Source organism: Bombina bombina, chromosome 4 (assembly GCF_027579735.1).
Source record: "Bombina bombina isolate aBomBom1 chromosome 4, aBomBom1.pri, whole genome shotgun sequence".
Taxonomy (NCBI): Eukaryota; Metazoa; Chordata; class Amphibia; order Anura; family Bombinatoridae; genus Bombina; species Bombina bombina.
Window position 1 is genome coordinate 127,176,608 of NC_069502.1, and position 144,179 is coordinate 127,320,786.

A 144,179-nucleotide genomic window follows, 5' to 3' on the forward strand; every position below is an offset into this window, starting at 1 on the left:
GGCAAAAGGCGGACCCTAATCTGAGAGCACCACAGCCTGCAAAACCTTTCTCCCAAAAACAGCTTCCGCAGAAGCAAAAATGTGAAACTTGTAAAACTTTGTAAAAGTGTGTAAGGAGGACCAGGTAGCCGCCTTACAAATTTGCTCCATAGAGGCCTCATTCTTGAAGGCCCAAGATGAAGTCACAGCTCTAGTTGAATGAGCCGTGATCCTCTGAGGAGGCTTATGTCCCGCTGTCTCATAGGCCAAGCGAATCAAGCTCCTCAACCAAAAGGACAAAGAAGTAGAAGAGGCACTCTGCCCCTTGCGCTTCCCTGAATACACCACAAAAAGAGATGTAGACTGTCTGAAATCCTTCGCAGCCTGAAGAACTTTAAGGCACAAATCACATCCAGGTTATGAAGTAACCTCTCCTTAGAAGAAGAAGGGTTAGGACACACAAATGCAGGAACAACTATTTCCTGATTGATGTTACAATAGGACACCACTTTGCAAAGAAACCCCAAACCGGTGCGAAGTACAGCCTTATCCACACAAAAAAAAACCAGATAAGGATGCTCACATTGCAAGGCAGCCAGTTCAGATACTCTGCATGCCAATGCATTAGCCAACAGGAAGAGAACCTTCCAGGACAGAATCTTAATTTCAATAGAATGCATAGGCTTAAACGGAACCCTCTCCAATACCTTACGGACCAAGTTTAAGCTCCATGGGGAAGCAGACTGCCTAAAGACAGGCCTGATTCTTGACAGAGCCTGAAAAAAAGATTGTATGTCAGGGAGATCAGCGAGCCCCTGTGCAACAAAATTGATAATGCCGAAATCTTTCCCTTTAAGGATCTGGCGGCAAGACCCTTCTCCAAACCATCTTGGAGAAAAGACAGGATCCTGGATACCTTCACCTTGTGCCAAGGATATCCATGCTTCTGACACCAGGACAAGTAAGTCACCACACCTTATGATAGATGCAACGAGTGACTAGCTTCCTTGCCTGAACTAGAGTATCAATCACACTTTCAGAAAAGCCTCACTTGGACAATACAAGGCGTTCAATCTCCACGCAGTCAGCCTCAGAGAATCTAGATTCTGATGTTGAAAAGGGCCCTGTTCCAGCAGATCCCAGCGACCGGGTAACTTCCACGGCAGAGAGGATGACATCCCCACCGAATCCGCAAACCATGTCCTCCGCGGCCACGATGGAGCAATCAGAATGGCCGAAGCTCGCTCCTGTTTGATGCGTGCCACTACACAAGGTAGAAGTGGTAACGGTGGAAAAATTTAAGCTAGGCTGAACACCCAAGGTACAACTAAGGCATCTACCAGCTCTGCCTGGGGATCCCTGGACCTCGACCCATATCGGAGTAGCTTGCAATTGAGTCTGGATGCCATGAGATCTATCTCCGGCGTTCCCCATCTGATACAAATCTCCACAAACACCTCGGGGTGAAGAGACCATTCCTCCGGATGGAAGGATTGTCTGCTGAGAAAGTCCGCTTCCCAGTTGTCCACACCTGGAATGTGAATCGCTGAGAGCGAGCAGCTGTCAGACTCCTCCCTCATTGCTAGGGAGCTCCTCGTACCCCCTGATGGTTGATGCCACAAGGTAATGTTGTCAATCTGAAATCTGATGAAGCTGAACGACCCCAGAGGAGGCCATGCCTTCAGAGCATTGTAGAATGCCCGGAGTTCCAGAATATTTATCGGAAGGAGAGACTCCTCCCGGGATCATTTTCCCTGTGCCATCCTGGCACCCAAAACATCCCCCCATCCTGCCAGACTGGCGTCCATAGTCACAATCTCCCAGGACGGTCTCAAGAAGGTTGTCCCCATGGACAGTTGCTCTGGACTGATCCACCTAGAGAGGGAGATCCGAGTCCGAGCATCCATTGATATCCGCTGTGATAGATCTGAATGATCACCATTCCACTGTCTCAACATGCACAATTGAAGAGGTCTGAGATGGAACCTGGTGAATGGAATGACGTCTATGCTTGAAACCATGAGGCCGATCACCTCCATACATTGAGCCACCTAGGGGTCTGAGGAGGACTGAAGGGAAAGACAAGTGGATGCAATCTTCCTGCGTTGATGGTCTGTGAAAAATATTTTCATGGATATAGAGTCTATTATCGTGCCCAGGAACTCCACCCTGTTGCTGGGAACCAGGGAACTCTTTCCTGAGTTGATCTTCCAACCGTGAGATTGGAACAAAAGAAGAAGAGCCCTCGAATGATCCTCTGCGAGACTGAGAGACGGCGCCTAGACTAGGTGTCATCCAGATGAGGCGCCACCACAATGCCCCTGGATCTGGCTACTGCAAGCAGCGCCCCTAGAACCTTTGTGAAGAATCTTGGGGCCGTCGCCAGACCAAAAGGAAGGGCCACAAACTGGAATTGTTGGTCCAGAAACGCAAATCTTAGGAACTTGAAGTGGTCCCTGTGAATTGGCACATGAAGGTAAGCGTCCATCAAGTCTATAGTCATCATGAACTGTCTCTCTTGAACTAGGGGAAGAATAGATCTGATCGTCTCCATTTTGAACGATGGAACACTCAGAAACTTGTTTAAACACTTTAGGTCCAGAATCGTGCGGAACGTTTATTGGGTGGGTTTTTAATAGAGCTAAATGCCCTTTTAAGGGCAATGCCCATGCAAATGACCTTTTCAGGGAAATGGGGAGCTTAGGTTTTTTTAGTTAGGGTTTTATTTGGTGGGTTGGTTGTGTGGGTGGTGGGTTTTACTGTTGGGGGTTGTTTGTATTTTTTTTACAGGTAAAAGAGTTGATTTCTTTGGGGCAATGCCCTGCAAAAGGCCCTTTTAAGGGCTTTTGGTAGTTTAGTTTAGGCTAGGGTTTTTTTTTATTTTGGGGGGCTTTTTTATTTTGATAGGGCTATTAGATTAGGTGTAATTAGTTTATATATATATTGTAACTTGTTTTTTATTTTGTGTAATTTAGGGTTTGTTTTTGTAATTTAGGAATTTGTATTTAATTTAGGTAATTTATTTAATTGTAGTGTAAGGTTAGGTGTTAGTGTAAGACAGGTTAGGTTTTATTTTACAGGTAAATTTGTATTTTTATATTCATGTCTATAGTCATCATGAACTGTCCATCTTGAACTAGGGGCAGAATAGATCTGATCATCTCTATTTTGAACGATGGAACACTCAGAAACATGTTTAAACACTTTAGGTCCAGAATTGTGCGGAACGTGCCCTCCTTCTTTGGAACCACAAAAAGATTGTAATAGTACCCTAGACCCCGTTCTGCATGGGGTACTGGTACGATAACGCCGAGAGAGGTGACATCTCTCACACACTCTAGAAAGGCCTCTCTCTTTTCCAGTCTTGAAGACAGGTTGGACAGGAGGAATCTGCCCCTGAGTGGATGGGATCTGAACCCTATCCTGTAACCCTGGGAAACCACTTCCAGAACCCAAGGGTCCTGAAGGTCCTGCAACCAGGCTTCTGAGAAGAGAGATAATCTGCCCCTACTTGGTCTTGAGACCAGTCGGAGCTGCCCCTTCATGCCAATTTCGTCTTGGTAAGCTTCTTGCTCTGCTTAGACTTGTTCCAAGATTGAGCCTGCTTCCAAGTTTCCTTGGACTGGTCCGCTTTCACGGCAGGCTGCTGGTGCTGGGCCTTGTCCACACGAAAGAGATGAAAAGTATATCCATTAGGCTTAGCCTTCTTATCCTGCGGTAGGAAGCACCCTTGCCTCCCTTAACCGTGGATATGATCGAATCCAGTCCTGGACCAAACAGAATCTTTCCTTGAAAAGGCAGGGACAATAGCCTCAACATAGAGGTCATGTCCACAGACCAAGACTTTAGCCACAGAGCCCTGCAAGCTAAAACTGAAAAACCTGACACCTTTGCATTCAGTCAAATAATTTGCATATTGGCATTACAGATGAAAGAATTGGTGACCTTGATCACCTTAATCTTATCCTGTATCTCATCGATGGAAGTCTCCACTTCGACCATTTCACACAGGGATTCACACCAATATGTCGTAGCTCCAGCGACCACCGCAACAGCCGCTGCTGGCTGAAAAACAAGCCCTGTGTGCTGAAACATCTTTCTTAACATGTTTTCCAGCTTCTTATCCATGGGCTCTTTAAATGATGAACTATTCTCGAGGGGAATAGTTGTCGGCTTCGCGAATGTAGAGATAGCACCATCTACCTTAGGGACGGTACCCCACACCTCAAGCTGATAGTCCGGTACGGGGAACAGTTTCTTAAAGGAAGAAGGGGAAAAGGAAGAACCTAATCGCTCCCATTCATTCTTAATAATATTAGCCATCTTAACGCGAACTGGGAAATTCTGAGGTACTACCCTGTCCTCAGAGAAAACTTTTTTAGGAGGTGAATAGCCTCCTAATGGAAGTATACACATATAGCACTCAGGAAGTTCAATGAGACAATAATATGATCTTTCATGAGATCTCTGACTGTGATATACAGCTTTTACACTGATGCCACTATTGTATGAGAAATGGACTGATGAAACAATAATTAAAACATAACTTTTAATAGAGTTTAATAACTTTTAGAGTTTAAAATAGGGAAAAATATATTCTTTAAGTTAAAAACACACACACAGAATCAATGTGATGCAATATCACGTTCATCAATATAATTGGATATGTTGCAACGTGGTTATCTAAAGGGACAAATGAATAATGGTTGATTAACTGTCACAACTAGGAAGATGTATGTGTGGCTGACCACAGTGTTTGTTGAGTGCATAATACTGAGTCTAGTTCAGTATAATATAAACCACAGTGTATAATGTCACTGATTTCACCACGAGACACAGTGATGATTAATATAATAAGTCACATGAGTGTGATTTGATAGCCATAATGAATACTGTTATGGTTGCAGTGAAAAACTGAAAATATCACTAAATCTTCAAAGAGATTTTATATCAAAGGTAAGCCTATTAAGACTAATAATTTGTCTTTCTATAGCTCATGTGGAGGCAAACTGCTAGTCTGCACTCTACTATGTTCAAGTGAACTTAGGTATTAGACAAATCATAAATTGTAGCTTGTATATTATATTACTTGCTATAGCTGTAAATACAGTTGTTCATTAATTGTAACAATATTTGCTGGTGATAATAAAGTTACAGCCTTGATGCTTATTATAGCTATGAATACAGGTATTAGAAAAATAAATTGTGGCTTGTATATTGTATTACTTGCTATGGCTGTAAAAGCAGTTGTTCATTAATTGTAACGATATTTGCTGGTCATAATAAAGATACAACCTTACAGTTATTTGTTAATTGTAACGTTCTTCACTAGTCATAATAAAGATGCAACGTTGTTACTAGATGCTGTACAGATATGTGCACAAACGTTTATACGTTTACTTGCGTCTATGAAAAGCGTAATGCTATAACCTAGCACAATTTGCTGATGATATAAAAGTAAAAAATATATCTACCTCTTTGCAATAGTAATAGCAGATGTTTATATTATTTAAATACGAGGCTAGTTTCAAGCCATAATAATCGCACTTGGTTGTTGTTACTGTTATTGTGCCAAGATTTGCTTAAAGTATATTCTAAATTGATTATATGTGTTAACATGAAAAACACTGTACTTTAAAATAGTGGCAAAAAAGTAGCAAAATAATTCTGGCAATAAATATCACATATGAGAACAAGTAGCTCTTGTGTATGCTATAATAAAATAGTGACAGAGTGGTTTAGCCAGAGTAATTGAGTATAAGAACATATACTTCTTGACACAAATATAGATGCTTTTGTAAATCTATGTGATAATATTCACACTTGTTTGTTTTTGCTGTGTAACATTAGGCAACAGTGTTTTGAGTTTCTTTATAATAAAGTTAACTTTTATCCATTTGTGCTTTGCAGATTTCTGCACAATTATTCAAAAGTTTTTATAACACTGTACAGTGGTGGTTGGAACGTTTAGAACAAAATTGTTGTTTGTGGTTTTCAGATTAATGTTAATAGTGTCAATATACTTTGACAATATTACAACTAATATTCAATATTAGGCTGGTTTTAAATATATTAGGCTGGTTTTGAATATTGTGCTTGCACTGTTTAAGTATTCAATATTAGGCTGATTTAGTTGGATATTGCGCTTTGACAGTAATGCAACTATCTTAGGCTGATTTTAGATATAGCACTAAAACTCTTTGAAGGTTTAATAAATTAGTTGTTAATAAATTCACAATATCATAAGATACATTATGCGATACTAACCAATGTTCATGAGGTTAATATGTTACTGAAATTAATGAGAATGTCACTCATAAGATTAATATATTTTCCTCATAAGGTTAATCTGTTTTCTGGAATATCACACACATAACTTTTATGTCGCTAAGCCTAATAGTTTAGGATTTGTATCCTGCACACGTGTGACTGACTATAAAGTGAGGTTAAATATCAACTGAAAATATCAGGGGCCCGATCCGATATGCAGCGGCGAAGCCAAATTTTGCACTGGTTTGGTATCCTATATACGGCGTAACATAGAAGTTACGCTCGTATATTTCACCCTTCGGCCGTAGTTTTTTGGCCCATAGAGTGATATACCAAACCCGCGCAGTTTGGTATCCAATATACAGCGTAAGGACTTACGTGGCGAAAATGAAGAAATCTTACTCCGTTTTCACCTCGCCACAAAATGAGGCGTAGTAAGCCTTACGCTGAGTATTGGAGCCCCGTAACTCCCTAAACTGTCTGCAAAATAAAACCTAACCATGTGCAATGTCTATCTACCTGTCAACCGCAATCCCCCGCCGCCATCCCTAATAAAGTGTTTAACCCATAAACCGCCGCTCCCGGACCCCGCCGCCACCTACATTATATGTATTACCCCCTAATGTGAGCCCCCTACCCCGCCGCCACCTACATTAACTATATTAACCCCTAATCTGAGCCCCCTACCCCGCCGCCACCTATTTTAACTATATTATCCCCTAATCTGAGCCCCCTACCCCGCTGCCACCTATTTTAACTATATTATCCCCTAATCTGAGCCCCCTACCCCGCCGCCACCTATTTTAACTATATTATCCCCTAATCTGAGCCCCCTACCCCGCTGCCACCTATTTTAACTATATTATCCTCTAATCTGAGCCCCCTACCCCGCCGCCACCTATTTTAACTATGTGAGTCCCACCCTGATGATTGACGTATGCCACAGCTGTGATATTGTCTGAAAGCAAATAAACGGTTCTCTCTTCAACAGAGGCCAAACCTGAAGAGCCCTGAAAATTGCACGGAGTTCCAAAATATTGATTGTTAATCTCGCCTCTTGAGATTTCCAAACCCCTTGTGCTGTCAGAGATCCCCAAACAGCTCCCCAACCTGAAAGACTCACATCTGTTGTGATCACAGTCCAGGTTGGACGAACCAAAGAGGCCCCTAGAACTATACAATGGTGATCTAACCACCAAGTCATAGATAGTCGAACATTGGGATTTAAGGATATTATTGTGATATCCTTGTATAATCCCTGCACCATTGATTCAGCATACAAAGCTGAAGAGGTCTCATATGAAAACGAGCAAAGGGGATCGCGTCTGATGCTGCAGTCATGAGACCTAAAACTTCCATGCACATAGCTACTGAAGGGAATGATTGAGACTGAAGGTTCTGACAAGCTGAAACCAATTTCAAACGTCTCTTGTCTGTTAGAGACAAAGTCATGGACACTGAATCTATCTGGAAACCTAAAAAGGTGACCCTTGTCTGAGGAATCAAGCAACTTTTGGGTAAATTGATCCTCCAACCATGTCTTTGAAGAAACAACACTAGTTGATTCGTGTGAGATTCTGCAGAATGTAAAGACTGAGCTAGAACCAAGATATCGTCCAAATAAGGAAACACCGCAATACCCCGTTCTCTGATTACAGAGAGTAGGGCACTGAGAACCTTTGAAAAGATTCTTGGAGCTGTCACTAGGCCAAAAGGAAGAGCGACAAATTGTTAATGCTTGTCTAGAAAAGAGAATCTCAGGAACTGATAATGATCTGGATGAATCGGAATATGAAGATATGCATCCTGTAAGTCTATTGTGGACATATAATGCCCTTGCTGAACAAAAGGCAGAATAGTCCTTATAGTCATCATTTTGAAAGTTGGCACTCTTACATAATGATTCAAAATTTTCAGATCCAGAACTGGTCTGAATGAATTTTCTTTCTTTGGGACAATGAATATATTTGAATAAAACCCCAGACCCTGTTCCTGAAATGGAACTGACAATGATTACCCCTGATAACTCCAGGTGAAGCACACTTCAGTAAAGCCTGAGCCTTTGCTGGGTTTGCTGGAATTTGTGAGAGAAAAAATATCTTCTCACAGGCGGTCTTACTCTGAATCCTATTCTGAACCCCTGAGAGACAATACTCTGAATCCATTGATTTTGAACCAAATTGGTCCAAACATCTTTGATAAATCTTAATCTGCCCCCTACCAGCTGCGCTGGAATGAGGGCCGCACCTTCATGCGGACTTGGGGGCTGGCTTTGATCTCTTAAATGGCTTTGATTTATTCCAATTTGAGGAAGGCTTCTTATTGGAAACAGATTCCTTGGGAGAAGGATTAGGTTTCTGTTCCTTATTTTGTCGAAAGGAACGAAAACGGTTAGAAGCTTTAGATTTACCCTTAGGTCTTTTATCCTGAGGCAAAAAAACTCCCTTCCCCCAGTGACAGTTGAAATTATTGAATCCAACTGAGAACCAAATAACTTATTACCTTGAAAAGAAAGAGATAGCAATTTGGACTTAGAAGTCATGTCAGCATTCCAAGATTTAAGCCACAAAGCTCTTCTAGCTAAAATAGCTAAAGACATAGATTTAACATCAATTTTGATGATATCAAAAATGGCATCATAAATAAAATTATTAGCATGTTGAATCAAGTTAACAATGCTAGACAATTCAGGATCCAATACTTGTTGCGCTAAAGTCTCCAACAAAAAAGTTGAAGCAGCTGCAACATCAGCCAATGAAATTGCAGGCCTGAGTAGATGACCTGAATATAAATAGGCTTTTCTTAGATAAGATTCAAGTTTCCTATCTAAAGGTTCTTTAAAAGAAGTACTATCTTCTGTAGGAATAGTAGTACGTTTAGCAAGAGTAGAGATAGCCCCATCAACTTTGGGGATCTTTTCCCAAAACTCCAATCTAACTGCTGGCAAAGGATACATTTTTTTAAACCTTGAAGAAGGAATAAAAGAAGTACCAGGCCTATTCCATTCCTTAGAAATAATATCAGAAATAGCATCAGGAACTGGAAAAACCTCTTGATATTAAAATTAGTAAACATTTAAATTCTGTTTATAAACCTCCTGTGGTTACTCCAGAGGACTAGTTTCCTCCATATCCAAAGTAATCAACACTTATTTTAACAAAGAACGAATATACTCCATTTTAAATAAGATTATTTGTCAGTGTCTATCTGAGGTAGGATCTTCTGAACCAGATAGATCCTCATCAGAGCAGGATAATTCAGCATGTTGCCGGTCATTTGAAATTTCATCAACTTTATGAGAAGTTTTAAAAGACCTTTTACGTTTATTAGAAGGCGGGATGGCAGACAAAGCCTTCTGAATAGAATCAGAAATAAATTCTTTTAAATTTACAGGTATATCTTGTGCATTAGATGTTGAGGGAACAGCAACAGGTAATGAACTACTACTGATGGATACATTCTCTGCATGTAAAAGTTTATCATGACAACTATTACAAACCACAGCTGAAGGTATAACCTCCACAAGTTTACAACAAATGCACTTAGCTTTTGTAGAACTGTTATCAGGCAGCAGGGTTCCAACAGTGATTTCTGAGACAGGATCAGATTGAGACATCTTGCAAATGTAAGAGAAAAAACCCACATATAAAGCAAATTTATCAATTTCCTTATATGGCAGTTTCAGGAATGGGAAAAAATGCAAACAGCATAGCCCTCTGATAGAGAAAAAAAGGCAAGAGGCATATAGGAATGGGGTCTTAAATAATGAAAATATTTGGTGCCAAGTATGACGCACACAAACAGAAAAACATTTTTTGGCACCCAAAAACATCCGAGGAAATGACACACTCGCGTCAGCTGACGCAACCTTGAGAAAGACTCGGCATCAACGAACGTAATTTCGCGCCAAAAAAATCTCGCACCAAGAATGACGCAATTAACGTTGGCATTTTGCACCCTTGCGAGCCTAATTCTGCCCGCGAATTTAAAAGACAGTCAATTTGAAAAAAAGAGACTAAACCCCAGGTAAGAAATACATTTTCCTAAAAAATGCATTTACCAGATATGAAACTGACAGTCTGCAAAAAGGAAATATACTGAAAACATGTTTGGCCATTTTCTATGGATATGGCTTTGTCTTACACAGTCCTGTTTATTACTGTAAAAGGATTTGTTGAAATCCAAATCTCGTATTGCCTTCAAACGGTGTGCCTTCACTTCTTATATGTCTCTATCCAGATAGATGGCACATTAACATGATCCTTCTGTTTTCACAAATGTGTTATTATACAAAGTTCTGATGTAAACTAAGTAAAAAATTTAAATAACTTGAACAATGATAGGATTGAGTCAGGGTGGAGTGCCTATGATGCTAGGCACGTCCTCCAGCCCGCAATCCCATTCAGAAAGCGCCTTTGTCTTCAGTACAGCCAAACGTGTCTGATGTTTTATGACGTCCTAACAGCTTTAAAGCCCAGTGCGGTTAGGACAGCATAGAAAGTCATAAGGGCTGGAAGGGGTTAAGCAAGGTACAGACGTAGGCAAACAGTCCTATAATTATAAGTAACAAAAGGGTTACGCAGAGTTCAGCAGGCAGTCCAATCTTTCTGAGTACCAAAGGGTTAAGCAAAGAGTAAGCCACAGGGCTAAGCAGAGTTCTGCAACAGGCAAGCAGTTCAATCTTTAATATGAGTAACTAATAGAGCACCCAGGAGTACACAAGGCACAACCTATAATTGGGCAAGGAAGATAAGGATTTGCTTTAAATAGGTGCAAGTTTGTACCAGGGAGGACACACAGGTGCACAATATGAGAAGACAGTGCGGCATTCTCATGAATACCCCATGTGGCCATAGCATTGGCCGAAGGAGTGGATGCGGCTTAACAAGGCGGCAGGTACCTGACATGTTAAACTGAATGTTCCTGACGCTTCTGATTTGTCCTCTCAGGGGGAAGTGTTTTAGATGATCGAGTCAGTCTCTGATCAGGAATCTTCCTCTTTTTTTGCTTAAGCTTGAACTCCTATGTTCTCTTTTAAGAGAAGAGTTATGTAATGTAGGGGTTCAGGATTCCAATGTTTCTGTCTGAGGATAAAACTGTTAAGCAGCTGTATTTCATTTGTAAACCTTCTGTTAAGTCATCTGAGGTATTTCCAGTTGCTCATTCCTAAAGTGTGGTATTCATTTTAATCTTGTTTAAATATTTAACCCCTTAACGACCAAGGACGTGCCAGACACGTTCTACCAAAAACGGTTGTTAACGACCAAGGACTTGCCTGGCACGTCCTCAGGAGTTTCAAGTGCTGGAAGCGATCGTGATCGCTTCCAGCCGCTTTCAGGGTATTGCAGTGATGCCTCGATATTGAGGCATCCTGCAATACCCTTTCTTTCATGTAAGTGGCAAGAGTCCATGAGCTATTGACGTATGGGATATAAATTCCTACCAGGAGGGGGCAAAGTTTCCCAAACCTCAAAATGCCTATAAATACACCTCCCACCTCACATATACCTTAGTTTTAAAAACGTTCGGCTAGATAATGAGTTTTGTTGGTAAAGCTGTGCGGGGCTAATGAGCAGTTTATGCTCACCGCTCACTTGCAGACAGCGCTGGTATTACGTTTTTTTTTTTTTTAACCCGGCGTTAGCCCCAGAAATGTGAGCGGAGAGCAAAATTTTGCTCAACATCTCACCTCAATACCAGCGCTGCTTACGGTAGCGGTGAGCTGGCTAAACATGCTCGTGCACGATTTCCCTATAGGAATCAATGGGGCAGAACTGGCTGAAAAACACCTGCAAAAAAGCAGCGTTCAGCTCCTAACGCAGCCCCATTGATTTCTATGTGGAAATACATTTTATGTCTACACCTAACACCCTAACATGAACCCAGAGTCTAAACACCCTTAATCTTACACATATTAACCACTAATCTGCCACCCCCGACATCGCCGACACCTGCATTATACTTATTAACCCCTAATCTGCCGCTCCGGACACCGCCGCCACCTACATTATGGTTATGAACCCCTAATCTGCTGCTCCCAACATCGTCGACACCTACGTTATATTTATTAACCCCTAATCTGCCGCCCCCAATGTCGCCGCCACCTACCTACATTTATTAACCCCTAATCTGCTGCCCCCAACATCGCCACCACTATATTAAAGTTATTAACCCCTAAAACTAAGTCTAACCCTAACCCCCCTAACTTAAATATAATTTAAATAAATCTAAATAAAATTACCATCATTAACTAAATTATTCCTATTTAAAACTAAATACTTACCTATAAAATAAACCCTAAGCGCTACAATATAACTAATAGTTACATTGTATCTAGCTTAGGGTTTATTTTTTTTTTACAGGCAAGTTTTTGTATTTATTTTAACTAGGTAGAATAGTTATTAAATAGTTATTTTTGCGGGGCATTGCCCCAAAGTAATCAGCTCTTTTACCTGTAAAAAAGTACAATACCCCCCCAATATTAAAACCCACCACCCACACACCCAACCCTACTCTAAAACCCACCCAATCCCCCCTTAATAAAACCTAACACTAACCCCTTGAAGATCAGCCTACCTTGAGAAGTCTTCACTCAACCGGGCCGAAGTCCACAACGAAGCCGGGCGAAGTGGTACTCCAGACGGGCAGAAGTCTTCATCCAAGCCTGGAAGAAGAGGTCCTCCAGACGGGCAGAAGTCTTCATCCAGACAGCATCTTCTAGCTTCATCCATCCTGCGTGAAGCGGGTCCATCTTCAAGACATCCGACGTGGAGCATCCTCTTCTGTCTTCATCCGATGACTAAATGATGGTACCTTTAAGTAACGTCATTCAAGATGGCGTCCCTTCAATTCCGATTGGCTGATAGAATTCTATCAACCAATCGGAATTAAGGTAGAAAAAATCCTATTGGCTGATCCAATCAGCCAATAGGATTGAGCTTGCATTCTATTGACTGTTCCAATCAGCCAATAGAATGCAAGCTCAATCCTATTGGCTGATTGCATCAGCCAATAGGATTTTTTCTACCTTAATTCCGATTGGCTGATAGAATTCTATCAGCCAATCGGAATCTAAGGGATGCCATCTTGGATGACTTCACTTAAAAGAACCTTCATTCATCGGGCAGTCGTCGGCAGAAGAGGATGCTCCGCGTCGGATGTCTTGAAGATGGACCCGCTCCGCGCCGGATGGATGAAGATAGAAGATGCCGTCTGGATGAAGATTTCTGCCGTCTGGAGGACCACTTCTGCCCGACTTGGATGAATACGTCTCCCGGTAAGTCGATCTTCAGGGGGTTAGTGTTAGGTTTTTTTAAGGGTGTATTAGGTGGGTTTTATTTTTAGGTTAGGGCTTTGGGCCGCAAAAGAGCTAACTGCCCTTTTAAGGGCAATGCCCATCCAAATGCCCTTTTCAGGGCAATGGGGAGCTTAGGTTTTTTTAGTTAGATTTTTATTTGGGGGGTTGGTTGTGTGGGCAAAAGGCCCTTTTAAGGATAGGGGTTTAGGCTAGGGTTTTTTTTTTGGGGGGGGGGGGGCTATTTATATTTTGATAGGGCTATTAGATTAGGTGTAATTAGTTTAAATATCTAATTTGTTTTTATTTTCTGTAATTTAGTGTTTGTTTGTTTTTTGTACTTTAGATAATTTAATTTAGGTAATTTGTATTTAATTTAGTTAATTTATTTAATTATAGTGTAGTGTTAGGTGTTATTGTAACTTAGGTTAGGTTTTATTTTACAGGTACTTTTGTATTTATTTTAGCTAGGTAGTTATTAAATAGTTAATAACTATTTAGTAAATATTCTACCTAGTTAAAATAAATACAAATTTGCCTGTAAAATAAAAATAAAGCCTAAGCTAGATACAATGTAACTATTAGTTATATTGTAGCTATCTTAGGGTTTATTTTATAGGTAAGTATTTAGTTTTAAATAGGAATAATTTAGGTAATGATAGGAATTTTATTTAGATGTATTTAAATTAGATTTAAGTTAGGGGTGTTAGGGTTAGACTTAGGTTTAGGGGTTAATAAATTTAATATAGTTGCAGCGACGTTGGGGACGGCAAATTAGGGGTTAATAAGTATAATGTAGGTGTCGGGGGCAGATTAGTGGTTAATAAGTATAATGTAGGTGGCGGCGGTGTCGGGGGCAGATTAGGGGTTAATAAGTATAATGTAGGTGGCGGCGGTGTCGGGGCGGCAGATTAGGGGTGTTTAGACTCTGGGCTTATGTTAGGGTTTTAGGTGTAAACATAACTTTCTTCTCCCGTAGGAATCAATGGGATATCAGGCAGCAGCAAACATAAGATTTGCTGCTTTCAGACTCCCATTGATTCCTATGGCATCCGGCGCCTCCAGTGCGGCGGATTGAAAACCAGGTACGCTGGGCCAGAATAGTGCCGAGCGTATCTGGTAGAAATTTGATAAGTAGCAAAAGTAGTCAGATAGTGCCGAGTTTGCTTTCGGAACATCTGTAGTGACGTAAGCATCGATCTGTGTCGGACTGAAACCGGCGGATCGTATGTTACGTCACGAAAAGTAAATTTATGCTTAATTTCTTTTACGATATGACGAGTCCACGGATTTCATCCTTACTTGTGGGATATTAACCTCCTGCTAACAGGAAGTGGCAAAGAGCACCACAGCAGAGCTGTATATATAGCCCCTCCCTTCCCCTCCACCCTCAGTCATTCGGCCGAAGGTATAGGAAGAGAAAAGGAAAGGCTAAAAAGGTGCAGAGGTGACTGAAGTTTACAAAAAATAAATCTGTCTTAAAATAACAGGGTGGGCCGTGGACTCTTCATATCGTAAAAGAAATTCATTTATCAGGTAAGCATAAATTTACTTTTCTTTTACAAAGATATGACAAGTTCACGGATTTCATCCTTACTTGTGGGAAACCAATACCAAAGCAATAGGACACGGATGAAAGGGAGGGACAAGACAGGAACCTAAACGGAAGGCACCACTGCTTGAAGAACCTTTCTCAAAAAAATAGCCTTTAGAAGAAGCAAAAGTATCAAATTTGGAAAATTTGGAAAAAGTATGAAGGGACGACCAAGTCGCAGCCTTACAAATCTGTTCAACAGAAGCATCGTTTTTAAAGGCCCATGTGGAAGCCACAGCCCTAGTAGAATGAGCCGTAATTCTTTCAGGAGGCTGCTGTCCAGCAGTCTCATATGCCAGGCGGATGATACTTCTCAGCCAAAAAGAAAGAGAGGTAGCCATAGCTTTCTGACCCCTACGCTTTCCAGAATAAAGAATGAATAATGAAGATGATTGACGGAAATCCTTAGTTGCCTGTAAGTAAAACTTTAAGGCACGGACCACATCCAAATTATGCAACAAACGCTCCTTCTTTGAAGAAGGATTAGGACATAAGGAAGGAACTACACTTTCCTGATTAATATTCTTATTTGAAACAACCTTAGGAAGGAATCCAGGTTTGGTACGTAATACCACCTTATCAGAATGAAAAATGAGATAAGGAGAATCACACTGTAGCGCTGAAAGCTCAAACTCTTCGAGCAGAAGAAATAGCAACTAAAGACAGAACTTTCCAAGATAACAATTTGATATCCATGGAATGCATGGGTTCAAACAGAACCCCTTGAAGAACTCGAAAAACTAAATTCAAACTCCAAGGAGGAGTAATGGGTCTAAATATAGGCTTAATTCTAGATAGAGCCTGACAAAAAGACTGAACATCTGGCACATCTGCCAAATGTTTGTGAAACAGAATTGACAAAGCAGAAATGTGTCCCTTTAAGGAACTTGCTGATAACCCTTTCTCCAATCCTTCTTGGAGAAAAGACAGAATCCTAGGAATCCTAACTTTACTCCATGAGTAACCATTGGATTCACACCACTAAAGATATTTACGCCTTATATTATGATAGATTTTTCTAGTGACAGGCTTTCTACCCTGTATCAAAGTATTGATGACCGAATCAGAGAATCCTCGCTTCGATTAAAATCAAGTGTTCAATCTCCACGCAGTCAGCTGCAGAGAAATTAGATTTGGATGTTGGAATGGACCTTGAATGAGAAGGTCCTGTCTCAATGGATGTTTCCACGGTGGCAGAGAGGACATGTCCACTAGATCCGCATACCAAGTCCTGCGTGGCCACGCAGGCGCTATCAGGATAACTGAAGCTCTCTCCTGTTTGATTCGAGCAATTACGTGTGGGAGGAGAGGAAATGGTGGAAACACATAAGCTAGGCTGAACAACCAAGGCACTGACAAGGCATCTATCAGTTCGGCCTGAGGATCCCTTGACCGGGATCCGTATCTTGGAAGCTTGGCATTCTGTTGAGATGCCATCAGATCCAATTCCGGCCTGCCCCATCTGAGAATCAATGAGGCAAATACCTCCGGGTGAAGTTCCCACTCCCCCGGATGAAAAGTCTGTCGACTTAGAAAATCCGCCTCCCAGTTCTCTACTCCTGGGATGTAGATCGCTGACAGATGACAAGAGTGGGCCTCTGCCCAATGGATTATCTTGGATACTTCTATCATCACTAAGGAGCTCCTTGTTCCCCCTGATGATTGATATATGCCACAGTCGTGATGTTGTCCGACTGGAATCTGATGAATTTGGCTGAAGCCAACTGAGGCCACGCCTGAAGCGCATTGAATATTGCTCTCAGTTCCAGAATATTGATTGGAAGTAGAGACTCCACCTGAGTCCAAACACCCTGAGCCTTCAGGGAGTTCCAAACTGCACCCCAGCCCAGAAGACTGGCATCCATTGTCACTATCACCCACAAAGGTCTGCGGAAACAAGTCCCCTGGGACAGATGATCCGGCAACAACCACCAAAGAAGAGAGTTTCTGGTCTCTTGATCCAGATTTATCTGAGGAGATAAATCCGCATAATCCCCATTCCACTGTCCGAGCATGCACAGTTGCAGTGGTCTGAGATGAAAGCGAGCAAACCCAATTACCTCCATACACTGAGCCACTGATGGCCGAGGAATGGACTGAAGTGCTCGGCAAGTAATTAGAATCTTTGATTTTCTGACCTCTGTCAGAAATATTTTCATGGCTACCGAGTCTATCAGAATTCCCAAGAAAGGAACCCGTGGGTTCTCAGGAAAGACAACACTATGTCTGTATGAGATTTTGCCAGTTCATATGTTGACGCCTGAATTAGAATATCGTCCAGATAAGGTGCCACTGCTATGCCTCGCTGTCTGAGAACCGCCAAAAGAAACCCTAGAACCTTTGTGAAGATTCTGGGTGCTGTGGCCAACCCGAAGGGAAGAGGCACGAACTGATAATGTTTGTCCAGGAAGGCAAACCTTAGAAACTGATGATGATCCTTGTGGATAGGAATATGAAGGTAAGCATCCTTCAAGTCCACGGTAGTCATAAATTGACCTTCCTGGATCATTGGTAAAATTGTTCGTATAGTCTCCATCTTGAACGATGGGACTTTGAGAAATTTGTTTAGACACTTGAGGTCTAAGATGGGTCTGAAAGTTCCCTCTTTTTTGGGAACCACAAATAAATTTAAGTAAAACCCCTGTCCTTGTTCCGATTTTGGAACTGGACAAATTACTCCCATGGCAACAAGGTCTTTTACACAGCATAAGAACTCCTCTCTTTTTATCTGGTCTGCAGATAATCTTGAAAGATGAAATCTCCCTCTTGGGAGAAAATCCTTGAAATCCAACTGATAACTGTGGGTCACTATTTCTAGTGCCCAGGGGTCCTGAACATCTCTTACCCAAGCCTGGGCAAAGAAAGAAAGTCTGCCCCCTACTAGATCCGGTCCCGGATCGGGGGCCACCCCTTCATGCTGTCTTTGTAGCAGCAGCAGCGGGCTTCTTGGATTGTTTACCTTTATTCCAATTCTGATTGGGTCTCCAGACTGACTTAGATTGGGTAAAATTCTCTTCCTGCTTTGAGGAGGAAGAGGAAGCAGAAGGTCCTCCCTTAAAAGGAAATGAAAATTATTTTGTTTACCCCTCATCTTAACAGACTTATCCTGAGGTAGGGCATGGCCTTTACCTCCTGTAATGTCAGAAATTATTTCCTTCAATTCTGGCCCGAAAAGGGTCTTACCTTTAAAAGGAATAGCTAAAAGCTTATGTTTTGATGACACATCAGCAGACCAAGATTTGAGCCACAGCGCTCTACGCGCTAAAATAGCAAATCCTGCATTTTTCTCCGCTAATTTAGAAATTTGAAAAGCGGCATCAGTAATGAAAGAATTAGCTAACTTGAGAGCCTTATTTCTATCCAAAATGTCATCTAACAGAGTCTCAACCTTCAGGGACTCTTCCAGAGCTTCAAACCAAAAGGCTGCTGCAGTAGTTACTGGAACAATGCAAGCAGTAGGTTGTAAAAGAAAACCCTGATTAATAAACAATTTCTTTAGGAGACCCTCTAATTTTCGTATCCATAGGGTCTTTGAAAGCACAACTGTCCTCAATGGGTATAGTTGTACGCTTAGCCAAAGTAGATATAGCTCCCTCCACCTTAGGGACCATTTGCCACAAGTCCCGAATGGTGTCCGATATGGGAAACATTTTCTTAAAAGTAGGGGGGGGGGGGGAGAAAATGGTATACCTGGTCTATCCCATTCCTTCTTAATCATTTCCGAAATTCTTTTAGGAACTGGAAAAACATCAGTATAAGTAGGCACTTCTAGATATTTGTCCATTTTACACAATTTCTCTGGTGGTATCATAATAGGATCACGATCATCCAGAGTCGCTAAGACCTCCCGAAGTAACAGACGGAGGTGTTCAAGCTTAAATTTAAAGGACATAATGTCTGAATCTGTCTGAGGTAACACATGCCCTGAGTCTGAAATTTCTCTCTCAGACAGCAATTCCCTGACCCCCAACTCAGAACACAGTGAGGGTACATCGGAAATAGCCAAAAAAGAATCAGAAGATTCAGTATTTACATTAATACCTGACCTGCTGCGTTTACCCTGCAACACTGGTAATTTAGATAATACCTCTGTAAGGGTAGTTGACATAACTGCAGCCATCTCCTGCAGAGTAAAGGAATTAGACGGACTAGAGGTACTTGGCGTCGCTTGTGTGGGCGTTAAAATTTGTGACACTTGGGGAGAATTGGATGGCATATCCTGATTCTCTTCAGACTGAGAATCATCCTTAGGCCTACTTTCTTGACCTAAAATATGGTCTTTACAATGTAAGGCCCTTTCAGTACAAGAGGTACACAATTAAGAGGGGGTTCCACAATAGCTTCTAAACACATAGAACAATGAGAACTCTCAATGTCAGACATGTTGAACAGACTAATAATAGCCACAAAAGTTGTTTAAACACTTTATTTATTGTTTTAAATAAAACTTTGAAAAACGTGTACTGCGCCTTTAAGAAAGAAAAAGTGAACAATTTTTCCAAAACTGCTTAAATAACATTAATTTGCTACCAAAATTCACTAAAACTAATTAGTATATCCAAAAATTATTGCACCCTATGAGAAAGGTGAAAAAATAAAGCTCTAACGTGAAAAATATATCAGTTTACACAAAAGCACCTACCTGCCCCCAGGGTACTTCGAAATCAATAGCCAACACTCCAAGCCAGAGACTACTGTCCAGGAGCAACCGGAGTTACTGCTTGCTGCTCCTCTGTCAGAAGGAAGTGCGCATCTGAGCGCGCAAAGACAAGCCCCACCCCTTATGGCCGAAGTTGGAGTAGGCCCAAACACAACCGCATGGGAAGCGGTTTAACATACAGCTAAGTGGAACACAAAACACAACCCAAACACATCCCAGCAAGTCATGCTGGATATATAATAAAAAATAACTTAATCGTTTTAACAGCTTATCGATTAAAAGTTCTTATGCCTCTCCCAGAGTGTCATATCATGCCCTTATGTCAGAAATATAATAAAATAATAACAGGGGACTCTAGTAATACCCTTCTGTGAAACAGGTTTACTGCTTACCCCATTCCCATATAGGGAAATAAATGCCAGCCAGTTCTGATATATCAAGTCTCTTCAGAAATAAAAGGCTGCACATACCTTAATGCTGCTTGTAGCATGAAACCGGTCTCCACACTGAAGATGTCTCATGTGTTACCTTCAGAAGTCTTGTGGGAACCAGTGTGGATCTTAGTTACAACTGCTAAGATCATTAACCTCAGGGCAGAAATCTTCTTCCATATCCCCCTGAGGAAAATAGTACACACCGGTACCATTTAAAATAAAAAACTTCTTGATTGAAGAAAATAAAACTAGCACCTCACTTTATCTCTTCCTAGTATAACACAGGCAAAGAGAATGAGGGCGGAGTGGAAGGGAGGGGCTATATATACAGCTCTGCTGTGGTGCTCTTTGCCACTTCCTGTTCGCAGGAGGTTAATATCCCACAAGTAAGGATGAAATCCGTGGACTCGTCATATCTTTGTAAAAGAAATTCTACTTTTGCCAGTCTGTAGCCTTTGATAAATAAGGTGAATCAGGCACGCCACAATTACGCTGCGGAATTCCAGCGTATTTTCGGTTGACGGCTTGATAAATAGAGGCCTATATCTGTGACTATATTATGTAACAGTTGTCATCATGATAAGCTTTTGCATGCCGATAATGTTTCTATTAGTACTAGTACAGCACCTGTTGTTCCCTCAACATCTAATGTACACAATATCCCTGTTGATATTAAAAAATATATTGCTGAAGCAATACAGAAGGCTATGTCTGCTATTCCACCTTCTAATAAATTGTCTTTTAAAACTTCTCATATAACTGATGAAATTTGTACTGACCGACAACATACTGAAATATCCTCCTCTGAAGAGGATCTCTCTGCTTCAGAAGATCCTACTTCAGACATTGAAATTGATAAATCTTCTTATCTTTTTAAGATTGCATTTATTCGGTCTTTGTTGAAAGAAGCATTTGTTACTTTGGGTATTGAGGAGTCTGATCCTCTTGATAACAAAACCAGTAAACAATTAAATTCTGTTTTTAAACCTTCTGTGATTACTCCTGAGGTTTTTCCTATTTCAGATGCGGTTTCTGATGTGATTGCTAAAGAATGGTCTAAGCCTGGTGCTTCTTTTAATCCTTCTTCTAGGTTTAAGAAGTTCTATCCTTTACCAGTAGCTAATTTGGAGTTTTGGGAAAAAGTCCCTAAGGTTGATGGGGCTATTTCTACTCTTGCCAAACGTACTACTATTCCTATGGAAGATAGTACTTCTTTTAAGGATCCCTTAGATAGGAAGATTGAATCTTATCTAAGGAAAGCTTATTTACATTCTGGCTATATTCTCAGGCCTGCCATTTCTATTCATTTTATCTGTGATGCTATTTTTGATATCATCAAGATTAATGTTAAATCTATGTCTTTAGCTATTCTGTCTATAAGAACTTTATAGCTTAAATCATGGAATGCTGACATGGTATCTAAATCTAGATTACTATCTCTATCTTTCCAGGGTAATAATTTATTTGGTTCTTAGTTGGACTCTATGGGGTTCAGGTCAGGTGAGTTTGCTGGCCAATCAAGCACAGTAATCCCACGTCATTGAACCAGGTTTTGGTGCTTTTGGCAGTGTGGACAGGTGCCAAGTCCTGCTGGAAAATGAAGTTAGCATCCCCATAGAGCTCGTCTGCGGAAGGAAGCATTTAGTGCTCCAAAATCTCCTAGTAGACGGCTGCGTTGACCCTGGACTTAATGAAGCACAGTGGACCAACACCAGCAGATGACATGGCTCCCCAAATCAACACAGACTGTGGAAACTTCACACTGGACTTCAAGCATCTTGCAGTGTGTGCCTCTCCATTCTTCCTCCATACTCTGGGTCCTTTGTTTCCAAATGAGATGCAAAATTTGCTCTCATCAGAAAAGAGGACTTTGGACCACTGAGCAACAGACCAGGTCTGTTTTTCTTTAACCCAGGTAAGACACTTCTGATATTGTTTGTTGTTCAGGAGTGGCTTGACAAGAGGAATACGACATTTGAAGCCCATGTCCAGGATCTGTCTGTGTGTGGTGGCTCTTGATGCACTGACTCCAGCCTCAGTCCACTCCTTGTGAAAGTCCCCAACACTTTTGAATGGCCTTTTTCTGACAATCCTCTCCAGGCTGCGGTCATCCCTGCTGCTTGTGCACCTTTTTCTTCCACACTTTTCCCTTCCACATAACTTTCTATTAATGTGCTTTGATACAGCACTTTGGGAACATCCAACTTCTTTTGCAATTACCTTTTGAGGCTTTCCCTCCTTATGGAGGGTGTCAATGATGGTTTTCTGCAAAACTGTCAGGTTAGCAGTCTTTCCCATAATTGTGATTCCTACTGAACCAGACTGAGAGACCATTTAAAGGCTCAGGAACCCTTTGCAGGTGTTATGGCTTAATTAGCTGATTAGAGTGGGACACTTTGAGCCTAGAATATTGCACCTTTTCACAATATTCTAATTTTCTGAGATTGTGGATTTGGGGTTTTCATGAGCTGTAAGCCATAATCATCACAATTATGACAAATCACGGCTTGAACTATCTTGCTTTGCATGTAATGAGTCTATCTCATATATTTGTTTCACCTTTTAAGTTACATTAGTGAAATAAATTAACTTTTGCACGATATATGCTATTTTTTCGAGTTTCACCTGTATAAGAAACCAAAGCCAGCCCCCAAGACTGCATGAAGGTGTGGCCCTCAATCCAGTTCAACTGGTGGGGGGGGGCAGATTGAAATTATTTTAAAACATTTGGGCAGATTCTGTTCAGAATCAGTGGATTCAGAGCATTGTTTCTCAAGGGTATCAAATAGGTTTCAGGGTAAGACCTCATGTGAGAAGATTCTTTCTCTCTCACATTCCAACAAATCCTGTGAAAGCTCAGGCTTTTCTGAAGTGTGTTTCAGATCTGGAGCTTTCAGGGGTGATTATACCAGTTCTACTTCAGGAACAGGGTCTGGGTTTTTATTCAAATATATTCATTGTCCCAAAGAAAGAAAATTCATTCAGACCCATTCTGGATCTGAAGTTTTTGAATCATTTTGTAAGGGTCCCAACTTTCAAGATGGTGACTATAAGGACTACTCTGCCTTTTGTTCAGCAAGGTCCACAATAGACTTACAGGACACTTATCTTCACATTCCGATTCATCCAGATCATTATCAGTTTCTGAGATTCTCTTTTCTAGACAAGCATTATCAATTTGTTGCTCTTCCATTTGGCCTAGCGACAGCTCCAAGAATCTTTAAGAAGATTCTCGGCGCCCTTCTATCTGTAATCAGAGAGCAGGGTATTACTGTGTTTCCTTATTTGGACGTTATCTTGGTACTGGCTCAATCTTTACATTTAGCAGAATCTCACACAAATCAACTAGTGTTGTTTCTTCAAAGACATGGTTGGAGAATCAATTTACCAAAGAGTTTCTTGATTCCTCACCTTTTTAAGTTTACAGATAGATTCAGTGTCCATGACTCTGTCTTTTAACAGGCAAGAGACGAATGAAATTGGTTTAAGCCTGTCAAAACCTTCAGTCTGTGACTCATATCCCAGGTGTAGACAATTGGGAGGCGGATTATCTAAGCCGTCTGGCTTTGCATCCGGGGGAGTGGTCTCTCCATCCAGATGTGTTTTTTCACATTTTACAGATGTAGGGTCTTCCAGAAATAGATCTGATGGCTTCCCATCTAAACAGGAAACTTTCCATATACCTTTCCAGGTACAGGGATCCTCAGGCGGAGATGGTGGGTGCATTAGCAGTTAGGGGAGATAATATTCCCTAAGGTGACACCCCTTCTGTAAGAGAAGCGACAACCCTGTTTAATTACTCCCTGTATTTTGTCATCAGCTGATAACATGGGGATGTGATTTTGAATTATCTTGCAAACATCCTCATAGTCTGAGGAATATTGTGTCACAAAGGTGATAGGAAGATCTCTATGTTCAGTGACTTGTTTCCTATACCTGGTTCTTGTTGCTATCTCTCGGAAGGAGTGCCCTATCAATAAGGTCTACCTCTGTTTTAGGCTTGAGGACCACTCCCTGACTGTACCCTCTCTCTCTTAGTCTAGATATAAGGTCAGAGCTCTGGCGTACATACTCCTCTTCATTAGAACAATTTCTTTTGGTTCTTATGAACTTGCCCTTGGCAATGCAGTACGGTACTTTTCTCGGATGGTTACTTTTCCAGTGAAAGAGTGTGTTTCCTGATATAGGTTTGCTATAAATGGTAGACTCTATTTTCCCACTGGTTTTGCTGGTTGTTACAATTACATCCAAATAGTTAATTGTGTTGTAATTGAACTCAAAAGTAAACCAAAGACCCCAAGGATTGTCATTTAAATAAGTCACAAAATCCTCAATATCACTCACTATGCCAGTCCAAATAAAAATCAAATCGTCTATAAAACGATAGAAAAAAACAATACTGCTACTGTAGGGGTTATTATCTCCAAACAAGTAGATGTTCTCCCACATGCCCATAACCAAACTGGAATATGAGGGGCGAATTTTGCCCCCATGGCTGAGCCACGTGTTTGGAGATAAGTATCATTAAACATGAAGAAATTATGAGTTAACAAAAATAGGGTAACCTCAAATAGATAACTTATTAACTCACTACTGTATGTAGTGAACAGAATCAAATAGAACTTAGTGGCTTCTATCCCCATTTATTGAGGGATCGATGAATAGAGTGACACTATGTCTATAGTAAGCCACCCAAAATTAGGCTCCCAAGTAATGTGTTCTAATTTCTGTAGGAGATGTTTAGTATAATACAGTATTGATTCAACAGCGCTAACTTAAATGACCTTTGCTCCACAAATGGGTCCCTAGTTACCCATGAAAAATATACAAAATTTTAAAATGTGTAAGGGGTGCCTCTATACAAAAGGCCAGGTCAAGGAAATATAAATGTAGTGAGGGTGTGTATAAAAATTATTTAATTAGTTACAGGACAAATATAATAATTACAAAAACATATTCAAACATGGATCCATGGTACAGTGTTAAAAGCAGAAAAATACATACAAATATGATTTATAAAAACAATGTGGACATATAATAACAGATACAATATAGATAAAAGCAATGTAAAACCAAAATCAACCGCTCTAGGGTCTGATTTTTACAGGTATATAAATAAATGGATAAGTGAGTGATGGGTAAATCAGTGTATGCTAGAATATATAATAAATAAGACAATAAGAATAGTATGACATCAAAGGAAAAGTTAATAAAATTAATGAAAAAGTCCAATGTTTTGGGTGTAAATAAAATCATCCAAGTGCTCCAAATAATCCAACCGTGTAGTAAAAAATCCAAGTGAGAAAAAATTGTCAATGGTAAGAAAAATGACGTGTTAAAAAACAATTCCTCAAAAATAATCCTCAATTGATAATGGTAAAAAATAGATTTCAAGCCAACTTAGTGAATAATGTGTGAAAGTTAATATGAAGAAAAAGAAAAATGTGAAAAAAATGTGAAAATATATCCTTAAGTGAAGTCTTGGCAGTATTCAGTTATAAACAAAAAATCCAAAACCTGTGAAAAAAAAAAAATACAACATAGAGCAGTATTGTTTAGTATAAACTCTAAATAGTTGAAATGTGACTCACCATATATGCCAATGCGTTTCGGCCCACCAATAGGGCCTTTTTCAAGACCAAGGTCTTCTGAACTAGAGTATCCCCCATGTTAAGTATAGGAGCAGGGGGCAAGCTGCTTAGAAGCCTGTATCTCAGGCATCTAAGCAGCTACAGACCCCCAAGACCCACCATTGGAAAGGTAATCGCCTAACCTTTCCAACAGTGTAAGTCTTGGGGGTCTGAAAAAAATAAAAAAAAATAAAAAAAAGTAAAAAAATAAAAATAACATTAAAGGGCCATAATACCCAAATGTTTAAACACTTGAAAGTGATGCAGTATAGCTGTAAAAAGCTGACTAGAAAATATCACCTGAACATCTCTATGTAAAAAACAAAGATATTTTACCTCAAAAGTTCCTCAGTAGCCACCTCCCATTGTAAAGGATTTCTAAGCAGCAAATTAGTATGTCTGTCCTGGGACAGCTTAGGGGATGAGCCCCATGCACTCTCATATTATTTCCCTATGCTTACTATGAAATCTCATGAGAGTTAAGTGAAATCTCATGAGATCACAGTAAAAAAGTTCATGACCTCAGCACTGCTGATGCTGATTGGCTGCTGTTCATTTCTTAATTTTTTTTTTTTTTTACCTGCAGCTGGGAGTAGCCGAGTATAACTTTTTACACAGAACTTACTCTGCTGAGCTGATGAAATTGTGAGGTAAAATATCTTCCTTTTTTACATAGAGAGGCTCAGGTGATATTTTCCTGTCAGCGTTTTACAGTTATACTGCATCAGTTTCAAGTGATTTAGCATATGAGTATTATGTCCCTTTAAAAAAATCTTAGCACCCAGGTGGGAAAGTGCTTAGCACTCAAAGGGTTAAATTGGTGTTGCTTGGATGAGTATGTATATATATATATATATATATATATATATATATATATATATATATATAAAAATATAAAAATATATATATAAAAATATACACAGTCGTATGCAAAAGTTTGGGCACCCCTGACAAATTCCATGATTTTCATTTATAAATAATTGGGTGTATGGATCAGCAATTTCATTTTGATCTATCAAATATCTGAAAAACACAGTAATATTTCAGTAGTGAAATTAGGTTTATTGGATTAACAGAAAATGTGCAATATGCATCAAAACAAAATTAGACAGGTGCATACATTTGGGCACCCTTGTCATTTTGTTGTTTTGAATACCTGTAACTACCTAGCACTGATTAATTGGAACACAATTGATTTGGTGAGCCCATTAAGCCTTGAACTTCATAAAAAGGTGCAATCAATAATGTGAAAAGGAATTTAAGGTGGTCAATTGCAAGTTGTTGTTCTCTATGGGGCCTATTTATGAAAGCTTGATAAATGGGCCCCTTTGACTCTCCTCTGAAGAGTGGCAACATGGGGGCCTCAAAACAACTCTCAAATGACCTGAAAACAAAGATTGTTCAACATTATGGTTTATGGGAAGGCTACAAAAATCTATCGCAGAGATTTAAGCTGTCGGTGTCCACTGTGAGGAACATAGTGAGGAAATGGAAGACCACAGACACAGTTCTTGTTAAGGCCAGAAGTAAAATATCAAAGAGGCAAAGGATGGGGAGAACGGTCAAAAATAGCCCACAGACCACCTCCAAAGACCTACAACATCATCTTGCTGCAGATGGTGTCACTGTGCATCGTTCAACAATTCAGTGCACTTTGCACAAGGAGAAGCTGTATGGGAGAGTGATGCGGAAGAAGCCTTTCTTTCATGTAATTAGCAAGAGTCCATGAGCTAGTGACGTATGGGATATACATTCCTACCAGGAGGGGCAAAGTTTCCCAAACCTTAAAATGCCTATAAATACACCCCTCACCACACCCACAATTCAGTTTTACAAACTTTGCCTCCCATGGAGGTGGTGAAGTAAGTTTGTGCTAGATTCTACGTTGATATGCGCTTCGCAGCAGGCTGAAGCCCGGTTTTCCTCTCAGAGTGCAGTTAATGTCAGAGGGATGTGAAGAGAGTATTGCCTATTTGAATACAATGGTCTTCCTCTAGGGGATCTATTTCATAGGTTCTCTGTTATCGGTCGTAGAGATTTCTTCTCCTACCTCCCTTTTCAGATCGACGATATACTCTTAAATACCATTACCTCTACTGATTCTCGTTTCAGTACTGGTTTGGCTATCTACTATATGTAGATGAGTGTCTTGGGGTAAGTAAATCTTATTTCTATTTATGACACTCAAAGCTATGGTTGGGCACTTTATATGTAAAGTTCTAAATATATGTTTTAATCTTATATTTTCCATGATTCAGGTTAATCAGTATTCCTTCTTTCAGACTGTCAGTTTCATTATTTTGGGAAAAGCATATGAATAAATATTTTTTCTTACCTTCAAAAATTTTCAAATTTACTTTTTTCCTTGCGGGCTGTTAGGCTCGCGGGGGCAGAAAATGCTTCAATTTATTGCGTCATTTTTGGCGTCCAAAGGGGGGATTCAATAAGAAAAAAAAAATAACACACAGATAGACTCAGCAGCAAAAATGCATGTAACAGTTTCCCCTGCTAGCCGACGCACAGGGCGAGAGGCCAAGTGTGCTTCAAAAAAGTGCGGCAACCCAGCAAGAGGAACTGCCTCAAAAAAAAGTGCGGCAGCCCAGCAAGAGGAACTGAGATCTAAATAGAGTGGTACCTGTTGAAAAAAGTACAAGTTATGTAAAGACACTACACTCTGAATTATTCAAAAATTACAGAGACACCTGAGCTGGCGCAGCAGCTTTTAATGATGTTGTATTTCAATCACCCTACACCCCAAGGGTATTATCCAGGGGCACCTGGGCTGCCCAGCAGCCTACTACGTTGCAAGTGTAACTTTAAGTCCATGCGGGGCTATCCCATAAGGCCCAGGGGCAGTTCTAGCAAAGAGTTTTTGTTTTTATTGTTAAGGTTATTAAAGTGTGACCTTAGAGAAAGTTGCAAGAACAGGAATATTTAGTGTGCCTCGCAGCTTAGGGTGGGGTGTGTCTGAGACCACTTCAAAACTAGCCCCTAGTAAGTACACAAAGCTGCGGTCTGAAATAAGGAGTGGTAGTAGTTGTGAGGCTCCAGGGTGATTAGGTTTGGAAGTAGATGCTCCAAGGTTCTCAGGGGTACCTGGTTAGAAATACAAATATACAAAGGCCAGATGTACAGGGTCTCTAGGGTGTCACACTCCTAAAACCTGAGATGAGGCTCTGGATGAATGCCCCCACTCTGATAGTCAATACAGTGTAGCAAGGGGAAGGCTTAGAAAGACACCGGGTAAGTGCGTACAGTTACTTTACTTAGATAAATTGATTCTTACCCTTGCAGCCCAAAGTGTGTGCCTCTCCGCTGCTGAAGGTCTCGAATGAAGCAAGGAGCTCAGGCCCCAAAATGGCGAGTATTCGCGCCACTGCAGGTATGGCGCACTTGGCGCTTCAAACTTTTCTTCCCCCCAGGCACTTCTCAGTAACCTACCCGGACCAGCCTCCGTGGTCAGTAGGGCAGCAGCACTAACACAGATCCGGTGCCAGAGGGGGATTCCTGGGGTAAGCGGCCACTTAGTTAACCCCCAGTAGATTGCAGGCAAATGTAAGCTGCTGCTCCGGAGCGGAGCCCCGGCCCTCCGGGCAGCAGTGATGAGAGATGGGAGATCTCTTCTGGCTCCCGCTGGGTTGTGAGGATCCTGTTGTCCGACCTCCGGTTACTCAAACACCCAGGTCAATGCGGCATGCAGGCTTTTCTTGAGGCCTGTAGTCGGCCTGCCGGAACTTCTTGCGGTCTCAGACTTGGTCTTGGGGAGTGGCGGTGGGATGCTGTAGGCGCCCTGAACCTCAGCGAAATCCTGGCTCTTAGACTCAGTAGCAGCACTCCACCGGTACCTCGGAGCGGAGCCCCGACCCTCCGAGATTGTGGCGGTGAAGACGGCTAGGCAGCAGCAGTAGTAAATGTTCCGCAGTAAGATGGCTGGCCGTCAGCCTCCTGGCAGCAATTAGAGCCAAAAGTGCCAAAGTTCAGGGTCCAAAGATCTTTTGCCAGTGCTCGCTGGCCTCTAACTGTCCCAGGAGTGGGTTTGGTAAAAGTTTTAGCCAAGTTTGGCCGGTTAAATAGACGTTTGGCAGAGCTCCTCACTAGTGCAGCTATCTCGCTCAGCGGCTAGCTCCGCCCCCCCCCTAAGGTTTTTAATTGTATCCTTTGCCGGCAGTTAGTTTTAAGTTTTGAGGAACCCAAGTTATGGGACGATCTCTACTCTTGCTAACATACTACTATTTCTATATTTCTATAGTATTTATTTTTTTCCTTGGGAAACTTGTATCTTATTTAAGGAAAATTATTTATTTTCAGGTTCTTTTCTTAGACCTGTAATTTATTTGGCTGATGTTGCAACTGCTTCAGCTTTCTGGTTGGATACTTTAGTGCAACAAGTATCAGATTATGATTTGTTTAGCATTGTTAAGTTGATCAACATGCTAATAATTTCATTTGTGTCGTCATTTTTTTTATATTTTCGCAAATGAGGTTTAATCTATGTCTTTAGCTATTTTAGCTAGAAGAACTTTATGATTTCAATCTTGGAATGCTAATTTGATTTCTAAATTCCATATTTCTTTTTTCCAAGGTAATCAATTATTTGGTTCACAATTGGATTCAATTCTTCAACTGTTACTCTGGGCTGCAAGATTGAGTTCTAAGGCTAAATATTAAGCTTTTTTCTTTAATAAGGAACGGAATTCTAAATTCTTCCCCAAGTAACATGTTTAATTGGAAGTTTTCTTCATTTAATTTAAGCCATTTTTAAAATCAAAGTCAGCTCCCCAAATTTGCATTTAGGTACAGTTCTTATTCCAGCTTAGCTGGTAAGGGGCTGGTTAAGACTTTTTTAATAAATTTGTTTGGTTCAATTCGGTCCAAATTTCTTAGATTTGGATACAGAATAGGATTCAGAATAAAACCATCTGTGAGAAGTATTTTTTCTCTCTCTAACCTATTCCAGCTATTCCAGTAAGGCTCACACTTTCCTGAAGTGTGTTTCAGTCCTATATGTATTGGGTACTTGTGAAGCGTGGCTGGTCACCCGTTGGGGCTCAAGGCGCTGCTCAGTCCTGGAGTTTTCTGGGGTATTTATACCAGTTCCTTTTTAGGAACAGGATTTGGGGGTTTTATTCAAACTATTCATTATTTCAAAGATAGAAAATCTTTTTGAATTGTCATATAAGTATACCATCTTTTTGAATGGAGTTTATATGGTCTATTCTGCTTTTTTGGTCAGTAATGGCATTATTTGTTCACAATAGATATAATAGATGCATATCTTCAATTTCTGTTTTCATTCAGATTATTTTCATTTTCTGAGATTCTCTTTTTTTTGACAAGCATTAACAATGTGTTGCTTTTCCTTCTGGTCTAGCGACAGCTCTAAGAGTCTTTTCAAGGTTCTCAGTGTTTCCTTATTTGGACGGTCTTGTGGTACTGGCTCAGTCTTTTCGTTCTGCGGAATCTCATACGATTCAACTTTTGTTGTTTCTTCAAGACACAGTTAGAGGATTTTTTTTATCAAAAGCTCTTTGATTCCTCAGGCAAGGGTCACCTTTTTTTTAGGTTTCCAGATATATTGTGTAAATGTCTTTGTCTCTAGCAGACAAGTGACAATTTTATTGGGTTCTGTTTGTCGGAACCTTCAGTCTCTATTATTTCCTTCAGTTGCTATATGCATGGAAGTTTTTGGTATTATGGCTGCAGCATTGGATTCAATTACCTTTGCTCATTTTCATAAGAAACCTTTCCAGTTTTTTATACTGAATTAATGGTGCAGGGATTCTAGGATATCACTTTTTATATCCTTGAATCCCAATGTTCAACTATCTTTGATTTGGTGGTTAGATCACCATCATATAATTCTAAAGGGTCTCTTCGGTTCATTCAACCTGGACCATGATCACTTCAGATGTGAGTCTTTTAGGTTGGAAGGCTGTCTGGGGATCTCTGTCAGCACAAGGGGTTTGGAAATCTCAGGAGGCGAGATTACCAATCAATATTTTGGAACTCTGTGCGTTTTTCAGAGTTCTTCAGTTTTGGCTTCTTTTTGAAGAAAGAGACTTTATTGTTTTTCAGACAGACAATGTCACAACTGTGGCGTATGTCAATCATCAGGTTGGGACTCTCAGTCCTTAGGCTGTGAAAGAAGTATCTCGGATACTTACTTGACTAAATCCAGCTCATGTCTAATTTTTGCGTTCCATTTGTATATTCCCAGGTATAGACAATTGGGAAATGGATTATCTCTGTCAATCAAGCTTTACATTCGGGAGAATGGTCTCTTTACCCAGATGTGTTTTTTCAAATTGTTCAGATTTGTGGGCTTCCAGAAACAGATCTGATGGCATCTCATCTAAACAAGGAACTTCCCAGGGGCCTATTCAGGTCCGGGGATCCTCAGGCGGAAGCAGTGTATGCATTGACACTTCCTTGGAGTTATCAATCTGCCTATATTTTTTCGCCTCTGGTTCTTCTTTTTAGAGTGATTTGCAAAATCATCAGGGAGCAATCTTTTGTGTTGCTAGTGGCTCCAGCATGGCCACACAGGTTTTGGTATATGGTTCTTGTTCGGATGTCCAGTTGTCAATCTTGGTCACTTCCATTAAGGCCAGACCTTATATCTTAACATTCATTTTTTCCATCAGGAACTCAAATTATTAATTTGATGGTATGGAGTTTTAACGCTTAGTACTTAGTCATAGAAGTTCTTTGACTCAGTGATAATACTATGTTGCAGGCTCGTAAATCTGTGTCTAGTAAAATTTATTATCGAATTTGAAAGATTTACATCTCTTGATGCTCTTTTCATAAATTCTCTTGGCATTCTTTTAGAATTCCTAGGATTTTATAGTTTTCTTCAGGATAGTTTAGATAAAGGTTTTTGTCTGCAATTTCCTTGCAAGGACAAATCTCTGCTTTTTCTGTGCTGTTTTCATAGGAAAATTTGCTAATCTTTCTGTTATTCATTGTTTTGTTCAGGCTTTGGTTCGTATCAAGTCTGTCATTTAAGCCAATTGCTCCTCCTTGGAGTCTTAATTTGGTTCTGAAGGCTTTACAGGCTTTTCCGTTTGAGCATATGCTTTATTTGGACATTTAAATTACTTTCATGGAAAGTATTGTTCCTTTAGACATCTCTTCAGCTAGAACAGTTTTTGAATTATCTGCTCTTTCTTGTGAGCCTCCTTTTTCTGATTTTTCATCAGGATAAGGTGGTTTTGCTGTCTTCTTTTCAATTTCTACCTAAAGTTGTGAATTTTAACAACATTAGTAGAGGAATTATTGTTCCTTCCTTGTGTCCTAATACTAAGGATTCTTTGGAGAGATTCTTACATTCTTTGGATATGGTAAGAGTTTTGAAATTATGTTGAAGCTATTCAGATTTCAGAAAGACTTCTAGTCTATTTGTTATCTTTTCTGGTTTCCGGAAAGGTCAGAAGGCTTCTGCCATTTCTTTGGCATCTTGGTTAAAGCTTTTTGATTCATCTTGCTTATTTGGAGTCGGGTTAATCCCCACCTCAGAGGATTACGGATCATTCTACTAAGTCAGTTTCTACTTCCTGGACTTTTAAGAATGAAGCTTCTGTTGATCAGATTTGCAAAGCAATGACTTGGTCATCTTTGCATACTTTTACTAAATTCTACCATTTTTATGTTTTCTCTTCTTCAGAAGCAGTTTTTGGTAGAATAGTACTTCAGGCAGCTGTTTCAGTTTGATTCTTCTGCTTATATCTTCAGTTTTTTTCATTATAAAAATTAAACTTTTGATTTGGGTAGTGGATTATTTTTTCAGCGGAATTGGCTGTCTTTATTTTATCCCTCCCTCTCTAGTGACTCTTGCGTGGAAGTTCCACATCTTGGGTATCTGCTATCCCATACGTCACCAGATCATGGACTCTTGCTAATTACATGAAAGAAAGCATTATTTATGTAAGAACTTACCTGATAAATTCATTTCTTTCATATTAGCAAGAGTCCATAAGGCCCACCCTTTTTGTGGTGGTTATGATTTTTTTGTATAAAGCACAATTATTCCAATTCGTTATTTTTGATGCTTTCGCTCCTTTCTTATCACCCCACTTCTTGGCTATTCGTTAAACTGAATTGTGGGTGTGGTGAGGGGTGTATTTATAGGCATTTTAAGGTTTGGGAAACTTTGCCCCTCCTGGTAGGAATGTATATCCCATACGTCACTAGCTCATATACTCTTGCTAATATGAAATAAATGAATTTATCAGGTAAGTTCTTACATAAATTATGTTTTTCTGCACATACGCCACAAACAGAGTCACTTGAGGTATGCAAACGCACATTTGGATAAGCCAGCTTCATTTTGGAAGAAGGTGCTGTGGACTGATGAAACATAGATTGAGTTATTTGGTCATAACAAGGGGCATTATGCATGGCGGCAAAAGAACACAGCGTTCTAAGACAAACACTTGCTAGCCACATTAACATTTGGTGGATGTTCCATCATGCTGTGGGGCTGTGTGGCCAGTGCCGGTGCTGGGAATCTTGTTAAAGTTGAGGGCCGCATGGATTCCACTCAATATCAGCAGATATTTGAGAATAATGTTGAGGAATCAGTCACAAAGTTGAAGTTACGTCGGGCTGGATATTTCAACAAAACAACGACCCAAAACACTGCTCAAAATCTTCTCTGGCATTTATGCAGAGGAACTATTACAATGCTCTGGAATGGCCATCCCAGTCCCCAGACCTAAATATCATTGAAAATCTGTGGGGTGATTTGAAGCGGGCTGTCCATGCTCAGCAACCATCAAACCTAACTGAACTGAAGATTTTTTGCATTTAGGAATGGTCTAAAATACATTCATCCAGAATCCAGACACTCATTACAGGCTATAGAAAGCGTCTAGAGACTGTTATTTCTGCTAAAGGAGGCTCTACTAAACATTGATGCAATATTTCTGTTGGGGTGCCCAAATTTATGCACCTGTCTAATTTCATTTTGATGCATATTGCACATTTTCTGCTAATCCAATAAACCTAATTTTACTACTGAAATATTACTGTGTCCTTCAGTTATTTGATAGATTAAAATGAAATTGCTGATCCAGACACCCAATTATTTATAAATGAAAATCATGGAAATTGTCAGGGGTGCCTAAACTTTTGCATATGACTGTGTGTGTGTGTGTATATATATATATATATATATATATATATATATATATATATATAGTATCTAACACAAGTGAGTACACCCCTCACATTGTTGTAAATATTTTATTATATCTTTTCATGTGACAACACTGAAGAAATGACACTTTGCTACAATGTAAAGTAGTGAGTGTACAGCCTGTATAACAGTGTAAATTTGCTATCCCCTCAAAATAACTTAACACACAGCCATTAATATCTAAATTGTTGGCAACAAAAGTGAGTACACCCCTAAGTGGAAATGTCCAAATTGGGCCCAATTAGCCATTTTCCCTCCCCGGTGTCATGTGACTCGTTAGTGTTACAAGGTCTCAGGTATGAGTGGGGAGCAGGTGTGCTAAATTTGGTGTTATCGCTCTCACACTCTCTCATACTGGTCACTGGAAGTTCAACATGGCACCTGATGGCAAAGAACTCTCTGAGGATCTGAAAAAAAGAATTGTTACTCTACATAAAGATGGCCTAGGCTATAAGAAGAATTTTGTGAGATACTGTATATATTGCTGCTGCCACAAAGTTAAAAGTAATGTCAAAGGGGTGAGACTAACAATGCTTTTAAATATGTAGCTTTAACCCTTTGAATGCAAATGCAGAATGTAAAATACAGTTTAAATTTTTTTTTTTCATTTTCAGAAAGTGTTTCAGCATATTTCAGCATATCTGATGAATTCTTTAAATCAGCAATTTGGCTGAATAGCTAAAGAACTCTAGATCTTGGCATGAATATTAAATTAGTCTACAGCATAAAGCTTAAACTAAGTAATTAAAATTAGGTGAAGGGACTGAACTCTACTGCATATTGTGAAGTCTAAAACTTCTCTCAGATAGAAGAAAAAATATTTGTGATGTTAAGGAAAGGAAAGCGAATGACTATTTAAGAATTGAGGACTCTATTTTTTATTTATTTCAGTGCAGATTGTATAATTAATTAGTAAAGTCATTTACTGAATTCAATTTATTTGAACTCATGCTAATTTCTATCCTGAGAACATTGCACCAATTTTCTGGGAGAACTTATGCTAATAAGAAAAAAATGTAAAGTCTTTAAATTACTGTAGGGGAAATATTCTATGTCACTTTTTCATAATTTGTCTATAGCCCTTAGCATTAACTCACCAGCTTCTGCCAGATAGGCATTTTATGTCTCTTGATATTTCTGTCACTCAAAAATCTTACTGAGCCATGTTTGTTAGTAGTGCCATGTATTTTCTGGTAATATATATATATATATATATATATATATATATATATATATATATGATATCCGTGATATCCAGAAACTCGGCACAGCAGGTTTTTAAATCCGTTTTAATGGTCATATATGGAAAAAAAACAAATGTTTCGGCTCTCACAGGAGCCTTTGTCAATGGTAGCCAAACCGGACATCATCACTTTCTTGGCTTACTATTGTGGGGCGGAGCACCAGGTGGTTGTTCAGATTGGTGTGTGCCGTTTCCTACAGAACTTTATATATATATATATATATATATATATATGTATGTATATATGTATATATATATATATATATATATATACTCTGTATGTGTGTATGTATATATATATATATATATATATATATATATATATATAATATTATTTTGTTGTTTTTTGTCATAGTAAATCCAAACTACTTTGTTTTATAAAGAGTATGCCTGTGAGTGTGTATGTGGTGTGTGTGTATATATATCACTCAGGCATCTCATTATATGGACATCATTACCAGTATAAATTGGGTACATGTGCCATTACCTAGGGAGTTCTCAGTATAAACTGGCTGCACATCTCTGGAACAGGCAATTTATCCCAGAGCAGACTGGGTATAAGATCCACTAGGAAATAACCCCACACACTGGAAAAGAAGCAGACTGACACTTGTGGACAGAAAGGGGCAGATGCTAAAAACACAAAACCTACAATGGTTGGATCCATTTTTGTGAACCTCCAGTTTCTGTATTCTATCTTTAGCCTGGAGGTGTTATAAAGGGGATTATTTTTAACCCTTAAAGTTTGTTTATATATGCGCAGAGATTAGCACTGCTGTTTTCCTGGTTTTTCCAAATATTGGTTACTTAGGACTATATCCTTATTTAGCTAGTCTAGTTGTTAACAGCAGAGAAGCTAAATTAGGACAACCATACCTTATTATCATTATCGGGTATTTGTAGAGCACAACAGATTCCACAGCACTATAAACATAAGCAGTATACAAGATAACATTTATAGGGATCAAATGGGTAGAGGGCCCTGCCGAGAGTTGCACTGTTCTAGTCGGCTCTTATGAATGTGATCTACAAACAGCTGGGCTCATAGGCTTACATGCTAAAGCGTTCAAGGGGATAGCAATGGAGTTAGGAAAGGTTAGTGTAGGTTGTATGCATCCCTGAATAGTAGAGTCTTTAGGGAGCGCTTGAACCTTTCAAAACTAAGGGAAAGCCTTGTGGAGCGAGGTAGAGAGTTCCACTAGTTAGGAGCCAGTCTGGAGAAGTCCTGTTAACTGAATGTGAGGAGGTAACAAGAGAGGAGGAGAGTAGGAGATTGTTAGCAAAGCAAAGGGGATGAGAGGGAGAGTATCTGGAGACAAGGTCTGAAATATAGGGGGGAGCAGTGCAGTTGAGGGATTTGTTTGTCAGAGTCAGAATTTTGTGTTTAATCCTAGAGGCAAGAGGAAGATGAGTCTGGCAGAGGCATTTAATATGGATTGTAAAGGAACTAGGCAACAGCTAGGGAGACCTTAATTGCAGATTTTCAGCTAAAATCACTGACATTAAATTTGATTCTCCTTAATTTCCATTGACATCACTTAAGATACACTACATGGCCAAAGATATGCGGACACCCCTACTAATTATTGAGATAAGGTATTTAAGGCACATAAATTGCTAACAGGGGCATACAATCAAGCACATAGCTGTGAAATCTCCACAGACAAACATTGGCAGTACAACTGGTAGTGAAGAGCTTAGTGACTTTAAATGTGGGATACCACCTTTGCCACAAATCAGTTCATGAAATTTCAAACATACTGGGGGGTAGTTATCAACGTGTCTACTTTACCTGCCTTCGCCGGCCCAATACGCCCGCCTAAACTCGCCTCACATCGCCGCCGCGGACCTGAAAAAATTCATCTAAGTTATCAAGTAAAGCTGTCAAAAAGCCGCGGGGCGATGAGCAGCGGACTGTGAGAGTTATCACTCATCCGATCTCGCTGCTCTTCGGCTGTTTGACAGCTTTATTGATACCCCTGTCACTAAGCACTCACACTAAACTACACTGTTCTACCCCCTATACCGGCGCCCCCGGAGCCCCCCGCAACTAAATAAAGTTACTAACCCCTAAACCGCTGCTCCTAGACCCCGCCGCAAGTCTTATAAATGTATTAACCCCTAAACCGCCGGTCCTAGACCCCGCCGCAAGTCTTATACATGTATTAACCCCTAAACCGCCGCTCCTAGACCCTGCCGCAAGTCTTATAAATGTATTAACCCCTAAACCGCCGCTCCTAGACCCTGCCGCAAGTCTTATAAATGTATTAACCCCTAAACCGCCGCTCCCGGACACCGCTGCCACCTACATTATACCTAGTAACCCCTATCCTGCCCCCCCTATAATAAAGTTATTAACCCCTATCCTGCTGATCCCGCACCTCGCCGCAAATAAATAGTTTAACCCCTAAACCGCCACTCCCTGAACCCGCCGCAACCTATATTAAATGTATTAACCCCTATCCTGCCCCCCCTACACCGTCGCCACCTATAATACATTTATTAACCCCTATCCTGCCCCCCACTACACCGCCGCCACTGTAATAAAATTATTAACCCCTAAACCTAAGTCTAACACTAACCCTAACACCCCCCTAACTTAAATATTAATTAAATAAATCTAAATAATATTTCTATTATTAACTAAGTTAATCCTATTTAAAACTAAATACTTACCTGTAAAATAAACCCTAATATAGCTACAATATAAATAATAATTATATTGTAGCTATCTTAGGATTTATTTTTATTTTACAGGTATCTTTCAATTTATTTTAACTAGGTACAATAGCTATTAAATAGTTATTAACTATTTAATAGCTTACCTAGCTAAAATAAAGAGAAATGTACCTGTAAAATAAAAACTAACCTAAGTTACAATTACACCTAACACTACACTATACTTTAATAAATTATTCCTATTTAAAACTAAATACTTACCTGTAAAATAAACCCTAAGATAACTACAATATAATTAATAATTACATTGTAGCTATCTTAGGATTTATATTTATTTTACAGGTAACTTTGTATTTATTTTAGCTAGTTAGAATAGTTATTAAATAGTTATTAACTATTTAATAACTACCTAGCTAAAAGAAATACAAAATTACCTGTAAAATAAATCCTAACCTAAGTTACAATTAAACCTAACACTACACTATCATTACATTAATTAAATAAATTAACTACAAATAACTACAATTAAATACAATTACATAAACTAACTAAAGTACAAAAAATAAAAAAAGCTAAGTTACAAAAAATAAAAAAAATAAGTTACAAACATTTAAAAAATATTGCAACAATTTTAGGCTACTTACACCTAATCTAAGCCCCCTAATAAAATAACAAACCCCCCCAAAATAAAAAAATGCCCTACCCTATTCTACATTAAAAAAGTTCAAAGCTCTTTTACCTTACCAGCCCTTAAATGGGCCTTTTGTGGGGGCATGCCCCAAAGAATTCAGCTCTTTTGCCTGTAAAAGAAAAATACAACCCCCCAACATTAAAACCCACCACCCACATACCCCTAATCTAACCCAAACCCCCCTTAAAATAACCTAACACTAATCCCCTGAAGATCATCCTACCTTTAGTCGTCTTCACTCAGCTGAGCCACCGATGGAACTGAAGAGGACATCCGGACCGGCAGAAGTGATCATCCAAGGGGCGCTGAAGAAATCTTCCATCCGATGAAGTGATCCTCCAAGCGGCGCTGAAGAAATCTTCCATCCGGGCGATGTCATCTTCCAAGAGGCGCTGAAGAAGTCTTCTATCCGTGCGAGGTCATCTTCGAAGCCGGGTCTTGAATCTTCATCCCGCCGACGCAGAACATCCTTCTTTCCCGACGGACTACCGATGAATGAAGGCTCCTTTAAGGGACGTCATCCAAGATGGCGTCCCTTCAATTCCGATTGGCTGATAGGATTCTATCAGCCAATCGGAATTAAGGTAGGAAAAATCTGATTGGCTGATTGAATCAGCCAATTAGATTCAAGTTCAATCCGATTGGCTGATCCAGTCAGCCAATCAGATTGAGCTCGCATTCTATTGGCTGTTCCGATCAGCCAATAGAATGCGAGCTCAATCTGATTGGCTGACTGGATCAGCCAATCGGATTGAACTTGAATCTGATTGGCTGATTCAATCAGCCAATCAAATTTTTCCTACCTTAATACCGATTGGCTGATAGAATCCTATCAGCCAATTGGAATTGAAGGGACGCCATCTTGGATGACGTCCCTTAAAGGAGCCTTCATTCGTCGGTAGTCCGTCGGGAAAGAAGGATGTTCCGCTTCTTATAGGTAAGTATTTAGTTTTAAATAGGATTAATTTAGTTAATAATAGAAATATTATTTAGATTTATTTAATTAATATTTAAGTTAGGGGAGTGTTAGGGTTAGTGTTAGACTTAGGTTTAGGGGTTAATAATTTTATTACAGTGGCGGCGGTGTAGTGGGGGATGAATTAATGGGATGTCTGTCAGCAGCGAACTTGTACTTTCGCTATGGTCAGACTCCCATTGATTCCTATGGGATCCGCCGCCTCCAGGTTTGAAAACCAGGTACGCTGGGCCGTAAAAGTGACGAGCGTACCTGCTAGTTTTTTGATAACTAGCAAAAGTAGTCCGATTGTGCCGCACTTGTGTAATCTGGAGTGACGTAAGAATCGATCTGTGTCGGACTGAGTCCGGCGGATCGAAGTTTACGTCACAAAATTCTACTTTTGCCGGTCTGTAGCCTTTGATAACTAAGGCGAATCAGCCTCGCCACAAATACGCTGCGGAATTCCAGCGTATTTGAGGTTGACGGCTTGATAACTACCCCCCACTGAATCTGTCCTTGTCAGAGTGGACCCACTGAGTGCTCAAGTGAGTAGCATTGAAAAAATCATCTCTCATCTGTTGCATCTTGAAGCAACATCAGCACAAGATCTGTTCAAAAGCTTAATGAAATGGATTTTCATGACTGAGCAGCTGTACACAAGCCTCACATCAACATGCACTGTGCCAATTCTCTGCTTGAGTGGAGTAATGTGTGCCGCCACTTATTTCTGGAACAGTGGAAATGTGTTCTCTGGAGTGATGAATTATGCTTCATTATTAGGTAATATAATGGAATAATTTGGATGTGGTAGGTGTATGGGGAACAATACCTACTGGAATGCATAATTCCTGCTGTAAGGTTTGGTGGAGAAGAATAATGGCCTGGGGGTGTTTTTCAGGGTTTGAGATAGTTTCAGCGAAAGGTCATCTTAATGCTACTGGGTACAAAGACATTTTAGACAGGTGCTTCCTAATTTGAGGCAACAGTTTGGGAAGGTCCTCTCCTGTTCTAGCATGATTGTTACCCTGTTGACAAAGTGAGGTCCATGAAGACATTGTCTGATAAGTTTTATGTGGGGGGACTTAAGTGACCTGTAAAGAGCCCTGACCTCAAACTCCATTGATTAGGTTTGGGATTAATTGAAATGCAGATTGCAAGCAAGACCTTCTCATCCAATATCAGTGCCTAACCTCACAAATGCTCTTTTTGCAAAAAACTCATGTGGAAAGACTTCCCAGAAAAGTGCCAATTTTTATGCCTGAAAAAGCTGAGGAGGCAACTCTATATTAATGCCCATGGTTTGGAATGGGATGTCCAACAAGCTCATATAGGAGTGATGTCCAGGTGTCCATATATGCTTGGCCTTAAAGTGTACTTTGTGCCTCCATTATTCCTTTTGCAATTTTTTGTGAAGTGTTGATATGATGTGCAAATGTAGTCATTAGCCACAAGCAGCGTGTAAACTGAATGTGGACTTCCTGCTATCATATTCCCTAGAGTATATCCCTTATTCAATGGGACCTCAATGCCAAGAAATCCTAGATGAGAAAGGTGTGATAACCCACACACTCAAGCTCCCCTATCTACTTAAAAGAAAAGTAAAGTTGACTATGCCGCAAAGCAAAATACAGCTCAAAATAACGAGTTTAATTTATGATTTTTTTTAGATATTATAGATTTATCACTTAAATGTACCTTTTTTTCATGTAATTGGCAAGAGTCAATGAGCTAGTGACATATGGGATATACAATCCTACCAGGAGGGGCAAAGTTTCCCAAACATCACAATGCATATAAATACACCCCTCACCACACCCACAATTCAGTTTTACAAACTTTGCCTCCTATGGAGGTGGTGAAGTAAGTTTGTGCTTGATTTTTAGGATTTCTTCTGTGATAAGCGCTTCTAAGCATTTTGAAGCCCATTTCCTCTCAGAGTACAGTGTTTGTCAGAGGGATGTGAAGAGAGTATCGCCTGTTTGATTTTATGGTTTTCCTTGCGGGAAATCTTTTCAAGGTTTCTCTGTTATCGGTTGTGGGGATTCATCTCCTACCTCCCTTTTCAGATAGACGATATACTCTTATATACCATTACCTCTGCTGATAACTTTCAGTACTGGTTTGGCTATCTGCTGTATGTGGATGGGTGTCTTTCGGTAAGTATGTATCATTATTTTAAGACACTCTCAGCTATGGTTTGGCGCTTTATCTATTAATATAAAGTTTTAAATATATATATTTTACTTATATTTGCCATGAGTTAGGTCTATGTGTATTTCCCTTTGTTGTCCAGCAGTTTTGTTATGGGAATCATGTTTAGGAAGCTTGTCTTATCTGGGGTATAGTCTTTTTTTCAAATTGACTTGTTTTTTTCTTGGAAAACTTGCTGGCAAATTGGGCTTGCGAGGGTGCAAAATGCTGTTACTTAGTTGACGCTAGGTTGTTTGGAGTGAAATTGTGTTTGTTATGACGCAAGTTGCGTCATTTCCGGATGTTTGTTGGTGCCCCAAAAAAAGATTTTCAACTTTCTTTTGCATTGTGTGTCATACTTGGCGCCAAAAAATTTAGTTTTATTTAACTCACTTCCTATATACTCCTTGCCTTCTTTATGCTCAGAAGGCTATGCTATTTGCTTTTTTTTTTGACAATTTTAGCATTTTCATTTTTTCCCATTTTTGAAACTGCTATATGTGGAAATAAGATATTTCTGTTTAATGTTATTTTTCTTTTTTTACATTTTACAAGATGTCTCAATCTGATCCTGTCTCAGAAGCTGCTGCAGGACCCATGCTGCCTGAACACAGTTCTACCAAAGCTAAGTGTATCTGTTGTAAGGTAGTGGAGATCATATCTCCAGCTGTAGTATGTAACAGTTGTTATGATAAGCTTTTGAATGCAGAAAAGGTTTCTATTAGTGCTAGTACAGTATGTGTTGTTCCTTCAACATCTAAAGTACATGATTATCTCATAATACTGATGAAATTTGTAATGACCGGCAACATACTGATATATCCTCCTCTGATGAGGATCTCTCTGACTCAGAAGATCCTACTTCAGACATTGACACTGATAAATCATCTTATCTTTTTAAGATTGAGTATATTCGTTCTTTGTTAAAAGAAGTGTTAATAACTTTGGATATTAAGGAGTCTGATCCTCTTGATAATAAATCCAGTAAACATTTAAATTCTGTTTATAAACCACCTGTGACTACTCCTGAGGTTTTTCCTGTCCCTGATGCTATTTCTGATGTGATTGCTAAGGAATGGTCTAAGCTTGGTACTTCTTTTGTTCCTTCTTCAAGGTTTAAAAAGTTGTATCCTTTGCCAGTGGCTAAATTAGAGTTTTGGGGAAAAGTCCCTAAGGTTGATGGGGCTATTTCCACTCTTGCTAAACGTACTACTATTCCTATGGAAGATAGTACCGCTTTCTTTCATGTAATTGGCAAGAGTCTATGAGCTAGTGACATATGGGATATACAATCCTACCAGGAGGGGCAAAGTTTCCCAAACCTCAAAATGCCTATAAATACACCCCTCACCACACCCACAATTCAGTTTTACAAACTTTGCCTCCTATGGAGGTGGTGAAGTAAGTTTGTGCTAAGATTTCTACGTTGATATGCGCTTCTCAGCATTGTTGAAGCCCGATTCCTCTCAGAGTACAGCGAATGTCAGAGGGACGTGAAGGGAGTATCACTTATTGAATACGATGATTTCCCTAACGGGGGTCTATTTCATAGGTTCTCTGTTATCGGTCGTAGAGATTCATCTCCTACCTCCCTTTTCAGATCGACGATATACTCTCAATTTACCATTACCTCTACTGATAACTGTTTTAGTACTGGTTTGGCTAACTGCTATATGTGGATGGGTGTCTTTTGGTAAGTATGGTTTTTTTTATTACTTAAGACACCTCAGCTATGGTTTGGCACTTTATGCTTTTATATAAAGTTTTAAATATATGTATGGTACTTATATTTGCCATGAGTCAGGTTCATGAATTTCCTTCTGAAGACTGTCAGTTTCATATTTGGGGAATATAAACATTTTTTAAAGAAATTTATTTTTTACCTGGGGTTTAGTCTTTTTTTCAATTGACTACTTCTTGCAAATTGCGGGCAGTATTATTCCGGCGGGTGCGTCAAATGCTAAACTTTATTGCGTCATTCTTGGTGTGAAAATATTTTTGGCGTGAAAAAATACGTCTATGATGCAACTTCGGAATTTCCGGCGTCATACTTGACGCCGAGACCTTTCACACGGTTGCTTCATTAGTGACGGAAGTGTGTCATTTCCAGTTATTTTTGGCGCCAAAAAGTTTGTTACGTTGTACATCATACTTGGCGCCAAACTTTTTCATTATTTCAATACCCCATTGATGTTTGCCTCTTGCCTTTTTCTCTATTAGAGGGCTATGTTATTTGCATTTTTTCCCATTCCTGAAACTGTCATATAAGGAAATAGATAATTTTGCTTTATATGTTGTTTTTTCTCTTACATTTTGCAAGATGTCTCAATCTGATCCTGCCTCAGAAGTTTCTGCTGGGACATTGCTGCCTGACATCGGTTCCACCAAAGCTAAGTGCATTTGTTGTAAAATTGTAGAAATTATTTCGCTGAATGTCATTTGTAATAGTTGTCATGATAAACTTTTACATGCAGATAGTGTTTCCATCAGTAATAGTACATTGCCAGTTGCAGTTCCTTCAACTTCTAATGTGAATGATATACCTGTAAATTTTTAAGAATTTGTTTCTGATTCTATCCTGAAGGCTTTGTCTACATTTCCACCTTCTAATAAACGTAAAAGGTCTTTTAAAACTTCTCATTTAGTTGATGAAATTTCAAATGACCAACAACATAATAATTTATCCTCTTCTGATGAGGATCTATCTGATACAGAAGATCCTTCCTCAGACATGGACACTGACAAATCTACTTATTTATTTAAAATAGAGTATATGCGTTCTTTATTAAAAGAAGAGTTAATTAATTTTGATATTGAGGTAACCAGTCCTCTTGATGTTCAGTCTAATAAACGTTTAAATGCTGTTTTTAAACCTCCTGTGGTTTCTCCAGGGGTTTTTCCTATTCCTGAGGCTATTTCTGATATGATTTCTAAGGAATGGAATAAGCCAGGTACTTCTTTTATTCCTTCTTCAAGGTTTAAAAAATTGCATCCTTTACCAGCAAAATCTATAGAGTTTTGGGAAAAAATCCCCAAAGTTGATGGGGCTATTTCTACTCTTGCTAAACGTACCACTATTCCTATGGAAGATAGTACTTCCTTTAAGGATCCTTTAGATAGGAAGCTTGAATCTTATCTAAGGAAGGCCTATTTATATTCAGGTCATCTTCTCAGACCTGCAATTTCTTTGGCTGATGTTGCCGCTGCATCAACTTTCTGGTTGGAGAATTTAGCGCAACAGGAATTGGATTCTGACTTATCTAGCATTATTCGCTTACTGCAATATGCTAATCATTTTATTTGTGATGCCATTTTTTATATTATCAAAATTGATGTTAGATCCATGTCTTTAGCTATATTAGCTAGAAGAGCTTTGTGGCTCAAATCTTGGAATGCTGATATGACATCTAAATCTAGATTACTATCTCTTTCTTTCCAAGGTAATAATTTATTTGGTTCTCAGTTGGATTCTATTATTTCAACTGTCACTGAGGGAAAGGGAGTTTTTCTGCCTCAGGATAAAAAACCTAAGGGTAAATTTAAGGCTTCTAACCGTTTTCGTTCTCTACGTCAGAATAAGGAACAAAAACTCAATCCTCCCCCAAGGAATCTGCTTCCAATTGGAAGCTTTCCTCAAATTGGAATTAATCCAAGCCATTTAGGAAACCAAAGTCAGCCCCTAAGTCCGCATGAAGGTGCGGCCCTCATTCCAGCTCAGCTGGTAGGGGGCAGATTAAGGTTTTTCAAGGATATTTGGATAAAATCTGTCCAAAATCAATGGATTCAGAGCATTGTCTCTCAAGGGTATCGAATACGATTCAGAGTAAGATTTTTTCTCTCACGTATCCCAGCAAATCCAGTAAAAGCTCAGGCTTTCCTGAAGTGTGTTTCAGACCTGGAGTCTTCAGGGATAATCATGCCAGTTCCTCTTCAGGAACAAGGTTTGTGGTTTTATTCCAATCTATTCATTGTCCCAAAGAAGGAAAATTTATTCAGACCAGTTCTGGATCTGAAAATTTTGAATCGTTATGTAAGAGTACCAACTTTCAAGATGTTAACTATAAGGACTATTCTGCCTTTTGTTCAGCAAGAACATTATATGTCCACAATAGACTTGCAGGATGCATACCTTCATATTCCGATTCATCCAGAAGGTTATCAGTTTCTGAGATTCTCTTTTCTAAACAAGCATTACCAATTTGTTGCTCTTCCATTTGGCCTAGCAACAGCTCCAAGAATCTTTTCAAAGGTTTTGGGTGCCCTACTCTCTGTAATCGGAGAACTGGTACTAGCTCAGTCTTTACGTACCGCAGAATCTCACATGAATCAACTAGTGTTGTTTCTTCAAAAACATGGTTGGAGGATCAATTTACCAAAAAGTTTCTTGATTCCTCAGACAAGGGCCACCTTTTTAGGCTTCCAGATAGATTCAGTGTCCATGACTCTGTCTCTAACAGACAAGAGACGTTTAAAATTGGTTGCAGCCTGCCGGCACCTTCAGTCTCAGTCATTCCCTTCAGTGGCTATGTGCATGGAAGTTTTAGGTCTCATGACTGCAGCATCGGACGCATTCCCCTTTGCTCGTTTTCACATGAGACCTCTACAGCTTTGTATGCTGAATCAATGGTGCAGGTATTATACAGAGATATCACAATTAATATCCTTAAATCCCAATGTACAACACACTCTGACATGGTGGATAGATCACCATCGTTTAGTTCAAGGGGCTTCTTTTGTTCGGCCAACCTGGACTGTGATCACAACAGATGTGAGTCTTTCAGGTTGGGGAGTTGTTTGGGGATCTCTGACAGCACAAGGGGTTTGGAAATCTCAAGAGGTGAGATTTTAGAACTCCGTGCAATTCTCAGAGCTCTTCAGTTTTGGCCTCTGTTAAAGAGAGAACCGTTCATTTGTTTTCAGACAGACAATATCACAACAGTGGCATATGTCAATCATCAGGGTGGGACTCACAATCCCCAAGCTATGAAAGAATTATCTCGGATACTTGCTTGGGCGGAATCCAGCTCCTGTCTAATCTCTGCAGTGCATATCCCAGGTGTAGACAATTGGGAGGCGGATTATCTCAGCCGCCAGACTTTACATCCAGGGGAGTGGTCTCTCCATTCAGATGTATTTTCTCAGATTGTTCAGATGTGGGGTCTTCCAGAGATAGATCTCATGGCCTCTCATCTAAACAAGAAACTTCCTAAATACCTGTCCAGGTCCAGGGATGTTCAGGCAGAAGCAGTGGATGCGCTGACACTTCCTCGGTGTTATTATCCTGCTTATATTTTCCCGCCTCTAGTTCTCCTTCCAAGAGTGATCTCCAAAATCATCATGGAACAATCATTTGTGTTTTTGTATGGTATGCGGATCTGGTTCGGATGTCCAGTTGCCCGCCTTGGCCACTTCCGTTACGGCCAGACCTACTATCTCAAGGTCCGTTTTTCCATCAGGATCTCAAATCATTAAATTTGAAGGTATGAAAATTGAACGCTTAGTACTAAGTCATAGAGGTTTCTCTGACTCAGTGATTAATACTATGTTACAAGCTCGTAAATCTGTCTCTAGAAAGATTTATTATAGAGTTTGGAAGACTTACATTTCATGGTGTTCTTCTCATAAATTCTCTTGGCATTCTTTTAGAATTCCTAGAATTTTACAGTTTCTTCAGGATGGTTTGGATAAAGGTTTGTCCGCAAGTTCCTTGAAAGGACAAATCTCCGCTCTTTCTGTTTTATTTTACAGAAAGATTGCTATACTTGCTGATATACACTGTTTTGTACAGGCTTTAGTTCGTATTAAGCCTGTCATTAAATCTATTTCTCCTCCTTGGAGTCTTAATTTGGTTCTGAAGGCTTTACAGGCTCCTCCATTTGAACCTATGCATTCTTTGGACATTAAACTACTTTCTTGGAAAGTGTTGTTCCTTTTGGCCATCTCTTCTGCTAGAAGAGTTTCTGAGCTATCTGCTCTTTCTTGTGAGTCTCCTTTTCTGATTTTTCATCAGGATAAGGCAGTTTTGCGGACTTCTTTTCAATTTTTACCTAAGGTTGTGAATTCTAACAACATTAGTAGAGAAATTGTTGTCCCTTTCTTGTGTCCTAATCCTAAGAATTCTTTGGAAAGATCCTTACATTTTTTGGATGTGGTAAAAGCTTTGAAATATTATGTGGAAGCTACTAAAGATTTCAGGAAGACTTCCAGTCTATTTGTTTTATTTTTGATTCATCAAGCTTATTTGGAGTCGGGTCAGGCCCCGCCTCAGAGAATTACAGCTCATTCTACTAGATCAGTCTCCACTTCGTAGGCTTTTAAGAATGAATCTTCAGTTGATCAGATTTGCAAAGCGGCAACTTGGTCCTCTTTGCATACATTTACTAAATTCTACCGTTTTGACGTATTTTCTTCTTTGGAAGCAGTTTTTGGTAGAAAAGTTCTTCAGGCAGCTGTTTCAGTTTGATTCTTCTACTTTTGATTTAAGTTTTTTTCTTTCAAAAATGAAAATAAACTTATTTTTTGGGTTGTGGATTAATTTTTTCAGCGGAATATGGCTGTTTTTATTTTATTCCTCCCTCTCTAGTGACTCTTGAGTGGAGATCCACATCTTGGGTATTGCTATCCCATATGTCACTAGCTCATGGACTCTTGACAATTACATGAAAGAAAACATAATTTATGTAAGAACTTACCTGATAAATTCATTTCTTTCATATTGGCAAGAGTCCATGAGGCCCACCCCTTTTTTATGGTGGTTATGATTTTTTGTATAAAGCACAATTATTTCCAAATTTCCTTTGTTGATGCTTTCTACTCCTTTGTTTATCACCCCACTGCTTGGCTATTTGTTAAACTGAATTGTGGGTGTGGTGAGGGGTGTATTTATAGGCATTTTGAGGTTTGGGAAACTTTACCCCTCCTGGTAGGATTGTATATCCCATATGTCACTAGCTCATGGACTCTTGCCAATATGAAAGAAATTAATTTATCAGGTAAGTTCTTACATAAATTATGTTTTTAAGGATCCTTTAGATAGGAAGATTAAATCTAATCTAAGGTAAGCTTATTTGCATTCTGGCTATATGCTCAGACCTGCCGTTTCTATGGCTGATGTTGCGGCTGCATCAACTTTTTGGTTGGATAGCTTAGCACAATGGGAAAAAGACTATGATTTCCATGGCATTGTTTGTTTGCTTCAACATGCTAATCATTTTATCTGATGCTATTTTTTATATCATCAAGATTAATGTTAAATCTATGTCTTTGGCCATTTTAGCTAGAAGAGCTTTAAGCGGCCGAATTATCAAACTGTCAACTGTGCTGCATTTGCCGGCACCAATGCGCTCACCTGACATCGCTTAACATGGCGGCTGCGGACCTCAATACGATCTCCATATTTTTTTTAAAAAAGCCGGCAAAAAGCCACGCACCAAGTACGGGGCGATGAGCATCAGACTGTTGTTAACTAGCAGTCATCGATCTCGCTGCTATTTGGCTTTTTCACAACTTTATTTATACCCTGTCACTAAACACCGCCACTATACTTAAATGTTTAACCCCTATCCCGCCGCTCCCGGACCCTGCCACAACTTTAATAAAGTTATTAACCCCTGTCCCACCGCTCCCGGACCTCACCGCAACTATATAATGTATTAACCCCAATTCCGCTGCTCCCGGAGCCCACCGCCACTAAATAAATGCATTAACCCCTAAACCCCTGGCCTCCCACATCTTTACCACTTACTAAACCTATTAACCTCTAAACCGCCAGCCCCCACATCGCCATAAACTAAATTTAGATATTAACCCCTATACCTAACAAGCCGCTAACTTTACATTATAATTACCTCATCCCTATTTTATAATAAATTTAAACTTACCTTTAGAATTAAAATAAACTATTTTAAACTATTAATTAACCTACCCTAACTATTATACTAAAATTACATTAAACTATATTAAACTATTAATTAACCTACCCTAACTATTATACTAAAATTACATTAAACTATATTAAACTATTTATTAACCTACCCTATTATACTAAAATTACATTAAACTAAAAATTAAATTAACTATATTACATATTTAAAAACCTAACCCTACTCAAATTATTTAAATCTACTATTAAACCTAATTACAAATTACAAAAACTTAAAAACACTAAGTTACAAAAAATAAAAAACACTAAGTTATAAAAAATAAAAAACCACAGTATCAATAATAAAAAAGAATTACACCTAAGAGTTGTATCAAAATAAAAAACACCCCCCAAAATAAAAAAAACCCTAGCCTACACTAAACTACCAATGGCCCTTAAAAGGGCCTTTTGCGGGGCATTGCCCCAAAGAGATCAGCTATTTTACCTGTAAAAATAAAATACAAACACTCACCCTACAGTAAAACTCACCACCCACACAACTAACCCCCCCAAATAAAGCCCTATCTAAAAACCCTAAGCTCCCCATTGCCCTGAAAAGGGCATTTGTATGGGCATTGTCCTTAAAAGGGCATTTAGCTCTTTTACTGCCCAAAGTCCCTAACCTAAAATTAAAACCCACCCAATAAACCTTTAAAAAAAAACTAACACTAATCACCGACGATCCACTTACAGTTTTCAAAGACCGGACATCCATCCTCATCCAAGTGGAAGAAGTCCTCGGCGAAGCCGGCAGAAGTCTTCATCCAAACGGGCAGAAGTCTTCATCCAGATGGCATCTTCTATCTTCATCCATCCCGCGTGGAGCGGCTCCATCTTCAAGACATCCGGCACGGAGCATCCTCTTCTTCCGATGGTCAGCAGCGAATGAAGTTTCCCTTTAAGATACGTCATCCAAGATGGCGTCTCTTACATTCCAATTGGCTGATAGAATTCTATCAGCCAATAGGAATTAAAGGGGAAAAAATCGTATTGGCTGTTGCAATCAGCCAATAGGATTGAGCTTTCATCCTACTAGCTCCAATTAGAAGCCATCCTCGAGTTGGAATAAATCCAAGCCTTACAAGAAACCAAAGCCAGCCCCCAAGACTGCATAAAGGTGAGGCCCTCGATCCAGTTTTGCTGGTGGGGAGCAGATTGAAGTTATTTCAAGACATTTGGGCAGGTTCCTTACAGAATCATTAGATTCGGAATATTGTCTCCCAGGGGTATCGTATAGGTTTCAGAATAAGACCTCCTGTGAGAAGATTTTTTTCTCTCTCACATTCCAACAAATCCTGTGAAAGCTCAGGCTTTTCTGAAATGTGTTTCAGATCTAGAGCTTTTAGGAGTGATTGTACCAGATCCAATTTTGGAACAGGGTCTGGGTTTTTATTCAAATCTATTCATTGTCCCGAAGAAGGAAAATTCTTTCAGACCACTTCTGAATCTGAAGTTTTTGAATCATTTTGTAAGAGTCCCAACTTTCAAGATGGTGCCTATAAGGACTATTCTGCCTTTTGTTCAGCAAGGTCATTACATGTCCTCAATAGACTTACAGGATGCATATCTTCATATTCTGATTCATCCAGACCACTATCGGTTTCTGAGATTCTCTTTTATAGACCAGCATTACCAGTTTGTTGCTCTTCCATTTGGCCTAGCAACAGCTCCAAGAATCTTTTCGAAGGTTCTCGGTGCCCTTCTATCTGTAATCAGAGAGCCAGAGTATTGCAGTGTTTCCTTATATGGATGATATCTTGGTACTGGCTCAATTTTTTCATTTAGTGGAATCTCACATGAATCAACTTGTGTTGTTTCTTCAAAGACATGGTTGGAGGATCAATTTACCAAAGAGTTCCTTGATTCCTCAGACAAGGGTCACCTTTTTAGGTTTCCAGATAGATTCAGTATCCATAACTTTGTCTTTAACAGACAAGAGACAAATTAAATTGGTTTCTGCATGTCGAAACCTTCTGTCTCGATCATTCCCTTCAGTGGCTATGTGCATGGAAGTTTTAGGTCTCATGACTGCAGCATCGGACGTGATCCCCTTTGCTCGTTTTTATATGAGACCTCTGCAGCTTTGCATGCTGAACCAATGGTGCAGGGATTATACTAGGATATCACAGTTGATATACTTAAATCCCAACATTCCACTCTCTCTGTCCTGGTGGCTAGTCCATCATCTGATTATTCAAGGGGCCTCTTTTGTTCGTCCTGCCTGGACTGTTATTTCAACAGATGCAAGTCTCACAGGTTGGGGAGCTGTCTTGGGGTCTCTGACAGCACAAGGAGTTTGGAATCCTCAAGATGCGAGGTTACCAATCAATATTTTAGAACTCTGTGCTATTTTCAGGGCTCTTCAGGCTTGGCCGCTATTAAAGAGAGAATTATTAATTAGTTTTCAGATAGACAATATCACAACTGTGGCATATGTCAATTATCAAGGGGGGACTCGCAGTCCTTTAGCGATGAAAGAAGTATCTCGGATACTTCCTTGGGCAGAATCCAACTCCTGTCTAATTTCTGTGATACATATTCCAGGTGTAGACAATTGTGAAGCGGATTATTTTAGTCGTCAGTCTTTACATCCAGGGGAGTGGTCTCTCCATCCAAATGTATTTTGTCAGATTGAACAGATGTGGGGTCTCCCCGAAATAGATCTGATGGCTTCCCATCTAAACAAGAAGCTTCCCAGGTACCTTTCCAGGTCCAGGGATCCTCAGGCGGAGATGGTGGATGCGTTAGCAGTTCCTTGGTTTTACCAACCTGCTTACATTTTTATGCCTCTAGTTCTTCTTCCAAGGGTGATCTCCAAGATCATATTGGAACAATCGTATGTGTTTCTGATAGCACCAGCATGGACTCACAGGTTTTGGTATGCAGATCTTGTCCGGATGTCCAGTTGCCAGCCTTGGCCACTTCCTTTCAGGCCAGACCTTCTGTCTCAAGGGCCGTTTTTCCATCAGGATCTCAAATCGCTAAATTTGAAGGTATGAAAATTGAACGCTTAGTACTTAGTCATAGAGGTTTCTCTGACTCAGTGATTAATACTATATTACAGGCTTGTAAGTCTGTTTCAAGGAAGATTTATTATCGGGTTTGGAAAACCTATATTTCATGGTGTTTTTCTCATAAATGCTTAAATTCTCTTGGCAGGTTCTCTGTTATCGGTCGTAGAGATTCATCTCCTACCTCCCTTTTCAGATCAACTATATACTCTCAATTTACCATTACCTCTACTAATAACTGTTTTAGTACTGGTTTGGCTATCTGCTATATGTGGATGGGTGTCTTTGGTAAGTATGTTTTTTATTTCTTAAGACACCTCAGCTATGGTTTGGCACTTTATGCATCTAAATATATGTATGGTACTTATATTTGCCATGAGTCAGGTTCATGTATTTCCTTCTGCAGACTGTCAGTTTCATATTTGGGGAATATAAACATCTTTTAAATATGAAATGTATTTCTTACCTGGGGTTTAGTCTTTTTTTCAATTGACTACTTCTTACAAATTGCAGGCGGTATTAGGCCCGCGGGTGCGACAAATGCTAAACTTTATTGCGTCATTCTTGGCTCTAATTTTTTTTGGCGCAAAAAAGTATGTCTATGACGCAAGTTAGTCACTTCCGGCGTCATACTTGACGCCGAGACCTTTCACACTGTTGCGTCATTAGTGACGCAAGTGTGTCATTTCCAGTTATTTTTTTGGTGCCAAAAAAGTTTAGTTACGTTGTGCGTCATACTTGGTGCCAAACTTTTTTATTATTTCAATACCCCATTGATGTTTGCCTCTTGCTTTTTTTCTATCAGAGGGCTATGCTATTTGCATTTTTTCCCATTCCTGAAACTGTCATATAAGGAAATAGATAATTTTGCTTTATATGTTGTTTTTTATCTTACATTTTGCAAGATGTCTCAACCTGATCCTGCCTCAGAAGTTTCTACTGGAACATTGCTGCCTGACATCGGTTCCACCAAAGCTAAGTGCATTTGTTGTAAAATTGTAGAAATTATCTCGCCGAACGTCATTTGTAATAGTTGTCATGATAAACTTTTACATGCAGATAGTGTATCCATTAGTAATAGTACATTGCCAGTTGCAGTTCCTTCAACTTCTAATGTGCATGATATACCTGTAAATTTTAAAGAATGTGTTTCTGATTCCATTCTGAAGGCTTTGTCTGCATTTCCACCTTCAAATAAACAGTCTTTTAAAACTTCTCATTTAGTTGATGAAATTTCAAATGACCAATGACCAACAACTTAATAATTTATCCTCTTCTGATGAGGATCTATCTGATTCAGAAGATCCTTCCTCAGACATTGACACTGACAAATCTACTTATTAATTTAAAATTGAGCATATGCGTTCTTTATTAAAAGAAGTGTTAATTACTTTGGATATTGAGGTAACCAGTCCTCTTGATGTTCAGTCTAATAAACATTTAAATGCTTTTTTTAAACCTCCTGTGGTTTCTCCAGGGGTTTTTCCTATTCCTGAGGCTATTTATGATATGATTTCTAAGGAATTGAATAAGCCAGGTACTTCTTTTATTCCTTCTTCAAGGTTTAAAAAATTGCATCCTTTACCAGCAAAATCTATAGCGTTTTGGGAAAAAATCCCCAAAGTTGATGGGGCTATTTCTACTCTTGCTAAATGTACCACTATTCCTATGGAAGTTAGTTCTTCCTTTAAGGATCCTTTAGATAGGAAGCTTGAATCTTATCTAAGGAAGGCCTATTTATATTCAGGTCATCTTCTCAGACCTGCAATTTCTTTGGCTGATGTTGCGGCTGCATCAACTTTCTGGTTGGAGAATTTAGTGCAACAGGAATTGGATTCTGACTTATCTAGCATTATTTGCTTACTGCAATATGCTAATCATTTTATTTGTGATGCTATTTTTGATATTATCAAAATTGATGTTAGATCCATGTCGTTAGCTATTTTAGCTAAAAGAGCTTGGTGGCTTAAATCCTGGAATGCTGATATGACATCTAAATCTAGATTACTATCGCTTTCTTTCCAAGGTAATAATTTATTTGGTTCCCAGTTGGATTCTATTATTTCAACTGTTACTAGGGGAAAGGGAGTTTTTCTGCCTCAGGATAAAAAACCTAAGGGTAAATCTAAGGCTTCTAACCGTTTTCATTCCTTTCATCAGAATAAGGAACAAAAACTCAATCCTTCCCCCAAGGAATCTGCCTCCAATTGGAAACCTTCCTCAAATTGGAATAAATCCAAGCCTTTTAGGAAACCAAAGTCAGCCCCTAAGTCCGCATGAAGGTGCGGCCCTCATTCCAGCTCAGCTGGTAGGGGGCAGATTAAGGTTTTTCAAGGATATTTGGATAAAATCTGTTCAAAATCAATGGATTCAGAGCATTGTCTCTCAAGGGTATCGAATAGGATTCAGAGTAAGACCTCCTGTGAGAAGATTTTTTCTCTCACGTATCCCAGTAAATCCAGTAAAAGCTCAGGCTTTCCTGAAGTGTGTTTCAGACCTTGAGTCTTCAGGGGTAATCATGCCAGTTCCTCTTCTGGAACAAGGTTTGGGGTTTTATTCAAATCTATTAATTGTCCCAAAGAAGGAAAATTTATTCAGACCAGTTCTGGATCTGAAAATTTTGAATCGTTATGTAAGAGTACCAACTTTCAAGATGGTGACTATAAGGACTATTCTGCCTTTTGTTCAGCAAGGACATAGACTTGCAGGATGCATACCTTCATATTCCGATTCATCCAGAACATTATCAGTTTCTGAGATTCTCTTTTCTAGACAAGCATTACCAATTTGTTGCTCTTCCATTTGGCCTAGCAACAGCTCCAAGAATCTTTTCAAAGGTTCTGGGTGCCCTACTCTCTGTATTCAGAGAACATGGTATTGCGGTGTTTCCTTATTTGGACGATATCTTGGTACTAGCTCAGTCTTTACGTTCTGCAGAATCTCACACAAATCAACTAGTGTTGTTTCTTCGGAAACATGGTTGGAGGATCAATTTACCAAAGAGTTTCTTGATTCCTCAGACAAGGGTCACCTTTTTAGGCTGTTATAAATGGGAGTAGACCGGGCGCCAACTAACGGAGGCTAGGTGTGGTAAAATCAAAAGTGCAGTATTTATTACACAGTAGAAATAATAAAATATAAAAGTATAAAATTACAATGAAATCATTGATCCATGATAATATAAAATCAATACAATGACAATCAGACAATACAATATATGATCAGTGATATACAAAACCAATAAAAATAACACTTGTAATTCAATAGCAGCAGCTATTTGCTAGATACTGTCCAATTTGCAGTGGTCTAGAAGATTGCCCAGTAAAGGCTGGTGGGCTTGGATCAATCCTTATGGAGTACTATCCAATTAGTATGTCCATCTAATCTATCTTGAAATCGTGTAAATTATGTGCCCAAAAGGATATCCGTGCAAAATATATGCTCAAAAAATAAAAATAAAAATAAAAATGTGAGAGGTGATGGGAAATTCTGAAAAAATTCTAAACAATTAAAATCAATCCTCCGTGCGTTCAGTGAAAGTTTCAAAATAGAAAATATTCCAAAACAATCCAATATAATCCAAAAGAATCACTTCAGTACACAATCTTCTTAACAACAGTGATATAGAAATAAAAAATCCAAAAAGCAAAATTATGTTCAATAACTCATATGTATCCTATCCAATGAGGGAGTGTTGAGACTAGTGGTCTCCTTGATGCAGGGGATTCATTTACAAACAAGGTACACAAAAATAAAAATGAAAAATAACCCTGTGAAAAGAAAAATAAATCCAATGTGTGATAAAATAAACAATAGTGGACTTAAATGAAATCAGGCTTACCAATGCTGGTCTACGCGTTTCGGCCCTGCTAGGCCTTTATCAAGACTGATTTCTAATATTCACTGATAGCCTTTTATACCAAATGACCGGATGTGTAATTTTCTTAGAACTTCCGGTTTCGTTGTATACTATTGTGTATAGAAAATACTCTTTATAGTAAGGATGTGCTAATATACAATATTGGATGATAATATTATTATGTCACTTGTGATTTGTAACAGTTTATAGAGATACCGATAGTATTTTCCTGATAGTACCTCAGAGTAGCCTCCGTGTTTTGGTGACGTCACTTCCGGTCGGAGAAGGTTGCCGCACATCGTGGCATTTTTTTGGGGTAGATGTTCAACTACTGCTTACTTGTAAATGTCAATTGACAAAATACTATATAAATTATTGAAATGGATTAGATATCCTTACTTATCTCTATCTTTTTTGATTGCCGATTTCCGATTGCTCCCATTGGTCGTGACGTCACCGCTAGCCGCATCATTTATAGGATCCAAACAGAGGTGTGTGTTGTCAGTATCTTATGGTGCTCTTTGATTGGTGGAGAAAAGTGGGCGCTGTCTCATAGTTTTTAACCTCAATACAAATTATGTGACAGATCGGATGTTTCTTACTTAGTGTATAACATTGTGTGTCAGACTTTATGGATGTTTTACTAAATCTGAAGTTTATCATATAGATATAATGAACATAAAGTTAGAATGGGCTAAGATGCGCCAAAGAGTCATTGCCGTGGTCCTCCCACTTATATAGCATGGATCCGTATATTTAATATCGCTAAAACATGCTGTGTGACAGGGTTTATATAACGACTCTTCCTTGTTGAGTATAAGGTAATTATCAGCATGAGTGGTGTATCAATTCAACGTCTATTGAATGGGTTTATTTGCTGGATGTAAAAAATAAGAAATAAGAATGAGTTATGTGAAACATACTCATATCTTGGTTTCCTTAATATTTTCCCAATATTATCTTAATTTGTATCTCGTCTGAAACTTGATCTATTATTGAAAATAGTAATTGCTTAACCCAACCTGTGATGTATATACTGATGTCTTAACTACTTAGCATCAAGGAGTAATGGTTAGTTATTCATAAACCTATAATATAATAGACAGATGAAGATCATCCCTTATTTTGATCTATTTGGATTTCTTCTATATAGAGAGAGGAGAATCACTTGTGTTCAATCTGTACTAGAGAAATCTAGTTCCTCATAGTTGTTCCCTAAATGATATAACTTTCTGGGGCTAACTTAGCCCTATGATTACCCTAATGGTAATTATAATTAATTAGAAGTATGGACAAGAGTGGTAGTGATGTTTAGATTTCCGGGATTCAATTTTGTGCCCCTAAGCTAAAAGTTACAATTATAATTAGAATAGTCTCTTTACTTTCACTCTTACAATGATGTTCTATATAACTATATTCATTAAGATGATTTAGGTCAGAATGTATAGTTTAATGATACATGATGTAAAACGATGTAGTAAACAATACAACCTAATTGTATACTCTTGGTGGACTCCTGATCTTGTTTTTACAGCGCTGTTTGTGGTAAAGTCCACTATTGTTTATTTTATCACACATTGGATTTATTTTTCTTTTCACAGGGTTATTTTTCATTTTTATTTTTGTGTACCTTGTTTGTGAATGAATCCCCTGCATCAAGGAGACCACTAGTCTCAACACTCCCCCATTGGATAGGATACATATGAGTTATTGAACATAATTTTGCTTTTTGGATTTTTTATTTCTATATCACTGTTGTTAAGAAGATTGTGTACTGAAGTGATTTTTTTGGATTCTATTGGATTGTTTTGGAATTTTTTCTATTTTGAAACTTTCACTGAACGCACGGAGGATTGATTTGAATTGTTTAGAATTTTTTCAGAATTTCCCATCACCTCTCACATTTTTATTTTTATTTTTTGAGCATATATTTTGCACGGATATCCTTTTGGACACATAATTTACACGATTTCAAGATAGATTAGATGGACATACTAATTGGATAGTACTCCATAAGGATTGATCCAAGCCCACCAGCCTTTACTGGGCAATCTTCTAGACCACTGCAAATTGGACAGTATCTAGCAAATAGCTGCTGCTATTGAATTACAAGTGTTATTTTTATTGGTTTTGTATATCACTGATCATATATTGTATTGTCTGATTGTCATTGTATTGATTTTATATTATCCTGGATCCATGATTTCATTGTAATTTTATACTTTTATATTTTATTATTTGTACTGTGTAATAAATACTGCACTTTTGATTTTACCACACCTAGCCTCCGTTAGTTGGCGCCCGGTCTACTCCCATTTATAACAGTATATCACATTGGTGACAGCTAGGGATCACCACTCCGGGCATATAGGTGTTAACTGGCGCTGAAGTAATTATTCCATTCACCTTTTTAGGCTTCCAGATAGATTCAGTGTCCATGACTCTGTCTCTAACAGACAAGAGATGTTTAAAATTGGTTGCAGCCTGCCGGCACCTTCAGTCTCAGTCATTCCCTTCAGTGGCTATGTGCATGGAAGTTTTAGGTCTCATGACTGCAGCATCGGACGCGATCCCCTTTGCTCGTTTTCACATGAGACCTCTTCAGCTTTGTATGCTGAATCAATGGTTCAGGGATTATACAAAGATATCACAATTAATATCCTTAAATCCCAATGTACGACACTCTCTGACATGGTGGATAGATCACCATCGTTTAGTTCAAGGGGCTTCTTTTGTTCGGCCAACCTGGACTGTGATCACAACAGATGCGAGTCTCTCAGGTTGGGGAGCTGTTTGGGGATCTCTGACAGCACAAGGGGTTTGGAAAGAGGCGAGATTACCAATAAATATTTTAGAACTCCGTGCAATTCTCAGAGCTCTTCAGTTCATTTGTTTTCAGACAGACAATATCACAACAGTGGCATATGTCAATCATCAGGGTGGGACTCACAGTCCCCAAGCTATGAAAGAAGTATCTTGAATACTTGTTTGGGCGGAATCCAGCTCCTGTCTAATCTCTGCGGTGCATATCCCAGGTGTAGACAATTCGGAAGCAGATTATCTCAGCCGCCAGACTTTACATCCAGGGGAGTGGTCTCTCCATCCAGATGTGTTTTCTCAGATTGTTCAGATGTGGGGTCTTCCAGAGATAGATCTCATGGCCTCTCATCTAAACAAAAACTTCCCAGATACCTGTCAAGGTCCAGGGATGTTCAGGCGGAAGCAGTGGATGCGCTGACACTTCCTTGGTGTTATCATCTTGCTTACATCTTCCCGCCTCTAGTTCTCCTTCCAAGAGTGATTTCCAAAATCATCATGGAACAATCATTTGTGTTACTGGTGGCGCCAGCATGGCCACACAAGTTTTGGTATGTGGATCTGGTTCGGATGTCCAGTTGCCCGCCTTGGCCACTTCCATTATGGCCAGACCTACTATCTCAAGGTCCGTTTTTCCATCAGGATCTCAAATCATTAAATTTGAAGGTATGGAAATTGAACGCTTAGTTCTAAGTCATAGGGGTTTCTCTGACTCAGTGATTAATACTATGCTACAAGCTCGTAAACTGTCTCTAGAAAGATTTATTATAGAGTTTGAAAGACTTACATTTCATGGTGTTCTTCTCATAAATTTTCTTGGCATTCTTTTAGAATTCCTAGAATTTTACAGTTTCTTCAGGATGGTTTGGATAAGGGTTTGTCTGCAAGTTCCTTGAAAGGACAAATCTCTGCTCTTTCTGTTTTATTTCACAGAAAGATTGCTATACTTCCTGATATACACTGTTTTGTACATGCTTTAGTTCGTATTAAGCCTGTCATTAAATCAATTTCTCCTCCTTGAAGTTTTATTTTGGTTCTGAAGGCTTTACAGACTCCTCCATTTGAGCCTATGCATTCTTTGGGCATTAAACTACTTTCATGAGGCCCACCCTTTTTATGGTGGTTATTATTTTTTGTATAAAGCACAATTATTTCCAAATTTCCTTTGTTGATGCTTTCTACTCCTTTCTTTATCACCCCACTGCTTGGCTATTCGTTAAACTGAATTGTGGGTGTGGTGGGGGGTGTATTTATAGGCATTTTGAGGTTTGGGAAACTTTGCCCCTCCTGGTAGGATTGTATATCCCATATGTCACTAGCTAATGGACTCTTGCCAATATGAAAGAAATTAATTTATCTGATAAGTTCTTAAATAAATTATGTTATTGGTCCCCCAGTGGCGTCTGGAAATTACACTAAACGCCCCCACCTTCAATTGCGCATGCGTGTCTCATTGAATGTACACCGTGTCTAGAAGCGCGTTCTTGAGACACACATGCGCATAGAGCTCTAAAGGGAAACAGCCAATGACTTAGATGCATCGGCACTAAGCACGTGTGCGCAATAAATTTAACTGCTCAAGAATGCGCACGGATGAACACGTTTGAGTGGGCGGGACCGCTCTTAAGATAGGAGACAGTAATAAGGGATGTAAGTATAATATATTAAAAATAAGAAGGAATACCAAAAGAAGTTAGCGACTAGATATAATAGGATAATTGTAATCCATGGCATTAAAGGGACAGTCTAGACCCAATACATTATTTTTTTTTTTTTTTTTTTAAATATATTTTTTATTGAAGTCATAAACAGATACAACCAAAGATTATGCCCCAAAACATTTGCAGAAGAGTGCCCAATACATTATTTTGATTACTTATTGTTACATACCAGAGAAGCATCCTGCAACTGGTCCCACATTTAAATGGCCACAAGCTCCACCCACAGCTTTGTTCTTGCCCAGTTAGCGGTTTTCTTGTATGACAGTTTCGCAGTGCACATTTAATATTTTTCAGTTAGCTATTTTCAAATTGCACATGTGTAGTTTTTTTTTATCCTTAGAAAGAAATGCAGGGGACATTTATTGTGGGCAGACCGGCATTAGTTCATACAAATAGTGATAATTATAGTGGCTTTCTAGTGGATTTTCTGTTTGCTTTTTACTTGAGATTTTTTCTACTGCAAGTCATTATTATTATTATATACATCATTTTTATATTCTTGTGGTATGAAAATTGTATATTATTCAATTGTTGATTTATGTTATTGTTAATAAAGTCTAATAAATCTTTGCTCCTCATTACTTATGAATTGTATATGTTACAGTTAAAGTGCAGAAATCAGTTAATGTGCACATTACCTAGCTAATCTGCAGATTGACTAGGGGGGTCATTTAAAGTGCAGAAAAATTGTTTCATTTCTCAAATTACCTAGGTAATCTGCAGATTACCTACTAGGCACTAGTTAAAGTGCAAAAAATGCACTTTAGCGGTAACATATATATAAACTAAAGAGAGTCCCATGGTTTTTCCTATGATAATCAGTTCATGTCACTTTTATTTAGAGAGCCTGGGGCACTTTCTTCTGAAAATGGAGGTAAAAACGAAATCTTAAAGGGCAGTGCGGCGTAGTTTATGCATCATTCATTGCCCAGACACACTTCAACTGCTTAACAAGTTTATAGTAGTTTTCCCAAGGGTATAACAACTGCTCTCATTCTGTTTTTGCATTTATTAGCATCTTGGCCTCTACACTTCTAAGCATTGTATATTTCCCATTCTGCATTCTGAATTGTTACAGAATCGCCTTCCCTGCAACCCATTGTGGAATTATGCAATGAGCACAAATAAATGTAAGAACATCGTACTGAGAATGTGAAATATCTGCAATTCTAGCTGTAATGTACTGTATCTGTGATAATACAGTTGAAAAACAAATAATACACTTTCAAGCTTCTTAGAAAAGTTTGTTTTATTCATGTAAACTGGTTATTGAAAAAGAAGCCGAAAAATGTTCCAATTTCGGCCGAGGGCAGATACGCTCCAGAGTGCTCTGTTCTAATCAGTGCCTCGGGCACCGCAACTGCCTCTGAGAACCTTACCATGGGTCTCAGCCCGCACATCTTGAAATTCTCTGTCTGGGAAATTATCTATCTATCAAATCTATAATAAATAGATAGATTTGATAGATAATTTCCCAGACAGATAATTTCAAGATGTGCGGGCTGGGATCCATGGTAAGGTTCCCAGAGACAGTTGCGGCGCCCGAGGCTCTGATTAGAACAGAGCACTCTGGAGCGTATCTGCCCTTGGCCGAAATCAGAACATTCTTTGGCTTCTTTTCAATAAACAGTTTACATGAGAGAAACAAACTTTTCCAACTTTAACTACACGGAAGCCATTAATGTGCACATTACCTAGGTGATTAGAACAGAGCACTCTAGAGCGTATCTGCCATCGGCCGAAATCGGAACATTCTTCGGCTTCTTTTTCAATAAACATTTTACATGAGAGAAACAAACTTTTCCAACTTTAACTACACAGAAGCAGTTAATGTGCACATTACCTAGTTAACTGAGCAAATCAGTTAATCTGCAGATTAGCTAGGTAATGTGCACGATAACTGTTTCTGCACTTTAACTGTAAAATATACACCAAACTACAGTTATCCTGATCTAACGTTCTGTGCAGGCAGACACATCTCTGCACCTCTTCCTCGTATAGGGCTAGATTACGAGTAGCACAATAACAGTTTTGCACTAACGAAAAGTGGTTTATCTTGTACGTTTTCATGCAACAGATATAGTGCATGTGTTACAAGTTTAAAGTAAATGAAATTGCAGTTGTCCTCAGAGCTCTGGTAAACAATTTCGCAAAATAATAAAGTTGCACAAAACACATGAAAAATACATTAAAAAGTACATTTACAAAACTATTGCGACCTCTACTCACATCTCTACAAGCCACTCTCCTCTAACGCCAATTTTAGAAAACCCTGAGATCCCATATCATAAAGTGGGATACCATAGAATTATACCTTATAAAATAAAAGAGGGCTCGGTCTTCGGAGTGGTGGAAAATGGGAAGGTCGTGCCTCAGGCTACACTTGGGGACTTCCAACCCAAGATGTTTTCTTCTTGGTTGCATTACAACCAGCTGATACATTTTATTTCTAATCACAAACACAGACAAGAATTAGGTAGATCACTTACCTATTTCGAGAGACTTTGTGCGGGAGAGATGACGCCAAGACACTTAATCTCCTTCCTATATAAGATAGCGGTCTTGCAGGGGACTGACATACACTATGCGCTGGACTGAGGACTTGGAGTTGGATGCCGGCCCAGAGCTGTGGCTGAGGGCGTTCAAATTGATTAAAAAATCATCGGTCTCATGGACCATTCAGGAAACGCATATCAAACTCATGAGCAGATGGTACTTGACACCAGTAAGACTTCATAAAATGTTCCCAACTGTTAGCCCTATTTGTTGGAGGGGTTGCGGTGAATGCGGCTCCCTTTTACATATATGGTGGGCTAGCCCCATTTTGACACCCTTTTGGACGGAGGTCTTAAAAAAGATATCCGAAATCCTTAACCTTCCAATCCCGAACACACCAGAGATTTTACTATTTCTGGCATTGCCCAAAACACAAAGTCAGGTGCATCTAGCCCTGTTGTTAATTATGATCACTAGTGCTAAGAAACTAATTCCAAAAAAGTGGAAAACGCAAAGCCCCCCCCACTTTGGGGGAATGGTACTCACAGGTGGAGGATATATTACTTTTGGAGAGATATTATTATCTTAAAAATCACAACTTAGACAAGTATGAGCTCATGTTAGCGATTTGGCATGGTACAATATAAATATTATTATGCGATATGTGACCTCTGGTGTGTTCATAGACCCCCCTACCCCCCTTTTTTCCCTCTCCTCTCTACCTTTCGCTCTCTCTTATCTAGTTCCTTCTATCCCCTTTCTACTTATTCTTCAGTCCCTGCTCTCCCTTTTCCCTCACATATTCTAAATATTATATTACTCTATAATTATCTTCAAACTGTAAAGAGTGTAAACTTTCACTCTCAGTACTTGTCTGGGGGCGTGAGTATATATCAAGATGAAGTGTATGACTTATTTTACCACTGTTGTGAAGAGATCTTTATTTGCATATCTTCTGTATGTTGTACAATTTTCTTACATATGTATATTTATACTTCAATAAAGCTTCTTTGAAAAAAAAAAGTACAGATAAAATTTATTAAAAACAAATATTGCACAAAAAAGTTATAAAGGGTGAAAGCTATCAGGTCTTGGGTTCTAAACACGTGTATGTATGTACCGTATGTGTGTGTGTGTATATATATATATATATATATATATATATATATATATATATATATATATAAAGAAGGTAAAGTCCAGCACCAATTCAGCTTATTTTTTTCTGGGTGCAAGCTGCCTCTGTTTCACCTTAAACAGGTACTAATAACAAAATGTAGAAATGGCTGCAGCACTCCAAGTTGAATTTTAAAATTTTATTACAAGCAGTGATACAGGCGACGTTTCGGGCTTTTGCCCTTTCTCAAGCCAAGTGATTAGTGCATAATTCACAGGTCCACCCAAGACACAAACACAACAACAGCATCAAACTTCACAACAACAACAAAAAAAGAAAAGACCTTATCCAAACGGGGAAGACGAGGGAGAGGCCACACCACACAAAAAAAGCAATTACAAAAATTAGCTAAAGGCATATTTAACCTATCCTCACATGAGTTAACTAACGATGAAGTGAGAATCTTAGGAAGGGGTTTGTCTTATTGCCCACCTAACCCCCACAAACTTTTTGATTTATTTGTGGATTTGAATAAATACACCAGGAAGTTATCTTTGCAAAGATATTTTTCTATAAAGAATCTCAAAAAAAGAAATGTGGAAGGTTTTCCTATTTTTACTAATTCCATGAACAGTCAGGCACATACCATTTATGCTGAACCTGATCTAATAACTGAAGATCTGTTCGAGGGTTATATACATACTGCACTATCATTACCATCTAATTTTAATCCTCCCAAGGAAGACGTCACATACATAGATCTTTTTCAACAACTAGTAATGGAAGATTTCAATAAATTGCCTAGTAAATTGAATACACAAAAAAGATTATGGCCTAATGAGGAAAGAGCTCTTAAATCTTTGGCCAATGATCCCAATGATCCCACCCTGGTAATTAGGCAGGCGGACAAGGGGGGTGGGATTGTTCTACAAGATTATAAAGAATATGTTAGTGAGGCACATAACATCCTTCTTAATGTTGAATATTATAGGAAATTGGACACTGATCCTACATCTGCATTTTTTAAAATATTGATGTATATCTTAGAGGATGGTGGCAGTAAGGGTATATTAAATGTAAAAGAACGGAAATTCTTAACCCCTATACATCCGTCAACTCCTTACTATTACCACTTTCCAAAGATCCATAAGGATCGACTAAAGCCACCTGGCCGTCCTATTATTGCGGGTATTAACAGTCTGACAGATAGGCTATCTCAATATATCGATAGTTATCTTCAAAAGTATGTTCAAAATCTGCCCTCATTTATTCGTGACACCACGGATTTACTGTACAAAATTAAGGATTTTAAACAAGGGAATAATACAATATGGGTCACAGCCGATGTTAGCGCACTCTATTCGAACATATCCCATGAATTAGGATTATTAACCACTAAACATTATTTGGATTTTGATATTTACATGCCTAGTATCCAAAAAGAATACATCCTGACATTGATTGAATTTATACTCAAACACAATTATTTTCAATTTTTGGATAATTTTTATTTGCAGGTGAAGGGTACGGCCATGGGCACCAGGTTTGCCCCCAGTTTTGCAAATCTCTTTATGAGATATTTTGAGGAGAAATATATATACAACTCAAACTGGAGGGCGAACCTGGTGTTCTATGGCCGCTACATAGATGATTTTATTTTATTTTCAAAGGGTCAGTGGAGGAGGCTAAGTTATTTTGTATGGATCTCAATAATAACTCTATGGGTATCCAATTTACCTCCAATATTCAGTCCGAATCTATAGAATTTTTAGATTTGACACTTACATGGGATACTGAACAGAATATAGCTACATCTACATACTTTAAAACTGTAGACTGTAATAATTTCCTCCATTACACTAGTAATCATCATTATCAATGGAAAAATAATATACCATACAGTTAATTCTGCAGAATAAGAAGGAACTGTAACTCAATAGAGAGATTCCATGAGCAATCTAATATCTTAATCCAAAGATTTGAGGAAAAAGGTTACCCTAGAGACATCATTATGAGTGGATATGAGAAAGCATGTAAATTGGATAGATCCACAATTCTCCAAACAAAGAAAAAAACTGCTAAAATCAATGATTCCATTGATAAATTACAACAACCCTGCTTTGTAACTCAATACAACTCGAATGCTACATATATAAAAAAAAGTGCTACAAAAACATTGGCCCATATTGTTAAAAGACCCAATTTTAAAGAAGAATTTAGATGATACACCTAACATTATCTAGAAAGAGAGGACCCACGATTAAACAATCCCTAGCTCCCAGCAAAGTGGTAATTTCTAAGAAATCTATTAGGAAAACAACACAAAGAAATCCAACAGGTCAAAGGGGGGTATTTAAATGTGGCAAAGCTAGATGCCATATGTGCAAACGTATTACACATCGGACAAAAACAATCAAGTCATACATCACAGGGGAAATTTTTCCCATTAAAGATCGCTTGACGTGCAGCTCCTCATATGTCATCTATGTGCTATCATGCAAATGTGGACTGCAGTACTTGGAGCGCACTATTCGAAATGTTCGCACCAGATGGAGCGAGCATAGTAGTAACATCAAAAACAAATCCATGAAACACAGTGTATCTAGACACTGTGTTTATGAACACAATGGAGAAGTTTGCCCTTTTACTATCACACCCCTCGAAAGTATCCCCGAATCTAACAGATACAATAGGTTCACAAAACTCTGCCAAAGGGAAACTTTTTGGATATATAGATTTCGTTCCCTGTTTCCCAATGGCCTCAATGAGGTAGTAGATGCCGCTGCTTTTTAGGATATCCCTTGAATGACAAGACTGGTTTGAACGGTTGATAACATAACAACATATGTACATATTCAGTTTGGCAACTGTCCAATAGTTGATATTTATGGTATCTGATATTTCCATATTAATACCATATATATATATATATATATATTTTTTTTTTATTTGGTTAGTTTGACTCAATATTAATGTAGCATCCATATCCATCATTCATGTGACACTAAGGAGTGCAGGATACAGGGGTCAGGCATTTGGAGTGAATATTCCCCAATTGATATTCCCATACCAGAATATAGGGTCACGTGCCATTATAAATGGCTACACTTTAGTTTCACTATTTCCATCATTTATAATATTACAGATTATCTTAAGGTAATTCATTTGTTCATTTATAGAGCAATTATATGGTTTTGTCACATCATTTAGATTTAGTTATTGTTTAGTCACATAGTAGAATTCTCAATCACTATATCACACACACTCTTGCATCAGGTACTGTAAATAAAGGATTGCAGTAGCTGTCCACCTGTAACGGTTGTATTAGTATTATTATTTATTTTGAACTGTTACAGCGATACATTCTAGTATCACTTTATAGTAACACTTTATGCTGATACACTATCAATAATCACGCTAGTACACTAAGCATTCATGTGTCACCATTATATAAATACACATTATTAGGTAAAGACACTATTATCAGGTTATACAGGATAACCTGTCACTAATATATTTGTCACTAGACATTTTATAATTGTTGGTTATGCAACCTTATCGAGGTAGAGAATATACGATTATATGTATAATGATATTTATGTTGCCTCTATATTGTTATACATCAAAGGATATATGCGGTCTTTATAAAAATCAGCACTCGCATCTATGTTTGCTACAATGTGTTAAGAGACTTAGAAGGTGCTATCATTGTATCCAACTTCTTTTGTAGAAGTACCGTTAACATCGGGCCTAACTTTATGGGCTCCATGTACTAAGCCGTCAATTCATCCGTCATTTTAGTCGCGGCTAAACTCGCCGTTACTCGCCGCGGGCGAAATGGTGTCCGCTGTAGCTATGTACTAATAATCCCACAACAAATAGACACCTCTAGCCCGCCGCGAGCAGTGGCGGAATATTGATAAATTTGACGCCTCGCTCGCCGCGAATAAGCTGATGTACTTAACTTTCAGTTCAATTGTCTGGCCAATTGTTAACACGTGACATGTAAGGTGTCATGAACGTCATAGTAGAAGCGGGAATAGAATTTTGCTCCTATAAATGGACAAGTTTTCTAAACAACTTTATTATTGTTCCAAAATTTTTGGAGAGTAATTACAGAGCGCTCGTTTTTGAGATCTTTATTTACTATTTCGATATGGCTTCATCTGGATCTGAAACCGCTTCAAAATCCAAGAATCCTCACTTTTCTCATCAGCAAAACGTCGTTTTGATTGATATGATTATTGACTCTTATGATTATTTGTTTGGATGTCGTGTCAAACAGACAAATTTTTCTAGAAGGAAGCAGATCTGGCAAAGGATCAGCGACGCTGTTAGTGCCCAGGGTCCAGGAAAAAAGGATGTCGATCAGCTGAAGAAGCGTTACAACGACATTAAACGCTTCGCCAAAGCTAAATTGGCCAGAGAGAAAAATTCGGCACGTGCTACCGGAGGTGGACCAGCATATGTGGCAGACCTCAATGACTATGAGCAGAAGCTTGTTCAGCGTCTGGGACCGGAGATCATCACTGGCATAACGGATGATTGTGACAGTGATTTAAGAGGTAAATGTACAACATAGTTGACGTAAATGTTCTTTTTAAAGTTATGATAGGTTATTGTCTCCAATATATATTTCTTTAAAATAACATTATATGACTTCTTACGCTTCAGTATCCTATATGCCATCTAGGCCCCAAATACTGTAATCATTTATGTCGCATATATGTATAAGGGATTGTACAAGCCATTTAGGCCCCAAATACTGTAATAATTTATCTCGCATATATGTATAAGGGATTGTACAAGCCATTTAGGCCCGAAATACTGTAATAATTTATCTCGCATATATGTATAAGGGATTGTACAAGCCATTTAGGCCCCAAATACTGTAATCATTTATGTCTCATATATGTATAAGGGATTGTACAATAATAGTATTGTTATACTGCCTTTTTTTTAATGGTCTAACGGAACTAAAGATTTGTTGATTATTACTATAGTGATCCCTAAAGATAACACCCATGTGTTTATTTTCAAACCAGTATTGCATAGAAACCTTAAAGAGATAATGACAATAGAAATAATGTAATTTGAAACTATTAAAATAATATTGTATGTCCGACATTAATCATGAGACTAACCCCAGATCACATGCCTTCTTAAATTTCTGATCTATTGACTTCCATGTTGCGTTATTTCACTATAGAATATTATTGTTAGCATCTTTCAAAATTGTTCTCCGCTTTATAAACATACATTTTTCAGATATAGCTATGCACATAGTTGACGCAGTCACATGAACCATCTATGTGCATCAACCAATGATCATTTACTGTGCCTGTATAGATTTGCTTTTCCTCAAAGTATAAAAATCCAATGAATGCAAAAACATAATACATTTAAATATTTTTAAAAATGCATTTTCTTATGCAATTTGTAAAGGTAATTATTTTTTTTCATGTCCCTTTAAAGGGCCACTAAACCCAAAATCTTTTAATAATGATTCGGATAGAGAATTGAAATTTAAACAACATATTACTTCAATTTTCTAGATATTCTTAGTTGAAGAAAAATAAATACACATGTTGAGCCAATCACACGAGGCTTCTTTGTGCATCAATCAAATGCTTTTCAACAAAGAATATCTATAGAATAAAACAAATTAGATAATATAAGTAAATTATAAAGATGTTTATAACTGCATTCTCTTTCCAAATCATAAAAAAAGGTGGTTGGCATGTCCCTTTAATGATTGAGCCTGCATTCACTGCTGTAATTATTATTATTAACAGTTTTAACTTTCATTTTCAAATATAAATAAAAATAAACCTAATTTTTTTTTTAATTTTTTTTTTTTTAAGCAATGCCAACAACAGCAGAGCCTGTGAGGAGTAACGAGGTGCCCACTTGTTCTACTTCTTCTTCTGCGGTTTCGAGACCACCCGGTGCAGCTGTTTCAAGACCTTCGGACAGTTTTACACATGGACAATTTATACGCTCATCATCTAATGTTACACACACAACTTCCTCGGCGGACACACTTCCGGATCTAAGGACCAGCACTCCACAAACTGGTGTTGGTAGAGCAACTGGTAAGTACTTTACAAATGAATAATTTCAATGTTGTGTGTTTTATCTCTTTTATCTCTCAATTTTTTTTTTGTAATTTTTTTTTTAAATGTCAAATGTCATTATTGACATATTCTATTTCGAGATCTTGTACATATTTTTTTAAATGAGGATTATTGTAGAGCATGCATGCTATTTTAATCAACTTTCAATTTTTTTTAAAATTTATCATTATTTTCTTTTTGAGAATTGATCATAGAACTACATAAGAAAGCTGATAGAAATTCCATGCAATATATCTTATTCTCAAAAAGATTATTTTTGCTTCAGTGTCCAGTTAATTGCAAAATACATTTCCATTAATAATTTCGAATATATCGTTACATTGACAAAAAAGCATTTTATTTATTTATTTTTATGTTATTTATTTTTTTATAGGTGATTTGGGACGTCTTTTCCAGAGATTGACTGGACATTCATCTCCATTATTTGATGGTATGTATCACATATGTATATATATATATAATATAACTTAAATTGGTGTATGACGGTTGTATCTGCTCTCTCCTTCTATTCTATTTCTGCAAGTGTTTTTATAACATTTTATTTTTATTTAATAACAATTTGTTATGTCTTGATCTAGAAGAAGAAAACTCATCAAGGGAGATCACTATCAATCTCATGCCGATAGTGGAAAATCCCATTCAAGATGAACCACCAGGAGGGCATGATGGAAGTGAGACTCCGGATATTCTTGAAGATTTTGGAGATGCGCAACCGGATGAAATTCACACACCAGAAAACATTGAGGAACCTGTTGAAACACAGGCACCACCAATTGAACTGCAAACAGGTGGTGTAAATATTGACAATACACCGGCAGAAGGACAATTTGGCGATGTTGCATTGAGGGAAATGTTGACACTGGCAAGGCAATACAGAGAGGACCACAGAGAAATGCTGAATATTATTAACACTAATATTGAACGCTGGGCTGCTCTGTCAGAAAAAAATGTGGAAATCGAAAGGCAAAGGAATGAGATAGAGATGCAGAAATTACAGCTGCAAAGAGAGATGTTCCAGTGGCAGAGGCAGATGGATGAAGAGAAAAACCATCAAATTAACAGAGCTTTGAGCATCAGCGAAAGGACATTACAATCTCTGTTGGCTATTGTCAGTGAAAGGGAGGCGACAACAGACCCAAAGAGGCAACGTCTGGAGTGAACATTTTTTATTATCTAGTCACTGTTAATTTTTTTACTCTGTATATTGTGTACAAAGTTATTGTTTGTGTATTTTTAAGGGACACTGTACTCAAATTTTTTCTTTTGTGATTCAGATAGAGCATGCAAATTTGATCATAGGAGTACATTTGAAAGTTGCTTAAAATTGCATGCTCTATCTGAATCACAAAAGATAAAATTTGGATACAGTGTCCCTTTAAGTTTAAAATGTTAGTCACTGTTAATTTTTTTACTCTGTATATTGTGTACAAAGTTATTGTTTGTGTATTTTTAAGGGACACTGTACTCAAATTTTTTCTTTTGTGATTCAGATTGAGCATGCAAATTTGATCATAGGAGTACATTTGAAAGTTGCTTAAAATTGCATGCTCTATCTGAATCACAAAAGATAAAATTTTGATACAGTGTCCCTTTAAGTTTAAAATGTTAGTCACTGTTAATTTTTTTACTCTGTATATTGTGTACAAAGTTATTGTTTGTGTATTTTTAAGGGACACTGTACTCAAATTTTTTCTTTTGTGATTCAGATAGAGCATGCAAATTTGATCATAGGAGTACATTTGAAAGTTGCTTAAAATTGCATGCTCTATCTGAATCACAAAAGATAAAATTTGGATACAGTGTCCCTTTAAGTTTAAAATGTTATTATTTAATAAAGACAAATTTTTTTATGGCCAAAAAAAAAGTTTATTTACATAAATTCAAACTCACTTTTGATTCTTCAACACAAAACTTTTTCTCAGTTATTAATCATGACAAAACAAAAAATGAAATCAAATTACATATTTACGGTATAAAAAATCTACTTGCTCCATTAACATTGCCAAAGTTGCCCTAATTTTAGAAATTTTTTGTTTGACATGATCTTCTAGACAACTCTGAGTACTTTTGTCTGCAGTCTCAATAGTTGATGTTGAAGATAAATCTGTAGAAAAATAAATGAAAAGCAAAATTTAATTCAATTGTCATATACATATTCAATGTATGATAGGGTTTTTCATCACAAATATTACCTCCTGATGTGCTGTTATCTACGTTATCTACTATATTAGCTTCTACACTTATGTCCACTCCTTTAAAGCTTTCATCTGAGCCAACTCCTATTTGAAATATACAATATATGTATTAGTTAAAACTTGTATTTTCTTAGATTTAAGATTACTGAGTATGAAACATACCTTTATCTACCATCATTGTTGGTAAAACTTCTATCCTTGGTTGAGTATCATCTGAAGTTAATGCTTCAAATATTGTCACACTATCTGGATTTTGAAATTCTTCCATTTCCATACTAGTTTCCATTTCTTCCATGGTAATATCTATGAACGAAATTACAAAGATAGAAAACTATTAAATCAAAAACCTTGTATATATTATTTAAAACAATAATAATAATAATCATTACAAGTGACATAGAAACCAATTTCTAAGTTTCATGATTCAGATAGTGCATGCAATTTAAATAAACTTTATATTTTACTTCATTCTTTTTGTATCTTTATTTGAAAAGCAAGAATCTAAGTTTAGATGCCAGCCCATTTTTGGTGAACCAACTGTGTTGTACTTGATAATTGGACAGAACCAATCAAAGAGTGCTGTCCATGGTGCTCAACCAAAAATTGGCTGGCTCCTTAGCTTAGATGCCCTCTTTTTCAAATAAAAATAGAAAGTAAATGAGGAAAAAAATGATAATAGAAGTAAATTAGCAACTTGATTAATATTGCATGCTAAAACTTTTTTAGCCAAAACCTAAAATATATGATTTAAAATTTAAATAATAAGTCATTACCTGTCTGTGTCTCTTTATGACAAATTGCATATGGATTTGGAGATAATTCAATATCCAATAGTGTTATTGGCAAAGGTGGAGAAAGAGCTTCACTTCTGGGTGTTTGCACCAACATTGACCTTAAGTAGCGTGGTGGGTGTGCACACTTCATTCTCCTACTTCTCATATCTATAAACATATATATAAGAAAAAAATTTAATAAAAAAAATTGAAATAATTATGCTGCATGCTTACTTTTCTAACATGTTTCAATGTTATATAGTAATATATTTATATTTTATTCTACTAACTCAGTTCTGCATGTTTCAATGTTATATACTAATATAGTTATATTTTACTCTACTAACTCATTTTTGTATGCTAAGTTTTCTAACCTTTTAAGTGTATATAGTTATATAGTTAAATTTTAATCTACTAACTCAGTTCTGCATGCTAACGTTTGTAACTTTTTGCAATTGTATATACTAATATAGTCAAAGTAACAGTCAGGAAATATTATTTTCCTGGATTCGTCAATGATGACGCAGTTCAAAAATAAACCCTTTTTTTATATTATTAAAAATTATTTCATATATAATTTTGAAACTTACATGTCCTTATCAATCTTCGAATCGATTTATAGTACTTCGGTTCTCTTCTCTTCAAATCACTATATTTTCTAAGACACTGTCGTCTTGTTCTTTTAATTTTTGAAATACGATGCATTCTTCTCAGCATCTCGTATATAATTTTGTCTCGGCATTCCTGTCTCACTCCCCTCACACCACCAATCCGTTTAGGGAAATATTTATCCATGGCATAAACTAATATCACCAATTCTCCAGCACCAAAAGGTTCAGGACGCGACATGTTTGACGATGACGTGATTAATCGTTATGTCAATCATTAGCGCATTGATCCAGATATGTATCCCCGAAAAATAGAGACAAATATAATGTATATGTATAGTAATGTATTTTATGAAGGTTTGTAAATATCGATGTTTATAGTTATTACAAATGATATTTGTTTCATATACATTTTCTTTGTTTCAAATGTGTTGATATGTATTAAAATTTACTTTGTTTTACAATTGTTATTTTGTTTCTAAACATTTTATTTGTTTCAGATGTGTATGTATTAACATTTATACTTTGGTTTACAATAGTTATTGTTTCTAAACATTTTTTTATTTGTTTCAGATGGGTTTTTATGTATTAAAATTTAATTTGGTTTACAATTTTTATTTTGTTTCTAAACATTTAATTTTTTTAAGATGTGTTTATATGTATTAAAATGTTGTTTGGTTTACAATTGTTATTTTGTTTCTAAACATTTTCTTTGTTTCATATGTGTTTATATGTATTAGAATTTATTTTGGTTTACAATTGTTATTTGGTTTCTAAACATTTCCTTTTTTTTCAGATGTGTTTATATGTATAACAAGTTACTTTGGTTTACAATTGTTAATATATAATGTTTAAAGATTATAATTTTGTAATAAAATAATTTATTTTGCCATTATTTTCTATATGCCACTATTCTTTTAACAAATCTTGAATGCAAAAATATATTATAAAGGTTAAGAAAATAAGTGCTAAGAGTAAGCCCTTAAGGTATTTATTTGAATATGGGAAAACCTAGTAGCTGTTAAAAATAGAGGTTAGAATAAAACAAATAAAATTAGCAAGTCTTTTTTAACTCAAAAATCCAATCTGATAACATAAAGCACTGTTGAATATACTGTCGCTTGTTACAGCTACAATTCAATGACACAATACAATGAATTAGCATCAGCTATGGAGGGATTACATTACAATAATCACATATGTAAAAGAGTGAGAGCAGCTGTAGACACTAGTGTGATGTCACAAAGACAATGTATTACCTATAATATATTGTCTGTAATAACTTTGATCATAAACTTTATTTATTTGAAACCTTTGATAATTGAAGATCAACAACTGTTATGTATTTAACTGTTTATCATGAGTGATTTTTAATAACCTTAACTCTTAAAAAAAAATGGAGACAAGTTAATAAAGAAAGTTTTTTATTGATCAACTGAAACTTTAATCCTCAAACACAAAATATTGTTCTGAAACCATGTCCCTTGTTGCATTTCCACGCCTATTAGCTTGTTCGACACATATTTCTTCTGGTAAATCATCAGTATCTATTGGATCTTCATCTTCTAATGGACAGCCTCTTTTAATTGCAATATTGTGCAGTATGCAGCAAACCAATATAATTTTGGCAACTTTCTCTGGTGCATACTGCATAGCACCACCAGAACGATCAAGACATCGAAACCGCATTTTCAAAAGACCGAAAGTCCTCTCAATAATCCCCCTGGTAGATCGGTGAGCTTCATTGAAACGTACTTGACTTCTGGTCTGTGGGTTGTTATAGGGAGTCAACAGCCATTCTGTACATGAGTACCCTCCATCTCCTAATAGAAGATATAATAAATATAAATATTAATATAAGAATAATTATAAAGATTCAGAACTATACAATACAATTAAACTATACAGATTACAGTCGACAAATTGGGCGCAATTTTGGTACATTGAAATGAGAGACATATTAGACGCCAGTTATGCTTACCTAGAAGCCATCCGTCAGGCATATTTCCCTCCTCGAACTTCCGGTATAACCCAGTCTGCCTTAAGATGTAAGAATCATGACAGGAGCCAGGAAAGTTAGAACGGACACTGATAATCCTCATGTGGGGGTCACAGACCATCTGGACATTCAAGGAATGGAAATGCTTTCGATTCCTATAGATCTCCTCACGAGCTTGAAGTGGTCTTACAGCAACATGGGTACAGTCTATGGCACCTAGGACATTGGGCATCCCAGCCATCCTATAGAAATTTGACTTGATAGATTGCCATTCTTCAGGGGTAGATGGCAAACAAACATATCGATGAAAAATAACCATCATAGCCCCTATTACTTTGGATAAGTGGCGTGAAAAAGCAGATTGACTCATTCCAATAATGACGCTAGAAACTGCCTGAAAGGAGCCTGTTGCAAAAAAATGCAATGCCGCTAATAGTTTGAGAAGTCCCGGAATAGCTTGTGAACGAGCAGTCATCGGCTCCAAATGATCTTCAATCTCTCGATACAGGTGTAATATCGATTCACGATCAAGCCGGAATCTTTGTATGATCTCTCGGTCAGAAAGGCCGTGCAAACCAACCCGTGGAAGGAATACACGGGGGACTCGAACTCTCCTTCTTCTAACCAATCGATTAGCTACATTTCCAGTATTCTGTCTTCTAGCCCGGATTCGCATCAAACGGAGAATAAACAAAAACAGAATTCTCTCCATAGCTGCTGAAATGAACAATGTAAGTACAATGCTGATATTACTGCCTTTTATATATGTCTAGACTGGCGTCTAGAGTGACTTTCCTATTGTTTTGTACCTTGCCCGCCACCTAAAAGGTGGCGAGGCAAAAATAACGAGGTGGGAGCGGAAATTGACGCGAGCGGACAAATAGATTTTTTAGTACATTCGTTTTTGGCAAGTTGGTGGTCAAATGTGTCTAATTACAGTAAAAAATGGAGAGGTAGCGAGGTATGGCGGATAAGTACGCTCGCAATTTTAAAGATGCGAGTTTTTACATAATTGACGGCTTTGTACATATCAGTTTGCGAGTTTGGGCGCGAGATTTGTTGCGGGTAGCTCGCTGACTGCTTAGTACATGGAGCCCTATGTGTCCATTTAACAAAATGAACATCATGGCACTTATATCACACACCCCCTGATTTGATATAATAATGCTATTGGTATAGACAGATCTGTGTCATAATAATGTCTCACATGCGGAACAAATGGAGGTGGGTTCTCATTCCATTGAAATATGGTCATGTGATTGGTCTATTACCACATCCTTGTAGTTACATTTAGGAGTTCTTTTGATACAGGTGATTACGCTGTGTTATCAATACGTAATATCACCATCATGTTATCAATAATGTATAGGCCCTGTTTGAGTATAGGAGAACGTTTTGGTATAAACAGACATTGGTCATTGTAATGTTTAACATACGTAATTAACAGAGGTGTGTACTTACCCATCCGAAATGAAACTATGTGATTGGTCTATTAACACACCACCTGAGCTAGGGGTGTGTTCTTACAATTGTTTGGTAGTGGCGGTAATATAAAGCCAGTTTTAAATGTATTTTAATATGCCTGATGAAACGGCCGGGAGAGCCGAGAAACGCGTAGCAATTTTAAACCTGTACAACTATTTTGCTTGTAAAATTATGCAATAAAAGTTTTAAGTTTGTTTTAAGCAAAACTTGAGCCTGTAGATTTAATACAAGCAAACCACTACCAAACAGTTGATCCCCTGGAGGGCCGCTGCATGTCGAAGAGATCCAGAGAGAGCCAACTGGTCAGCTCTGAGTGCCAGCCTGCTTCCACAAGCACACTGGTGTGCTTCGTCAAAGTGTGAGTACCCTGTGTACAAAATATCAGTAGTGTTGCTGACATCTATCATTCCGATACACACATTTGTGCGCCTCTCTTTTGTGTATATTTTCAGAAGCTCCTATTCCGTTGTTGGGATTTGTCTGGAGAGTGCAGCCGGATGAGATGGATCTCCTTCTGTGAATTATCTCGGGACCCATTTGGACTGTCAATTTCCAAAAGAACTTTCACATAGGACATTGTCTGAAATCTTTATATGGAAGCCGAATCGATTATCAATTAATGAGGTTCCACTTTTCATTATTATTTTTATTATCATTATTATTTTTATGTTGATTGTTCAACATTATCACTTCGAGATATATTATCATCCTCATAGATACTTTGTGTCCATTCGTTCTCTTTATCTGTGTAATATTTATTGTTTTTTATGCAAGAGCGCCCTCTGGTGACCAAGGTCAATTTTTTTAAATTCAAAACGAACTTTTATAGGCTGTGCATGTGACCAACAACAGGTGTGTTACATTCAAATTACTATTGTTCTAATTACAATTGTTCTAATTACTTTTAAAGGCAAAGTGTCCTATTTCAACATTCAATATTTTTTTAAACACATTTTTATCTAAACTTAAGTGCAATTTGTGTAACATATATTCATTTTTAGTTAAATTTCATGTGAATAAGTTACATAACTTGAATTATGTGCAATTTTCTGTTAGTGCAGAATATCAAACTATAATTTATTTCATTTACACAACAATTTTTAGAAAAAAGAAAAAAATTAATAAAATCTAATCTTACATGACATGTTAGTTTCAAGATGGATGTCGAGGAGAGCAAAAAATATATATACATACTACTATAGCTACCATTGATTAAGGGTAAAGATGGAAAATAATTACATTTTTCAGAAGATAAATAAAAGGACTATTTTTTAATCTTTATTTAATTATTTTAATGTCCTTAATAAACTTTTATTTTCTGCAATAAATTTCCTTTTCTTTGTGTCCTCAATTCTTATGTGAATCTTGATCTATATTATGGAAATAATTTTTTTTTTCCAAATTATTAACCATAATATTAGAGAAATAGGAACAGATTATAATCTTTATTTAATCCTTTTGGATACATACTATCTAATCTATTTATCCATATTACTTCTCTTTGTTGTAATTTCCTTATCCTATCCTGTCCTCTTCTTTGTATTGGGACTTGTTCCAATATCTGAAATCTTAGTTGATTTACACTATGATTTTTTTCTTTAAAATGTAATGAAACTGGGAGGTCTACTATACCCTTACGTATGGTGTATTTATGTTGGGTAAGTCTGTCCTTGATTTTCTGTGTGGTTTCTCCTATATACCGTATATAAGGCCCAAGGACATTTTAATAAATATATCACAAATTCTGATTGACAGGTGTACATGCCATTAATGTTATACCTTTTTCCTGTATGTGGGTGTATAACTTCACTACCTCTTATTACACTGCTACAATGTGAGCAGTTGTAGCATGGAAATGTACCTTTCTTACTAGATATTAACATTTTCGATTTTCTACTTCCTATGTCTGTTTTAACTAACTGATCTTGTAAGTTCCTTGGACTTTTATATGATAATAGTGGTAGAGATTGAAATTCTTTGATTTCTTTATAACTACTTTTTAAAATGTGCCAATGTTTTTGACTATTCCTGTTATTTGTGAAATCAATTTTACTTTATTTAACTCGTTCTTTAAAATTTCTTTAGGGTAACCCCTTTGTATAAATTTTTGACCCATTTCTTGTAACCTGTTTTCACAGGATTTCTCATCACTGACAATACGTTTTACTCTTGTGTATTGAGACTTGGGTAAAGATTTTATAGTATTTCTCTTGTAAGGTGTATCCAGTCCACGGATTCATCCATTACTTGTGGGATATTCTCCTTCCCAACAGGAAGCTGCAAGAGGATCACCCACAGCAGAGCTGTCTATATAGCTCCTCCCCTAACTGCCACCTCCCAGTCATTCTCTTGCAGCTCTCGACAAGGGAAGTAGCTAGAGAGATGTGGTGAATTAATGTAGTTTATCTTCAATCAAAAGTTTATTATTTTCAAATGGTACCGGAGTTGTACTATTTTGGCTTCAGGCAGAAAGGTGAAGAAGAGTCTGCCTGAAGTTTTTTGATGATCTTAGCAGTTTGTAACTAAGATCCACTGCTGTTCTCACACATAACTGAAGAGATGGGTAACTTCAGCTGGGGGAATAGCGTGCAGGGTTTCCTGCTCTGTGGTATGTGCAGTTTTAATTTTTCTAGAGAGATGATAAGCTAGAAAATGCTGACAGTACCTGATTTATTTAAGGTAAGCCTGATTACAGTGATTTAATAACGACTGGTATCATGCTTGCTGTAAAGGGTAATATGTTTGTTATTTACTCTCATTACTTAATAGATATAACGTTTGCTTGATGTATATAAACATTTACTACAAATGGTGATAAAACTTTATTCTGCGGCCCAGTTTTTCCACATGGCTGACTAGATTTTGCCTAGAGATCCAAAATAGTTGTATGGGCAGGTAGGAGCCACAGTAGAGCTGTGGCAGTTGGTTGTGACTGTTTAAAAACGGCTATATCGTTTTTTTGATCCGGTTTTGAAACTAAGGGGTTAATCATCCATTTTCAAGTGGGTGCAATGCTATTTCAGTCTATTATACACACTGTAAAAATTTCGTAGAATTTACTGCTTTTTTCACTGTTTTGCAGTTTATGTGATTGTTTTTTTCTCTTAACCCTTTAAGGACACAGCTTTTAGTTTGCTCAATTGTTTTATGACGGAAAAATTCCGTCTTATGTCCTTAAGAGGTTAAAGGCACAGTACCGTTTTTATTTTTTGCTTGTTCACAGTTATTAAAGTGTTTTCCAAGCTTGCTGGTCTCATTACTAGTCTGTTTAAACATGTCTGACATAGAGGAAACTCATTGTTCATTGTGTTTAGAAGCCATTGTGGAACCCCCTCTTAGAATGTGTACCAAATGCACTGATTTTTCTATAGATTACAAAGACCATATTCTGGCTTTAAAAAATGTATCACCAGAAGAAATTGACAAGGAGGAAGTTATGCCGTCTAACTCTCCCCACGTGTCAGAACCTATAACTCCCGCTCAGGGGACACCAAGTACATCTAGCGCGCCCATTGCATATACATTACAAGATATGGCGGCAGTTATGAATCATACCCTTACAGAGGTATTATCTAAACTGCCAGGATTGCAAGGAAAGCGAGACAGCTCTTGGACTAGAATAAATACAGAGCTCTCTGACGCTTTAGTGGCTATGTCTGATACACCCTCACAATGTACTGAAGCTGAAGCAGGGGAGCTTCAATCTGTGGGTGATTTTTCAGAAGATACTTCAACCTGATTCTGATTCTTCCTAAGGTGGTATCTAATAAGGATATCAATCAGGAGATTGTTGTTCTGTCACTGTGTCCTAATCCTTCTTCAAAGAAGGAACGTCTATTACACAATCTTGACGTGGTTCGTGCTTTAAAGTTTTATTTACAAGCTACTAAAGATTTTCGTCAAACATCTGCATTGTTTGTTGTCTACTCTGGACAGAGGAAAGGCCAAAAGGCTTCAGCAACTTCTCTTTCTTTTTGGTTAAGAAGTATAATCCGCTTAGCTTATGAGACTGCTGGCCAGCAGCCTCCTGAAAGAATTACAGCTCATTCCACTAGAGCGGTGGCTTCCACATGGGCTTTTAAAAATGAGGCTTCTGTTGAACAGATTTGTAAGGTGGCGACTTGGTCTTCGCTTCATACTTTTTCTAAATTCTATAAATTTGATACTTTTGCTTCTTCGGAGGCTATTTTGGGGAGAAAGGTCTTACAGGCAGTGGTGCCTTCCGTTTAAGCGCCTGCCTTGTCCACAAGTAATGGATTAATCCGTGGACTGGATACACCTTACAAGAGAAAACTAAATTTATGCTTACCTGATAAATTTATTTCTCTTGTGGTGTATCCAGTCCACGGCCCGCCCTGTCATTTTAAGGCAGGTGTTTTTTATTTTTAAACTACAGTCACCACTGCACCCTATAGTTTCTCCTTTCTCTTGCTTGTCTTCGGTCGAAAGACTGGGAGGTGGCAGTTAGGGGAGGAGCTATATAGACAGCTCTGCTGTGGGTGATCCTCTTGCAGCTTCCTGTTGGGAAGGAGAATATCCCACAAGTAATGGATGAATCCGTGGCCTGGATACACCACAAGAGAAATACATTTATCAGGTAAGCATTAATTTTGTTTCTCTGGGTGACAACTGTCATAAGACAGAAGAGTATTTTTATCTGTTTTTTTACAAATAGATCTGTTTTAAACCTATCATTTTCAACATAAACTGTTACATCAAGAAAATTGATTTGTTTAACATCATATTGCATTTTAAATTCAATATTGGCAGAGTTACAGTTAATTTGTTAAAGAAATAACTTAAGGGTATCTATGTCCCCTAACCATATCATAAATACATTGTCTATATAGCACCACCATACGCTGGCATGTTTTTTGAACAATTTAGATTAAACATACTCCTGTTCATATGAACCCATATATAAGCCTGCGTATGGTGGCACCAAATTAGCACCCATAGCGGTGCCTCTTTTTTTGTCTGTAATAGACATCACCAAATAAAAAGTAATTATTGTTTAATACTAGTGTAAGCAATTCAATAATAAAGTCAGTTTGTGAGGTTTAACTGATTTTATACCCCCTAGATGTGGAATACTAGTATAAAGATTCTTTACATCTAATGTCACTAATATTGGACTTTGATGAGCTTGATGAGCTTGATACGTTAACATATTCAATTTATTTATTAGGTTAGAAACTATCGGTTTAAAAATCTTATCCAGAAAGGTGGCCACATTTGACAGGACAGAGTCTATACTAGCAACTATCGGGCGGCCCGGAGGGTTAATTACACATTTATGGATTTTAGGCAGTATATATATTAAGGGAGTAATGCATTCTTTCTTTATAAGATACTCCTTTAACTTATTGTCTATAATTTCATTATCAAAGGCCTTTTGAACAATACAGGGAGTGCAGAATTATTAGGCAAGTTGTATTTTTGAGGATTAATTTTATTATTGAACAACAACCATGTTCTCAATGAACCCAAAAAACTCATTAACCCCTTAACGACCGAGGACGTGCAGGGTACGTCCTCAAAAAAAAGGCAGTTAACGCCTGAGGACGTACCCTGCACGTCCTCGGTGTGGAAAGCAGCTGGAAGCGATCCTGCTCGCTTCCAGCTGCTTTCCGGTTATTGCAGTGATGCCTCGATATGGAGGCATCCTGCAATAACTCTAGATGGCCATCCGATGCAGAGAGAGCCACTCTGTGGCCCTCTCTGCACCGGACATCGATGGCCGGTATCGTTGGTGGGTGGGAGCCGACTTGGGAGGCGGGTGGGCGGCCATCGATGGGCCGGGTAATGTAGAGGGGGGCGGGATCGGGGGCAGGGCCGATGGGGGCACGCACGGACGCGCGCGCGTGCACGGGGGGCGGCGGGCGGGCGCGTGCACGGGGCGGGAGCGGGTGGGAACGCTACACTACAGAAAATATAACTGTGCATAAAAGTTTGAGAAAGGGGTATTTTTATTTGAAATATAAATCGAAGGTATCTAGGAGGGGGTGGGGGGTTGGTCTTTGGTGGGGCAGGGAGCTACACTACAGAAAAGGGGAAAAATAAAAAATATAATCAATTTTATTCTAAACTGGGTACTGGCAGACAGCTGCCAGTACCCAAGATGGCGGCTATTAAGACAGAGGGGGAGAGTTAGAGAGCTGTTTGGTGGGGGATCAGTCAGGTTGGGGGCTAAAGGGGGGTCCTACAGAGCAGCATATGTAAATATGCCTTTTCTTTAAAAAAAAAAAAGCCCAAATATAGCTTTTATTTTAGTACTGGCAGTTTCTGCCAGTACTTAAGATGGCGGGGACAATTGTGGGGTGGGGGAGGGAAGAGAGCTGTTTGGGAGGGATCAGGGGGTCTGATGTTTCAGGTGGGAGGCTAAGCTCTACACTAAAGCTAAAATTAACCCTGCAAGCTCCCTACAAGCTACCTAATTAACCCCTTCACTGCTAGCCATAATACGTGTGATGCGCATTTAGCGGCCTAAGTACCAAAAAGCAACGCCAAAGCCATATATGTCTGCTATTTCTGAACAAAGGGGATCACAGAGAAAAATTTACAACCATTTATGCCATAATTGCACAAGCTGTTTGTAAATAATTTCAGTGAGAAACAAAAAGTTTGTGAAAAAGGGAACTTTTTTTTTTATTTGATCGCATTTGGCGGTGAAATGGTGGCATGAAATATACCAAAATGTGCCTAGATCAATACTTTGGGTTGTCTGCTACACTAGACTAAAGCTAAAATTAACCCTACAAGCTCCCTAATTAACCCCTGCACTGCTGGGCATAATACACGTGTGGTGCGCAGCGGCATTTAGCGGCCTTCTAATTACCAAAAAGCAATGCCAAAGCCATATATGTCTGCTATTTCTGAACAAAGGGGATCCCAGAGAAAAATTTACAACCATTTGTGCCATAATTGCACATGCTGTTTGTAAATAATTTCAGTGAGAAACCGAAAGTTTGTGAAAAAGTGAACGATTTTTTGTATTTGATCGCATTTGGCGGTGAAATGGTGGCATGAAATATACCAAAATTGGTCTAGATCAATACTTTGGGATGTCTTCTAAAAAAAAATATATACATGTCAAGGGATATTCAGGGATTCCTGAAAGATATCAGTGTCCCAATGTAACTAGCGCTAATCTTGAATAAAATGGTTTGGAAATAGCAAAGTGCTACTTGTATTTATGGCCCTATAACTTGCAAAAAAAGCAAAGAACATGTAAACATTGGGTATTTCTAAACTCAGGACAAAATTTAGAAAATATTTAGCATGGGTGTTTTTTGGTGGTTGTAGATGTGTAACAGATTTTGGGGGTCAAAGTTAGAAAAAGTGTGTTTTTTCCATTTTTTTCTCATATTTTATAATTTTTTTTATAATAAATTATAAGATATGATAAAAATAATGCTATCTTTGGAAAGTCCATTTAATGGCGAGAAAAACGGTATATAATATGTGTGGGTACAGTAAATGAGCAAGAGGAAAATTACAGCTAAACACAAACACCGCAAAAATGTAAAAATAGCCTTGGTCCCAAACGGACAGAAAATGAAAAAGTGCTGTGGTCATTAAGGGGTTAATATCAAAGCTGAATAGTTTTGGAAGTAGTTTTTAGTTTGTTTTTAGTTATAGCTATTTTAGGGGGATATCTGTGTGTGCAGGTGACTATTACTGTGCATAATTATTAGGCAACTTAACAAAAAACAAATATATACCCATTTCAATTATTTATCTTTACCAGTGAAACCAATATAACATATCAACATTCACAAATATACATTTCTGACATTCAAAAACAAAACAAAAACAAATCAGTGACCAATATAGCCACCTTTCTTTGCAAGGACACTCAAAAGCCTGCCATCCATGGATTCTGTCAGTGTTTTGATCTGTTCACCATCAACATTGCGTGCAGCAGCAACCACAGCCTCCCAGACACTGTTCAGAGAGGTGTACTGTTTTCCCTCCTTGTAAATCTCACATTTGATGATGGACCACAGGTTCTCAATGGGGTTCAGATCAGGTGAACAAGGAGGCCATGTCATTAGATTTTCTTCTTTTATACCCTTTCTTGCCAGCCACGCTGTGGAGTACTTGGACGCGTGTGATGGAGCATTGTCCTGCATGAAAATCATATTTTTCTTGAAGGATGCAGACTTCTTCCTGTACCACTGCTTGAAGAAGGTGTCTTCCAGAAACTGGCAGTAGGACTGGGAGTTGAGCTTGACTCCATCCTCAACCCGAAAAGGCCCCACAAGCTCATCTTTGATGATACCAGCCCAAACCAGTACTCCACCTCCACGTTGCTGGCGTCTGAGTCGGACTGGAGCTCTCTGCCCTTTACCACTCCAGCCACGGGCCCATCCATCTGGCCCATCAAGACTCACTCTCATTTCATCAGTCCATAAAACCTTAGAAAAATCAGTCTTGAGATATTTCTTGGCCCAGTCTTGATGTTTCAGCTTGTGTGTCTTGTTCAGTGGTGGTCGTCTTTCAGCCTTTCTTACCTTGGCCATGTCTCTGAGTATTGCACACCTTGTGCTTTTGGGCACTCCAGTGATGTTGCAGCTCTGAAATATGGCCAAACTGGTGGCAAGTGGCATCTTGGCAGCTGCACGCTTGACTTTTCTCAGTTCATGGGCAGTTATTTTGCGCCTTGGTTTTTCCACACGCTTCTTGCGACCCTGTTGACTATTTTGAATGAAACGCTTGATTGTTCGATGATCACGCTTCAGAAGCTTTGCAATTTTAAGAGTGCTGCATCCCTCTGCAAGATATCTCACTATTTTTTACTTTTCTGAGCCTGTCAAGTCCTTCTTTTGACCCATTTTGCCAAAGGAAAGGAAGTTGCCTAATAATTATGCACACCTGATATAGGGTGTTGATGTCATTAGACCACACCCCTTCTCATTACAGAGATGCATATCACCTAATATGCTTAATTGGTAGTAGGCTTTCGAGCCTATACAGCTTGGAGTAAGACAACATGCATAAAGAGGATGATGTGGTCAAAATACTCATTTGCCTAATAATTCTGCACTCCCTGTAGTTATAAGCTCATTTTGAATGGTTTTCAAGGGATTGTTATCAAGTTTTTCATATACCTCTAGATCTCCTAATTGGTTGTTAATCTCATTTATGTATTTACATCTATCCATTATAACGATTGCCCCACCCTTATCGGCTCATTTAATAATGACATTAGGATTAAATTTACAATATTTCTTAAGGATTTTTTGTCTTCAATCGACAAATTATATTTAATTGAAATCCCTTTGTGTATCCTAATATCATGTTTAAAGTTCTAAATATCTTTATTTACCAGTGTGATATAAGTCTCCACTGGATGATAATTAGTAGGAGGTAAAAAATTAGATTTGGCAATTAAGTTGTAATCACAAGGTCAGTTAGTTAAAACAGACATAGGAAGTAGAAAATCGAAAATGTTAATATCTAGTAAGAAAGGTACATTTCCATGCTACAACTGCTCACATTGTAGCAGTGTAATAAGAGGTAGTGAAGTTATACACCCACATACAGGAAAAAGGTATAACATTAATGGCATGTACACCTGTCAATCAGAATTTGTGATATATTTATTAAAATGTCCTTGGGCCTTATATACGGTATATAGGAGAAACCACACAGAAAATCAAGGACAGACTTACCCAACATAAATACACCATACGTAAGGGTATAGTAGACCTCCCAGTTTCATTACATTTTAAAGAAAAAAATCATAGTGTAAATCAACTAAGATTTCAGATATTGGAACAAGTCCCAATACAAAGAAGAGGACAGGATAGGATAAGGAAATTACAACAAAGAGAAGTAATATGGATAAATAGATTAGATAGTATGTATCCAAAAGGATTAAATAAAGATTATAATCTGTTCCTATTTCTCTAATATTATGGTTAATAATTTGGAAAAAAAAAATTATTTCCATAATATAGATCAAGATTCACATAAGAATTGAGGACACAAAGAAAAGGAAATTTATTGCAGAAAATAAAAGTTTATTAAGGACATTAAAATAATTAAATAAAGATTAAAAAATAGTCCTTTTATTTATCTTCTGAAAAATGTAATTATTTTCCATCTTTACCCTTAATCAATGGTAGCTATAGTAGTATGCATATATATTTTTTGCTCTCCTTGACATCCATCTTGAAACTAACATGTCATGTAAGATTAGATTTTATTAATTTTTTTCTTTTTTCTAAAAATTGTTGTGTAAATGAAATAAATTATAGTTTTATATTATGCACTAACAGATAATTGCACATAATTCAAGTTATGTAACTTATTCACATGAAATTTAGCTAAAAATGAATATATGTTACACAAATTGCACTTAAGTTTAGATAAAAATGTGTTTAAAAAAATATTGAATGTTGAAATAGGACACTTTGCCTTTAAAAGTAATTAGAACAATAGTAATTTTAATGTAACACACCTGTTGTTGCACTAATCACTTGGATTGAGAAAGGGCAAAAGCCTGAAACGTCGCCTGTATGTCACTGCTTGTAATAAAATTTTAAAATTCAACTTTGAGTGCTGCAGCCATTTCTACATTTTGTTATATATATATATATATATATATATATATATATATATATATATATATATATATATATATATATATATATATATATATATATATATAGATATGTATTTATTTACAGACATATATAGTTATATAACCATATAAATACATATATGCACACCAAATTTAACACACCTGCTCCCCATTCACACCTAAGACCTTGTAACACTAACGAGTCGCATGACACCGGGGAGGGAAAATGGCTAATTGGGCCCAATTTGGACATTTCCACTTAGGGGTGTACTCACTTTTGTTGCCAATGGTTTAGACATTAATGGCTGTGTGAGTTATTTTGAGGGGACAGCAAATTTACACTGTTATACAGGCTGTACACTCACTACTTTACATTGTAGCAAAGTGTCATTTCTTCAGTGTTGTCACATGAAAAGATATAATAAAATATTTATACAAATGTGAGGGGTGTACTCACTTTTGTGAGATACTGTATATATAGGTAAAGACATATATTGCTCCAAAATACCAACAGATATATGTAGAAATATGTATTCAAGAATAAATAGAACATATTCTGCTATGTGAAGAACATTGAAATGTAAAATATTTATATTTTCATGTCGGATTAGTGAACTTGAGAATATGTGATCAGTTTGCGCAAGTATTTTTTGCATAATAAACTTCTATGTTGTCAGTATATAGCAGGGTTATAATACAATTTATTTAATAATGATTCTTTAAAACAAACCCCCCTAATAAAATGCATATACGAACCCATTTAACTATATCATGATATTTCCCTGTCGTAACACCCCACGGAATAGATTGTCTCGCATTAGTATACACCTATTATTCACCCCTATATACACTCTGGTACACATATGTGCATAAAAAGAAATCAACTGTACTTATTTGAAGCAAACCTGTGACTGATGCACGTTTAGTTAATTTTCTGCAAGATGCTACATGTAGTTATACTAAAATTCACTTGTTTTTTTGTTTATAGTTAATTGTAAACCAGTTACTGATGTTGACCTAATTTAAAGGGACAGTCAACCATAGAATTGGTATTGTTATAAAAGATAGATAATCCCTTTATTACTCATTCCCCAGTTTTGCATAACCAACATAGTTATATTAATGTACTTTTTACCTTTGTGATTACCTTTTATCTAGGAACCTTCTTCCATCCCCCTGATCACATGACTGTGACTTTTTATTATCTATTGTCTTAAATTTAGCATTGTATTGTACTAGATCTTAAATAACTTTCTGTGCCTGAACACAGTGTTATCTATATAGCCCACATGTACTTTCTGTCGTTTTGTGTTGAAAAGAGATTTAAAAAGAATGTGATAAGAGGCAGCCCTCAAAGGCTTAGAAATTAGCATATGAGCCTACCTATGTTTAGTTTAAACTAAGAATACCAAGAGAAAAAAGCAAATTTGATGATACAAGTGAATTGGAAAGTCAATTAAAATTAAAAGTCCTATCTGAATAATTAAAGTTTAATTTATACTTGACTGTCCCTTTAAAGAGAGCTGCCAGAAATAGATAGACATTTTGCACTGAGTTGGACCCTGTCTTGCTTGTACAAGACATATTGAGTCATTGCAATGCTCCACTAGTTGCCAATGTGATATAAAAATGTTATCTTTGTTAAATCTCAGGCGCTCATTTCTGTATATGCAAATTGCATATTGACCAGCTAAGTGTTCACTAAATGTTTTAATAAAGCTCTTTTGAAAAACAAAATGCATATATGAAACAATTAAAATCAATATTTTATTCCTAAATTCTTTATATTAGTTAAAGTTATAAACACATTTAATAATATTTATAGAAGTCAGATTATGTATCAAATGATCCACCCTTATGCTGTTATAATATTCTATACAATGATCATAAAAATATACCTTTACAAATTGCCTTATTCACAATAATTTCCCAAATCAGAGTTGCATTAAAATACCACAATAAAATACCAGAATCTTCTGTTATTAACCAATAACTCTAGTTCAATGCTCAATATGGATTACCAATTTACTATGCTTAATTAATAACTACCAGGGATTTAATCACAAAAAAACAGGTTGTACAGTTCTGAATGAGTTCACTATAATGACTTAATGACTGACTTATAAATCTGGAGTATAAAACCCTGTCTAGTAAATAAATTATTTTCATCTACAATAAGGCAAATTCTAATATATATATATATATATATATATATATATATATATATATATATATATATATACAGGGAGTGCAGAATTATTAGGCAAATTAGTATTTTGACCACATCATCCTCTTTATGCATGTTGTCTTACTCCAAGCTGTATAGGCTCGAAAGCCTACTACCAATTAAGCATATTAGGTGATGTGCATCTCTGTAATGAGAAGGGGTGTGGTCTAATGACATCAACACCCTATATCAGGTGTGCATAATTATTAGGCAACTTCCTTTCCTTTGGCAAAATGGGTCAAAAGAAGGACTTGACAGGCTCAGAAAAGTAAAAAATAGTGAGATATCTTGCAGAGGGATGCAGCACTCTTAAAATTGCAAAGCTTCTGAAGCGTGATCATCGAACAATCAAGCGTTTCATTCAAAATAGTCAACAGGGTCGCAAGAAGCGTGTGGAAAAACCAAGGCGCAAAATAACTGCCCATGAACTGAGAAAAGTCAAGCGTGCAGCTGCCAAGATGCCACTTGCCACCAGTTTGGCCATATTTCAGAGCTGCAACATCACTGGAGTGCCCAAAAGCACAAGGTGTGCAATACTCAGAGACATGGCCAAGGTAAGAAAGGCTGAAAGACGACCACCACTGAACAAGACACACAAGCTGAAACGTCAAGACTGGGCCAAGAAATAACTCAAGACTGATTTTTCTAAGGTTTTATGGACTGATGAAATGAGAGTGAGTCTTGATGGGCCAGATGGATGGGCCCGTGGCTGCATTGGTAAAGGGCAGAGAGCTCCAGTCCGACTCAGACGCCAGCAAGGTGGAGGTGGAGTACTGGTTTCGGCTGGTATCATCAAAGATGAGCTTGTGGGGCCTTTTCGGGTTGAGGATGGAGTCAAGCTCAACTCCCAGTCCTACTGCCAGTTTCTGGAAGACACCTTCTTCAAGCAGTGGTACAGGAAGAAGTCTGCATCCTTCAAGAAAAACATGATTTTCATGCAGGACAATGCTCCATCACACGCGTCCAAGTACTCCACAGCGTGGCTGGCAAGAAAGGGTATAAAAGAAGAAAATCTAATGACATGGCCTCCTTGTTCACCTGATCTGAACCCCATTGAGAACCTGTGGTCCATCATCAAATGTGAGATTTACAAGGAGGGAAAACAGTACACCTCTCTGAACAGTGTCTGGGAGGCTGTGGTTGCTGCTGCACGCAATGTTGATGGTGAACAGATCAAAACACTGACAGAATCCATGGATGGCAGGCTTTTGAGTGTCCTTGCAAAGAAAGGTGGCTATATTGGTCACTGATTTGTTTTTGTTTTGTTTCTGAATGTCAGAAATGTATATTTGTGAATGTTGAGATGTTATATTGGTTTCACTGGTAAAAATAAATAATTGAAATGGGTATATATTTGTTTTTTGTTAAGTTGCCTAATAATTATGCACAGTAATAGTCACCTGCACACACAGATATCCCCCTAAAATAGCTATAACTAAAAACAAACTAAAAACTACTTCCAAAACTATTCAGCTTTGATATTAATGAGTTTTTTGGGTTCATTGAGAACATGGTTGTTGTTCAATAATAAAATGAATCCTCAAAAATACAACTTGCCTAATAATTCTGCACTCCCTGTATATATATCTGCAACGATTTAATACAAACCAGAGGGATTTTAATAATAATAATAATAATAATAATAATAAGCCTGCCTTAGAAATATGCAACACAAAGGATCTTTACCTAGCAAATAAATTAATTACTTAGCATACAAAAGACTAGTTTTAAACTACACAGGATTATGAATATGAGCTTAAAATACAAATTGTGCTCTTTAAATTTATGAGCTTCAATTAGACAGTAGCAACAATGAATGTATTTGTTTTAAAATATAAAAAATATAGAACATTCATACACCATCAGATGAATCAATTTAAATGTGCTTCAGCTTTTCCAGGTAGATTCAGGTCACCTCATATGAAGAAAGGTATTGCAATTAGATCAATAAATTAGTCACAGGTTTTGCTTATAGTGACTGTGTCCCAAAAATGGCAGCAAAGTTTTCAGTCAAAAGTTAGCAGACAAAAATACTTTTTTTTTTCCTCTCTCTCCTTGCATGAGGTTATATCATGTTATATACCCCACCCTTTTTTTATTCTAATCATTGATGATGTACGATAGGCCCTTAATGGAGCTGTCTTTCCATTGGCCCTCTGAGCTTGGCCATCTCATTGGTTCATTTGGATTTGCATGTGTTCTAGTAGTCAATCCATTTGGCTGTCATACCATTTTTAATCCTCTAGGGGACAGCAGACAACCACGAATGCAGTCTCACCATCAACATTCAAAATTCATCATAATTATTTCAACGACCAATACCGACTCCACATAACGCACAACTAGACTCAAAAAAATTGAACGGATGACATTACTAAAGTGAGATACTCAACGGATGGAAATATACTCCCACCGGACCATCTTACTACCAGAAAGAGATACCTTCAGCTGAACACCACAAACAAGGTACACTTAAACTAAAAAAAACAACAACAAAAAACAGACTTAACCCATGCACAAATTGGGTTTTGGATTTCATCATCCTTTTAGCAATGCTCAGATTTTATTTCTAAACACAAGAAAAACTAATTGATTAAGTCTATTTTACTAAAATACATTGGTTATAAACCCCCTGCATGATTTCGTATCTGTTATCTACAATGCAGCCTGAAGTGCAAAATCTCACACCTCACTCTGGCCTGAATCCTATAGAGCAGGGCAATGTAACCAGCCCCCACTGCTAACATTCCTACAAATACTAGAAGCTATTTTAACCCCTTCACTTCAGAGGGAATGACCACCTATACGCCCTCACATCTGCACTCCTTAAGACCCCAAAAAGCGGTCGCAGCACTCAGTTCCTCACTAGTAGCTACCCTAAAATCACTCAGCATTTTCGAAGGGACCGACAGGGGCTGTTGTGGAGGAAAATCAAAATTTAAAGTTCTATATCCTGACACTATCACAGCTGCTCCACCACCCTGTCTACCCGCAAGCCCAATTGAAGTGATCCAAACTAAAAGCCACAAAAACCGCACTATCAAATTAAGAAAATCTCTTTGTGTGATCCCTATTAGAAGACACGTTGTCTCCAAAGTACAGAGCAAAAACTCAGAATCCCAAGACTGTCCTATCAGAGCAATCCTATGCAATGCCAGATCAATAAAGAACAAAGCTATTATTTCCGACCTTATTGAAACATGCGAATTAGAATGCATCACAGAATCATGGTTAGATGAAAATGCAGGGCTTATTCTAGGGGCAGCTATTCCAGACAATTACACAGTGTTCCACCGCCCGAGACAAGATCGCAAGGGAGGCGGAGTTATGATCTGTGCAAAATCATCCTTAAATCCCAAACCAATATCAGTCCACAAAACCCAATCTTTTGAATGTGTAGCTGCCAGCCTCTCAATAGAGAGAGGATTCCGAATACTGCTAATATACAGACCCCCAGGAGAAGGGAAGAGCTTTCTTCAGGAACTCCCAGACCTTTTGGCTGGCTTAATCCTTGAACACCCCAGATGGCTTATATTAGGAGACTTCAACACTTGGATTGACAACACCCTATCCCTGCTTGGGCAGGATCTCCTCAGCTTGATGAGTACACTCAGCTTTACACAAATTGTCACCACTCCCACCCACAGAAAAGGTCATACACTTGATCTAGTGTTTCAGTCTGGACTAGAAGTGTCACCAGTAACTGTAAACCCAATTACCTGGTCAGACCACCACTCCATTCACTTCTCCATTGTATCACAATCAACCAGACACCAGCCTCAGAACCTGGTCAAACATCGCTCATTAAAAGGGGTGACACCACTGGATGTAGCATGACATATAAATCTAAGTGAATTAATGAGCACCTGCGAAGACCCCAGCTCTTTAGTCCGACTCTACAACAAAACCATGAGAGACACCCTAGAAAGCATTGCACCATCTTGCATACGCACTGTCCAAACCCACAACAATGCACTGTGGTTTGATAGCTCCATCAGAGAAATGAAAAGAACAGGACGTAAGCTCAAGTGGCGCAGAACACATGATCCAGAGGATAAAGCCGCTCTTACCAAACATCTAAATAAATATCAATCCAAGATAACTCTTCATTTTTATCACGCGAAATTTCACTCTCCCACAATAGACCCAGGCAACTGTTTCGCACAATAGAAAGGCTCTGCAAACCAGCATGCATTCTTAGCCCCACCAACTTTTCTCAGGATAAATGTGAAGCATTTGCGAACTTCTTCAGAGACAAGATTTCCTCAATCCGAACTGCTATCACAGCAGGCCAAACAGTTACACACCAGAACTACTACAATGGAATGCCAGATTGCCTCAGTTTATGGTCCACTTTTACAAATGTGGATATAAAAGAAGTTAAAAACACCAAACAAAAGTTGCACCCTACTACGTGTGACTTAGACCCTGCTCCAACTCAGCTCATATCTGGATGCATTGAAACACTCGCCCCAGTCCTCACAAAAATAGTGCAGTGTTCACTAAAAACAGGAGACTTTCGCGACTTACCCCTTTCGCTGAGCTTGTTCTCATGCTGTGTATCACATTGGAGCCTATGGAAGTGCGCTCTCATAAGTACAATATTTCCGTGCAATGTGAACGCGAGCTCGCGTTCGCATTGCACCTCACTTGCACCTCACTTAGCATGTGCTGGTATTACTGAGTTGAGTGCAAATATCGGTTTATCAACTTGTAATCTAGCCTTAAATCGGCATTTAAAACTGCTTTCACGAAAAAAGTTAACTAAAGGTTATTTCAAATTTAAACCTAGACTAATATAGCTGTATCAGTTGTGTACGTACTACTAATGCACTGGTTGATAGGCAAAAGTCTTCCAGCCCTATTGGATGAGAGAGACGTGTTCTGCAAACCTATCAAGTAAACATTAGAACGTGTATTTTTCATAAAAGAAAAAAAAATTACATAATGTATTTTGAAATGTGCACTTAAATGTGGCTCAAAAATGGACAAAATATACTTTAGTATAAAAGTATTAGTAATAAAATTATACTGGGTATTTATAAACTAATTTGCTATAATGTCTGTTATGTTGTTTGCTGTTAGTTGGGAAGGGAGATTTAATAAACACTTCTGGGTAGACAGTTGGTAAAATTAGGGTGTTTAACCTTAAATAGCCCAAGCACATCTGAACATCTGCTCACAGTGCATATGTGAAGCTCCTGTGGGCTATTTCATTAGGATTTAAACTCAGCTGAACAGCCATTTCACCTCTACCAGCAGATTCCATTCTGTCTCCAGACTGGGGCAGGATGAAACCTCAGGCCAAGATCAGTACAGCAGCCCATTACCATAAGACCTGAGGCTCGATATCCCAAAACAACACTTTAAAATGTTGTCTTTTTCTGCTTCACATAAAACAATAGATGGATTCATAAGTCTATGTTTTAAGACTTTGGCTGGCTTGAAATGGTAATCAAAGCCTATTTTCCCCATGAATTATTTCACACACATTAAGGACTATTTTTTTGTAAACTTCCCTGTTTTTGCATTAATACTGGCAAACATTTTGCTATTATATCATCCAATAAGATGTTTCTCAAGGAAACTTTATGAACAAAGACAAATCTTCAGACATATATATATATAAAAAACAACTATAAATTACACCATCACATACTGTAGTAGGGATCATAAGTAGCAGAAATTGAAGCCGTTTGCATCAGGATGTCGCCCAATATTGTTCTTCGTCTCCAGTCCTCAGTTGCTCCTCAGGTAGGGAAATACTTTCCTTTTTTAACCTGTTAGTGGTTATTTGGGCTAAAGCAGCTCATGTATAGGCCGTGAATGTTATAAATTAGAGAGACAGCTCAATAGACCATAATGTTCTGAACTAAAGAAGCACCTATATTTTTTCAATCTCATTTCCCAAAATGTTGTTTTCAGTGTCATTTGACCCTAGATAAAAATCTCATTTGCAGGAATGAGTGAATCCCTAACACTGCGAGTCCTCTGTACTTCACGCATAATCCATTGATGACGTTAAAAACCTGTTACATCTATCCATTTATCTGGGGTATAAGACAAGGTTAAAGTGAAAGTAAAGTTGAGTATATCCCTAGATATGCTTATATAAATCTATTAAAAATAACATCACTTTCATTCATCATTTTTTATTAAGTTGTATCTATCGAATTTTTTTTACCCTCAAAGAAGCAATACTTGTTAGCCGTTCCTCCGCCTGCATTATAAAAATGTTTGCCTTCAGTCGTGACGAAGCAGCAGTATCAGAATTTCATTGGTCCCCCATGGGCGTCTAGCCTGTTCTATTTACGCCCACATTTTCAAATGCGTATGTGGCTATCCTTAAAGTTCATCCACGTTCCGATGCGCGTTCATGATAGCCGCATGCGCATTTAGAACTTCAAAGGAGATCCCTTAGTGACGTAACTCAACTAAAACAATATACTTTTCTAGAACTTAATAAATTTTGCTTGCTCGTTAGTCATCGGGGAATTCTCTGCTTACAAACAAATTTATACTATTGGCACACCCCTACTAAACAATGAATACAGTGATTCAATGTTTAGTATTGGAGCTCGTATCATTGCACATGCACAAAATATTGGGCTCACGAGCGCGTGCACGGCTAATGATGTATAGAGCAGGTGGGACCGCTCTTTCTATTAACACTTGTAAACCCGGAAGCTAGCAGGGGGCGGAGTAAGCTAGCAGGGGGCGGAGTAAGCTAGCAGGGGGCGGAGGAAACTAGCAAAAGGTACACAATATTAAATATAAATTTCCTAAGTATAGGAACTTTTTTTAAACATAAAAAGTTAGCGACTATCCATTATGGGAGATGTATTATCAATAGCGTTGTTGGCGGAACCAAAAATTGTGTACTTTCACTTTAAATGTTTTGTCTCTTCCATGAAATTCAACTCATGGAACCGTATGAACTAAAAGCAATACTGCCTTATAATCTAATCATTCAAAGTAAGAAAAATGAATCACAATTTGTGGATTTAATACATCATCAACGGTTTTTAAAACTTAAAGGGACACTGAAGTCAAAATTTAGCTTTCATGATTCAGATAGAACAGCAATTTTAAACAACTTTCCAATTTACTTCCATTAACAAAATGGGCAGTCTTTTTATATTTATACTTTTTGAGACACCAACTTCTATTGAGTATGTTCAAGAATTCACACAATATACATATATGCATTTGTGATTGGCTGATGGCTGTCACATGATACAGGAGGACTGGGAACATAACTTTGAAAATTGTCAGAAAAAAATCTACTACTCATTTGAAGTTTAGATTAAGCCCCCGATATTCAAAACATTGACAGACCATCGAGAAACTGCCTCACTGTTGAGATATTCTAAGAAAAGGGGTGTGTCCAATCAATGCTGATAGTCAGTATTTTGCTGCGGCCAGGGGCCCTATTTAAAGTGTACCTACATGGTGCAGACAGTGAGTTCACTGAAACTAAAAATAGTTTCTGTGTAGACACACTTCAAATATTGCAGTGGGGACCTAATTTTGATTACACCTATTCTAACTACCTCAGGCAATGTAGTCTTGACAGCTGATAGCTGGAGAGACAAAAATGTCCGCTACCCTTCTTGCAACCTGCTCTCCCCCTGACCGCCTACACCTACGTCACCCCTAATCTACATACCACTCGAATGCCCCAGCTAACTCCCACATACTGCTTACTGTAAAAAAATAAATAAGACTAGAGGAATAGCAAGGAGCGCCTAAAAGAAGGCAGCAGTTATGTAATCTTAAATCTTAAAATAAAAAAATTCAACATTTATTACAGTAAGACATAAAACTACATGCCCCATAAAATAAAAACCCTACCCAAATGAAAAAATAAACAACCTAAACCCTAACACCAAATTATTTTATAATAGCCCTTAAAAGGGCCTTTTGTAGGGCATTGCCCTAAAGTAATAGCTTTTTAAAAAAATAATAATCTCTGAGCGCTGAATCTTTGCCTATCTTTATACTAAATAATAAACCTACCAATTATAATTATGAAGCTATGTAGCTAAAATTATAATCAATGTTTCACAGAGATGCTCTATAACGCAGGTGGCCGACTGCTCCTGGAACCGGAAATGAGGCCCTACCTAGGAGGAATTTATTGGTACCCCTTTTAAGAATTGGCGAACTGGGGCTCAATTTCCGGTTCCAGGAGCAGTCGGCCACCTGCGTTATAGAGCATCTCTGTGAAACATTGATTATAATTTTAGCTACATAGCTTTATAATTATAATTGGTAGGTTTATTATTTAGTATAAAAAAAGGCAATTGCCCTCCAGCGGCTACCGCATCTCCTTGACAAAATATGCATTGTTATGTACAATGTAGATTATTTAAAGAATTGTTGATTTCTTTAAAGGTATTTAATGGTTGCTTGCTATTATTTCAAACATAAATATATGTTTGAAAAAATATATTTATGTTTAAAATAATAGAAAGCCTCATTAAATACTTTTTACTCTATAGGTTTATACAATGCTTTAAAAATATGCATTGTACATGACTATGCATATCATTTAAACATTGATCCTTAAATTGTCATAACGTAAAAATAACTGTAAAAGCTAAGGCCCTATACATACATAAAATGAGAAAAGGCAGGAATCCAAATGCCAGGTTAAAAGTTCAAATGCTTTATTATCCAATAAGTTTAAAAAGTCAAAACGCCATCAGTTATAAATGCACAAAAACATGGTATAAAGATAGGGCTGGGGACACTGAGTCCTTGCTGCACTGGCTTACGCGTTTCGGCTGTAGCCTTACTCTTAGCCTGATTGAAACTCTTCACACAGCTGGGCTTATAACAAAAAACTGGTGTGTTTTGCTAGGTTAAAATAAAAAAGGCAGGACTCTGTGTATACAATATAAAGAACTGATATAGACATTTCTAGCTACTTTGGCTAATAGTCTAACTTAGCCTATCTAAACCACTAGCCTAATTTATTACCCCAGAAGCATAAAAGTAACTATAGTCTTCAAAACAATGTATTAGAATTACTCAGCAACTTGTGACATATAATACATATTTAAGTGTGTTTTCTAATTCGACTGTGACTTATTCAGTGCACAAACTGTTACTGGACTACTATGCTTGGATGCCTAATCCTATGTGGGGGATATAAATTTGAACTTGGCACCCAAAAAAGGCTTACTGATTTAATGCAAATATGTACTTAAGCACATAGATAAAGCTTGTCACGGGAGTAAAAAATGTTTTTTTTATCTTCCAAGTATATGTAAATAGAAATGTTTGCTTATCATAAATATTTACAAAAATCATGTTCCCCGTCTAAATGTATATGTTGTATTTCCCAGGGTAACCTCAATTAGGGACAAGCTAATAAAAGGTGCCATGTTGTACTGTTAAGGAAAACACCTTGAAAAATAATAATAATGCTATTATGTACTTAAGCACATAGGTAGAGCTTGTCATAGGAGCCAGTAGTTATTTTTCCAAAATTAGTTGAAGATAAAGATAAATACTAAAGGTGTTCAATTCTAACGCTAAGGATAGATCAATTGATTATATTTACAGACAGTGGCCTAGCTGGAAAAATAGTTCCCCAGCATAAAGTTAGATATGGTATGGTACTATGGGGAAAAATGGGGGACAAGATAGACTTTTATTCCCAGTAGTTGATTAAATCATATTGGGAATTCAATCCACCCGGAAACCTCGTTTCCAAATTAAAAATCCAATACATTTCTCTCTTGTATAATAGATTTTCCCTGTCTCCCCCTCTCTTGGGGGTCAGTACCTGTTATATAGCTTTCCAGCTAAAGAAAGTCAAATCCTTTTGATGCTTAACTGCAAAATGTGTGACGATAGGTGTGGTGGCCTTGCCTTCAGTGATAGTGCTGAAGTGCTCCCTAATGCGTGACCTAATATCTCTGGTAGTAAGCCCTATATACTGCATCCCACACTGGATACATTCGATAATATAGATCATGTATGTAGAAGAGCAATTTAGGCAGCGTTCAATTTCAAAAGTCTTGCCATTAGTTTTAGAGGTAAATGTAGATGTAACCTCAACGTGGTCACAGGGTTTGCATTTCCTGTGGCCACATTTATACATCCCTCTGTGTGTTAGCCAAGAATTTGTGATACTAGTTTGATCACTTTTGAGCTGAGAGGGGGACACCATGTTCCCTATAGTACTGGATCTTCTGTAAGAGCATCTCAGGCCATTGTCCACTGTTTTTACCAATCTATCATCTGCTCTCAGCAAGCCAAAATGTTTGCGGATGATTCCACAAATTTGTTTATACTGGGAGTTGTAGTTGGTAACAAAGGTAACACCCTTAAATGGCACAGTACTCACCCTCTTTTGTTCTTTCTTATTTCCCAAGTTAAGTAGAGTCTTTCTATCCATACATTCTACTTCTTTAAGGGCTTTGTTTATATTAGTCCTTTTGTAGCCGCGTTGTTTGAATCGATCAATCAATGCTACTGATTGATCCCTAAAGGTATCCTCATCCGAACAATTTCTCTTGAGTCGGATGAGCTGTCCCTTAGCAATCGCATAAGGGACATGCAGTGGGTGACAACTCTTGCCATGGAGCAAGGTGTTGCCTGAGATAGGCTTCCTATAGCTGGTGGTTTCAATTTTGCCATCATTTTTACCCTTAATAGTGACATCCAGATAGTTAATCTCTTGTTCATTGATGTCAAAAGTAAAGGTCAAATTTAGTTCATTCACATTGATCCAATCGATAAAACTTTGGACCTGGTCTGTATCTCCCTTCCACACTAAAAACAGATCATCTATGAACCGACGGTATACAATGATGTTTTCAAAAAAGGGATTACTCCTTGCATAGACGGAGATATAAATTGGCGTAGGATGGGGCAAACTTACCCCATAGCTGTCCCACGTCTCTGCAAAAAGTACTCCCCCTCAAACTCAAAGTAATTGTGGGTCAACAAAAATAGAGTAACTTGGATAATAAAATCTTGAAACGGTATGGTGAATGTGGTGTGTTCATTCAAAAAATAGCGTATTGCTTTAATCCCTTCATTGTGGGGTATGGTAGAATAAAGGGACACCACATCCACCGTGACCCACTTATACTCCGGTTTCCATGACAATTTCTCAAGGGTACTCAGCACATGTGAGGTGTCTTTAAGATAACTGGGCAGTTTCTGTACCAGTGGCTGGAGGACCGCACCAAATTCTCAGATAGTGAGCCAATACCGCTCACGATCGTACGGCCCTTTACCTCCTCCAAAGATTTATGCACCTTTGGTAGGTGGTGGAAGATTGGGGTGACAGGGTGTTTGACTAATAAATAGTCAAATGTTTCTTTATCCAAAAAACCCAATTCAAGTCCTTCATCCAAGAGGCTTTTCAATTGTTTCTGAAATAGCCACATCGGATTGTAATCCAATTTGGTATAGCTTTCTTGGTCATAAAGCTGCCTGTGTGCTTCCCTGATGTAATCAATCCTATTCAGTACCACTACAGATCCTCCCTTATCTGCGGCCTTGATAACTATACTCCTATCCTTGCTGAGTTTGTTTAGGGCTGCCCTTTCTCTGTTGGAGAGATTACTCTTTCCTTTAAATTCAGTTTTACTCAATTTGATAAGGTCAGCCTCTATGCGACTATAAAAGGTTTCAAGGGTGTTGCCTCTGGACTGTATTGGATAGAAAGTGGAAGGTTCCTTGAATCTAAACATTTTGTCCTCCTTCATCTAAGTTGATACTGTGCCCTCTCTTAATAAGCCATTTAGATTAATAAGATCACACTGATCTGAAAAATCAGTAAATTCTATTTCATCTGTAGCTTCAAAAGTATGTATACTCTCTGTTTCCTCAGGGCCAAAGAAATAGCCAATAGGAGGTGGAGAGGGGAACGCAGGTATGCGTGTCATGTGACCAGGAAGATGGAGAACGGCGACGAGCGAGAAAGCAAGCAGAGGGGATCGTTTGCATACGGGCGAACAGGCATCACAGTTACCCGATCAACACCTGATAAGAGAGGTGTGAGAAAAGAGAGGTTGGCTGCCCAGGACCGCCGTATACGCTACCCCCTATACAACGGATTTACCTTCCATCCAGCCTAAACAAGGTATCCTAATACGTGCCTGAACCTAGGTAGGTAGGGTGCACGTGCCTGAAGCAGTACATTACAGGAAATAGTGCTGCCATCTAGTGCTCCTGCTACTGTATAACATTGTTGCAAAATTTCTTCCATATAGTGCTGCAGACACGTGCACACTTCTGAGCTTACATTCTTGCTTTTCAACAAAGGATAACAAGAAAACTAAGACAATTTGATAACAGAAGTAAATTGGAAAGCTGTTTAAAATTGTGTGCTCTATCTGAATCATGAAGTAAAAATATGTTGGTTTTATGTCCCTTTAAAGACAGTATAATCAACATTATAGTTCCACATAACTGCATGCCTGATATGTAAAAATATAATTGAATGTTACTGACTTCTATAACATACATATATATTAAAATATATTTCTATGTTATCACTAATAAACACAACAAGCTAACATAAATACATTTTAATGTATATGCAATACTTAAAGCATTATGCAATATACATGCAAAACAGTTTAAATATTAAATATCAATGCAAGGCCAAACTACATTATATTTACAATCACCTAGATTATGAGTTTTGCGTTATGAGCTGTGCGGTGCTACTGTGCAGTTTTTTTCTCACCGCTCACTTACCTGCAGCGCTGGTATTATAGGTTTTTACAAACCCGGCGTTAGCAGGCAAGAAGTGAGTGTAGAGCAAAATTGTGCTCCATACCGCACTCCAAGTCAGCGGTGAGCTGGTCGTACGTACTCGTGCATGATTTCCCCATAGACATCAATGGGGAGAGCCAGCTGAAAAAAAGTCTAACACCTACAATAAAGCAGCATAAAACTCAATAACGCAGCCCCATTGATTCCTATGGGGAAACACATTTTGTGTTTACACCTAACACCCTAACATGAACCCTAACATGAACACTGAGTCTAAACACCCCTAATCTTACACTTATTAACCCCGACATCGCCGACACCTACATTATACTTATTAACCCCTAATCTGCCTCTCCAGACATCGCCGCCACCTACATTATACTTATTAACCCCTAATCTGCTGCCGCCAACATCGCCGACACCTACATTAATACTTATTAACCCCTAATCTCCCCCCCATGTCACCGAAACCTACCTACATTTATTAACCCCTAATCTGCCGCCCCCAACATCGCCGCCACTATATTAAATGTATTAACCCCTAAATCTAAGTCTTACCTTAACACCCCCTAACTTAAATATTATTTAAATAAATCTAAATAAAATGACTATCATTAACTAAATTATTCCTATTTAAAACTAAATACTTACCTATAAAATAAACCCTAAGCTAGCTACAATATAACTAATAGTTACATTGTAGATAGGTTAGGGTTTATTTTATTTTACAGGCAAGTTTGTATTTATTTTAACTAGGTAGAATAGTTACTAAATAGTTATTAACTATTTAAGAACTACCTAGCTAAAATAAATACAAATTTACCTTTAAAATAAAACCTAACCTATGTTACAATAACACCTAACACTACACTAAAATTAAATAAATTACCTACATTAAATACAATTAAATAAATTAAAATAAATTGGCTAAATCACAAAAAAAACACAATAAATGACAGAAAAAAGAAAACAAATTACAGATCTTTAAACTAATTACACCTAATCTAAGAGCCCTATCAAATAAAAAAATCCCACCCAAAATAAAAAAAAACCTAGCCTAAACTAAACTGCCAATAGCCCTTAAAAGGGCCTTTTGCGGGGCATTGCCCCAAAGAAATCAGCTCTTTTACCTGCAAAAAAAATACAAACAACCCCCCAACAGTAAAACCCACCACCCACACAACCAACCCCCCAAATAAAAGCCTAACTAAAAAACCTAAGCTCCCCATTGCCCTGAAAAGTGCATTTGGATGGGCATTGCCCTTAAAAGGGCATTTAGCTCTATTGCTGCCCAAAGCCCTAACCTAAAAATAAACCCACTCAATACACCCTTAAAAAATCCTAACACTAACCCCCAAAGATTCACTTATCGGGAGAAGTCTTCATCCAAGCAACAAGATGTCCTCAACGAAGCCGGCAGTAGTGATCCTCCAGACGGGCAGAAGCGCGGAGCATCCTCTTCAAATGACGTCTTCTTCGGAATGAATATCTCTTTAAGTGACGTCATCCAAGATTGCATCCCTTAGATTCCGATTGGCTGATAGAATTCTATCAGCCAATCGGAACTAAGGTAGAAAACATCCTATTGGCTGAAGCAATCAGCCAATAGGATTGAGCTGGCATTCTATTGGTTGTATAGAATGCCAATAGAATACAAGCTCAATCCTATTGGCTGATTGGATCAGCCAATAGGATTGAAGTTCAATCCTATTGGCTGATTGCATCAGCCAATAGGATTTTTTCTACCTTAATTCCGATTGGCTGATAGAATTCTATCAGCCAATCGGAATCTAAGGGACGCCATCTTGGATGACGTCTCTTAAAGAGATATTCATTCTGAAGAAGACGTCTTTGAAGAGGATGCTCCGCGCCGGATGTCTTGAAGGATGAAGATAGAAGATGCCGTCTGGATGAAAACTTCTGCCCCTCTGGAGGACCACTTCTGCCCGTCTGGACAACAACTTCTGCCAGCTTCGTTGAGGACATCTTGCCGCTTGGATGAACACTTCCCGCGGTAAGTGAATCTTCGGGTGTTAGTGTTAGGATTTTTTAAGGGTGTATTGGGTGGATTTATTTTTTAGGTTAGGGCTTTGGGCAGCAATAGAGCTAAATGACCTTTTAAGGGCAATGCCCATCCAAATGCCCTTTTCAGGGCAATGGGGAGCTTAGGTTTTTTTAGTTAGGCTTTTATTTGGGGGGTTGGTTGTGTGGGTGGGGGGTTGTTTGTATTTTATTTTTTTTAATGTAAAAGAGCTGATTTCTTTGGGGCAATGCCCCACAAAAGGCCCTTTTAAGGGCTATTTGCAGTTTAGTTTAGGCTAGGGTATTTTTTTATTTTGGGGGGGTTATTTTGATAGGGCTATTAGATTAGGTGTAATTAGCTTAAAGATCTGTAATTTGTTTTTTATTTTCTGTAATTTAGTGTTTGTTTTTGTGATTTAGCTAATTTAATTTAATGTATTTAATTGTATTTAATGTAGGTAATTTATTTAATTGTAGTGCAGTGTTAGGTGTTATTGTAACATAGGTTAGGTTTTATTTTACAGGTAAATTTGTATTTATTTTAGCTAGGTAGTTAGTAAATAGTTAATAACTATTTAGTAACTATTCTACCTAGTTAAAATAAATACAAACTTGCCTGTAAAATAAAAATAAAGCCTAAGCTAGATACAATGTAACTATTAGGGTTTATTTTATAGGTAAGTATTTAGTTTTAAATAGGAATAATTTAGTTAATGATAGCAATTTTATTTAGATTTATTTAAATTATATTTAAGGGGGTGTTAGGGTTAGGGTTAGACAGGTTTAAAGGATTAATAAATTTAGAATAGTGGCAACGACGTTGGGGACGGCAGATTAAGGGTTAATAAATATAGGTAGGTGGCGGCGATGTTGGGGGCAGCAGATTAGGGGTTAATAAATATAATGTAGGTTGCAGCGATGTCTGGAGCGGAAGATTAGGGGTTAATAAGTATAATGTAGGTAGCGGCGATGTTAGGGGTGGCAGATTAGGGGTTAATAATATTTAAATAGTGTTTGCGAGGCGGGAGTGTGGCGGTTTAGGGGTTAATATGTTTATTCTAGTGGCGGTGATGTCCGGAGCGGCAGATTAGGGATTAAAAATTTTATTATAGTGTTTGCGATGTGGGAGGGCCTCGGTTTAGGGGTTAATAGGTAGTTTATGGGTGTTAGTGTACTTTTTAGGACTTTAGTTATGCGTTTTATGCTACAGCATTGTAGTGTAAAACTCATAACTACTGACTTTAAAATGCGTTAGGAATCTTGTCGGTAAAGGCTGTACCACTCACTTTTTGGCCTCCCAGGACAAACTCATAATACCGGCGCTATGGAAGTCCCATAGAAAAAAGGGTTTACAAAATTTACGTAAGTCAGTTTGCGGTAAGGCCAAACAAGTGTGCGGTACACCTATACCTGCAAGACTCGTAATAGCAGCGGGCGTAAAAAGCAGCATTAGGACCTGTTAACGCTGCTTTTTTACCTTAACGCACAACTCATAATCTAGCCGAATGTTTGAAATAAAATGCATGGTCATGTATAATTAGGATGGCCATATTGCCGCTTTAAAACAGGACCCATATGAAAAATAGACATGTCAGGGCTGTTTAAAAAATGTTTTGAATAATGTTCCATTATAAGAACCCTGACATGTATTTTTCATATGTGTCATGTTTTAAAGAAGCAATATGGCCACCCTAATTATACATGACCATGCATTTTATTTCAAACATTGTAACTATAGTGTAGTCAGGCCTTAGCGCTGTGTAATCTGTTGGCGTTCTACAAGTAACCGATAATAATAATAATATAACCCTATATAATATATATATATATATATATATATATATATATATATATAAAATGTATCCAAACAGCAGGCACTCACTGGACTCTTTAAATTGGACACTCTGGCCCCAAAGGGACTTAACACCACCCTGGATTTTAGCCCTTTTTACTAAATACTACATATCTCTATTGACTATGTTTTCCCAGTAGTTTGATAGTTGGAGGGTGTCCACTTACTTGACATACATATTCCACTATACTCCAAGTTGCCTGAAGTAAGCAAGGGCTCTATAATTTGTACTTATACAACAGTGGTTTTCTATGTGTGGACTAGGATGTCACTTAAACAGGACAGTTCTGGGTTACAGATGTAGCAACATGATCATATGTGTCTATTTTTTACACTTTTGGTTAAACAATAGTATGCTAGTAACATGATACACTTGATTATCTGCCCGGTTAGTGCTTTCCTTGGTCCACGCATTGACTACCCTGTTAGTAAATTGTCCTATGGTTTAAGGGATTTAACATCTGCTGCCTTTTGTAAGGGAATACCCGGTGAGTCTGCGGTTACACTGGTTAACTTGTTTACTTGTTGCCGTTAGCAACAGTTCTCTTAGACATTGTACCTTCTTCTTGACATGCGCACAGCCGCATCGGGTATTCCCCATCTCTTTGCCGCCGGACGCTTAGACGTTGCTATGGCAACGCCGTGCCATGCGTCATCACGCTAGGCACGATTAGCGTGTCAGCGTGACGTCAGTAGTGGACCTCCTGGAGTGTGATGCGGAGGTTTGGCGGCAAATTAGAGAGAGTTTGGATAAGTATATATAGGATGTTTTTAAATATGTATATATTGATTCTTTCTGGGGTGTGGAGCTGCACTCTGGTTGTGTGTTATTTTGTATTTTTGACATTGACAAAGGCACAATGCAGTGCCGAAACGTTTGTCCTTTTTAACCTGATGCAATAAAATTATTTACATTTTATTATAAAAGTCCAGTGAGTGCCTGCTGTTTGGATACATTTTGGAGAAATATTTGCAGTGCACCGTGGCTCTGATTAACAGTATGATTGTGCAATCCTTACATTGACTTTATATATATATATATATATATATATATATATAAAAAATGCATATTAGTTTTAGTATTGGATATATAAATTAAAATGTAGATATTCTTGCTTGATGCATTAATTATTTTAAATATAAATATAGTTTAAAAATAGATATTTATGTTATTAAAGACGACATTATAATAATTATTGTACTACGTAACTGCATGCCTGTTATGTAATAATACAATTGTAATACTAATGCCTTTTGTAACGTAAATATACATTTTAAAATATATATTTATGTTTAAAATAAAAAAAAACACAACAAGAAAAGATACATATTAATTTATATACAATAGTTAAAAGAACATAAGAATGCATAATATTTTATAAAAATTGTAGATAAATACACTAATAATCCCTAAGCTGCCCTAACCTAATCAACCTCCCATACAGGTATAGGGGGTGGTTAGGAGATTAAGTCCTAATAAATACTATAAACAGTCACCTAATCAACCCCCATACAGGTATGGAAGGGAGCAGTGCTCCCTCTAAGGCCAGTTTGTGAGTGGCCCAGCAGTGAAACAGTTAATTAGAACAATTAGTAAACACTACAAATGCAGACTGCAAGGTGTGGTTCCTTTATTAATTGTTTCACTGCTGGGCCACTCACAAAACTGGGCTTAGAGTGAACACTGGTTAGGAGATTAAGGCCTAATAAATACTAACTATCAATAATCACCTAATCAACCACCATACAGGTATGAAAGATGGTTAGGAGATTAAGCCCTAAACCGCCACCTCCCAAAGCAAACTACTAGAACTACATTAACACTTACCCTCTCTAAACTAAACTCCCTAAGTAACAAGAAAAAATAATCTAAATAAAAAAATAATAAACTGGGGGGCGTGTCCGAACACCAACTAGTATGGCTGCTTTTTATCTATGGCTGTGAATCTGGGCAGATAAATCCGCTGTTTATCGCTCATCAGCACTAAAATTCAAGGCTTCTTCAAGTACTATTGTGCTGTCTACCTCTAACGGAGCAGTATTTTACAGTTTTTTCCAGCCCTGCAGACCAGACCTTATGAGGTACGCAGCGGAGGCCTAACGTTGGCCTGGATCCTCATTCGCCCTCCCCAATTTCCTGATAAGTCAGGTCCGGCAGCTGAAATAGCTGAGCAGCTACAAGAGCTGAATTTTAGCCGTACAACACAGCAAACACTGTGAACTTTATCATACTAATGGAGTTGAACCACGTAAAACTGCTGAAGTTGGTGGACTGTTTATTTCAAGACCACATTTCGCGCTTTACAGAGACCTTACATCTAACATGGGGGAGTCTGAGTAAAACCGCGACACCAAGGCTACTGCTCCCTTCGGAGGGCAAATTGGCTCTGCCACCAGACACCCAATTAATGGAACCTGCAGAGACAATGTGCCAGGTAGATAGAGTGGCGACAACCTCCCGGGACAGTGGAAGCAATATGGCAGTACTTGGTGCAGCTGACAGGTCGGTACAGATGGAGAGTGAGGAGGTCGCTAAGACAAGACATGGGGTTATGTCCGGTGATCCGGCTACCGTTAAGACCCGCTCCAAGACCCTAAATCAAGGACAAAATGAGGAAAGAGATCATATGAGTGAAATGGCATATGGTCAAAGCCCTGACTCCCAGCTGTTAAGAGACGTCCTGGACGAGTTGTTGTCTTACACCCGCTGTGAATCTCAGAGTTCCACACTGGAGCAGTGGTCGCTTACAATAGAGGGACTCCTTGGGGCAGAATACGAGTCAGGCTACAGGATCACCTCTGCACTTGAGATCCAACTGAGCAGACTCAAATTGTTTCTGTGCCCCAGATCAGGAGTGGGGTAACTTATTACTATGTTATTTAGGAGTCAATTACTCACTTGGCGGGACTGATTTATTGACTCTCACATCTCGATGGATGTTACTTGTTAGCTATGTCCCATTTATATTTAGTGTTTCCACTCTGTTTATAGGTGCTTACTGTTGGCCATACAAGTTATATCCCACTTTTACTACTAGTTAGCTACGTACAGCTTATAGAGAATCAAGCCGTCTGGGATGATATGATATTATGCACAGAGGCAGGCTTGTAACAATTCCCCCATTTGTGCCACCCCATGAACTCCTTGCTTACTGTTTTTACTTATTAATTAGCGCTAACTTTCATCTTATTTCCAAGTCTATTGATAGCCTACATTCATTTACTCCCTCTGCGCTTACAAACGTTAATAAACAGGTGGTACAACTCCTCTGATATTAGTATACCATCTTGAAAATATATATCTATAGATCCATATCCCCTAAGATGGTATATCGTTAGATTAGAAAGACCAATCTCAGACCTCCTTTCATAGTTTGTAAAATTATTATTCACAGTTGCCCAACCAAGGTTTTTCTTTTTTCTTTCTTTTTCTGGCATATCACTGTTGATGGTGTTGGTTTTCTAATATCCTAGTCCATATTGATTACATTCCCATGTATATATGCGGCAGGGGTCCGAGAGTGGCCCTATATATTCAATAATCACTGAGTGACCCCTATAACCCCTCTTTCTACTCTTTCCTTAGGGTAAGAGTACACGTGAAGCTATTGTTTACTTTAAGAGGGAACCTGTTTTTTCTAAAAGCCTTTATATTTCCATTTGGGGGTCACTCCTAATTCTTATTGTATCATCTATAGTTCTATAAATAGAAAAGAGGATTATATTGCTAATGTGGGCATAATAATGTTTATATTTCTCTGTAATATGATATGAGTAATTTAACACACTCTGTAAGATTTATTTGATTGTTTGCATTCTGTGTTTCTACCCTCTGTATTTAATGAGAAGGGTTTGGCTTCTTGTTAAGTATAATTATCTGTTTTTACTTCTTGCCTTACACTTTCTATTTGTAAATTTGTAAGCTTTTATCCTCAATAAAAAATATTTAAAAAAAATAAATAAATAATAAACTACAGCATCCAAAATAAAAAACCCACCCAAAAAAAAAAAACCTAAACCCTAACACTAAAAAAATGACAAAAGCCCTTAAAAAGGGCCTTTCGTAGGGCATTGCCCTAAAGTAATAGCATTTTTAAAAATGTATTAAACCCCCCTCTACAATACAAGTAACCCTCCACCCCCAAAATAACAAAATCTACCTTAAAAAAAAAATACACTAGAAAAGAAAAGTTAACATAAAAAAATCTTTTTCTTAAAAATGAAAAAACCCACCTCAAAAAATATGTAACTAACCTCAAAAGTTTTACTTACCGTTGGGAAATCCGGCTCCTCTTTAACCGACTTGAGCCCTCTTCATCCTGGTTCTTGGGGCCGGGGGCCCATCTTCACAACAGTGGAGGCAGACTTCTGCGGCCTCTTACACCGCATCTACTTCACATATTCTTCCACGTCAGGGCCCTCTTTGTACCAATACCTGGCCCTAGGGGCCCATCTTTGCAGTAGCAGAGGTAGATTTTGGCTTAGTTTAGAGGAGGATTAGGTGCATTTGGAGCATGTGGCAGTATAGAGGTTAATAGTTTAGTACTTGCGGTGGGTATGTGACGGTATAGCGGTTAATAGGATCGGTACTTGCAGTGGGTATGTGGCAGTGTAGGGGTTAATAGTTTAGTAGTTGTGGTGTGTATGTGGCGGTATATGGTTTAATAGGATAGATACTTGCGGTGGGTATGTGACGGTATAGAGATTAATAGGATGGATACTTGCCGTGGGTATATGGCGTTATTGGGGTTAATAGTTTAGTACTTACCATGAGTATGTGGCGGTATAGGGGTTAATAGTTTAGTACTTGCAGTGAGTATGTGGTGATATAGGGGTTAATAATTTAGAACTTGCGGGGGGTATGTTGCGGTATAGGGGTTAATAGGATAGATAATTGCGGTGGGTATGTTGTGATATAGGGGTTAATAGCTTAGTACTTGCAGTGGGTATGTGGCAGTATAGGGATTAATAGTTTAGTACTTGCGGTGGATAAGTGGCAATTTAGAGGTTAATAGGATAGATACTTGTGGTAGGTATGTGGCGGTTTAGATGTTTATTAGTGTAGTGTTAGTTTGCGATCATGGGGTACCTCGGTTAATGGGTATCAGGATAGTGGTTAGGTACACAACACTTCTATTCCAGGGATCCTTTACTATACATCTCCAATATGGGTGGCGATGCTGGGTGCTGTCAGGATCTTGGAATATTTCGACAGGCTCGATCCCTTGGAATATTTTGCCGCCTCGTAGAACTTTCCATCATCGGGGCCTAAGTGCTATTGTGTTGTCTTTTTATCATGTATGTGTTGATTATGCAAACCTGCTGTATTTACTGCTTAAAATACTTGGTGCTGATTACAACTACCACAGTCCTAAAACAAAGGAAATACAGACCCACAAATGTGACAACAATGATCAGAAATTGAAAAGAGGTTCAGAGTTTAATTAAGATGCCTACATGAAAAGTTCCCTGTAGTACTGATGTTTACATTTCTTTCATGTAATTGGCAAGAGTCCATGAGCTAGTGACGTATGGGATATACAATCCTACCAGGAGGGGCAAAGTTTCCCAAACCTCAAAATGCCTATAAATACACCCCTCACCACACCCAAAATTCAGTTTTACAAACTTTGCCTCCTATGGAGGTGGTGAAGTAAGTTTGTGCTAAGATTTCTACGTTGATATGCGCTTCTCAGCATTGTTGAAGCCTGATTCCTCTCAGAGTACAGCGAATGTCAGAGGGACGTTAAGGGAGTATCACTTATTGAATACGATGATTTCCCTAACGGGGGTCTTTTTCATAAGTTCTCTGTTATCGGTCGTAGAGATTCATCTCCTACCTCCCTTTTCAGATTGACGATATACTCTCAATTTACCATTACCTCTACTAATGACTGTTTTAGTACTGGTTTGGCTATCTGATATATGTGGATGGGTGTCTTTTGGTAAGTATGTTTTTTATTACTTAAGACACCTCAGCTATGGTTTGGCACTTTATGCATTTATATAAAGTTCTAAATATATGTATTGTACTTATATTTGCCATGAGTCAGGTTCATGTATTTCCTTCTGCAGACTGTCAGTTTCATATTTGGGTAATATAAACATCTTTTAAAAATGAAATTTATTTCTTACCTGGGGTTTAGTCTTTTATTCAATTGACTACTTCTTACAAATTGTGGGCGGTATTAGGTCCGTGGGTGTGACAAAAAAAATTTTGGCTCGAAAAAGTAAGTCTATGATGCAAGTTCAGCATTTCCGGCGTCATACTTGATGCCGAGACCTTTCACACGGTTGCGTCATTAGTGATTGCGAGTTTGTCATTTCCGGTTATTTTTGGCGCCAAAAAGTTTACGTTACGTTGTGCATACTTGGCACAAAACGTTTTCATTATTTCAATACCCCATTGATGTTTGCCTCTTGATTTTTTCTCTATCAGAGGCTTATGCTATTTGCTTTTTTTCCCATTCCTGAAACTGTCATATAAGGAAATAGATAATTTTGCTTTTTATGTTGTTTTTTCTCTTACATTTTGCAAGATGTCTTTATCTGATCCTGCCTCAGAAGTGTCTGCTGGAACATTGCTGCCTGACATCGGTCCTACCAAAGCTAAGTGCATTTGTTGTAAAATTGTTGAAATTATTGTGCCTAATGTCATTTGTAATAGTTGTCATGATAGACTTTTACATGCAGTTAGTGTATCCATCAGTAATAGCACATTGCCAGTTGTAGTTCTTTCAACTTCTAATGTGCATGATATACCTGTAAATATTAAAGAATTTGTTTCTGATTCTATTTTGAAGGCTTTGTCTGCATTTCCACCTTCTAATATAAACGTAAAGGTCTTTTAAAACTTCTCATTTAGTTGATTAAATTTCAAATGACCAACAACGTATTGATATTATCAAAATTGATGTTAGATCCATGTCTTTAGCTATTTTAGCTAGAAGAGCTTTGTGGCTTAAATCTTGGAATGCTGATATGACATCTAAATCTAGATTACTATCTCTTTCTTTCCAAGGTAATAATTTATTTGGTTCTCAGTTGGATTCTATTATTTCAACTGTCACTGGGGGAAGGGAGTTTTTCTGCCTCAGGATAAAAAACCTAAGCTAAGGGTAAATCTATGGCTTCTAACCATTTTCGTTCCTTTCGTCAGAATAAGGAACAAAAACTCAATCTTCCCCCCAAGGAATCTGCTTCCAATTGGAAGCCTTCCTCAAATTTGAATAAATCCAAGCCATTTAGGAAACCAAAGTCAGCCCCTAAGTCTGCATGAAGGTGCGGCCCTCATTCCAGCTCAGCTGGTAGGGGGGCAGATTAAGGTTTTTCAAAGATATTTGGATAAAATCTGTCCAAAATCAATGGATTCAGAGCTTTGTCTCTCAAGGGTATCGAATAGGATTAAGAGTAAGACCTCCTGTGAGAAGATTTTTTCTCTCACATATCCCAGTAAATCCAGTAAAAGCTCAGGCTTTCCTGAAGTGTGTTTCAGACCTGGAGTCTTCAGGGGTAATCATGCCAGTTCCTCCTCAGGAACAAGGTTTGGGGTTTTATTCAAATCTATTCATTGTACCAAAGAAGGAAAATTTATTCAGACCAGTTCTGGATCTGAAAATTTTTGAATCGTTATGTAAGAGTACCAACATTCAAGATGGTGACTATAAGGACTATTCTGCCTTTTGTTCAGCAAGGACATTATATGTCCACAATAGACTTGCAGGATGCATACCTTCATATTCCGATTCATCCAGAACATTATCAGTTTCTGAGATTCTCTTTTCTAAACAAGCATTACATTTGTTGCTCTTCCATTTGGCCTAGCAACAGCTCCAAGAATCTTTTCAAAGGTTCTGGGTGCCCTACTCTCTGTAATCAGAGAACAGGGTATTGCGGTGTTTCCTTATTTGGATGATATCTTGGTACTAGCTCAGTCTTTGCGTACTGCAGAATCTCACACAAATCAACTAGTGTTGTTTCTTTGGAAACATGGTTGGAGGATCAATTTAACAAAAGTTTCTTGATTCCTCAGACAAGGGTCACCTTTTTAGGCTTCCAGATAGATTCAGTGTCCATGACTCTGTCTCTAACAGACAAGAGTCGTTTAAAATTGGTTGCAGCATGCCGGCACCTTCAGTCTCAGTCATTCTCTTCAGTGGCTATGTGCATGGAAGTTTTAGGTCTCATGACTGCAGCATCGGACACGATCCCCTTTGCTCGTTTTCACATGAGACCTCTACAGCTTTGTATGCTGAATCAATGTACGACACTCTCTGACATCGTGGATAGATCACCATCGTTTAGTTCAAGGGGCTTCTTTTGTTTGTCCAACCCGGACTGTGATCACAACAGATGCGAGTCTTTCAGGTTGGGGAGTTGTTTGGGGATCTCTGACAGCACAAGGGGTTTGGAAATCTCAAGAGGCGAGATTACCAATAAATATTTTAGAACTCCTTGAAATTCTCAGAGCTCTTCAGTTTTGGCCTTTGCTAAAGAGAGAACCGTTCATTTGTTTTCAGACAGACAATATCACAACAGTGGCATATGTTAATCATCAGGGTGGGACTCACAGTCCCCAAGCTATGAAAATAGTATCTCGGATACTTGTTTGGGCGGAATCCAGCTCTTGTCTAATCTCTGTGGTGCTTATCCCAGGTGTAGACAATTGGGAGGCGGATTATCTCAGCCGCCAGACTTTACATCAAGAGGAGTGGTCTCTCCATCCAGATGTGTTTTCTTAGATTGTTCAGTTGTGGGGTCTTCCAGAGATAGATCTCATGGCCTCTCATCTGAACAAGAAACTTCCCAAATACCTGTCCAGGTCCAGGGATGTTCAGGCGGAAGCAGGGGATGCGCTGACACTTCCTTGGTGTTATCATCCTGCTTACATTTTCCCGCCTCTAGTTCTCCTTCCAAGAGTGATCTCCAAAATCATCATAGAACAATCATTTGTGTTGCTGGTGGCTCCAGCATGGCCACACAGGTTTTGGTATGCGGATCTGATTTGGATGTCCACTTGCCCGCTTTGGCCACTTCCATTCAGCCAGACCTACTATCTCAAGGTCCGTTTTTCCATCAGGATCTCAAATCATTAAATTTGATGGTATGGAAATTGAACGCTTAGTACTAAGTCATAGAGGTTTCTCTGACTCAGTGAATAATACTATGTTACAAGCTCGTAAATCTGTTTCTAGAAAGATTTATTATAGAGTTTGGAAGACTTACATTTCATGGTGTTCTTCTCATAAATTCTCCTGGCATTCTTTTAGAATTCCTAGAATTTTACAGTTTCTTCAGGACGGTTTGGATAAGGGTTTGTCTGCAAGTTCCTTGAAAGGACAAATCTCCACTCTTTCTGTTTTATTTCACAGAAATATTGCTATACTTCCTGATATACACTGTTTTGTACAGGCTTTAGTTTTTATTAAGCCTGTTATTTAATAAATTTCTCCTCCTTGGAGTCTTATTTTGGTTCTGACAGCTTTACAGGTTCTTCAATTTGAACCTATGCATTTTTTGGACATTAAACTACTTTCTTGGAAAGTGTTGTTCCTTTTGGCCATTTCTTCTGCTAGAAGAGTTTCTGAGTTATCTGCCCTTTCTTGTGAGTCTCCTTTTCTGATTTTTCATCAGGATAAATAAGTTTTGCAGACTTCTTTTTTAATTTTTACCTAAGGTTGTGAATTCTAACAACATTAGTAGAGAAAGTGTTGTCCCTTCCTTGTGTCCTAATCCTAAGAATTCTTTGGAAAGCTCCTTACATTCCTTGGATGTGGTAAGAGCTTTGAAATATTATGTGGAAGCTACTAAAGATTTCAGGAAGACTTCCAGTCTATTTGTTTTATTTTCTGGCCCTAGGAAAGGTCAGAAGGCTTCTGCTATTTCCTTGTCTTCTTGGTTGAAACTTTTGATTCATCAAGTTTATTTTGAGTCGGGTCAGGCCCTGCCTCAGAGAATTACAGCTCATTCTACTAGATCAGTCTCCACTTCGTGGGCTTTTAAGTATGAAGCTTCAGTTGATCAGATTTGCAAAGCGGCAACTTGGTCCTCTTTGCATTCATTTACTAAATTCTACCGTTTTGATGTATTTGCTTCTTCAAAAGCAGTTTTTTTTTTTTGACAGTCAACTCCAAAATGTTTATTGTTTAAAAAAAGATAGATAATCCCTTTATTACCCATTCCCCAATCTTGCACAGCCAACATGGTTATATTAATATACTTTTTACCTTTGTGATTACCTTGTATCTAAGCCTCTTCTGACAGCCCCCTTATCACATGGCTATTCATTTATTATCTATTGACTTGCATTATTTTTTTTTATTTTTTTTAACAAAGTTTTTTATTGGATGAAAAATGAAACAGTACATGGTAATGCGTTTGAAATCACATTGAATACAGATCAGCATGTCATTCTGTGTTTTACATAGGTTTAACATCCTAAATTTTAACTTATCTTTAATTGCTTGTGAGACAACTTATATAACTTACAAAGAAAACGAAACAAAACAAAGGTTGGTCACTTTAATTATGCAGAAGCCAAAGTGTCTTTGCCCATTTCGACACAAGGGTGTATTTATTTATTTATGTATGGTCTAAATGGTTGCCCTAGGAACTTCTCTCTCCTACTTGCTATAATTTCTCTTAGGTCGTATACAGTACTCAGTGTGCGTGCATTCGTGTTTCCCAATAAAACTTTATATTATGAAACATTTCCATATCTTTTCTTATAAAATAACCATATTCCTCTAATTGGATCATATGATCCATTAACGCTTCCCAGGCCCTATATGTGGGGATTACCTGTGACCTCCAATTACTGGCTATCAGGGATTTGGCTGTGTTTAGAGCTAGCTGTATTAGTTTCCTTCTAATTTTGCATTTACAGTTTGGGAGTAGGTTTAGTAATGCTGTTGTGGGTTGGATTTGATACTTGTTGTTTTGGTTGCTGACAGATTTAATGTAATCTCCTATTTTTAACCAGAAGGGTTGTAGCTTGTCGCAGGACCACCAAATATGTATCATGGTGCCCCTGCTACCGCACCCCCTCCAGCACATGTCAGAGGCTGTCGGATAGATTGTTTTGATTCTCGCTGGGGTGAGGTACCATCTCGTCAGGATTTTGAAATTTAATTCTAGAGCCCTGGCAGCAGTCGAGGATTTTCTAGTGTTCTGCATAATATGTTTCCAGTCCTGTTCATTTAGTTCCCTCCCTAATTCCCTGTGCCATCTATTCACATAGTTAGGGACCACGTTCAATTCACTGAGCGACAGTGCCCTCTTTGCCCACGCCAAGGTATGACATAGTGGTTGATTACTAAGACACTGTTGTTCAAACAAAGTGGGCTGTCTAATCAGCTTTTCTTTGTCTGGGGAAGTGGCCAGAAAGTGCTGAAGTTGAAAATATTTCAACCACTTCGAGAAGGCACCTCCCAATACATCCCCAAGGTCAGTTCTCTGCCTAAGTTTACCACCAGTTAAAAATTTGCTTATGGGTGTTGTGTAGCCTATTTCCCAGTCAAGTTGTCTAGTTAGTTTTTTTTCCAGACCTCCGTGTAATTCTGCATTAGGTGAAACTGGAGACATCGGGGGATCTCAGGGACGATATTTGGCTATTACCTGCTATAGTGTTGTCCCAGATATCAAAGACATGTTGATATAGTGGGTATGCCTTAATCCATGGTGGGCGACTCTTTCTTTCTACCCAGCACAGCACCCCGGGGGAAGGGGTCTTCAAGATATGGGAATCTAGTGTCACCCAGGCTTTATTTTCCGCATTTCGATGCCAATCCAATATTTTTTGTAAACATTTTGCTTTATAGTACATTTCAATGTTGGGGAGTCCAAATCCTCCATTTTGGGTAGGTCTATACATTGTGGATTTAATGATTCTCAGCTTAATTCTGCCCCAAATGTAGTTATTTATCAGTTTCTGAAGCTTATTGCGGAATGAGATAGGTAGCGCAATTGGTACTGTTTGGAGCATATAGAGAATTTTGGGCAATACAGTCATTTTCACTGCCTGTATGCGTCCCCACCATGAGATTAATTTGTCGTTCCACCTATTTAGGTCTTTAGTTAGCTCATTGTTTAAGTTTTGGTAATTTTTCTCAAACAAGGTGCTAGGTCTAGGTGACAGGTAGATCCCCAGATACTTGATGGCCTTTTTTTGGGGTATGAATGGGCACTTTTTTAGTAGTTCAGAGTATTCTTTACTTGGCATAGAGATATTTAAAATTTCTGACTTTTGATCATTTAGTAGGAAATTGGAGAAAACTCCTAACTCCCCAAATTCCCTCAGCACCGCTGGGATAGACTCTATGGGATTAGACAGTGTGAGCAACACCAAATTCAAAAATAGAAGGAAAAAAAGGAGTTCCGGTCTTTTGGTTTTCATCAAACTTCCAGATTTATTCGGATAAAACTTTGTACAACAACACTTCTGTTTACTGTCACAGAGGCTGCAGCACGGGTTGGTGGTCACTACTGCTGACGCGTTTCGGCTTCCCCCGCCGTAGTCATAGCATAGTGAGTGATCATCAACCTGTGTTTAAAAAGGAAGGAGTGCATTCCTATTGGTCAAAAACAAACACTCCCTGTGTGCAGCATTCTCAATTATGTAAGCAGATTACACTCTATATGTGGTTATATGTATCAACCAAACATATAAATGGGTGATACAAATAGAAGACACTTGATACAAACTAATTGGAGGCATTAACAGTTCATGCAATAAGGTTAGAGTTATAATTGTAATTATAATGGAACAGAAAATGAAAAATAATTGAAAAAATAAATAAAAATAAAAATAAAAGCAAGTGAAAATACACCACAAATGGCGATATTTGGCTTTTATATATAGTACAATGTTATTATCAGCTACTGTGTGATGGGTTAATCTATCTTAACTGATTGATATCTGTCTAACAGTGTGCTGATGATTGAGTCTTATAGCCCCTAACTTAACTATGGCACCAATAGTGCATTTAACACATGTAAAGCCTTGCCTAAGTGAAAAATTTTGAAAATAAAAAATGTAAAAATGAAAGAATATATAGAACTAGAAAAAAAAAAAATAACAAAAATTTGTTGTATATCATCATATAGATGGACTTTAGAAATGTCAAAAATATATAAATTCAGCAGCCAATAAGGTTTACTGGGGGATTTGTTCATTTATTAATTTACCTATTTGTTATAGCAATTTATATTTTTGTTATTACTTTTTATTTTTGTTTATTATTATTTCATTTGATGAAACTGAAGGATATTTTATTTCCAGAAGTTAATTAAGTCAAACTCGCTATTCAGACCAGAGGGCCACCTGGTGGCCAGCTTTAGTATCCAGTATACCTCTTCCCTTGCCAACAACGATGCCCTGTCCCCTCCCCTGATTGGGGGTGAGACATGTTTGACTATCGTCCATTTCAGGGAACTTGGATTTTTATTGTGTGTTTGACTGAAATGTGTGATTAGTGGTGTAGTTAGTGTGCCCATTTTTATGTTACTGACATGCTCCCTGATTCTTGCTCTTATCTCTCTTGTAGTCATACCTACGTATTGTAGGTTGCACTCTGAGCATGTCAATACATAAATCACATAACTGGCTCTACCCTTGGTGGTGAGCCATGAACTGCCATTTCTGTTATTTGCATTACGAAGTACGAAGAAAAGGTTGTCGCTTTGCATTCAAAAGGGGAACTACCATTGGCAACAGAGTAGCCCCAACACTACTTCGTAATGCAAATAACAGAAATGACAGTTCATGGCTCACCACCAAGGGGGTTTTCAAATGCCACTACCATGATTGCATTGCCTGTAAGCACTTATCACCAGGAAATGAATTTGTTAGTACAACAACAGGTGAACACTTCTTACATGAAAGGTGCTACAATTGTAGAGCCAGTTATGTGATTTATGTATTGACATGCTCAGAGTGCAACCTACAATACGTAGATATGACTACAAGAGAGATAAGAGCAAGAATCAGGGAGCATGTCAGTAACATAAAAATGGGCACACTAACTACACCACTAATCACACATTTCAGTCAAACACACAATAAAAATCCAAGTTCACTGAAATGGACGATAGTCAAACATGTCTCACCCCCAATCAGGGGAGGGGACAGGGCATCGTTGTTGGCAAGGGAAGAGGTATACTGGATACTAAAGCTGGCCACAACCCATCACACAGTAGCTGATAATAACATTGTACTATATATAAAAGCCAAATATCGCCATTTGTGGTGTATTTTCACTTGCTTTTATTTTTATTTTTATTTATTTTTTCAATTATTTTTCATTTTCTGTTCCATTATAATTACAATTATAACTCTAACCTTATTGCATGAACTGTTAATGCCTCCAATTAGTTTGTATCAAGTGTCTTCTATTTGTATCACCTATTTATATGTTTGGTTGATACATATAACCACATATAGAGCGTAATCTGCTTACATAATTGAGAATGCTGCACACAGGGAGTGTTTGGTTTTTACCAATAGGAAGGCACTCCTTCCTTTTTAAACACAGGTTGATGATCACTCACTTTGCTATGACTACGGCGGGGGAAGCCGAAATGCGTCAGCAGTAGTGATCACCAACCAGTGCTGCAGCCTCTGTGACAGTAAACAGAAGTGTTGTTGTACAAAGTTTTATCCGAATAAATCTGGAAGTTTGATGAAAAATCAAAAGACCGGAACTCCTTTTTTTCTTTCTATTTTTGAATTTGCCTCAAACCAGGTAGGAGCTCCGGTGACATTAACCTTACCTGCACCAAACCGGGATATCGCAAAAGGGTCTAGGAGCAACGATCAGTGACAGGGGCGCAACGTCACACGCCCGGCTGAGCTCAGACGCACGCACGCACACGGACACGACCGCAGATGGCGGGTAGCTTGAAGAGGGGCGAGAGCAGCGGAGCCGGACAGCTGCAGGAAGCAGACAGGTTCATCTCCCCCAGGACCGAGCACCAGTGACCAGCGGAAAGTGAGTCCTATTTTTACATCCTAAGTTGTAATGTGCTAGCGTGACTTGAGTGAACACTCCACAACTTAACCCAGATATAGAGGGGTGCTTAGCAGCCACTTTACGGAAGGGAGTACTAACTTTGTTCAAAGTGTGAGCAACACATCATCAGCGTAAAGTGACAATTTATAATTATTTTGCCCTAATTTGATGCCTGAGATTTGCGCGTTTTGTCTAATTTTATGGGCCAGGACCTCCATACTCAACACAAATAGAATTGGGGATAGAGGACATCCTTGTCGGGTTCCATTCTGAATAAAAAACTTATCTGATAATATATTATTTGCTTTTACCTTAGCTGAGGGGTTTTGATACAAACTAAAGATTCTTTTTATAATAATTTCCCCAAATCCCATTTTACGTAATATTGCTTGCAAAAAACTCCAATCTAAACGATCGAACGCTTTTTCAGCATCGGCGGAGACAATCACCATTCCTAGTTTGTTTGTTTTAGCATAGTCAATTAGTTGTAGTGTTCTAATGGTGTTGTCTCTCGCTTCTCTCCCCCCGGGACAAAACCTGCTTGGTCAAGGTGAACAATCTGGGGTAATATTTTATTGATGCGCCCTGCTAACATCTTTGCGTAAAGTTTAAGGTCTGTCTTGAGCAGCGATATGGGTCTATAACTGCTTGGTAAATTAGCTGGTTTATTTGGTTTAGGGAGCACTGAAATGTAGGCTTCCAAGCATTCTGCTGGGAAACCGCCTAATTCATCTATATGTTGAAATGCTTTTAATAGATGTGGTGCTATTAGTGCTTTGTACGTTTTATAATAATCATTTGAATATCCATCTGGGCCTGGGCTTTTATTGTTGGGCAGTGTCTCAATAGCATTTAAGATCTCCTGCAGTGTAAAAGGAGAGTCTAGGGTGTCCGCCTCTTGAGTGGAGATTTTAGGGACATCTACTGAGTCTAAGTATTGATTAAAGGCGCTTAAGTTTCCTGTTTCTTCCTGATTTGCATAATAATCTCCGAACACATTTGCTATTTTTTTCGGTTCTATCTCAGTCTGTCCCTTATCATTATCTATTTTAAAAATGTGGGCCTGATCCAACCACATGCCTGCTTTATTGCTATTATGGAAGTACATTTTTTTAAGATAAAATGCTTTGTTGTTTGCAGTCCTTTGCAGGTGTTGTCGGAAGGCCATTCTGGCCCCACATACTAGCCACGTGAGTTCATCATCTGTAGGGTTGAGTTTATGTCGCCGTTCCGTTAACTTTAAAGTAGAGAGTAATTTTTCGTACTCTGTGTCATATTGTTTACGGAGGATTGCTCTTTGTTTAATTAACTCTCCCCTGATAGTAGCTTTGTGTGCTAACCAGTTATTAACCTTATTTGTGTCCGTTGAGGTGTTGTGCGGAAAAAATTCTTTTATGTGTTCACCTATATGATTTTTTCGGATGCAGTTTTTGGTAGAAAAGTTCTTCAGGCAGCTGTTTCAGTTTGATTCTTCTGCTTTTGATTTAAGTTTTTTTCTTTAAAATGAAATAAACTTATATTTTTGGGTTGTGGATTAATTTTTTTCAGCAGATTATGGCTGTTTTTATTTTATTTCCTCCCTCTCTAGTGACTCTTGAGTGGAGATCCACATCTTGGGTATTGATATCCCATACGTCACTAGCTCATGGACTCTTGCCAATTACATGAAAGAAAACATAATTTATGTAAGAACTTACCTGATAAATTCATTTCTTTCATATTGGCAAGAGTCCATGAGGCCCACCCTTTTTATGGTGGTTATGATTTTTTGTATAAAGCAGAATTATTTCCAAATTTCCTTTGTTGATGCTTTCTACTCCTTTTTTTATCACCCCACTGCTTGGCTATTAGTTAAACTGAATTGTGGGTGTGGTGAGGGGTGTATTTATAGGCATTTTGAGGTTTGGGAAAACTTTGCCCCTCCTGGTAGGATTGTATATCCCATATGCCACTAGCTCATGGACTCATGCCAATATGAAAGAAATTAATTTATCAGGTAAGTTCTTACATAAATTATGTTTTTTTGAGCAGGAGATTGTGGGTTCATGTAATCTTAACTAAGGATATCTCAAAATGATTGGTACATGTGATGAAGACACTACATTAAATTGCAGAGTTTCCACATTAAGCACCCCCACGTGTAAAGTAAGATGTAGAGGATGGAACACAATAACTCCAGTACCTAACGGTTGTCCACTAATGGTGGTAATACAGCTGAGGTTCTTCTTCTTTACACCCAAGATATCATGTTGTCTGTTGAAAGATAAATCCATAAACACTCCATCGGCTCAAAGGGCTTGGGAATCGATGTGTTTTCTGTTGATGGTTAGGTGGATTGGTACAGACAACTTGGTTTTGTTATTGGGTTGTTCTGGGTTGAGGCTCATTCTGCCCCTCCAGAACAGAACTAAACCTGGACTTTTCCTGTCCTGGTGGGACAGTCTTTCAAGATATGCCCTTTTTGGCCACAGTAGAGACACAGAACGAGATTACGTCTCCTGAGTCTTTCTACTTCAGAAAGTCAGATGGTACCCACCTCCATAGGCTCTTAAACTGTAGGGGTTGAAGGAGATGCTGTAAGGGTAGTACATTTTACTGCCAACCGGAAGACAGGTCTTTGAGATTTCTGTGTCCTATCTTTTTTTTCCAGCTGACGCTTCTTGTGGCGGGTATCAAGTTTGATACATAGAGAAATAAAGTCCTCTAAAGACTCAGGTAATTTTCTATAAAGCAATTAATCTTTAAGCGCTGCAGAATCTGTTGGCGCTCTACAAATAACCAATAATAATAATCCTGTCACACAGTCCTCTGTGGAATGCCTTGTTGCAGTTCCAGTAGAGCAGACTTAGCTGCAGTCAAATGTCAAATATGGTTTGTAAATCAGTTAGAAAGGCTTTAGCATCCTTAGGCCTAGATTTGGAGTTCGGCGGTAGCCGTCAAAACCAGCGTTAGAGGCTCCTAACGCTGGTTTTGGCCGCCCGCTGGTATTTAGAGTCAGTGATTAAAGGGTCTAACGCTCACTTTTCAGCCACGACTTTTCCATACCGCAGATCCCCCTACGCCATTTGCGTAGCCTATATTTTCAATGGGATCTTTCTAACGCTGGTATTTAGAGTCGTTTCTGAAGTGAGCGTTAGAGCTCTAACGACAAGATTCCAGCCGCCTGAAAATAGCAGGAGTTAAGAGCTTTCTGGCTAACGCCGGTTTATAAAGCTCTTAACTACTGTACCCTAAAGTACACTAACACCCATAAACTACCTATGTACCCCTAAACCGAGGTCCCCCCACACCGCCGCCACTCGATTAAAATTTTTAACCCCTAATCTGCCGACCGCCACCTACGTTATACTTATGTACCCCTAATCTGCTGCCCCTAACCCCGCCGACCCCTGTATTACATTTATTAACCCCTAACTTGCCCCCCACAACGTCGCCGCCAGCTACTTAAAATAATTAACCCCTAATCTTCCGACCGCAAATCGCCGCCACCTACGTTATCCCTATGTACCCCTAATCTGCTGCCCTAACATCGCCGACCCCTATATTATATTTATTAACCCCTAATCTGCCCCCCTCAACGTCGCCGACACCTGCCTACACTTATTAACCCCTAATCTGCCGAGCGGACCTGAGCGCTACTATAATAAATGTATTAACCCCTAATCCGCCTCACTAACCCTATCATAAATAGTATTAACCCCTAATCTGCCCTCCCTAACATCGCCGACACCTAACTTCAATTATTAACCCCTAATCTGCCGACCGGAGCTCACCGCTATTCTAATAAATGTATTAACCCCTAAAGCTAAGTCTAACCCTAACACTAACACCCCCCTAAGTTAAATATAATTTTTATCTAACGAAATAAATTAACTCTTATTAAATAAATTATTCCTATTTAAAGCTAAATACTTACCTGTAAAATAAATCATAATATAGCTACAATATAAATTATAATTATATTATAGCTATTTTAGGATTAATATTTATTTTACAGGCAACTTTGTTATTATTTTAACCAGGTAAAATAGCTATTAAATAGTTAAGAACTATTTAATAGTTACCTAGTTAAAATAATAACAAATTTACCTGTAAAATAAATCCTAACCTAAGTTATAATTAAACCTAACACTACCCTATCAATAAATTAATTAAATAAAATACCTACAATTACCTACAATTAACCTAACACTACACTATCAATAAATTAATTAAACACAATTCCTACAAATAAATACAATTAAATAAACTAGCTAAAGTACAAAAAATAAAAAAGAACTAAGTTACAGAAAATAAAAAAATATTTACAAACATAAGAAAAATATTACAACAATTTTAAACTAATTACACCTACTCTAAGCCCCCTAATAAAATAACAAAGCCCCCCAAAATAAAAAATTCCCTACCCTATTCTAAATTAAAAAAGTTACAAGCTCTTTTACCTTACCAGCCCTGAACAGGGCCCTTTGCGGGGCATGCCCCAAGAATTTCAGCTCTTTTGCCTGTAAAAAAAAACATACAATACCCCCCCCCCAACATTACAACCCACCACCCACATACCCCTAATCTAACCCAAACCCCCCTTAAATAAACCTAACACTAAGCCCCTGAAGATCTTCCTACCTTGTCTTCACCATCCAGGTATCACCGATTCGTCCTGGCTCCAAGATCTTCATCCAACCCAAGCGGGGGTTGGCGATCCATAATCCGGTCCAGAAGAGGCTCCAAAGTCTTCCTCCTATCCGGCAAGAAGAGGACATCCGGACCGGCAAACATCTTCTCCAAGCGGCATCTTCGATCTTCTTCCATCCGGAGCGAAGCGGCAGGATCCTGAAGACCTCCAGCGTGGAACATCCATCCGGCCCGACGACTGAACGACGAATGACTGTTCCTTTAAGGGACGTCATCCAAGATGGCGTCCCTCGAATTCCGATTGGCTGATAGGATTCTATCAGCCAATCGGAATTAAGGTAGGAATTTTCTGATTGGCTGATGGAATCAGCCAATCAGAATCTAGTTCAATCCGATTGGCCGATCCAATCAGCCAATCAGATTGAGCTTGCATTCTATTGGCTGATCGGAACAGCCAATAGAATGCGAGCTCAATCTGATTGGCTGATTGGATCAGCCAATCGGATTGAACTTGATTCTGATTGGCTGATTCCATCAGCCAATCAGAAAATTCCTACCTTAATTCCGATTGGCTGATAGAATCCTATCAGCCAATCGGAATTCGAGGGACGCCATCTTGGATGACGTCCCTTAAAGGAACAGTCATTCGTCGTTCAGTCGTCGGTCCGGATGGATGTTCCGCGCTGGAGGTCTTCAGGATCCTGCCGCTTCGCTCCGGATGGAAGAAGATCGAAGATGCCGCTTGGAGAAGATGTTTGCCGGTCCGGATGTCCTCTTCTTGCCGGATAGGAGGAAGACTTTGGAGCCTCTTCTGGACCGGATTATGGATCGCCAACCCCCGCTTGGGTTGGATGAAGATCTTGGAGCCAGGACGGATCGGTGATACCTGGATGGTGAAGACAAGGTAGGAAGATCTTCAGGGGCTTAGTGTTAGGTTTATTTAAGGGGGGTTTGGGTTAGATTAGGGGTATGTGGGTGGTGGGTTGTAATGTTGGGGGGGGGTATTGTATGTTTTTTTTTACAGGCAAAAGAGCTGAAATTCTTGGGGCATGCCCCGCAAAGGGCCCTGTTCAGGGCTGGTAAGGTAAAAGAGCTTGCAACTTTTTTAATTTAGAATAGGGTAGGGAATTTTTTATTTTGGGGGGCTTTGTTATTTTATTAGGGGGCTTAGAGTAGGTGTAATTAGTTTAAAATTGTTGTAATATTTTTCTTATGTTTGTAAATATTTTTTTATTTTCTGTAACTTAGTTCTTTTTTATTTTTTGTACTTTAGCTAGTTTATTTAATTGTATTTATTTGTAGGAATTGTGTTTCATTAATTTATTGATAGTGTAGTGTTAGGTTAATTGTAGGTAATTGTAGGTAGTTTATTTAATTATTTTATTGATAGGGTAGTGTTAGGTTTAATTATAACTTAGGTTAGGATTTATTTTACAGGTAAATTTGTTATTATTTTAACTAGGTAACTATTAAATAGTTCTTAACTATTTAATAGCTATTGTACCTGGTTAAAATAATTACAAAGTTGCCTGTAAAATAAATATAAATCCTAAAATAGCTATAATATAATTATAATTTATATTGTAGCTATATTAGGATTTATTTTACAGGTAAGTATTTAGCTTTAAATAGGAATAATTTATTTAATAAGAGATAATTAATTTCGTTAGATTTAAATTATATTTAAGTTAGGGGGGTGTTAGGGTTAGACTTAGCTTTAGGGGTTAATACATTTATTAGAATAGCGGTGAGCTCCAGTCGGAAGATTAGGGGTTAATAACTTTATTATAGTAGCGCTCAGGTCCGCTCGGCAGATTAGGGGTTAATAAGTGTAGGCAGGTGTCGGCGACGTTGTGCGGGGCAGGTTAGGGGTTAATAAATATAATATAGGGGTCGGCGGTGTTAGGGGTAGCAGATTAGGGGTACATAGGGATAACGTAGGTGGCGGTGGTTTACGGAGCGGCAGATTAGGGGTTTAAAAAAATATGCAGGGGTCAGCGATAGCGGGGGCGGCAGATTAGGGGTTAATAAGTGTAAGGCTAGGGGTGTTTAGACTCGGGGTACATGTTAGAGTGTTAGGTGCAGACGTAGGAAGTGTTTCCCCATAGCAAACAATGGGGCTGCGTTAGGAGCTGAACGCTGCTTTTTTGCAGGTGTTAGGTTTTTTTTCAGCTCAAACAGCCCCATTGTTTCCTATGGGGGAATCGTGCACGAGCACGTTTTTGAGGCCGGCCGCGTCCGTAAGCAACTCTGGTATCGAGAGTTGCTTTTGCGGTAAAAATGCTCTACGCTCCTTTTTTGGAGCCTAACGCAGCATTTGTTTGAACTCTCGATACCAGAGTTAATTTTATGGTGCGGCCAGAAAAAAGCCCGCGGAGCGTTAACAGCCCTTTTACCGCCGAACTCCAAATCTAGGCCTTAATGATTGGGTCATACTTTTCTAGTAGGGGCGAAACTCACAACAGGGCCTTTCATTTCAGCAAAGAAATGATGAAGGTGACCTGGGCCTTAGAGGACAGAAACGTTTCAGGGTTATTTTTAAAAAAATGAATGGCGACACTGATCAAGAAATCCTCTACAGTCATCAGAAATGCCATCAAAATGTTCAGGTAGTGGTAAATTAGGTGCACTAGCAGTAACTACTGGTGAGGCTGGGCAAAGCTATGGTGTTGTAGCAGGTTGAGAGGCTTGGCACAGTTTTTTCATCATCTCTGCTAACTGGTCCAATTTTGTGTAGAGACTGGAGATGTGCTGAGTGAGCCACCAGTAGTTGGCCTTGACGAGTTATAGCTTTGGTTACTTCATCAGGGTCCATGTTAGTTGGCCCATATATAATGTCAAATGAGTAGTAAAGTCCGTCTAGGAAAGGACCCTAAGGTTGGGAAGTGACAATGAGACACTGCCCCAGTATGGAGGGTTTGACCCAGGATGTGACAAATCCAGAGGACAAGACAAAATCAAGGTTAGTTCAGGCCAAAAGGTCAATACTATGCAAGCTAAAGACAATGCCAAATCAGTATCCAAAGGAATACACAATGTCCAGGCCAAAGGTCAGAATCTTGCGAGCAACAACAGAACCAAATCAGAATCCAAAGGCTGAGGCTGTTCCAGGAAACAGGCAGGGGTCGTACATAGAGAACAGCAGAAACAGGAATGGAAGTAGCACAACCAGGAATACAGTCCTATAAACAGGAAGTAACTTTTATAGGGTGTTGATTGAGTAACTGCCTGCAGCTTGCAGGGAGGAGGAGCCATAGAGCCAGCCAGAGCAGGCAGTAGAATAATTAATTCTGAAACAGAGCCTGAGTCCTCCAACGGCTCAGGATTGAAGGTAACCAGCCAGAGACCAGAGGTCCCAGGATCAACTCTGGGCACGGAGTGTGACATTTACTTTCAACTTGTAATAACCATGACATTTACTTTTAACTTGTAATAAGAGTGCTAACCCGCATATGCAAAAAGATTGTTAAATTCTGGCGGTGTTAACGCTTGAGAAAGAGCACTAAATAGCTTGCCACTTGTAATCTAGCCCTTATTGTATTATATTTTATACATATTTTCACATTTATTGCATCTTAACACAAAAACAAACATACAAACAAATGTGTATTGAAAGCTAAACTGTTGATGAAAACCAAACAATATATAATTGTCCTATGTACTTTTAAGTCACTCAGGCGTGAATTGTAAAGCATAATAATCAAATATTCAAATCTGTCTGTTCTCCTGATGAATAAAAATCCATCTATCCCTTGGCACTGAATAAGTGAATATGTTGCTTTTATGTCAGGAATAAATATAGTAAAGGATCATTTCCTGTTTATTTCAGGGAGTCTGTTTTTTTTTAAAGCATGATGGGAGCATGATATGAGATGATTTAACACAATAATAAATTGCTTTGGGTTATGCTGTGCTGTAGGAATGAAGGATAGCAGTAGGTAATGATGTGTTAAATCTCAGACTTTGAGAAAAAACAAGCAATGATGACTGCTAATGTAGCTGACATGCTGCTAATGCATCTTTAAAGTCAGTCTGTCATGTGCGCCAGTGTTATCATGAGCGTGTTAATTAGTGTTAGTGACCATTAACACCTTGCAGATTATTTAAGTTTAAGTCTTGTTTGCTGATTGACAAAAAGTTAATTGTTGAAGAAAGCCAATTTCCCTTTATTGTTGCAAAGATGACTAAATTATATAAACAAGCAGGGACATGCACCCATTTACTGTGCAGATCCTCTGCACGGTATTATGGGTACTCACTAGTGTATGCTATGCCAGTATATACAATGTGCTTTGTTCTTAGTCATCTTCTATCCATGATTATTTATGTTTTATAACATAGTGTCTCATAAACTCTTGAAGCAATATTTAAGTCATTTCTGTTCTTGCATCTAAAAGTGGTTATTTTATAATGTCTTTGTTTTTTAAATAAAGTTGAAAAAAAGTATTATTTTATGTTTATAGAATGTATGAATGGTCCTGGACAGTTGGCTTGTTGTAAAGGTGAGATGAGTCAAAATTGAGAAGTGTATGGGTGTATTTCAATTTTGAATAGAAACTTTAAAGGATTAAATGCTTACCGGGGCGTTTCCAGGAGTGAAGGGTTACACTTTTAACTTAACTTACTAACTTATACTAACAATATAAGAAATAATAACTAAAAACACAGACCACTTCTTAATGGGAATATTTTGACCGTCACAGGTCAAATTTTTATTAAACTTAAACTTTGTTAAATTTTTTAGCCAACAGTAACCAAAATGGAGGCATAGAGCTAAATAAAGCCCAGAACAGCAAGGAGGTCAACGGCCCAACAGAAACAAGCAGCAGAGGGGTGTCTGCTCAAAGGAAATGACGCTGAGGGGTTGCAGAGATCACGTGACCATCCCCCACTGGGGAGAGAGGGGGGTTACCTCACGTGCACATGAGGCCTACCACCCCTCCCCTTTCTGGCCATCACTTACCCCTAGCAACCTTTTCCTGCGCAACAGAACCGAGACCTCCCGCCGCCAGGGTGTAATTTCTTAATCTCCACCTGAAATAAGGATTCTCAGCTATCAAGCCGCATAGTCAGAGATGGGAGATTGCTACCTTACCGCTATGGACTTATCAGAGGCCTAGGTTGATTAGCCATAGCCCTGCCATTCGCATGAGAGCCGCCATTGATAACACAAGGTGGTTTAGGAGGGAGGGAAAAACACTTCACAGCCTGGATCGAATGAAACAGAGGAAGTTGGAAGAGGAACCTCAGCTTTTTACAAGGTAAGGAGGGGCCTGCCCTAACCTGCAACATTGTTGCACCTAGAACCCAACCCTCTATCTCATATCCCACTTTCCTGCAGCCTTAACCCTTAGCCTGCTACAGGCCCATGCTGGGCCCTACACAAACTTAAGGGATTAAATGCTTACTGGTGCATTTCCAGGAGTGAAGGGGTACACTTTTAACTTAACTTACTAACTTATACTAACAATATAAGAAATAATAAATAAAAACACAGACCACTTCTTAATGGGAACATTTTGACCGTCATAGGCCAAATTTTTATTAAACTTAAACTTTATTAATTTTTTTAGCCAACAGTAACCAAAATGGCGGCATAGAGCTAAATAAGGTCCAGAACAGCAAGGAGGTCAACGGCCCAACGTAAACAAGCAGCAGAGGGGTCTCTGCTCAAAGGAAATGACGCTGAGGGGTTGCAGAGATCACGTGACCATCCCCCACTGGGGAGAGAGGGGGGTTACCTCACGTGCACATGAGGCCTACCACCCCTCCCCTTTCTGGCTATCACTCACCCCTAGCGACCTTTTCCTGCGCAACAGGACCGAGACCTTCCGCCATAAGAAGCATCATCAATGCTCTTGCCACCACCACCACAACCCGACTTACAGGAAGGGTGAAATCACTCTTTGGATGTCTTTTATGAATATATCTAGCCCTATATCTGACAAATGGACTTTAATTCACTGGAGAAAAATTTCTCTCTAAAGAATGTATAAAGTGTTCCAGTGTCTATGTCGTGTACCTCATAGAGTGCCAAGCACATTCCAAACAGTATGTTGGAATGACAAGCAGGGAGGTCCGGACAAGGATTCGAGAACATCTTGGTTACATCAAATACGAAAAACCATGTTCAGCACTATCACGACACTTTATAGAGGTGCACGGCAAGGACACTGGATCCTTTAAATGGCGAGGTATTGAAACCATAAAACTGCCCCCTAGAGGAGGAAATAGAGACCAACTTTTGGCCAGACAGGAGGTGTACTGGATCATGAAGCTTAACACTCAGATCCCACATGGGTTTAATTCTGAGTTTGACATTATAAACCATTGGAAGTAAATTGCTCCATGATCCATCACGCCTCCAGTTCTCTGGCATTATATGCATCTCCATATACCAATGCCCAACATATGCATATACGGAATAAATCTTTTTTGTCCAACTATAAAAATTCCTTTTAAAATATCCTTGCACATCACCAAGAGATAACATAAGATGAGATAAAATATTAGAGGTACTAACTCCCCAAAAACTGATCTCTAATTCAGATTGCTATAAACATCCCAATAAAGCCTTTTTTATCTAAAATAATTAATCTTATTTGGCACTTACACTTATATAGATTTATTAAAATATCCTTTAGCCTGACATATACATCTAGCAAGGGAATTCTGTTACTATTTATTTATTTACGTATGTGCATAAAACTTTAAGATTATGTTTAGTAGGTAATAATTCAAAACGAGTGTATTTATTTAATCTAGATAGATTTTTCTAAACTATTGTCTTCTCATTTGTTTTCTTATTATCATATAAACTTTTTTCTGCCATTTGGGATATAACATAGTAGCCACTCATTACTTGTTGCTGTTTCTCTGTGTCAAAACTGACCATATTCATGTTTCTTACGAGTGAGCAAAGCATTTGATTGTGTATTTTTTGTATCTAAATGGTTAATAGGGGTGTGCTTAACACCAACCAATAACCATCTGTTTTCTAACCTTTTTAAGCAGACACTTACCTGTGTCTAATCAGGTTTATGAGTACGGCACCCAGCCGAAACGCGTAAAACCTGATACTCTTACTGTGTGTACCATGTCATCTTTTAATATGAAGAAATAAAGGCTGTTTTTACATATATATGGATACTGGGATCGCTTGCTCTTTTTCTTTTTTGAAATGGACTTTATCTCTTCTGTAGAGTTCGGTTCTGTCGGCTGAGATGGCTTCGTGCCGTACCACGAAGCCACCTGCCCCTGTGACGGTTTTGGAAAGTGACCCATTGATTTTTTTCCTAATCCTATATGCCACCGTATGGGTCGACATATGCCTCCAATGAAGGTGGGGGACTATATTAGACCAACCTACTACTACCCCAGGGATCCGTGTATGAAGCCAGCCAATGTCCAACTGCATGATCTTAATTAATTCTAGCACTGGGACCGACCCCACATAATTTCCTCCCAAGTGAAGGACAAGGAGGTGTGGTTTCCCCCATCTTAAGAGGGCACTTGAAATTACCTCCGCAAGTTGGGGCCAGCACATTCCCCTATTCTCTAACCATCTAATTGATGCTTTGCTTGGGGGAAACCCTAGATTTTGACCCAAGGGAAGGGAGGAGCAACGAATAGAAGCCCAGTGGATGAAGGAATGACCCACAATCCAAATCCGCTTTGCTCCGGGGTGTACTCCTGTGGAGACAAATAGTTTAGTGTGTGTACACATAAATGCGAATTAAACAAGCGGGCGGACATATTTTTTGAAGCAGTTTGATCGCCACCACCCCAACCGCTTGATGTCATCGCCTTAATGTCCTACGCTCGCTGCTTGCATCGCTGCCCCGATACGAAACTAATGAGGCACAATTTTACTACTATCCAGGCCTGCCTTGATCGGTACTTGCTTCAAGACCCCACCGAACTGGTATTTCGACAGAGACTTTCCGTCGGCATGGATCAGAAACTGTCCTGGCAACTGGGGCCTACAAGCCAAATAATTGTTAATTATAGCGATGGGACATGAAATGCTACCTCGCCTAGGCGCAATGTGGAGCCAAGTGCCTTTACCTGACTGGTCAGTTTTGGAGCGCGGGATAAAAAGAAGGAGGGAGTCAACCGCAGCTTTCACGTGCTCCAGCTGAACTCCCAAACCCACCGACTGTTTAGAGGGGGCGACTAACTCACTAACTCGGAGAGCCGCCACAAAAGCAATCACAAAAGCTGCCTTAAACAGCGAGGCCTCAAATGGGGAGGAGCATGTGCTATCAAGCACCTGTAACAGCCTGTCGAGACGCTCTTCCGTAATTGGTTCCCGAGTATCAGGTTGTCTGTGATGAACCCTACCCCACCCTTTTACCACCTGCCGAATGAAAAATGAGTTTGTGGGGTCTGATAAATTCAATGCCCTATAAAAAAATTATAAAGCGGCCAATTTTGACTGAATGGAACCCTGACGCGTGCCTAAGGTGTGAAGACTCACCAACCAGTCACACAAAGATGCCAGGTTCCCTTCGGCAGCTTCTACGCCCCTGGACCGCCAAAACTTGTCCCATTCTTTCCAAACCTTCAAATAAGTGCGCCACATGGAGGGGGCTAAGGAGGAGCGCACCAATGGCAATAGAGCTACCCAGGAGCTACCAGCTGCTAAAGAAAAGCGGGACAACATAAACCCACTGGTGATGCGTTAGGAACTAAACGTTTAAAATTGTCCCACTCAAATCTGGACAAAGCATCTGCCACCACATTATTAACTCCTGGAACATGTTTCACTTGGAACTGTATATTGACTTCCAGACAACGTAATACCAAGTGCTGCAGCAATGTCACTACCACCGCTGAGGTGGCAGCCAGGTTGTTGATCGCGTATATGACACTGGTGTTGTCCGTCCAGAATATAATTGTCTTATTGGAGAATTGCAAACCCCTGAGTTCAATTGACAGGACTATAGGGAAAAGTTCCGGGAGGGTTAAATTGCGGGTTAGACCCAGAGCAGGCCAAGTGACCGGCCATTGCTCCGCGTTCCATTCCCCCTGGAAGTAAGCCCCATAGCCATGTGATCCCTCCGCATCTGTGAAAAGGTGCAACAGTTGGCTAGATATTGGTTCCGATTGCCACACTCGCACGCCATTGAAGTTTTTTAGAAAAACCTCCCAAACCCTCAGATCCGCCAGCGGGTCAACTGTGAGCACGGTCCTCTGAGTAGGTTTTACTCTGCCACTCAGTTGTCTTTCTAACCTCTGGTTAAAGATCCTGCCCATAGGGATGATCTTGCAAGCGAAGTTGAGGAGCCCTAGCAAGGATTTCAACTGCTTCAAAGAGAGGGCCCTTTTGGACACAGCCGCTCGAACTGCCTCCAACATTGTTTTAATTTTATCAGCAGGTAATCTACAAACCATAGCCAATGTGTCTATTTCAATGCCCAGAAAGACCAAACACGACGTGGGACCTTGTGTTTTGTCCTCTGCCAGAGGTACCCCAAACTGGGCCATTATTCCACGCATGCTGTTCATTAAACTTAGGCATTCACCCAAATCTGTCCCTCCCACGAGGAGGAAGTCATCAAGGTAATGCGCCACTGAATCGCTGCCTGTATAACTGGCTACAACCCAGTGCAAAAATGAACTAAAGGATTCAAAAAGCGCACATGAAAGGGAGCATCCCATAGGTAGGCAACGATCCACATAGTACAAACCCTGAAACTTGCACCCCATGAGTGGGAAGACCGAAGGGTGAAGTGGCAATAAACGGAAGGCAGACTCAATGTCTAACTTCGCAAGTAGAGCACCCTTCCCTGCCCGTCTAACCAGGTCCAGTGCACTATCAAAGATTGATACCGCACAGAGCTGAGTTGAGGGTCAATCGCGTTGTTAACGGAGGTACCTTTAGGGTATGAAAGGTGTTGGATGAGTCTAAATTTACCCAAGTCTTTCTTGGGAACCACCCCTAGAGGTGAAATAGTTATATTTGTGAGGGTAAGCAAATGGGCCAGCCATGCGGCCCAAGGATACCTCTTTATTAATTTTCTCCAATACCACTTCTGGATGCTGGAATGCAGACATTAAATTCCTCTGGAAACGCGCTCCCTGTACTCTTTGAAAAGTTGGAATTTTAAAACCAAATGAAAACCCCTCCCAAAGCATTTTGGCTGTGGCCTGGTCTGGATAGGCCAACAACCATGGCTTAAGCGCGTGGACCCTCACCGGGGTGCCCGCCCTTCTGATCAATGAGTGAGTTGGATGCTATGCTGCCGTTGCCACTATCTTTATTTTTTGTGCATTCGCTTCCCGGGTGAGATCCTGCGCAGAACTTGCAGGCATGCCTGAAAGTGCATGCGCTGCCTTTATCGCACTTCTTCTCTTGGTATGCCCAGCAGGCACCACCCCTTTTCCTAAATCTGGCATTCCGAAAGCACTGCTAATTCGCAGAGGAAGCAGCAGGCCCCCCATGGGGATCCATACGCTGCCACAATTGATTATCAGTGCAATCAAAAGTTAGCAAAGGATTGCCTGCCATTTTCCTCCTAAATTCGGAGTCATATTCCCTCCACACACCTTCACCACGGTTACGTTGGATCCAGTGCATGGTGTCAGTATATTTTAGTATTGCTAAATTTTGAGAAGGGTACTTCTCCAAATAGCATGAAGAGAATTTTTATCTTTTGTCTGATCTTTCGCTGCGCCTACACCCTCCCTTAATATTTTTTTAATCATACGGAACATCTTTTTCTGACCCTTACCATGCAATCCTAATGATGTGTCGCTATCAGAGCCAGTATCTGTGTGTGAGGTATCAGTAGTGTCTTGCTGTTCATGTGCAAAAACAGTACACTCACCATGTGCCAGTCCAGGCTGTGCATTCTGGATGCTGTGACCGTCACCCTGCTGCAGTTCTTGCTGTGGAACGGATGTTGTCTGCGCCACGGATGTTCCTGGCATACCCACGTCTGCTGTACTCATCCTGACTGTTGTGTCTGACGACGCAGGAGCTGCACCTATTACTCCCTGCAAAAGAGTAATCAAATCGCGAGCACTTTGGAAGTTGATTGAGGATGGAGTCACATTAGCAGTTAGGGATGAAGCTGACTCTTGCCTTTCTGAATCAACTACTGTATTCTGATTAATGCTAACTACCTCTTGCCTGCCTGAGAGAGGATTGGCTATTGCTGCATCAGATCTAACTGTGACCCTACCTGCATCCATACTCATTTCCACAGCATTAGTCATTCCCACAGCATTAGTCATTCCCACAGCATTGCTCATTCCCACAGCATGCATTCCTGTAGAAGTATTCACATTCCCTGTAACACTCATATCATTAGCAGATTGTCAATCATTCATCCTACCAGCATCTAACTGGTTAACTGTGAATTGCAGGGGCCTATAACCCCTGTTCATATTGCGTTTAGGACCGCCATTCCTGACATAACCCCTACGTGCAGTATTGTTAATGCTTCTAATCCTCCCTGCATTTCTAACATTTGCCCCCCTGACTCTTCCTATATTAACATTTGCTCCGGGTAAATTTCTGGCCTGCTGCTCTCCTTCCCCGCTTACCAAGTCCCTTCCCCCAATCACCTTGGAGCTCCTGAGGGACCGTTGTGACTCCGGTGCTGCTGTGTATCGAAATGGCCGCACCGGAAGTAACCCCACCTACTTCCGGTTGCGCGGCCGAAGTTACTGCGCCACCGGAAGTAGGCCCCTGAGCCTGCAGTGGCAGTACCGGAGGCTCCGGTAATGGACCAGGCCCAACGATCGAGGGCCCAACAACTAGTACCAAGTTAGGGACCGGAGGGTGGGAGGAGTAGACTGGTGGTGTGGCGGTAGGAATCAGGGCCCTGCAAAGTGGAAGCACATGATCGGGCCTAGGAGCCTGAGGGGTAATATTCAAATTTGGTAGTGTGGCGGTCGGGGCTGGCACCGGCACACCTGTTGGATGGTGTTAATCGGATCGCTATGAGTTCATTTTGGATGGAGGTAGGCAGGCCAGGGCAGGGGGGCCTTAAAAATGTTTTATTTAATGTAGATTGTACTGCTTTGTCCTAGGGTTTAGCCGTAGTCCATATCAGTCTCTTCAGTAGATCAGTGGTGGCTTTAGAGCAATGGGAACTTGTGGGACATAATTCTCACTGCGCCTCCCATATACTGATGCTGCTGGATAAAATTACTCAGTCAGTTCTTTCTTTTCACAGGTCCATGGGAGGGAGAGGACCTCTCAAACCTGGTGCTGCAGATGAGGAGGTAAGTGCTTTCTGGGGGTTGAGACTCTTAATTCAAAAGGGGGCACTTTATTCAGGGACACATATAAGGGCTCAGGGGAAGCTCTTTGTTATTGAGCTGTAAGCATGCACAGGGGCTTTAAAGTTTTTATTGCGGCTGATGGTGGTTTCATTTTTTCGGCAGTTTCACTTAGTTGCGCACCTTTTGCCTTTACTTCTTGTTGTTTGGAAGAGACAGTGCAGCTTCTGTTTTCCTGCGCTTTTCTTGCGTGGTTCAAAACGGAGATCCGTTGCTGAGTCCAGACCTGTGATTAAATATCGTCTTCTGCTCAGGAATGGAATGGGTTATTAGAAGGTAGACACCTCAGCTTAGCTGCTGAGGTGCAGAGGTGATCTTAGATTATTATTTAATTTACTGTTGTTTCTGCATTACTAAAGTAAAAAAAAAAAAAAAAAGTTACTGTTTAAAATTTAAAGTGGCAGTAACTTTTTTTTCTAGTTCTGAATTTGATTTCAGATTTGATTTCTTTATCTGATATTTTGACATTGTGATTTAATATGGACCAAGAAACCTTGCAAAATGTTACTTGTTCTTTGTGTTTTGATGCCAATGTGGAACCACCAATCCCTTTCTGTTCCTCATGTATTGAGAGAACTTTAAATTACAGGGATCAACTTTTTTCATTCTCCAAGGAGGATACTGTTCAGAAGTCTAATGTTAAGGGTCAAGATATGCCGCAGTTTTCTCCTCAAGCGTCCCAACTTGTTTCGCCCACACATGCAGTGCCCTGCGCTTCCTCTTTAACTCCCCCTGGAGTTACGTCGCAAGATATTGCTTCTCTCATGTCTTCTGCGGTTTCTGATGCATTATATGATTTCCCCATATTGCAGGGGAAGCGCAAGAGGAAAAGTAGACATTCAGTTGGTGAGGTTACTGACACTGTTGTTGCTATTTCGGATGTTTCCTCTCAGAAGCCCGAGGAGGAGGATCCTTCAGTAGCATCTGAAGGTGAAATCTCAGATTCTAACAGTGTAATCCCTACTACTGATACTGAAGTTGTATCCTTCAGGTTTAAGCTTGAGCACCTCCATCTGTTACTTAGGGAGGTTTTAGCTACATTTTAGCTACAATTTGGTTGTTGTTAATCCGAAGAAATCCAGCAAGTTAAACAAATATTTTTAGGTACCTTCTTCGATAGGGTTTTTTTCTTACCAGACAGAGCTTCTGAGATCATTACCACGGAGTGGGAGAGACCAGGTATCCCTTTCTCTCCATCTCCTATATTTAAGAAGATGTTTCCCATAGCCGACTCTGTCAAGGAGGCTTGGCAAACAGTCCCTAAGGTAGAAGGAGCTGTGTCCACCCTGGCTAAGAGAACTACTATTCCCATAGAGGATAGTTGTGCCTTTAAGGATCCTATGGATAAAAAATTAGAGGGATTACTTAAGAAGATGTATGTACACCAGGGGTTACAATGGCAACCTAATGTGTGCATTGCTAATATCACTAGTGTGACGGCTTATTGGTTTGATGCTTTGTCTGATGCTATTAAGACAGACACTCCTTTGGATGAGATTCAGGATAGGATAAAGGCTCTTAAATTGGCTAATTCCTTCATTACAGATGCTTCCCTACAAGTTATCAAGCTGAGAGCAAAGATTTCAGGTTACTCTGTTTTAGCCCGCAGAGCCTTATGGTTAAAACCTTGGTCACATGTAAATCTAAGCTGTTAACTATTCCTTACAAAGGGAAGACGTTATTTGGACAAGGCTTGATGGAAATAATCTCTGATATCACGGGAAGTAAGGGTCATCTTCTCCCTCAGGATAAGTGAAACAAGCAAAAGGGACGTCAGAGTAATTTTCATTCCGCTTCCGCCCCTAAGCAAGATCAGGCTAAACCATCCTGGAGACCTAACCAGTCATGGAATAAGGGAAAACAGTCCAAAAAGCCTGCTATGCAATCTAAATCAGCATGAAGGGCCTGCCCCCAATCCGGGACCGGATCTTGTAGGGGGCAGGCTTGGGTTTGAGATGTTCAGGATCCCTGGGTGGTAGAAATAGTGTCCCAAAGAAACAAACTAGAATTCAAGGGTTTCCCTCCCAGAGGCAGGTTTCTGCTATCAAAATTATCCGTAGACTAGACAAAAAGAGAGTCATTCTTACATTGTGTATGGGACCTCTCCGTCCTAGGAGTAATAGTTCCTGTTCCTATGCAGGAACAGGGTCTGGGTTTTTATTCCAACCTGCTTGTGGTTCCCAAAAAAGAGGGAACTTTCAGACCAATTTTAGATCTCAAATTCCTCAGAGTACTGTCCTTCAAGATGGAAACTATTCGCTCCATTCTTCCTTTGGTCCAGGAGGGTCAATTTATGACAACAGATGATTTAAAGGACGCGTACCTGCATCACAAGTTTCTAAGGTTTGCCTTTCTAGACAAACACTTCCAATTTGTGGCTCTTCCTTTCGGTCTTGCTACAGCTCCCAGAATTTTCTCAAAGGTTCTGCGATCTCTGCTGGCGGTGCTTCATTTAAGGGGCATTGCAGTTGCTCCCTATCTGGAAGACATCCTAGTCCAGGCACCATCCTTTCAACTATCAAGGTCCCACACGGAAATTCTGCTATCCTTCCTGTGATCTCATGGGTGGAAAGTAAATCTGGGAAAGAGCTCCTTAGTTCCAAACACAATGGTAACCTTCTTGGGAGCCATAATAGATTCCCTATCTATGAAGATTTTTCTGACAGAAGTCAGGAAATCAAAAGATTTTCAATTCTTGTCTAGCGCTTCAGTCGGCCCCTCGGCCATCAGTGGCTCAGTGCATGGAGGTAATCGGTCTGATGGTGGCAGCAATGGACATCATCCCGTTCGCTCGTTTCCAGCTCAGACCTCTGCAGTTAAAGGGACACTGTACCCAATTTTTTTCTTTTGTAATTCAGAAAGAGCATGCAATTTTAAGCAACTTTCTAATTTACTCCTATTATCAATTTTTCTTCGTTCTCTTGCTATCATTATTTGAAAAAGAATGCATCTAAGCTTTTTTTTGGTTTCAGTACTCTGGACAGCACTTTTTTATTGGTGGATGAATGTATCCACCAATCAGCAAGGACAACCCAGGTTGTCCACCAAAAATGGACCAAGAGAATGAAGAAAATTTGATAATAGGAGTAAATTAGAAAGTTGCTTAAAATTTCATGCTCAATCTGAATCATGAAAGAAAAAATTTGGGTACAGTGTCCCTTTAAACATGCTCAGTCAATGGAACGGAGATTATATGGATTTGTCTCCTCAAATTTTACTGGAGCAGGAGACAAGGATCTCTCTTCAATGGTGGTTGTCTCAGGATCATCTCTCTCAAGGAACCTGCTTTCGCAGACCCTCTTGGGTGATTGTGACGACAGATGCCAGCCTTCTCGGATGGGGAGCAGTCTGGGGCTCCCTTAGGGCACAGGGTGTTTGGACTATGTCAGAGTCTGTTCTACCAATAAACATTCTGGAGCTGAAAGCAATCTTCAATGCTCTTCTAGCCTGGCCCCTGTTAGCCTTGGCCCAGTTTATCAGGTTCCAGTCGGACAACATAACTTCAGTGGCTTACATCAATCATCAGGGAGGAACTAGGAGTTCCTTAGCGATGACAGAGGTAACCAAGATAATTCAGTGGGCGGAAACCCACTCTTGTCGTCTGTTGGCGATCCACATCCCAGGAGTGGACAACTGGGAGGCGGATTTCCTGAGCAGGCAGACCTTTCATCCGGGGGAGTGGGAACTCCATCCGTAAGTGTTTTCCTGCCTGATCCTCAAATGGGGTCAGCCAGAACTGGATCTCATGGCATCTCGGTAGAATGCCAAGCTTCCGAGGTATGGGTCGAGATCCAGGGACCCTCAGGCGGTACTGATAGATGCTCTGGTGGCACCTTGGACCTTCAG